We start from the raw sequence: 144,179 nt of genomic DNA on the forward strand, positions 1-144,179 counted from the left end.
TTCAGTCTTTCCTAGCTTTAGGGTCTTTTCCAATGAGCTGGGTCTTCATGTCAGGTGGCCAAAAAACTGGAGCGTCAGCTTCCAGCATCAGTCCTTCCCATGAATATTCAGGGTTGATGTCCTTTAGGATTAATTTCTTAGATCTCCTTGCTGTCCAAAGGACTCTCAAGAGTCTTCTCCAGCACCACAGTTTGAAAGCATCAATTCTTTGGCCCTCAGCCTTCTTTATGGTCCAACTCTCGCATCTATACATGACTACTAGAAAAACCATAGCTTTAACTATATGGAGCTTTGTTGGCAAAGTGATGTCTCTGCTTTTTAATGTGCATATATATTCCCTCTTTATTGGATTTCCTTCCCATTTAGGTCACCACAGAGCATTGAGTACAGTTTCCTGATGGTGTGGTTTTCTTTTTTTCATAGTTTTATTGAGAAGCTATTGGCATACTTCACAGTATAAGTTTAAGGTGTACAGCATAATTGACATATATATTGTGAACTGATTACCACAATTAGTTAACATTCATCATCTCATAGAGATACAATAAAAAGAAAAAAAAGAAAAAATATTCTCCTTGTGATGAGAACTCTTAGAACCAACTCCCTTATCAACTTTTCCATATATCACAGAGCAGTGTTAACTGTAGTCATCATGTTGTACATTACATCTTTAGTATTTATTTGTTTTATAACTGAAATTTTGTATCTTCTGACCACTTTCCTCCAAATCTTCCTCCCTCTGGTGTAGTTTCGTGACTGAGCCTAGTCCAGGGGTGGGTTCCAAGAGGCACTTTGCTTATTTTAACTCTACAATCATGGAAATAAAACTCTTCCCCAGCCACTAGGCTGCCACTGATGTTAGCAGAGCTAGAGCGGGCTAAATAAGATATCACCCGTGCCAACTTTCCCAAGACTTCTCATTTCCTTTGCATTTTCTCGTCCTCTATCTCCTACTCTTCATACTAATAAGAACTCAGATGTTTTTGGATATATAGAGAAAAGGAGTTGGGGCTTTGGAAAGTATAAACTGGATTTCTAGCTACTACCACCTGAGGCCTGGTTGAGGTTTGCTATTTGGACTACAGACTGTAAAGAGGGACATCTCAGTTACATGAAAATGTGTAAGTCACAATTCCTCCAAGAATTATGACCAGAAGGCAAGACATATAATTTAGAACAAAATTCACAATCAAGGCAAGTTTTGGTATAAGCAGGTGTTAAAACGTGAGAGACAGATAACTCTTCAGTATGTTAATCCACTGAGGTTTGGAATGTTTGTTACAGCTAGGCAAATGCAGTGTGTGTGTGTGTATGTGTGTTCTGGGGAGGTAGGCATGAAAGATTCAGAAGGAATTTCTCAGAATGGAAAGTTCTCTGGGATGGGCATCTTGGCTGCTCTTTGACTAGATTCCACAGAAGGACAGTGCTGAAATTTTATGGAGGAAGTGGTTAGTGTGTCTGTGAGTTAAATCCCATCTTCTCCCCTGCACTCTCGCCTGGGAGGGATCTGATGAATGGGTGTGGCGTTACACTATGAAGCTGTAATTTACAGTAAGCGGCCCAGTGGCCCAGCCTGTCGTTGTTGGAGCCAGTGGGTGGCCGGGTTGGAACCCTGGAGAGGTAGCCATGGAGGAGGCCAGTCTCCGAACGCAGCAGCCTTCAGGAAGAGAGGTAGCTATGTGGGGAATTTCCTGCCTTCGCAATCCTTCATGCCAACAACCACAGCTTAGCAAATCCACCTCCTGGCTACTTTGGGGGAATTTAAAAAAAACAAAACAAAAAAAACCTCACAAGCTCTTTTGGGTTTGTCCTTAAAATCCAAACCCAGTTCAGGCTATTCATTTCTGAATCAGATTTTAGTAAAACAAAAACAAAAACCCTGACACCTAGTTTATTTCATCAAGTGTCAAAATGGAAGAAACTCATCTTCTTTTTCTTCTTTTTCAAGAAATTCTGGGGTCGGGGAGAATTTGTTCTTGAAAGATTAAGAAGTGGGTGGAGGGCGGGGAGAGGTTAGGAAAATGCTTCGGATTTTGGATGGCGCCATCAGAGCTGGTGCTGGCCAGGGGCTGGAATGGGACCGACTGGGGTGGGTTGAGGCTGTCGGCAGCTGATTATACTCAGTGTCGTCATTGTAAGAGAAGGGGGGAGACCCGTCCAGGGAAAGGAACAAGGAGTTCAAGTAACAGACAGGCACCACCCCTGGCTGTTGTGAGGTTGAGAGAGATGTGAGCTGGGACCCCATGGGGCACTCATTAGCACCCCAGGGAACAGCCTCCCTACCTTCAACTTATCTGACTCAGTTCATTCAGTCGCTCAGTCGTGTCTGACTTTTTGCGGCCCCATGGACTGCAGCAAGCCAGGCTTCCCTGTCCATCACCAGCTCCCTGAGCTTGATCAAACTCATGTCTATCTAATCGGTGATGCCAGCCAACCATCTCCCTTCTCCAGGGGATCTTCCCAACCCAGGGATCGAACCCAGGTCTCCCGCACTGCAGATGGATTCTTTACCAACTGAGCCACAAGGGAAGCCCAAGAATACTGGAGTGGGTAGCCTCTCCCTTTCCCAGGGGATCTTGTCGACCCAGGAATTGAACTGGGGTCGCCTGCATTGCAGGCAGATTCTTTACCAACTGAGCTATCCAGGAAGACCTCCTCCCTATCTTAGAAAAGCCAAGTGGGTGGGATGTGGGAGGTATGTGTCTCGATTTGAAGGAGCTGGGAAAACAGTGATGGATTAGGTCAGCTGGTGCAGATGAGGTGTTCCTGGGGTACACATGGGGGTACTTGGAGGGACAGACTGCTTAAAGGGGAGATGAGAGGTCTGAAAGGCTCAAGTAAAGGTTGTTTAGCAACGACATCTACACCTGATTGTCCTCTTCCCTTTTCTTAGTAGAGAAAATGGAACTCACCAGGAAAAGGAAGAGGAGGTGTGGTGTGGAAGAAAGGTGAGATCAAGGGCTGAGAGAGAACAAGAGAGAATGAGGTGGAATTTGTGTCCCCAGCCCCCATCCTTCCCTGTGGTCTGTTCTATCCCAGGAGATGTGTGAGGACAGGAGGACTTCACTGGTGCGTGCTCAGGCTGGATGTTAGACAGCACAGTAGTAATCATTCAGGCCATTAGGAGTTCGTGTCTTTGTGGGTTCAAACAGTATCTGTTGAATAAACCTTGAGGCAGAGTGATTATTTTTTATGTGCATCATCCAAATGATTGTTCCCAAGCTTTTATCTTCTTTCTTTCTTTTTTTGTTTTGGCCACTCCGCTTGGCTTGCAGGATCTTAGATCTTGACCAGTGATTAAACCCTGGGCCCACGACAGGGAGAGTGCTGCGTCCTAACCACTACACTGCCAGGGAACTCCCCACCAGTCTTCTCTTTGCATGGCCCAGAAAGACCTTTTCTGTGGTTAAACGGAGGCCTGACTTTGTGCTGGAGTTTCAGGGTGCACTGCACTTAGGCTCAAAAGGTGTGGTGTGGACATGTTTAAAGCCAGTGTTAGACAAACAGCAGAAGGAAGAAGAATGAGTGATGGGAATTCATGGAAGGAACTGGCAGCTCCATTTGCCAGAAATGTTTCAGAGAACTGGTCCACAGTCCCTCTGTGAGCCTGGTTCTTTCCCACACACCTCAAGGGAGAAACTACTGTAGCTTTCCATGGAGGACAGGAGAGCTGGCTGGAGTAGACACATTTATTTACATCTTAACCATGATGGCTGGCCTTGCTCAAGTTGCTTCCAATGGGTAGAAAAGGAGAGCATGTTTCCTTCATGGTTATACATCATTTGATGACAAGAAATGGAATGGGTGTATTTCTTGTACTTGAATAAGACCTGTTGTCTTTGTTGGTGCAGGAGTTACAACTCTGTGCGGAAGCAGCCACTGTCTGCTCTGCAGTTCAGAGAAAACATTGTCATAATATAGGAGCTTGATAGCAGCTCTTAATCAGAGAAGAGGTTGAATTAGAGGACCCCAGGGATGAAAGGACCATCAAGGTCAGCTGGTGCCTCTTTTCTCTCACATGCTGTGACCTGTGGAGGGTGATTTTTGTTAAAGTGCATTTGAGTGGAGAATTGAAATAGGCCCATGACACTAATTTTTAAAAAATCACGTGAACATAAACTGAAAACAATGCAAATATCCATCAACAGGAAGATGGATAAACAAAATGTGGTATGTTCATACAATAGAATGCCATCCCAAAATAAAAAGAAAAAATTACAGATACATCATGGATAAACCTAAAAAATATTATTATATTGAGCAAAAGAATATGAGGTTGATACGAGGTTGAAGAATAGGCAAAACTGTAACTATGGTGATAGAAGTAAAAAAAAAAAAAGTGGTTACCTGTTGTGGTGAGGGTGGCTGTTGACTGGAACAAGGTGTGAAAGAACTTTCTAAAATGATGGAAATGTTTTCTACTTCTATCCAGATGCAGGCTGCATGGGTGTGTGTCTGTCATTGAGCTGTATACTTAAGAGTTGTACATTTTACGGAATGTAAATTATATCAGAAAGACAAAACCCCAATCAAAATCCAAACAATGAACAATACAGAATGGGAAATATGTGGTCAACTGACTAAGGAACATGGATTGTTGATAAGCTCGATGAAGAAAACTGAATAGTAAACAAAACTAGTAGAAGTCCACTTGCTTAGCAGTTTAAGTAACTTGGACCTGTTACTTAATGTCTCTGAATTTTTGTTTTTCTTCCATTAAAAAAAGGGAGGGCTCGTTTGTTCACTCCACACAGTCTGCCACGTCGGATGGCACTGGTTTAGCGGGAGGAGGACACAGACTCCAACTGCAGACCTGAGGCTATGCTGCCAGCCCAGGGAGCGCAGTCACACAGAAACCGGTGCAGCTGCCAAAGCCAGCCTGCCCTGTCTCCCTCTCCTGCTTTTCTGGTTACAGCCAGCACCACAGGAGCTGTGAAAAGACCTGTGTTTAGGGCCAGACGGGAGCCTCTCTCCTTCCTCCCAGAGCCTTGCTTCTCCTGTGATCCAGAGCCGCCCTTGTCCTCCAGCCCAACAGCCTTGAAAGGCTCTTTCTGTTTGGGGAATGCATTTAAAGCCAGGGAGGGAGGGAGAGAGACAGAAAGAGAGAGAATGAATCTGAGGGCACTTGCCTCACACCCAGTCCCAGGGCCTAAAATAAGTGGCCAAGAATCCCAGTCTTTCTTCCCTGAAGGGAGACAGATGACAAAGGTCCTCCTTCAGGTAGTTCCAAAGACCCATACAGAGGGACTGACGTCTCCCCTCCCCAGCCCAGCACCCCAGGCCACTGAGCTGGCTTCGAGTGGGGTTCCTCCTATCCCTTCACTGCCTCGGAGCCCCCCAGAAGGGGGGACAAGGCGGGGGTGTGTGTATAATTTGGACCTGGTCACCAGAGTAGCGTCTGGGTAATTTTCCATCTTGCTTCATTTACTCAAGCCTTTCCTCCTGATGTAGGGAGGCAGACAGGTTGTGTCTCTTGTTTGCTGATGGGAAAACTAAGCTCCTAGATAAAGACCTCCTAGTGGAGGTCCTGGGCAGAGGTCATACTCACCCTCCCCAATTTACACTCAGGATCCACACAGGAAGCCAGCTTATCATCTCGACTTGGAGCAGAATCAACAGATCTTGGTCTAGACATTCTTCTCACAGGAGCAGAGTTCAGTGAAAGCACAAATATTGACCCTGTGAAAACCATAGATTCTTAGGCAGGAAGGAAAATGGAGATCAGAGACTCCAGGGCTATTTTATAGACGAGGAAACATAAGCCAGGAAGTAACTTGCTCAGAGGCAAAGGCCAATCAATGATAGAGCCAGGAAAAGAACACAAGTGGCCATGCGGACTCAAATTCCTGAGCCAACTGGATAGAAGTGATTGTAGCATATTTGCCCTTGTAGACCAGGCTTCTCAACCTTGGCACTACTCACATTTTGGCCTCAGTACTTCCTTGTTTGGGACACTGTTCTGTGCATTGTAGGATGTTAAGAAGTATTCCTGGCTTCTACCAGCTAAATACTAGTAGCACTGCTCAACCCAGCTGTGATAACCAAAACTGCCCCAGACACTGCTGGATGTCTTCTGGAGATGGAATTGTCCATGGTTGAGAAGCTAAAAGACGCTTGCTCCTTGGAAGGAAAGCTATGACAAACCTAGACAGTGTATTAAAAAGAAGAGACATCACTTTGCTGACAAAGGTCCTTAGAATCAGAGCTATGGGCTTTTCTGGTAGTCATGTACAGATGAGACAATTGGATCATAAAGAAAGCTGAGCATCAAAGAATTGATGCTTTTGAACTGTGGTGTTGAAGACTCTTGAGAGTCCCTTGGACTGCAAGGAGATCCAACCAGTCCATCCTAAAGGAAATCAACTCGAATAATCATTGGAAGGACTGATGCTGAACCTGAAGCTCCAATACTTTGGCCACCTGATGCGAAGAACCAATTCGCTGGAAAAGACCCAGATGCTGGGAAAGATTGAAGGCAGGAGGAGAAGGGGACGACCAAGGATGAGATGGTTGGATGGCATCACCGACTCAGTGGACATGAGATTGAGCAAACTCTGGGAGATAGTGAAGGACAGGGAAGCCTGGTGTGCTGCAGTCCGTGGGGTCACAAAGAATTGGACACGACTTAGCAACTGAACAACAACGAGAAGCAGTGCAACGGAAAGCCCGTGCTGTCAGTTCAACATGCAAAGATGCACTGTGGTCCACATCCTTTTTTTGTAAAGCTGTTTGGGTATTAGTCTGTAAGTTCTTTGAGGGCACAGACAGGGTCTGATTCACCTTGATGTTTCCTGTGTCTTGAGACATACCTGGCAGGTGAGAGACAGGCAATCAAGGGTTTTGAATGAGTGAACAAACCAACTCCCTGGGAGACCCTGAAATGTAAACTTCCACTCCCTGGATATCCTGTATTATGTTAAGCATCAGCCAGGCAGAGGCAAGAGGAGGGGCAGGAGAATGACCTGCGTGACCTTCCATCAGCGGGAAGGGGGGCCTCCTGTCATTTGCTTTGTCATCCACGGTCCTGGCCCCACAGAAGTGTCTTCTCCTTGAGCTCCTTTCCTTTTGCTCCAGACTCAATTATGTGGCTTCTTTTCATTCTTGCAAAACAATAGAAATGGATGCTGTATCATAGAGACTTTTCTCACTGGGGGTTAAGCCAGAATTCTGGAATTTTTTTTTTTTTTTTTTTTTTTTTAGAATTCTGGAATGTTAAGCCTGAGATTCTCACATTTGGAAGCCAGAAGTCCCTAAATACTATGGAGTCATGAAATTCTGACATTGGGAAAATTCATATGTAAAGTTTAAGAGGAAACATTCCTACCACAAAATCCTCTCCTACTGTTTCTCTTAATACCAGAAATTTTCAGCAGTGTTGTGTTTGGGCAAGTGACTGGACTCTTGTATGTCTGTTTTCCAAACAATTAAGTGCTTGAGAGGGTAGAGTTCTTTTTGGTAAGATGGAAAAAAAAAAAAAAAAGCTTTCAGAAGACCTTATATTCAAAGTTATAAAGTATAAATTCCAGTCATTTTTAAGAGTCACTGGATTCTTGTGACTGGAACTTTATGTTTTATGGTTTACTTTGGGCAGAATGAAAATGGAAGTAACAGAAAAAAACAAGCTGTGGGTTACATGGATCTTATAGGGGAATTAATTAAAAAGAGACCTTTCCAAAGATTTTACTGGGAAATTAATTCAAATGGACAAATTGATTTGAATATAAATGGTGAAAGAGGACACAAACTGAATAAGTACAAAAAGGGAAATAAAGAAGTGACAGTGAGAGGGAAGAATGATTTTGTTACAATGATTGGGTGCTATTGGCCTAAGATGATTTTAAAGGTGGATTTTACCAAGCTGCTGAAGTGCATCCAGGACCATAGAACCATCATGTCTGGCCACATGCTGTTAGCATTTATATGATAGCTCTTCAGCCTAAATTTTATCAGGGATAATGAATGTTAATTTTTTTAAAAAAATTTATTGACATATAGTTGATTTACAATGCTGTGTTTAATTTCTGCTGTACAGGAAAGTGACTCAGTTTTATATATATATATAGGTTTCCCTGATAGCTCAGTTGGTAAAGAATCTTCCTGAGATGCAGGAGACCTGGGTTCGATCCCTGGGTTGGGAAGATTTCCTGGAGGAGGGTCTGGCAACCCATTCCAGTATTCTTGCCCAGAGGAGCTTGGTGGGCTACAGTCCATGGGGTTGCAGAGTCAGACATGACTGAGCGACTAAGCACAGCCCAGCACATGACCTTAGGCAAACACATCTGAAGCAGTCAGGCATGAAATGTTCCCTGTGAGATTTATCTCTGATGCTTCTCAGTGCTGAACTTAGACCCATATCATTTTATATGCTTCTGGTGTATAAGCACATAGATGCTCCTTTCCAGGTGACCAGTCCAAACCTGTCAATCCTAAAAGAAACCAACTCTGAATATTCACTGAAAGGACTCAACCCGAAGCTCCAATACTTTGGCCACCTGATACAAAGAGCCAACTCATTGGAAAAGACCCTGATGCTGGGGAAGATTGAAGGCAAAAGGAGAAGGGGTCAGCAGAGGATGAGATGCTTAGATAGCATCACCGACTCAATGGACATAGGTTTGAGCTAATTCCGAAAGATAGTGAAGGACAGGGAAGCCTGGTATGCTGCAGTTCATGGGATTGCAAAGAGTTGGACACAGCTTAGTGACTGAACAACAAGCCTAAAACTGTGTGGTAGCCAGAGCCAGCTGCTGGGGAGGGTACAGTAGATGAGGGTGGGGAGGGATGATGTGATCAGGTTGTCAGACTTAACACATAAAAACACAGGACGCCCAGTTAAATTTGAATTTCAGATGAAAAATGATTTTTTTTTTAGTATAAGTACATCCCCTGTGAAAGTGAAAGTTAAGTCACTCAGTTGTGTCCAACTCTGCGACCCCATGGTCTGTAGCCTTACCAGCCTCCTCCGTCCGTGGGATTTTCCAGGCAAGAGTACTGGAGTGGGTTGCCATTTCCTTCTCCAGGGGATCTTCCCAACCCAGGGATTGAGGCTGGATCTCCTGCATTGCAGGCAAACGTTTTACCGTCTGAGCCACCAGGGAAGTCATATCCCCTGTAGGGCGTGGGATATACTTATATACTTAAAACATTATTTACTGTTCATCTGAAATTCAAATCTAACTAGGCTTCCTGTGTTTTATCTGGCATCCTTTCCTGGGACTCTCAGCAGCCAAGGAGCTGGGATCCTTGATGATGGTAGTGATGTTGACAGTGAGATGCTTCTGTATCAGATGGAAGATGGCTGTCCAGGTCCCCTTCTCTCACGCCTTCTCCCATTCACCTGGGGTTTCTAGATAAGCCAGGAAGTCCTCTTGCCTTGTAGACGTCCAGGCAGTAAAGGAAGGACAGAGCAGCATTTGTAGTTCATTGCTACCGTAAAGTTCTTTCTCCAGTTCCCTTTTGTCTTGCTTCAGCAAGAGGAACAACTCAGTCTTTTAAGGATTTGTGGACAGAAGGAAATGTGACTGGATAAAGCTATTGCCCTCTGGAGCGTGTGTCCTGGGGAGATAATGGCTCTCACTCTGCTAAAATAAATGGTCTGCTTTGTTCCTGAATAATAATCAGTTGGCAGTTTTGTTCTCTTTTCCCGGCAGCTGGAGGAGGACGTTCTGATTTCTGAGGAAAACGGGTGACCTGGGGCTGGCCATGTTGGACAGAGGGGGCAGGGAGAGTCACCACACCTGGGAGCCCCCTATGGTGACAAAGATCCTGCTGCAAAACCTGCTGCAAAACCTCTCCCCACTGGCTGCCTTAATGCCCAAAGGTCTGCCACAAGTCTGAAGGTTAATGACCCTCACCATAAAAAATGCATATTTCCCTGTGAATCAAAACATCCTCTTGGAATGAATTGACCCCATTTTTTTTAAAAGCTTATAAACAAGGGAAGCTTATTTCTCATTGAATTAGATCCCTAGAGTCTTACTAACCCCACATTTGGCTGAAAGCAGGGTCTTAGTGTTATTGGACTCTAGGCCAGGCAATTCTTTGGGGGACTGAGAGATAAAAGAGGTTGACCTACAGAGGGAGAATATGACAAAAACCTAGAAATTAAGGGACTGGGCAGTTCAGGAGGACTGGGGAAGGTGGAGAGGGGAGGAACAAGAGAGAGGAGAGACCAAGGAGAGGATGGGGTGAAACTACCCACTTTACTTGCTGCCATATTGGCTGGGGCTCCATGGAGAGAAGCACCCCAGACAAATTGGGCTGGGCATGGCTGAGGTCAGGACACTGAGTTCCTGTCTTGCTCCTCTGTGTGAGTCTGAGTCAGTTCTATTTGATTTTCTTACCCGTTTCTCCCAAATGTCAGGAGACAAATGAAAGCACAGAGGGAAGTTTCTGTCCTGCTCTAGCCTGGAGGAGTGCATTAGGCTGCAGGGAAGGGAAGGCTCATATCCAGTGGATTGAACCTTAATGGGGTTTCTTTTTCTCATGTGACAGCAAGCCCGAGTAGTCAGTATGGGCTGATGTGAAGCTTGAGCATGTCACCGGGGGTATGGACTACATCTGTCAGCCTGCAGTCAAAGAGGGCATGGGGCTCGGTGTTCAGTGAGCTGCAGTGGCCCAGAAGAAAATCCCTGGCAGATATTCAAGTAGCCCTGGCATGCTGGGCCTTTCCCTTTGCCACCTGGAGACAAGTTCACCATCCCGAGATTGTGCTTCCCAGCACCATTCATCTTTATTTTGTAAAATTTTTTTTGGCTGTGCTGGGTCTTTGATGCTGAGTAGGGCTTTCTTTAGTTGCAGCAAGTGGGGACTACTCTCTAGTTTCGGTGCACAGGCTTCTCACTGTGGTGTCTTCTCTTGTTGTGGAGCATGGGCTCTAGGCTTGAGGGCTTCAGTAGTTTTGGCTCACAGGCTTATTTGCCCTGGGGTATGTGGGATCTTCCCGGACCAGGGATCGAACCCATGACCCCTGCATTGGCAGGTAGATTTTTAACCACTGGACCACCCGGGAAGTTCCATCCAGTACCAATCATCTCAATGAGTGGTTGAATGTTTCATTTCCCCCACAGATATTTGACTCCATCTAGGCACCCACTGTGTCTTCCTCTCTATTTGGGAGGGTGCCAAGAACACTAGGCTTCCCTGATAGCTCAGTTGGTAAGAATCCACCTGCAATGCAAGAGACCCTGGTTTGATTCCTGGGTTGGGAAGATCTGCTGGAGAAGGGATAGGCTACCTACTTCAGTATTTTGGGCTTCCCTTGTGGCTCAGCTGGTAAAGAATCCACCTGCAATGCAGGAGACCTGGGATAGATCCCTGGGTTGGGAAAATCTCCTGGAGAAGAGAAAGGCTACCCACTCCAGTACTCTAGCCTGGAGAATTCCATGGACTAGAGAAGTCCATGGGGTCGCAAAGAGTTGGAAACGACTGAGTGACTTTCACTTCACTTCAAGAACACTGCAGGGGCCAGTTTGGTTCAGGGATCTCTGTAGATTGTCTGGACACAGGATGATTTTTTTCCCTGAGCTTTCCATCCAAAACCTACTTTCCAGAAGAGCAATGGTTACAACTTTGCCTCCTCTATCCAAAGAAGTCTTTTGCCACCATTAATTCAGTTCCATTTCATTCCTGAAGACTAGAGCCTGAGAAAAGATACAGTGTATGTCTTGAAGGTCAGAGAGCTTGGGCAATGCATGCAATTTTCCATTGGGAATGAACATTCCCATCTCCTGAGCAGGTCTGTAAATCCCCAAGGTTGCCCTCTCCTCAGTCTTGGCCAGCTGAATGAATAATATTTCTCATTCCAATAACCACAGAATTTGGACTGTGATAAAGCCAGTTGTAAAATTCTCTCTGTGGATGGCTAGAGTATGACATAAATGGGGATGAATGGCTCCAGGGTCATAGCCTACATTTTGACTGGAGCCAGCTGTCCTAGAAATGTGTCCTTTAGGTTCCAAAGGATAAAGAATGTGTAGCATGTCCCTTCTATGTGGCAAAAGCTGCCTGACTTAGTGACAGGAAGTTTTGGAATCAGGAGGCCAGGATGTAAAGCCCTGGTTTCTTCCCCTCTAGGTGGACAGAGCCGGGCAGGTACTTAAGCTCTCAGGCCGTTTCCTCCTCTGTAAGAGATAGGGATATCTCTTCATGGATATGACTGGGAATTTCAAGTGCTGACCTATTCAGTTCAGTTCAGTCGCTCAGTCGTGTCTGACTCTTTGCGACCCCATGAATCGCAGCATGCCAGGCCTCCCTGTCCATCACCAACTCCTGAAGTCTACCCAAACTCATGTCCATCGAGCCACTGATGCCATCCAACCATCTCATCCTCTGTCGCCCCCTTCTCCTCCTGCCCCCAATCCCTCCCAGCATCAGGGTCTTTTCCAATGAGTCAACTCTTCGCATGAGGTGGCCAAAGTACTGGAGTTTCAGCTTCAACATCAGTCCTTCCAATGAACACCCAGGACTGATCTCCTTTAGGATGGACTGGTTGGATCTCCTTGCAGTCCAGGGGACTCTCAAGAGTCTTCTCCAACACCACAGTTCAAAAGCATCAATTCTTCGGCACTCAGCTTTCTTAACAGTCCAACTCTCACATCCATACATGACCATAGCCTTGACCAGACGGACCTTTGTTGGCAAAGTAACGTCTCTGCTTTTTAATATGCTGTCTAGGTTGGTCATAACTTTCCTTCCAAGGAGTAAGTGTCTTTTAATTTCATGGCTGCATTCACCATCCGCAGTGATTTTGGAGCCCAAAAAATTAAAGTCTGACACTGTTTCCACTGTCTCCCCATCTATTTCCCGTGAGGTGATGGAACCAGATGCCATGATCTTAGTTTTCTGAATGTTAAGCTTTAAGCCAAGATTTTCACTCTCCTCTTTCACTTTCATCAAGAGGCTTTTTAGTTCCTCTTCACTTTCTGCCATAAGGGTGGTGTCATCTGCATATCTGAGGTTATTGATATTTCTCCCAGCAATCTTGATTCCAGCTTGTGCTTCTTCCAGCCCAGCTTTTCTCATGATGTACTCTGCATATAAGTTAAATAAGCAGGGTGACAATATACAGCCTTGACGTACTCCTTTTCCTATTTGGAACCAGTCTGTTGTTCTATGTCCAGTTCTAACTGTTGCTTCCTGACCTGCATACAGGTTTCTCAAGAAGCAGGTCAGGTGGTCTGGTATGCCCATCTCTTTCAGAATTTTCCACAGTTTATTGTGATCCACACAGTCGAAGGCTTTGGCATAGTCAATAAAGCAGAAATAGATGTTTTTCTGAAACTTTCTTGCTTTTTTGATGATCCAGCGGATATTGGCACTTTGATCTCTGGTTCCTCTGCCTTTTCTAAAACCAGCTTGAACATCTGGAAGTTCATGGTTCATGTATTGCTGAACCCTGGCTTGGAGAATTTTGAGCATTACTTTACTAGCGTGTGAGATGAGTGCAATTGTGCAGTAGTTTGAGCATTCTTTGTGATTGCCTTTCTTAGAGATTGGAATGAAAACGGACCTTTTCCAGTCCTGTGGCCACTGCTGAGTTTTCCAAATTTCCTGGCATATTGAGTGTAGCACTTTCACAGCATCATCTTTCAGGATTTGAAATAGCTCAACTGGAATTCCATCACCTCCACTAGCTTTGTTCATAGTGATGCTTTCTAAGGCCCACTTGACTTCACATTCCAGGATGTCTGGCTCTAGGTGAGTGGTCACACCATTGTGATTATCTGGCTTGTGAAGATCTTTTTTGTACAGTTCTTCTGTGTATTCTTGCCACCTCTTCTTAATATCTTCTGCTTCTGTTAGGTCCATACCATTTCTGTCCTTTATTGAACCCATTTTTGCATGAAATGTTCCCTTGGTATCTCTAATTTTCTTGAAGAGATCTCTAGTCTTTCTGTTTCTATTGTTTTCCTCTATTTCTTTGCATTGATCGCTGAGGAAGGCTTTCTTATCTCTCCTGGCTATTTTTTGGAACTCTGAATTCAAATGCGAATATCTTTTCTTTTCTCCTCTGCTTTTCACTTCTCTTCTTTTCACAGCTATTTGTAAGGCCTCCTCAGACAACCATTTTGCCTTTTTGCATTTCTTTTCCATGGGGATGATCTTGATCCCTGTCTCCTGTACAATGTCATGAACATCAGGTCCATAGTTCATCAGGTTCTCTGTCTATCAGATCTAGTCCCTTAAATCTATTTCTCACTTCCACTGTATAGTCATAAGGGATTTGATTTAGGTCATACCTGAATGGTCTAGTGGTTATCCCTACTTTCTTCAGTTTAAGTCTGAAATTGGCAATAAGGAGTTCATGATCTGAGCCACAGTCAGCTCCTGGTCTTGTTTTTGCTGACAGTATAGAACTTCTCCATCTTTGGCTGCAAAGAATATAATCAATCTGATTTCAGTGTTGACCATCTGCTGATGTCCATGTATAGAGTCTAAGACATCACACATCACTAAATGTGCCTGTGAGCCAGGGCTGGCCACCAGTAAGTCACCGTCCAATTGAAGGAGTCCTTTCTGCCTCAAAGGACATGAGAACCACTTCCTGGTTGGACACCCTTGTTCTAGGTCTGATCTTCCCCAGGAACTCTTCGTTGTTTTTTGTTGTTCAGTCACTCAGTCATGCACAACTCTTTGCAACCCCATGGACTTCAGCACACCAGGCTTTCCTGTTCTTCCCCATCTCCTGGAGCGTGCTCAAACTCATGTCCATTGAGTCGGTGATGCCATCCAACTTCTTTGCTACTAGAAAGTATTTTTTTATTACAAAAAATATATTAGTGTGAAATTTCATTGGCTGTCTCCAAATTCACCAAAAGAAGGCAATCATCCAGATGATTCTGGTAAAAACCTTAGTGAACTCAGGCATCCTGTGCATGGTCGTGGGGAATGAAAATGGATAGAAGAAGCAATGGTTAGTATTTACTGAGTAGCTACTATGTTCCAGACACTGCATGAAGTGTTTACATGTGTTACTGCATTTAATTCTCACATCAACCCACTTGGGTAACTACTACTGCACCACTTTGCAGATAAGGAAACTGAGGTGCAGAGAGGTGGGAGGGGGGATGTACCCCTATAGCTAGGAAGTAGTAGTTTTTGTTGTTTTAGTTGCCGAGTTGTGTCCAGCTCTTTTGTGTCTCCACGGACTGTAGCCTGCCAGACTCCTCCAACCATGGGATTTCCAAAGTTAGAATAGTGGAGTGGGTTGCCATCCCCTTCTCCAGGGGATCTTCCTGACCCAGGGATTGAATTTGTGTCTCCTGCATTGCAGATGGGACCTTTATTGCTGAGTCACAGGGGAAGCCCAGGAAGCAGCAGGGCTGGGGCTTAAATCCAGAGCTGTCTGATTGCAAAACCCATACTCTTAACCACCATGGGATTATTAACCTCTTTGCCTTTTTTCCCCAACTTGTGACTTCCAGTCAATATCAGAGACCACCTGTCCCTTTGGCCCTCTAACACTCCATGTCTCTTTTCTTCTGTCATGCAGCCCTGGGCTGAATCTCACAGTGAGCCTAAGCTGCACTGTAAGGACACTGGGCTTTGGTGGTGTGCTCTGGCCCAGGCGGGTTTAATGACATTAAAAAAAAAGTTTATTTATTTGGCAGTGCAGCATGTGGGATATAGTTCTCTGACCAGGGATTGAACCCAAGCCCCTTGCACTGAGTGTGGAGTCTTAGCCACTGGACCACCAGGGAAGTCCTCCAGGCAAGCTTTGAGGTATTAAGCTGTCTGGCCCTCTCTTTGGCAATGACCATACCCCTGGCACTAAGGGTGCAGCAGATGCCCCTGGCAGTGCTTGGGGGTGGGGGCAGAACTTAAAGTTTCAGGGACCAGCCATTCTGCCACCAGGGGCACTCCTGAGGCTGGTGGGGGTCCGACCAGCACTGTGCCTCCAACTCCATCCCCACAGGCAATTCAAGGACAGAACTGAAGCCTCTCTTTTCACTTCCTCCTTCTCTGCAATGGGCATAATGATGGGATGCATGCATGCATGCTTGCTAAGTCATTTCAGTAGTGTCTGACTCTTTGCAACCCCACGGACTGTAGCCCACCAGGCTCCTCAGTCCATGGGATTCTCCAGGCAGGAATACTGGAGTGGGTTGCCATGCCCTACTCCAGGGGATCTTCCTGATCCAAAGATCAAACCTGAGTCTCTTACGTCTCTTGCATTGCATTTTTAAACCCACTAAGCCATCTGGGAAGCCCCATAATGATGGGATACCAAGGAATAAAAGGTTGAGAACATGTGTTTTGCCAGTTGTTTCAGAAGGCTCAGAATCGACCCCATGCCTCCCTCCTGCGTGAGTCTTGCAGAAGTGCTCCTGATGGCTACTTCCCTTCTTAAATCAGTGTTGGAGTCACATGTCCAGGAAGTCTTCCCTGAAGAAGCAGGCTAGGTTAGCGCACCCTCCCTCTGTGCGTTCTGCTATCAGAGTACCTCACCAGCACATTTATTACCAGTTGCCTTGTCAGTCTCCTCCTAGGCCCCTTGGGGGCCATTTCCTGGCATGTAGCACATACTTCTGCGTGTTTGTTGATCTGAACTTGAGCTTTGAGTCAAAGAAAAGATCAATAATCATTTCAAAAGTTTTGTTGTTTTACATTTGTTGTTAATACCTGGTGACTCCGCCCTTTAGGCAGAGCTATTCCTCAGAATTTTAGGCATCTTTGGGAGTTTCTATGCCTTATTCAGATCTCTGGGTCATGACTTAGTGTTCCAGGGATTTCAGAGGGGAAGAAAAATCATTTGCTTCTGCAAACCCTCATGTCCACCATTCTGATAAAGGACCCCAGCTGTGACAAGGAGATTATTTACTTGAAACTAATGAGCAAAGCTAATTACTGCAGTTGATTTGGGCAGGGACAGAGTGTTCCGGAGCAGGCTGCTGGCAAATGTCCCCAAGTCTCCAACTCAGCAACTGAGCCAATGAGCCCATTCGACGTGCCAGTGCTTTTCGGTCCTTGAATCTCCTGTCCAATAGCAAACAGACTTTAGGGTTGTGGTTTGGGGCTCAATTGCCTGAGAGGAGCCAAGAGTGAGTTTCTGTGGCTTGTTCTCATTCTCTCTGGTTCCAGTTTTTGTAAAAGATATAATAAAATAATTTAAGTCTGACCTTTGTGAGGGTGTGGGATTGGAGGTCCACCCCTCACTTCCACAACTTCCTTCTCTACAACTCCTCCACAGGATGGCTCCTCTCCTCCAGAACAGGAAACAGACTTCTTTTCGGGGCTCACAGATGCCTGGTTCCCATGGCTCAGGCGTTTTTGTTTCCTTCTCCATTCCTCTTAATGCAACTGCAGCTCACGTGTCAGGAAACCACTGCCACTGACCCATTTGAGGATATTCATGTCTTTATCTGACATCCTGAGCCTCATGAACTTGTCCCAGATGCCAAATCCCATTCTAATGAATTGTGTGGGCATCCAAATTCTTTCCTTCTGGTGGAATTTTGTTAAAATTAGACCTGACAGGAAGTATTAATGAGTGGAATAGATGAGAATTAAATGTGTGAATTAAATAACATGTCTGGCGCAATTTATAAAACATTTTTTAGACATATAATTTCAATATGCATCTTTAGAGCATATATTGTGAAGCCCAATCCTATTCTCTGTACTGAATAATAATAATAATAATGATAATAAAAACTACACACACACACATACACACACAAACCATGGTCTCTGCTCTCAGAGTGTTTGCATTTTGGAGGCAAATGACAAGACACATGTAACGAGTCAGAAACAGCCTTCATGGGATGCACAGACCATAGGGAGAGAGGTGGTGTGGAGCACAGGCAGGAGTGTTGGGGTTTAAAGTGAGGCAAGCACAGTCATGAGGTTAATTGGAAAAGGCTTAATGGGGAAGGATAGTCTGAAAGTGGAGGTACAATTTTGCCAAAGACTGTTGGAGAAGGCATTCTAGGCATGAGGAAAGGGGTGAGGAAGCCCAGAGATGGTTACCAGGGCAACAGAGGATGAGAGGATTCTAGGGCGTGCAGGATCTGATGGGCCATTGATGGGGTCGGTAGGAGCTGAGGGTGGGATGGCCTCTGGGGTGAGATCATTAGCCAGACTGTCAGGGGCCCGAGCAGCAAAGACTTCAGGAGAAGGGCTGGTGTGCACACATGCTCAGTTGCTTTAGTCGTGTCCGACTCTTTGTGACCTTGTGGATTGTAGCCCGCCAGGCTCCTCTGTCCATGGGATTCTGCAGGCAAGAATGCTGGCATGGGTTACCCTGCTCTCCTCCAGGGGATTTTCCTGACCCAGGGAGGGGTGGAACCCACATCTCCCGGATTGCGCGTGGATTTTTTTACCACTTGCCACTGGGAAAGACCAGAGGGGTTGGTAGATGGTGGCTATTTCAAAATCTCAGGAAAATGTTGGCTTTCCTTGGAATTCTGGAGTGAGGCACGTTACCCAGCTGAAGTTAGAAGCAGTCAGAGAAAGAGAGTCTCTGTGTTTGAGAGGAATGGGGCTGAAGAGTGCTCTGGAAAATGGCAGGTTCTACCAGGATAAGGTGGAGAGAAGACAAGCAGATGGCCGACAACAAAGGCGACTTAGCTCTAGGGACTGGTGCCCCACAATATTAACCGTGGAGGCTGTAGCAGGAAGCTCCAGGGCAAAAGTAATGGGTGCCCATTTTTTTTGTTTGCTTGTTTTTGTACTAAATTAGCAAGCACACCCTGGGCTTTGTGCTTTCCATCCTGAAGGGCAAATAAGAAAGTGTCATGGAGCTAAGTTCTTGAATTTCTAGAAACTTACAGTAGAGATTCTTATTCCATACAATTGGTCAAAATAAAAATGTTGACAAATCAATGTAAAAATAGGACATAAGCATTGTATCTTAAGAATTGTAATTTAAAACATAAAATGTACATCCCCTAACATTTTGGGCTTCCCAGCTGGCTCAGTGGTAAAGAATCTGCCTGCCAATGCAGGAGACTCAAGAGATGCGGGTTCAATCCCTGAGTTGGGAAGATCCCTGGGAGGAGGAAATGGCAACCCAATCCAGTATTCTTGCCTGGAAAATCCCATGGACAGAGATGCCTACCAGGCTACAGTCCATGGGGTAGCAAAGAGTCGGACACAATTGAAAACAGCTCAGAACTAACATTTCCTTGTTGAATTTAGACTTGTCTCTCTGACCTGGGGGATACTGATTGGAGTTTCCTGTTTTCTTTGTTATATGATCAGCATCCCAATGGATAAATAATGGCCACAGATCTTTTGCTACTCCTTCATTGTGGGGTGGAGCCCAATTCTCTATCTGGATCTGAGCTTACCTTGGCGATTTTCTTGACCTACAGAACACAATGGAAGTAACATTCTGGGAATTCCATGGCTAGACTTGAAACTCCCTACTGGGCACCCTGGAATGCTCTTCTGGGAGCCCTGAGTTCTGGAAGCTCATGGGAACTGCCATCTAAAAATTCACTACTTTGAGTTCCCCAGGCTTGAAAGGCCACATATGGGTGCTCCAGAGGACAATCCCAGCTGGGATCAGCTTTCTAGCCATCCCCATGAAGACATGTGACTGTAGCCATCTTGGATCCTTCACTGATATGTGTGGAAGAGAAAACTTGTAATGGTTGAGCCCTCTCTGAATTTCAGAGCCCTCTCTGAAATTTCTAGCCCACAGAATTGTGAGATAGTAACAGAGTGGTTGTTTTAAGTCACCCAGCTTTAGGGTAGTTTGTTAGCTCTGCTAGATGTTTGGAACCTTGTTATAAAGAGGGCTGGGCACACAGTCATGGGACTGGGAGAGACTAGAGATCAGGTACTTCAGCGCTCTGAGGTGCATGTGAGAATTCTGAGTACTGGCAGAGGCGTCCAGAAACTGATGTCAAAAATGACGTGATCCTACAGAAAGTGCCTGGGCCTCCTAGTTTCAGTTTTGATTTCCTGCCCCTGAAAGCGAGGGGTATCCTGTGTTTACCTTTCCTGGATCACCTTGCTGGGAAAGTGCCAGCAAGCAGAGTCAGATATATAGATGGTCAGCCACATTGTGTTGGCCATGGGAAGTTGTTTCAAGAATCTATTCTTTAGCAGTTGGTGTCTGCCCTCCCAGGGTCCCGGGAAGTCTCAGAGGTCACAGGGACTGTGCTTCCTGTTTATCTGACATCACTCCCCTTCCCATTCCTTCCACGGGAGAGGCTCCCTCCAGCCCAGTGGGAGCAGCAAGGAAAGCTTGGAGCTGCTTTCCTGCATGCTGAGGCTTCCACAGACAATTTGCGACCAGGTCCAGCCCCATGGACAGGAGACCGTACACAGAGGAACCTCAAGCTTGGTTTAATGCTCTGCTGGCGTCATTTTGAAATTCTTAATACTTTTGAAAAAGAGGATCTGCATTTTCATTTTACACTGGGCCTGAAAATTACATAGGCAGCCATGCCATGACTCATTCATACTCCCGCCTCATCGTTGAGACGAGGGCTCGAGGCTGTCTCCTTAGTACAGCCCTGTGCTGTCTCACTGGGGACTGATAGGAAGTGGTGGGTAGGGGTAGGAAGGAAGTGAGGAAGGGGAGCCATGTGGGAAAATGAATGCTGTATTTCTGTTTCCCATGTTCAAAGATAAACTGAGGCACACTAAGACTCTTTAAGAGTTTATCTGAACAAAAATCGACTGGAATCAAGCAGCACCAAACTGGAAGTGGTTAGGAGCCCTCTGACCTGCAGGAACTGGGGAGAGAGAGAAAGTGAGGAAGAGAAGTAAGGAAACTTTGATTGGCTGTATCGTGAAACCTGGTTGGCCGATTGTCTGTAACGTGAAACCTGGTTGGCCGATTGGCTGTAGCGTGAAGCCTGGTTGGCCGATTGGCTGTAGCGTGAAGCCTGGTTGGCTGATTGGCTGTAGTGTGAGGCCTGGTTGGCCGATTGTCTGTAACGTGAAACCTGGTTGGCCGATTGGCTGTAGCGTGAAGCCTGGTTGGCCGATTGGCTGTAGCGTGAAGCCTGGTTGGCTGATTGGCTGTAGTGTGAGGCCTGGTTGGCCGATTGTCTGTAACGTGAAACCTGGTTGGCCGATTGGCTGTAGCGTGAAGCCTGGTTGGCTGTTCACGAATGGTGGTCCTTTGCGTCTTGACTTTCACGCTTTTTTACAGGTTAGACTTCGGTTTGCTTAAGCAGGCTGCCCTGGCATTAGTGCCTCCTCAGTCTAACAGCCTCCTTGTTTAATTCATTTAACACCCCCTGTAAGACAGGACCCCTTCCTCACCCCTCTGCAATTGACAAAATGACCACCTCGGGCCGGACTGACTGGGTGTGAGGGACGCTTGGCAGGGCATGAGTTTGGAAGCAGAGGGTGCCCTGCGGCTCAGGCCAAAACTGCAAACCCCAGATGCTTTCTCTGCCGTCCATCACTAGGAGCCAAACTGAGGATCCTTTCTCACCAGCTCAGTTTTCCTACGAGGATCAAGAGTGGTAGCAATAACGGGAAAGTGGGGGTGGTGGTGGGGGGGTGGGGGGGTGGGCCTGGGGAGCTTGGGCACCCACGCTGTCTAAGAGAGAAAAGAAATGAAGAGCTAGACCCCATCCACAGCCTAATAGAAGCCTAGGTAGCGGGGACAGGGGTTAAGGAGACCCCGGCCCCCTCCTGCAGCAAACGTGAATCTCGCTCGCTCTGGCTCGTCAGGACGAGCTGTTCCACACTTGGTGATCATTTCAAAACTCTCTTCTGCCTGCTGTCGGCCTGCCCTTTCACATACGGGCTCAGATCCAAACACAGCTGTCTCCTCTTTGTCTACCACCTGTGTCTCAAAAAACCAATCATTTCGGGTCTGCACTGCCATAGCGGACGATTCTTCACTTTTTCTCTTTCTCTTTGCCCTCTTAGAGCAGTGATTCTCAAAGTGGGGTTCCTGAACTGGCAACATCAGCCTTACCTTGGAAACTGTTATAAATGCTAATTTGTGGATGCCACCCCAGACCTACGGAATCAAAAACTCTCAGGGTAATGGGCTCACAGACTTAGAGAATGAACTTAAGATTACTGGGGGTGGAGTGGGGGAGAAAGAGGGAGAAGAGATCGTTAGGAAGTTTGGGATGGACATGTACATGCTGCTGTATTTAAATAGATAACCAACAAGGACCTACTGTTTAGGACAGGGAACTCCGCTCTGTTATGTGGCAGCCTGGATGGGAGGGGCGTTTGAGGGAGAATGGATACGTGTATATGCATGGCTGAGCTTCTCTGCTGTCCACCTGAAACTTTCAGAACATGGTTAATCAGCTATACTCCAAAATAAAATAAGAAGTTAAAAAAACCCAAAAAAACTGAGGGTAAGGCTGCTGACCTGTGGTGGAATAAGCTCTTCAGGTGGTTCTAATGATCACTGAAGTTTGAGAAACCCTCTCCTTGAGACTGGTGACTGAAATAAGTCCTTCCACCAGCACCCAGGATTTCAGTGTTGACACCTCTATGACAGATGGCATATCAATTTTGCAAAGGAATGCAATAGTAATTCTTTCATGTATAAAACCCCTCCCCACCACACACAGACACACAAAAGTACACAGAAAAAGGAAAAATGCCTTGCTTCTCATTCCTCCTCTATCTAACATCTGTTACCCAGGCTTTGAGTTGTTTGAACAAGAGCAGCAGCGTTAGAATAAGCTTGCTTGCAGGGTGTCTGGAAGGCAGGTGCAGCCTGCCACTTTCAATGCAAGCTGAGAACAAACACAGCATACTGAGCCCCCATCAGCCTTCTGCTGCTAGAGACAGAGGTGGAATTTCTGTTTTGCTGGGAAGATACCCCCTAAAGCGCTGCCTTACCTTGAGGCCTTAATTAGAAGCAGCAGTGGCCCTCAGGACTGCTGAGTTTCTATTTGATGTGATTGCACAAAAGAGCTGAGGTGGAGAACTGGACCTTTTGTTATTTCACGTATTCGGAAAAGCTTTTTCATAAAAGCCCCTCTCTAGGTTCTTATTTGCTATCACATGCACCAGGGTAAACTTACAAAGATTTACACAGAGCAAGCAGTTAGCAATGTCTGGTTTTCCCGTGTTTGTCATAGATTAACGGATTTAATTTATGCCATTTCAGCCCCACCTGCCCTCTCTCACAGGGGCCTCTCCCACTACAGCTGCCTTCCCGTGCATTCATCACTGCCTGCGTTCTCTGGTCCCTGTGACTCTCTCTCCTTTCGCTTTGCATCTTTCTAGAGAGGTCTCAGTGTCTAGTATTAGCTTGAATGCTTGAACATATATAAGAAAAATCCAATATAAAAGTGAAAATTCCTACTGGAGATACTGATATTTTAATTTCATAATTGCACCCCCTGAGTTAACCTGATAAACCAAAGAGCTATGGAGATTTTCTTGTGCTTTTCTTCATATGAACGTAGACAAGAGAGGACATGCCACAGACTGAGATTTCAGCTGTAAGCTATCTGGCTGATAAGGCGCTGGGAAATACAGAGATGTGACAGTCCTCCTTGATCTGCCACATACGTCATGTAGATATGTTCACAGGCTTAGCCCAGTGCAGCTCTTGGCTCGTGATAAGTCCTAACTAATTGTCTACTGTGTGGTACTTAGCCGCATAGCAGAGAACACTTACACTGGGCTAACAAGAAACACATAAGAACTGATGTCTTCTGACATAAGAAGGGGGTCTTGCACCAGGATCTGTGCATCTGCATTGCTTGGACAAAGTCTCTTATTGCTCTCTGTCTTGATTCTCTGGGTTTTCAAATTATGGGTTACTCTTTTGTTTTTGCTTGTATTTTTAAGCTCCCTAAACTCACTTTAAGCACAAAAGGGAATTTATTGGATGAATATTGGAATATCTCAAGAATCCAAGGCCAGGACTATAGCTTGAGCTTCAAGAAGGCCTGGAACTAGGAAGTGGGTGCAAAGCCATCAAGAGCCAGCAGGCATTTCATTCTCACTTTTCTCTCTCACACTTGGGGCCAGCTGGACTCTGCTTCTTTCTCAAGGTTGAATCATGCTTCTTTGTGTCTGTGGACCAGCTGATACTTCTTTGGCATGAGAACCACAAATATGGCTGCCACAAAATGGCTATATTTTAACTATAGTGCTATACAGTAGGTCCTTGCTGATTATCCATTTTAAATATAGTGGTGTGTGCATGCACATCCCAGACTGTCTAAGGTGGGGATTTATTCTGTTAAGAATAATTATCTCAAATTTGGAAATAAAGCAAAAGAAAGACAACTTGTCCTTTTAATGTCATATTGGAGTCCTGCTTAACCACCTTAGGGTTCTTTAATTCTCTTGAGGAATGTATCTTTATATAACTCACTTTCTACTACTGATGAAAGACCCAGATTCTGCAGTTACATGGTAATTTTAAATAAATGTTTGTCTAGTAGATATTCAGTTAATTTTATCTCATAGAGATTATAACCAAAGATTATGACTTTATTGCTCATAATCATGTTAAGTAGTTTTGTACCTAACCTAGTAATCTTACTCCAATATTTTCTTTCTTTAATGACTGTGTATTCCCTTAGTCTATATTTTTCCTTTGAACCAGCTTCACTATCCTGTTGATTTCCTGAGAAACAAATTGGGCACATCTTGACATATGTTTATTTTTTGTATTTGTATGAGAGGCATGTTGTTAACTTTTTGAACTTTAGATTCTTTTCAGTTTTCGGAATAAAGGGGAGGAGGATTGAGTTGATACTTCAAAGTTATCTACAATAGCTTCTATTTTGGTTCCTTTGAATTTCCTGTTTTTTAATGACTTCCGCAACAATTTACCAGTGATCTGGTCTTTTGCTTTAGTGAGAGTCTGCTGTTGGTATACTTTTTCAGTCTTTTTTGGTCTGAAAAACACTTATTTCATTTTTGTTCCTGAAAGGAACTACCACTGGATATACATTTTAAGTTGACATTCTAAGACTCTCTCTTAGGTCTTTGAAGATATTCTACTGTCTTCTGGCTTCACTTGTTGCTATTAAGAAGTTATTAATCTAATAGTTATTTTGTCATAGGTAATTTTTACTTTCTGGTTGCTTTTGAGAGCTTCTTTTTTTTCTTTAGTATTCTTTGACTAAAAAAAAAATCTCAAAGTGGATTTTTAAAATTTACATCTCTTGAAATTCATAGGGCTTCCTAATTCTCAGGATTTGTGGTTTTCATCAATTCTTTGAAAAATTCAATTAATATCTTTCAAATATTACCTCTTCACATTATTTATATTATTATAGACCAGTTGTTACACCACTGGTGGGAGTGTAATTGGGTATGACACTTTTAGGAAACAACTGTCATTACTTACTCTTGTTGAAGCTCTTCACCCCCTTTGAGTTTGTAATTCTACTGATGAGTGTATAATTAACAGAAATACAGACATGTATTCATTCAGGGACTTTCAAAGCTATTCATAGCAGCATTATTCATAGTGGCCCCAAACCGGCAATAACTCAGATGTTCATTAAGAGTAGAATGATAATTAGTCATGATGTATTTATACAATGAAGATATATAGCAATTATAACAAACACCAGCTATAAGCAATAGGTGGATGCATCTCACAAGCCTAATGTTGACTGAAAGAAACCAAATTCAAAAGAACATGGTCTGTATGAAACCATTTTATTTTATTTTATGAAACCATTTTAAACAAACCAAAACAAACAGAAAACCAAACAGTTTGACAAAACAAAACTGTTGTGTTTAGGGGCAAACAACTTGGAGTTAAAACTAGAAAAATAGATAACCATAAAAGTCACGATAACGGTTAGCCTAGGTGGGGTGGGATAGTACTGTGACTGGGAACCAACACTCGGGTTTTCTGGAGGTACAAGTAATACTCTATGTTTTGACCTAATTGATGGTTACTTGAGTGTTTGATAGAAAAATCATTGAACTATATGCTGCTTTGTGAAAAATGAAATACACACTTTGACTGGTAACTAATGAGAGTATTACATATCTTAATTTGTTAATGCAGGTAAGGAGGTATTTGGAGGGAAATTTATAGCTTTAAATGCTTATGTTACAAAATAAGAATGGCTAAAAATCAAGAAATTGAGCATTCAATTTAAGAAATTAGTAAAAGAAAAATTAAATAGTTCAAAGAAAGTTGAGTAAAGAAAGCAACAAAGATATGAGAAGAAATTAATGAAGTAGTAAACAAATATAGAGTAAAATAGAGAATAAAATGATGATCAATACAAAGAGTTTGTTCTTTGATATAACTAAATTAACAAACTTCCAGAAAGGTTGATGAGACAAAGCAAAAAGATAGAAACAGATGTGAGGAATAGAAAAGGGAATGTGCAGTGTGTAGCAGATACAGCAGAGATTAAAGATAGTAAGAGACTGTTATGAACAAATTTATACCAAATGTAATGGGAATATATAACATATTGAAACTGACTTTAAAGTAATACAAAAATTAAATAGCTCTATACTCATTGAATCAAATAAATTGAATTGGTAATAGGGAATCTTCCCATTAGGAAATGTCAGCCCTACTTTTATAGGTAGGTTTCTCTAGGCTTAAAGAAATAGATTTTTAAAATATTACACAAACTCTTAGAATAGAAAAAGAAAGGACACTCCCCAGCTCAATTTATGTAGTTAATAAAAAAATCTTCAAACCAAAAGCAGATGAGGACAATACAAGAAAGGAAAACTATAGGCTGATTTTACTCAGTGAACACAGATAAAAATATCCTAAACAAAATATTAGCAAACTGAATGAATAATATATAAGGCAGCAACAATTCATAACTAAATTGGAATAAAGGCTAAACTCAGAAATCCAAGACTGGTTCAACATTTGAAATAGACTGATATAACTTACCTTGTTCATATATTCAGTGAAAATATTCACATGAATTTTCACAAAAATTCTCTCAGTAGAAGCAGAAAACTGTTTGATATAATCCAACATCAACTTATGATAAAGAATCAACATATCAGGAGTAGAATGGAATTTTTTGAACTGGATAAAGAACATCAATGTACAAAGGAAAAAAAAACCAACCTTATCGCAAATACCATACTTAATGATGAAATTGAAAAAGCAGATCCTTTAGCAAACAGGAATGAGACAAGAATCTCTGCTTTTACCACTTCCTAGCCAGTACAGTAGGAGGAAAAAAAAGATTTATAAGGTAAAGGATTAGAAAGGAAGAAACCACACTGTCATTATTCACAGATGATGTGATTGTTTGCATAGATTCATAGACTGTGTGTTAGAATAATAAAAGTTTGGAAAGGTTGCCAATTATAAACACAATGTAAACAAGGCAATTTCATTTTTATACACCAGTTAACATTTGGAAATTTTAATTTGATAAAGCTATCATTTATAATAGTAATAAAAATATAAGGAAAGTATGTCTATTTTTCCAAATTTGAACTTGAGATTTAAAGCATTTCCAATAAAAATACCAACTTAGCTTTTCATGGAAGTTGGCAAGCTGGCTCTGATTTTTATGTGGCAGGGCAAAAGTCCGAGACTAGCCAACACTGTCTAGAAGGGAAAAGAACAAGAGTGGAGGGATTTGTCTTCTTAGGTGTCAAGCTTCATTATAAAATAATAAGGAAGACAGTGAGGTGTTAGTTCAGGGAGAGACAGAAAGACTACTGGAACAAAACAGCCCAGACACAGACCTAAGCAGTTTTAGAAATTTGATAACTGGCAAAAGGGGCATTACAGAAAAGTGGGGAAGTGTTAACACCATTGAATGATTTTGTTCCTGTTGTTTAGTTGCTAAGTCATGTCTGACTCTTGCGGCCCCAGTGGGCCGCCAGGCTCCTCTGTTCATGGGATTTCCTAGGCAAGAATACTGGAGTGGGTTGCCATTTCCTTCAGTAATTATCCATATGGAAAGTAAAGGATATTGGAACTCTATATCATTCCATGTACAAAAATCATTTTAGAGTGATTAAGGGCTCAAAGGTATAAGGCAAAATTTTAAGCTCTTTTAGAAAAAACATAGAACATCTTTAATCTTTAAAACATAGAACATCAGGGTGGGGGGGGAGGAGTTTTTAGATGTTACACAAAAGTGCAAAGCAGCAAGGAAAAGATTGGAAATTCTGCCACCTTAAGAACTGCTATGCTGCTGCTGCTGACAAGTGCTCAGTCATGTCTCGTGTCTGACTTTGCGACCCCATGGACTGTAGCCAGCCAGGCTCCTCTGTCCATGGGATTTTTCCAGGCAAGAATACTGCAATGGGTTGCTGTGACCTCCTCCAGGGGATCTTCCTGACCCCCGGACTGAACCCCGGTCTCTTGTGTCTGCTGCATTGGCAGGCAGGTTCTTTACCACTGGTGCCACCTGGGAGCCCAAGAACTGCTATAAGTTCTTTATAAGACTATAAAAAGAGTGAAAATAAAAGCTCCAAACAGGGAGAAAGTATTTGTCACACATATAAACAAAAGAGATTATTATCCAGAACATATAAAAAACTTAACAAAAATCACTAAGAAACAGGTAAATCACACTATACAAATACAGAAAATATGAGAGCAGGAACATTATCGCAAAGGAAACACAAGCAACAACATATTTTTTAAAAATGCTTAATTTCATGATTAAACATGGACTGCAAATTAAAACAAGGAGGAGATAATGATTTTATGCCTCCAGACCGGCAGAAATGAATAATTCAGACACTACTATGGATGAGAGCAAAGTCCTACTGGTGGATGTGTAAATCAGTACTTTGGGGAAAAAGTACTGTGTCTAGGAAAGCTAAAGATGCTGCATGGCGCAGAAATTCCACCATGTACCCCTTAGAGAAATTCTTCCATATAAACTCTAGGAGAGGAGCACAAGAATCTTTGTAGCAGAACTATTGCTAAAAACAAAAGAAAAAAACTAGAAACAACATCAATATCTACCCAGGAGAAAATGAATGCATAAACTGTGCTATATATACCAAAAAATGAACACAGGACAGCTCATGCATTAACTTGGGGGAAAAAACCCCCAGCAAGAATATTGAGTCAAAGGAACCATTCACAGATGAACATGTGACTCCAAAATGTTTGCAGACTTGCAAAAACCAAACCAGGTCTCATTCAGGCATGCATATATGTGCTGAGATATTTTGCAGACGAGCCTTCTGTAGGCTAGGCTAGGCTCCCGGTTGCCTACCATTTTTGACAAGAGGACCCTTATCTGCTTTTCTGAGCAATGAGGGGGCCCTGAGTCAGGAAAGCAGGCGTCCTCAGGACTGCCCGCATCACAAAGAACTCCTGACCATCCAAGCTCTGCCCTCCCGATGGGGAGGCCAGTTGATGGCCTCCATCTCCATTCTCAGCTCACTGCTGGGTTCTGGGGTTGGGCGAGGCCCTATTTGAGGCAAGGAAAGGTGGACTCGGGAAACTCAAACTCAATAGCTTTACATGAATTTAGTCTTGTTCAAATCAATTCCTGTGGTTCCAGGTGGCTTTTTTGTTTTTTTAAAAAAACCTTGTATCTACATCATACCAACATACCTTTTATTTCAAACACTAGGACATGATCTGAGAGGTGCACCAGGACACGCTGGGTTCAAACAGGGTGAAAAGCAGTAAACCCAGTCCTTCCTGTCCTGAAAGACCCAGTTTCTGGCCACATGTCTGGGCAGGGATCCCGAAAACTGTGGGCCCAGCTGTTCCCGCCTCCTGGTGAGGGGCTAATGCATTCTTCCCCACCCCCACCCCTTCCCGCCTTGCCAAGGCAGCTGTCTGGTGGGATGAGGAAGGAAGGAGGACAGGTGACTCGAGAAGGCAAGGGAGGACCGGGAAGGTGGGAGGACGGGGGAGTGTGAGGGGAGGAGACCCAGGCTGGCCTGGAAATGAAGCTCTTCAGCCCCTGAGCCAGGACTGCTTTTGAAACACACGAACACCTTCCAGCAAGTCCTCAGACAGACCCACTATTCATCTGGACAGTACGTTTTTCCTTGCAGAAAAGAGCCTTCGTCAGCCAGCAGCTCCTGGGATGTGGGCTGCAGGACGCAGTCCAATGGGCCGGCCCTCCTTCGCCCACTGACGCTAATGCCCGTCAGGAGGCGACATCAGGGCCTAAAAATAGCCTCCGCCTCACCCACTCCCACCCTGGGCCCTGCTTTCCAGGGACTCCCTCTGCGAGTCGACTTCATTCCGGGAGGGGAGCGTATTTCTGGACGAAGACGATTTGTGGTGTGTTTCTATTCTGAGCGGCCTTTTCCTTCCAAGGAAGGCAACTCGAAAACACGTATCTTCAGTGAGACATTCAGTAAGGAAAGATTCATGAGTTCTACCAAGTCTGAGCACCTGATTCAAAGCCAATTCAGTCAAAGGCCGGGGTCCTGTCAGTGGTGTGAACTGAGACAGGCAAACACGTTATTATGGGAGAGCTACCAGGGAAAACGGACCCCTCGCAGACTGGCGAGCAGAGTCACCCGAAAACAGCTCATTCAGGTCTTGTAAGCCTGAAGTTCATTGAACTCGATGACCCTGATTTCAAGAAGAGTAACCTCTCAAATGAGAGCCTTTATGCCTTTCCCGAGCTTACAGACAATGGACTTATCATAGAATATAGAAGTTGTCATTGAGTTGAAATATGAGAACATGTACTGATGTGGGGAAGTCCAGCACCATGGACCATGAGGACAGGACGGGCACCCCCCTCCAGCTGAAGATCCGCATGAGGGTATTTAGTAGGATGATTCTGCCATCCCCTCAATGCGCTCCTCCCAGCAATCTAACTCATTGCGTTAGTTAACCTCACTGATCCTCTTCCCACCCTGAATCCTAGCTTCTTTTCTCAGTTACCCAATTCCTACCAGGGGAACTCATTGTCTGTTTTTCAGATGTCTCAGAGTCTTCTATGATAATTTCCCTGCACTTCACACCTGATCCTCCAGGCAGCAACTGTCTTCTTCCTTAGAAATGAAAGATTTGCCTTGACTCTCACTCCAGCTCTCAGCATTCTACCAGCGATTCATGGATCCTTCTTGATCAGTCTGGCAGTCCCCCAGTAAATCTCGCATGTCTGGCCAAACTGATTTTATCAAGCCATCACTTTTGTCATCTCCTTACTCGAGAACTCATAATAGCTCCCTATTGCCACCTCCACCTGATTTTCCTTGGATGGCTCTTGCTCTACCTGTTCATCTTAATTTTTTTGTGGTTTCCTGTTGTGTGGACTTTATTTCTCAACATTAGGATCCCCCTCTAGCTCAAAACCCAGCTTTTCAAGGGAGGAGCAGGGGAAAGAGAAGGAAGATGGTAGGGAAATAGAGGCGCATGTCCACCGCTGTGACTGTCCTAACCACTCTGCCATTCCCACTCCGCCATTGCCTCTGTCCTTTCTTCCCCGCCATTCTCCGATAATCCAGGCCTTGAACTTCCTTTCTTTGAGACTCAGCTTCCCATTGGGATCTTTGCTATTAGTAGCACCTTCCTTCCCAGTCTTCTGAGCTCTTTCACCCATGCTGGGTACATCTTCTCTGACTCTATGGGGAAACATGCTGGTGCCATTGTTCACCTACTGGTCATGTCCACTGTCCATGGAAAGTTAGTGATCCACCTAAAGATGTGCCAACAGAGACTGAATTGCACTGATTGCCCATGTCCCTGGAAAATTCTCAGGCTTCCTAAATAACCCTCCTGTATTTGCTAACTGATAGTAGAAGAAAGGCGTGGACTCTGCTGTCTCCTAACCATTGGTAGCTCAATTTCCTTTCTCTGACCTCATCATCATTTACCAAATCTTTGCTGAGCACCAGTTGATACCAGTTGTGCCAGTTGATACGTCTTAGTCTTTGAGCATTCAGATAAATAAGGCATAGCTTCCAGTCTGGCTGAGAATATAGGCAGTGTTCAGGAGCTTAGCCACCCAGAAAAAGAGCAAAGTCTCCTTTCCAAACACGTTCTTGCTTTGCACACAAGTCAAAGGAGTAGATACATCAATAGTGGGCAGGCAGGAAGGGCCCCCACTTCTTCCTTTTAACTCAGAGAGTGATAGTGTTGCTTAAATAGCCACAGTTCTAATGGAAAGAAAGTAGTTTAAAAATCTGTCTATGCCCGTGGTATCTCTGAGATAAGCACCGAGCTTAACACATCATACAGTAAGTGGGCGGGTGGTAGAGCCTGACGTGTTGCTTCTGAGAGAATTGTCGACCACCGCATGTATGGCTTTCCAGGTGGTACGTGTAGAAAAGAACCTGCCTGCCAGTGCAAGAGACATAAGAGACATGGGTTCGATCCCTGGGTCGGTAAGATCCCCTGAAGGAGGAAATGGCAACCTACTCTCATATCTTTGCCTGGAGAATCCCATGGACAGAGCAGCCTGGCAGGCTACAGTCCACAGGGTCACAAAGAGTCGGACGTGACTGAAGTGACTTAGCACACACCACCATGTGTAAAAGAACAATTGTGGGGAACCAGTGGGCCGCGTCAGATGCATTTAGGCTGTATATTCTTTTGAATTCTGCCTCTAAAAGCAATTTTTATCTTAAAATATAATTGCAGATTATTTAGTTGTATCTCCATAATGAATATTGAGTTTGCATAAACTCGTTAAACATTTACTGGGTCAGGAAGGTCCCCTGGAGAAGGAGATGGCAACCCACTGCAGTATTCTGGCCTGGAGAATCCCCATGGATAGAGAGGCTGAGCGGGCTACAGTCCACGGGGTCGCGAGAGTCAGACACAATTGAGAGACTAAGCAGCAGCATTGAACATTCACTGTATGGTTTGGGAAATAGTGAACAAAGGAAGACTTTCTTAGGCCAAGTTATCTATTTTTGCATTCTTTTTTTTCCCGCCAGTTCAGGGGCGTTTGGGGTTTGGCTGACTGTTCAATGTCCCCACCTTGGGGACTGCAACCCATGGGTTGGGAGTGGAATTGCACAGTGGCCCCCTATGCAATATGCAGAGAGTAGTCTAATTATTGTTTGTGGCAGGAAGCTTCATGAGAGTGGCTTTAAGGACCTGTGTTAATCAAGGGAAATACCATTTAATCCCCCTTGTTCAGCATGTTCTTTAAAAAATTACTGTTTTTCCAAAACAGGTGATACACTTGCATAGTTCAAAAATGAAAACCATAAATAGATAGGGTAAAATGGCTCCTTCCCCATTCTCTCCCTTGTCCTGCCAGTTTCTCTTCCTCCAGCAGCTGTCCCATAGTATTTTTAAGAGATATTATTAGAGTAGGTACGAACCTTCTTTAAGATGTATTATTAAAGCAGGTGCAAACAAATATGAATATACAGGCTTTCCTCTTCCAACTTTTTAAAAACAACTAATGGTGTTCCCTACACTCTGTACCTTAATTTTTCCTGTTAATGTCTTCTCTAGGAGACTTTTCCAAAGCAGTTCCTTAAGAGTTTTCCCATTCCATTTTGGAGTTGTATGATATTCCATTTAGTGGCTGTCTTACTGACTTGGGTCCTTGGACTCTTTCATCAGTAGAAATTGATAACAGGCAAGATGAGAAATTCAGGCAAGGCATTACTGGGACTCGTGTAGCAGCACAAGGGAGTGAAAACAAGTAATAGGCGCCCTTGCTTGCCTCCAAGGAGGGCAGGTTACTGTGGTGAAGGTCGAGGCAGATTGGCGGGTCGGCGAGACGGTGGCTTAGGTGGGCTGCTCGCCTTCATGGCAGTGCCGTGTGCAGAGATCATGTGCACTTCCCTGCTTTTGCTCCCAGCACCTCTGAAGTGGCAGGTGGTTTGTGGCCTTCTTGTATCTTATTGTTCATAATTACTTTAACTGTGAATGTGTGTATTTTTACACACATTTTAATCAACTTAGATGTTGATTAAAGTTGATTCTAATCTAAGTTGATTTTAATCTTTTGCTGTTGCATACAACATTTCAGTCAATAACTTTGTACACAGGTTCATTTTGCATGTGTTAAAGAATGATGGGAAAGTAGAATTGTTGGGTCAAAGGGAACATACCTTTGTGCTTTAAGAAATATTGCCAAATTACTTCCAAACAGATTGTATCAATTTACACCTCTACCATAAGTGAGAGGACCTGCTTCCTCTACAGTCTTCTGCCTTTTTAAACTTTAGGATTCTTGTCCATTTGTTAATTAAGAAAATGGTATTTCAGTGTCTTTAATTTACATCTTTTATTATGAGTGAGGTAGAGCATTTGTATTTCCTTTTTATGGGCTATCCTTCACCCATGTAACTTTGGGCCATTGATCTTTTTACCTGTCATTTAGTGAGAGCCTTTTTTATTTACGGAATGTGAACTGAAAATATTTTTCTATTTGTCACTGGTCTTTGTTTTTATAAGGTTCATTTGGCTGTTTGTTTTTATCCATGCAGAAGTTTCAATTTTTTGAAGTAAACAATTTTAACCTTTTCTTTCTCATCTGGATTTTGAATCATTTTAGAAATGCTTTAACCATTCTAAGGTTATAAAAGATTTCTCTCATGTTTTATGATGGTTTTTTTTTTTTTGTCATCATATTTAAATCTTGACCTACTTGAAAATTTTCTTGGCTTTTGACAGAAGGTGTGGTTTACAAATTGTTTCCAGATGGCCTATCTGGTTGTAATAACACCTTTTATCAAAAAGTCCATGTTTTCCCCACACATTTTCCAGTGTTCTTATATACCAAATTACTTCATTGGAAGGAAGGCTATTTCTGGATATTCTCCAGACTATTTCTAGATTTTCTACTGTTCCATTAGTCTGTCTGCTTATTTATTCACTAGTACTACTAAATTAAAATTTTGAAGTTTAATAATACTACTGTGATAATTAATAATACTAATATAAATGCTACTCATTACCTTTTCCAGAATTTTCTCTGAGAACATTAGAATCATATTGTCTTGCTCCAGAAAAAAAGTTTGTTGGTATTTATGGTGATATATAAGTTTATGTATTCCTTTACAGAATATTGACATATCACAACATAGTATTCCTTTCTCTTTGTTCAGATCCTCTTTTGTTCCTTTCAGAACTGTTTTCAAGGTTTTTTTCCTATAGGTCTTGAGATTTTTGGTTAACTTTATCTTTTTTCTTCCAAGTTCCTATTGTAAATGGTGCCTATTTCCCCATTTTATCTTCAGAGGTTTATTGTTTATTAGTTCTGGTGCATTCTACGCTACTAAATATTCTTATTTTTTTGAGATAGTTTTTCTGTCAATTTTTTGGGGTTTGTCTGGTGTATCATTATAGATTTTGTAAATGGTGATGTTTACTTCTTCCTTTCCAATTGTTTTTATATCTCTAATTGCTTTCTTTTGTCTTGTGCTAGGAAAGTTAATGGAATGGTTCTTCAGTAATACCTGTGCAGAATAAGGTCATTGTAATGGAGAGAGTTTCGGTATATATATATATATTTAAATTTTATTTATTTATTTTGTTTTTGGCTGCTTTGGGTCTTTCTTGCTACACAGGCTTTTTCTCTGGTTATGGTGAGCAGGGGATGCTCTCCAGTTGCGGTGTGAGGGCTTCCTGTTGTAGTAGATCTGAGCTCTAGAAAACAGGCTCAATAATTGTGGTGCACTGGCCTAGTTGCTCCATGACATGTGGGCTCTTCCTGGACTGGAGACGGAACCTGCGTCCCCTGCGTTGGCAGGCAGATTCTTTACCACTGAGCCGCCAGGGAACCCCTGGGCATATTTACATATGGAGCACAGATGTCTACTAGGGAGGGACTGGTTTGAGACCCTAATCCCCTCTTTAGGAAATTTAGTGTTGTTTTAAGTTATAAACTGAGTTGCCCAGCAGGTTAGATGGCAAGAAAGAATAACAGACATCTCTGAGAGGAAGCTCACATTAGGGAGTCTAGCCTAGGGCTCAGAGAGGCTACAGTATTTGACCTTTTCAGGAACTCCTCTAGGTTTAACTCTATGGAGCCGTGAATGTGACTTTGGGGAAAGAAACAACTGTCCGTGCATGTCTGTGTATTTTCCTACATGCATAGATGGGAAGAGTGGGTTATTGGACCTGTAACATTTGAAATCCAAGTTCCTATGCTCCTTCCATGGGATGCTGGGTGTGGTGCTGGGGGCTGGGGGACCCCTCCATAGTACTCAGCTGCAGGGAGTGCTGTGCCTAGGGCTGCCTTTCTTCCTGTGGATTGGTCTTCACAGCATCACCCTGGTGACTCCTGGGGTGAATGGGCCAGTTCTGGGCACTGGGCCCATTGTGTTGGAGGTGATATCATGTAGAGGCATCAAGGATGGAGAATGAGATTATTGGGGCACTGAGAAGAGCATAGATGCTTCTCCACCTCCAAACCAACCTCCAACCTGCAGAGCCCCGCTTCAGAGCTGAAGTGCACCAGCTCTGCCTGCCCCCAACAGGTAGCAGGAGAGGTGATCAGACGAGGTCCTTGCATAGCAGCCACACTGTTTTTCTGTTTAGTGGGTTTTGTGTATGTATAGTGAATTATTTCTAGACAGTAGGGATGGTTAGAAGGACAAAGCGTAGATCAAGCAACACAGGAGGTATCTGTCAAGTCAAAGGAGAGCAAGAAGAGTGACTGATGGAATCAAAGACACTTACTGCTGTGATGAAAGGAGGAGGACCATTGTCGGAAGTCTTGGCTTAACGTTGGTTCAGACGAGAGCTAGGAGTTTGTTCAGGACCTTAAAGCCAATAGGTGGTAAAAACGCTGCTGCTGAACCAGCGCAAGCCACACGTGGCCCGTATGTTTAAGGCCTGCTCAAATCTGCTCCACATCACAGAGTGAATTTGAGGGTCTGACTGCAGACACACTGGCCTGAAGAAGACAGATGCTGAGGATTTTCTTAGGGTACTTGCAGAGATCATGGTGGGGGTGGGGGGGAGTAGGTTACCTGTCTCAACAGGTGTTTGGTGTAGGTAATATTGGCCTATGTATTTATTTTCTAGCTTTATTAAGATGTAATTGACATATAACATTGTGTAAGTTTAATGTGCACAATGACTCCTTCTCTCTACCTGCAACCTTGCTGTGTGGCCCCCAGATGTCCTGTGTAATTTCCAGGACCTGGAAATTATTATTATTATTATGTATTTTATTATTATTACATAAATAATAACTCTTGTTCCTTTCAAGGTTAAAAAAAAAAGTAAAGTGCACAATGTATTCTTTTGATACACTTAAATATTGCAAAATCATTACCATGTTAGTATTACCCAATACTTCCACCCCACATAATTAGTATTTCTTTTTAGTGTTGAGAACATTTAAATCTACTCTCTCAGCAATATCTGATGTATGCTATAGTATCATTAAGTATAATCACTATGTTGGGTATTAGATTCCCAGAATTTGTTACTTTTATAACTGGAAGTTTGTGCTTTTTGACCAATACCTCCCTATTTTCCTCACCCCCAGCCCCTGGTAACCACCATTTCACTCTCTGTTTCTCTGAGTTCAGCATTTTTAGATCCCACATGTAAAGGAGATCATATAGCATTTGTCTTTCTCTGCCGGACTTATTTCATTTAGCATATGGCCTTCAGGTTGCATCCAAGTTGTAGCAAGCAGCAGGATTTCTTTGTTTCCATGGCAGAATACGATTCCATTGTGTATGTATACACCACATCTTCTTTATCTGTTCACCTGTTGATGGACCTTTGGGTTGTGTCCATGTATTGATTATTGTACATAATGCTGCAGTGAACAGGGGAGTACAGATACCTCTCTGAGATCCTGTTTTCACTTCCTTTGGATGTGTACCCAGAAACGAGATTGCTGGATTGTATGGTAGTTCTGTGTTTAATTTTTCTGAGGAAACTCCATGCTGTTTTCCAGGGTGGCTGCACCATTTACTTTCCCACCAGAGGGGCACAAGCGTTCTCTTTTCTTCACAGGCTCCTCAACACTCCTTATCTCTTATCTTTTTGATGACTTCTTCTGTAGAAGACTGCCCCAGATGACACATATCATCCACAAGTGGTGTTAAAACTCCGCGTGGTTGAGTCACAGTCCTGCTGGTGGCGGTGAATCCAGAGGTGGCTTCTTCACTTCAGACTCACGGCCCTTTGGAACTGGACCTGCTTGAAGCAGGAAGGCTGTATGTCTTCTCACTGTGCTGAGTGTAGGCGGGGCTACCCTTTGGTTTGCATAAGCAAGCCTGGGGTTTTTTGGAGTGGTTTTTGGAAGGAAGTTCTGGAAGTGGGTCTTGATTTCTTACTAACTTAGGTAGTTGGGGGCTTGGAAACTAAATAAGAAACGTGACTTTCTTTTGTATCCCTGACTAGTAAAGTGGAGCATCATGGTTACACTTTGCCCTTTCTTCAACGTGTTTTTTCCAGGGGCCTGTGTTCTCCGTTGCACTGAGAAGAGAGTCAGTGTACTAGACCCCGAAACGTGTAAAACATGCAACAGAGAGAAACTTCCGTTGCTAAACCACCAAATTTGGCTGGAAGTTCTGCCGGTAGCAGCCTTCTCAAACGGCAGACACGTGGTCCCCACTTTCCAGCCAACGTCTGGTGTCCAGCCTGTGAGAGTGAAAAAGAACCAGAAGACCGGGTCAGGCATCTTCAATTCTGGCCACACGTCAAAATTTTAAGAGCTCATGGAGTGTTTACAAATTCTGGTTGCTCAGGATGCTTCCCCCAGAAATCCCCGTTCAGCGGGTCTGGGTTGGGGCCCGGTGAGTGACTCAGATGTCCAGCCAGGGTTAGGAAGCGCCAGTCTAGGCTTGCCCTAAAGCATCACCAGGGAGCCCAGTGACCTTTGGCAAATCACTTTACTTCCTTGGACTTCAGTTTCCTCATCTCCAAAGTAAGAACTTGGATTGGAGGTATCCAAACTGGCCACAAGTCAGCAAGTCCCAGGAAGCCTTAGAAACACAGATTCCAGAGTCCTTCTCCAGATGGCCGAGTCTGAATCTTTGGGCCCAGGGCCCAGGAACCTGTGTTTTTAAAGATTGGTGTAAAATGCATGACACACATTTTACCATCTGGACTATTTTTACTAATTCAGTGCAGTCATGGTAAGTATATTCATATTGTCGTGCAACCAATCACCAGAACTTTTTCATCTTGGAAAACTGAAACTCCCTGTCTATTAAACAACAGCTCCTCATTTGGTCCTCCCCTAGCGCCTGGCAACCACCTGTGTCTGTGACTCTGACTCCTCTCATAATAGCTGGAATCATACAGCATTTGTCTGTCTATGCTGGGCCTATTTCACTTAGCATAAGATCTTCAAGGTTTATCATGAAGCAGGTGTCAGAATTTCCTTCCTCTTTCAGGATGAATGACATTCTGCTCTACGTATAGACCACATTTTGTTTATTCCTTCATCTGTTGGTGGGGATTGGGGTTGCTTCTACCTTTTATTCAGTTTTGGCTGCGCTGGGTTTTCATTGTGCTGGGTTTGCATGCGCTTTCTTGAGTTGGGGCGAGCAGGAGCCAGTCTCTAGTTGCGGTGTTCAGACTTCTTATTGTGGCGTCTCTTGTTGCGGAGCTTGGGCTCTCAGCACGCAGACTCCAGTAGCTGCGGCACATGGCTCAATAGCTTCAGCTTGAGGGCCCTGGAGCTTGGGCTCTAGGTGTCCAAGGTAAGCCGATGCACTGGCTGAGTTGCCCCTCATCACATGGAATCTTCCCAGACCAGGGATCAAACCCGTGTCCTCTGTTTTGGCAGGCAGATTCCCATCCACTGTGCTACCAGGAAGTCCTTTACCTTTTGGCTATTGTAAATAGTGATGCTGTGAACTTGGGTGTACATACATCTCTCTGAGACCCTACTTTCAGTTTTTTTGGACATACACAGAAGTGAAATTGCTGGATCACATGGTAATTTTAATTTTTTGAGGAACCCTCAAACTGGTTTCCCCTGCAGCTGCACTGTTTTACTTTCCCACTGATAGTGCCTTAGAGTCCCAGCTTCTCCACATCCTTGCAGTCCTGATGGGCAGGAGGAATCTGTGCATTTAATAAGCTGTTCAGGAGATCCTGGAGTTGTCAGTCCCTGGGTAGGGCCCCATGCCATTGGACTCAGTGGTGACTTGGGCTCTTTCTAGCTCGAAAGTACCTGGATGCATATATAAGGATAAACTTGAATGGCTAAACTTAGAGTGAGTGTCAGCAGTTGTCATGATTTGCCTCCATGCTATGTTTGTTTGGGGGCTTCCCTAGTGGCTCAGGCCGTAAAGAATCTGCCTGCAATGCAGGAGACCTGCATTCAATCCCTGGGTTGGGAAGATCCCCTGGAGAAGGGAATGGCTACCCACTCCAGTATCCTTGCCTGGAGAATTTCATGGACAGAGGAGTCTGGCAGGCTACTGTCCATGGGGTTGAAAAGAGTTGGACACAACTGAGCGACTAACATTCTCACTTTCTATGTCTGTCTGGGATTTTTCTCTAGCTGTATTAGGTGTGAGCAGTTTTCTTCTCCATTGACTTTGAAGATGGAATCAGTGTCTGGCGCTTGATAGACGGCTCAAAAATGGAGTGAATCAATGAGTGAACAAATTAAAGTCCCTAAGGCAGAGAACTGGCATTCCATTTATTATGAACCTCTCGCTGCACTAAGCAGAAGTGTGCTAACACAGTTCATACTGATAAATGTTCGATTGTGAAGTAGACACATATGGATCATTTTTGCCAGTGTAAGAGTTGGCATATTGAGAAGACTGAATGCAGAGTGAGCCCCAGGTGACCGTGCCTGGGTTTCTGCCTTATAGGAGAGTTCTTTGGTTAAGGCAAAGCCTGTGTAGGCAGCATCAGAAGGTATGGGGTCTAGGGCAGGGGTCCCCAACCTCTGGGATCTAATGCCTGTTGATCTGATGTGGAGCTGATGTAATAATAAAAAAGTGCACAATAAATGTAATATAGCTGAACCATATGGAAATCACCCCTCCACCCCCTTCCCCACACACCCTGGTCCATGGAAAAATTGTCTTCCATGAAACCCGTTCCTGGTGCTAAAAGGTTGGGGACCACTGGTCCAGAGGAACACACCTAGATGAATGAGTCTGTGCATTTCTCTTCCCTGTGCACGGAGCTCCCAGGGCGAGCCAGCTGTTGGCAGCCAGGAGCGGGTAACACCCTGGAGCAGGTTTGTCTTTCCAGGGGAGCCTCCCATCCAACTGTGGCCTGCCCTGCCCTGCGGGCTTGCTGGGGCCAGCGCTGCTCAGGGGAGGTGGGGCCCTCCCTTAATGGGTGGCCCAGAAGAGGGGAGACTGCTGCTTTGTTCTCTGGAAGGTGGAGCAGGGTGTCACACCACAGCCCTGGACGTCCTGCTGATCACAGCCCCGTGGATGTGTCCGCAGTTGTGTCCTGCGGGGCCTCCAGTGCCGGCAGCCCTTCCCATCTGGACCGCGGTCACGGAGAAGACAGCTCCGCAGCCTCCTTGGCAGCATGGGTTTCACCATGGGTGCACCCAGCAGGGGCGGGGCACCGGCTTCATCACGGCCAGTGTGCTCAGCCAGGATGCTCCCCTGGCTTTAAATCAGATCTTCCCTTGGAGTAGACAGCCTCAGGATTACATACAGTGTCATAGTGAATCCACACAGTGGGTAGTTTTAACTTTGCAGGGTGGTGAAGTTAAAGTGTATATTTCTTTAACAGCTTTGGTCAGAAGCATTGATGTTATCTGTTCCCTGTACTCACTAATTGCAGGCCCTGCTCTGCCTTTCACATCCCCCTGTTCAACACAGAATTTTTTTTTTTTTTTTTTAAATCAGCACAGCAGGTTCTTCTGGCTTCTCTGAGTTTTCTCTTGGAAGTTGGTGAAAGTTGAATGAGTGAACTGATTTAAAAACCAGGATGGGATTTTCCCCGTGGTCCAGTGGTTAAGAATCCACCTGCCAATGCAGGGGACAGGTGTTCGATCCCTGGTCCGGGACGATCCCACCTGCTGTGGGGCAACGAAACTCATGAGCCACAACTACTGAAGCCCTAGAGAGTGGTGGGGTGGGGGTGGGGCTGCAACTAGAGAAAGTCTGCAAGCAGCGGTGACGACCCAGCACAGCCAGAAACAAGCAAAATTAATTTAAAAATGATTAGAAGGGTATATTTGAAAAAACAACAACAGAATGCATCTAGGAGAAGGTCCTTAGAGACGAATGTGTATATCCATGAAATTAACAAGTGTATTTGCAACCATAACTGACATCGACACCGTGTGTCCTCAGAGCAGGCTGTTCCGAGCCTCCTCTTCCCGCGGAGGAGAGGAGGGAGGCGCTGAGCGGGGGTGACTCGCCCGAGTCACGCAGCTCATAACAGAGCGGCTGTCCTCTGTATCTTGGTCTCTGGCTTGTCTCCCCATGGCGCTGTTGTCTCGCATGCCTTCCGTCCATTCATTCATTCTCTGTTCCCTACTCTATGCTCCCAGCACTTAGAAGAAAAAGTGAGGCAAGACATACACAGCCCAGAAGTAACCTCTCTAACATGTACAGTTTAGTGCCTTTTAGTATATTCACAGTGGTGGGCAATCATGCCCTGTCTTTAGTCCTAGAACATTTCCCCCAACCCCAAAGGATACCCTGTGCTCATTAAGCAGTCACTCCCCATTCTCCGGCACCCCCAGTCCCTGGCAACCACTGACTGGCTTTCTGTCTCTATAGATTTGCCTGTTTTGGATATTTCATACAAATAGAATCCTAGAACATATGGCCTTCTGTGTTTGGCTTCTGTCACTTAGCATGTGTTCAAACCTCATCTGTGTTGTAGCATGTATCAGCATGCCATTCCTTTTTAAGGCCCAGTCATTATCCATTGTGTGGAGACACCGAATTTTGTTTATCCATTTCTTTGCTGGAGAGCATTGGGCTGTGAACAGTTCTGCTATGAACATTTGTGTACACGGGTTTGTTTGAATTCCAGTGTTCGGTTCTTTGGGGTATATACCTAGCTGTGGAATTGCTGGTTTTAATGGTAATCCTATGTTTACCAAAGTTTTTGAGGAACTTTCTAGCACTTTTGAGTGGAGCAGGTCTTTTCTTACACGTCCAGTCTTAAGAAGACCAGAATATGCGTAAACGTCTTTGTGTGTGCATGCTAAGTTGCTTCAGTCATGTCTGACTCTTTGTGACCCTGTGGGTTATAGCCCACCAGGCTCCTCTGTGCATGGCAAGAATACTGGAGCGGGTTGCCATTTCCTCCTCCAGGGGATCTTCCTGACCCAGAGATCAAACCCGTGTTTCTCACATCTCCTAGTTCTTTATCACTAGCACCATCTGGGAAACACTGTCTTCACACAGTGTCAAATATCTGAGTGAAAAATCAACTGTGTGCATGTCCTCAATGGTTTATGATCCAAATGTTTGACTCTAAGGGAACCCTAAGACCCGTGTTCTTTAAACACACAGAGACCCAAACATTTAGATGAAGGTGACCAGCTCAGTAAATGCAGAGACCACAGGCGTTTGGAGAGAGAAGGTTGAATGGCTGACTGTTGTTCAAGCTACAGAGAGTCTGCATTTCTCTATCAACACAAATGCTGACTAAAGACCAATTTAAGTCAAATGAAATGAGAACAGGGTTGGGGTGGGGAGGTAGGGGGTGGGAGGGTATGGGTGGGGGGATGGGCAGAATCTAATACCTGCCTCTCGGGCACCTGTCTGCTTCAAGCTTCTGGACTCAGAGGCATGTATCAACTTGCTTGGCCCCCATAACCGGCTTTCTTGGGCAAAACATCTCACTTATCCTGACATACCACAGCTACTTAGTTGTGGAAATTTAACCTTCTTAAAAACAAAATCCCGTGACTCACCCTGTCCTTCACTAAACTGGAAAAGTATAACCTGGTAGACCAGTAGAAGTAGCTAGCTGAAAATATCTCATCTATACCGCGTCTTCTGAAGATCTGAGACCTCTGTTAAGCTGGTGATTTTCAGGAGTAAGCATCTTTGGCCTCTGGTCAATAGACAGGGGACTTCCAGTGCTCTTCGCAATTTTCAGAGTGCTTGTTGCTTTGGGAGTCAGTGGAAAGAGAAGGGACTCTGGCATTAGACTGAACTAGACCCCCCAAGTCTTGAACCTAATGCTTTCCAGTGGTGTGACTTTTCTTTGTGAGCCTGTTTTGGTATGTTTTGCTTTTATTTGCTTATATACCATTACCTTTTGGCTGGTGTGAGGATTAAATGAGATAGGGTGTGTATTAGTTCTTTTCTGTGTCAAGCACATCAGGCCCCCTTGTTTCACCCCTCATCCAGATTCCAGTAACATTTATTCTTCACACCAGTTATGTTTGGCTGTCCATGGTTTAGGGGGATGAAAGATGGGGGACACAGCCCAGCAGCAGGACCTGTCCATGTGCAGAGAGCAGTATATAACAGACTCACATGTTTTCACTCTATTGAGATATTCCGTTAGCCTTACTTCTTTCTGCTCCTCCATTTCCTTTTCATTCTACTGTGGGATGAATTAGATCACCCAGAAGGCACATTCTTTATCCAGAACATCAACACACCCTATTTCCTTTGAAGGGCAAAATCAAAGGAAAGCAAACAAGAGACCCAAAGAAGACCATTGTGCTGGCTGGGAAGATTTGGGCGCCTTGTGGATGCTTGGATCTGAGCCCCTTATTCCAGCCTCAGCAGTTTCAGCCACAGAGGAGTTCTCTGTTCAAGTGCCATCTTCTGTCTCCTGTGGGACAGTGCCCTCTGCCTTCAAAACCCTTGACTTTTCTTTCACAGTTCCAAGTTCATGATTGCTGTCTATCTCAGCTCATGGGGACTCCCTCCCTCCACAAATGTGTGGAGTGTGCCAACCATGGGCCATCCTTGCCATCAGCCAACTGGTTGGAGTTGCATTTCCGAGTTAATGGATCCAGTGCAAGTTATACCACAGTGAATGTATTAGTCTCATGCAGACGAGTGTCTTAAAGTGCTTACATGCAGACATTGCCAAAATAGTCAAATTATTCCAATGGCATGGGAGTGAATTCTCAATCCCCGAGTCTTTAAAATTTAAATATTTCCCCAATCATTTGTAAGTGGTAAGATAAACAGCCCTCTAGCTCGTCATTTGATTAAAGGCAGACATACCCAACCAGGCTTGCTGTTAGTGTGAGAATAATCTCTCTACTGTTCACCCCTGTTTCTCTCTGAGTGCTTCCATACTTTCTGAAGAACCAGGGAGAAACCTGCCTTCCTCTCCCTTTCTCTGCCGATCTCCACAGGAAAGAGGTGGGGGGACACCCAGTTGGTGAGGTGGGGAGAAGGGCCTCTGAGCGTGTATCCCGACGTGTGTGCATGTGTGTGAGTCACGCAGTCGTGTCTGACTCTTTGTGACCCCATGGACTGTGGCCCGCCAGGCTCCTCTGTCCATGGGATTCTCGCAGGAATACTGGAGTTGGTAGCCATTTCCTACTTGGCTAAGGAAGCTCACATGCTAAGTCAGCGCTTGCTCCAGGATGTGCTCTCAGAACCTCCCACGTGGAAGTTACATTTCTCCCTTTGTCACTGAACCCTCTGTGGACCGGGTACCCGCTGGAGCCTCCCGGTGTCACACCACAGCCCTCGGCTGGAATCTCCCAGTTCTTCAAATTCCAGGAGGGAGAGGGGCTGATGTAGTTGGTCTGGGTCACTGCAGCCTCCAGGCCCCCAAGTCTTTGGATGTGTCCCTGCCCTCCGCTCAGCTGCCCACATGTGACCACAGCTGCGGCTCCGGTGACCAGAAAGCCCCACTGAGCCCAGTTGAATGTTTCCTAGAGTTGGGCGCTTGCAGAGAGGGGGTGTCTCACCTCTCCGCACAGCCTCCCACCATCTTCTGACTTCTCACCATCTCCCCTCCTCCCCTCCATCACCCCACACCCCACCCACCTCCCCCCTCCAGCAGATGGCCCTGGCTCCCCTCCTTGGAAGCTCTTGTACCCCCACATCCCCCACCCTCACGGGCTCACCATGCAGCCCGAGTCCTCATCAGCTTCCTCTCCCAGACGAGGAGTTTCTTCTTCGAGGCGTGGTGGCAGCTGTTTAAGATGATAGTTTTATCCACAGCATCGATTACACTGTCCATACGGTGAGTCTCCTGCCCACATGGTGGGGACTGCAGTTCTTTGTAAGGTCGTTGGGGGCTCCATGCTGCCCCTGCTCACGGGGACACCCCGCCTCTGATTCTGCTCAGGCACCCCTTGGTCAGGGACCCAGTTGTCCCTTTCTGCCCCACAGAAGGGCTCCCTCAGCCCCGCTCTCCACCTGCAGATCAGAGGGACTTACCTATGTCAGGATGTCATTCCAGGTGAACTTGGAGAAGCCTTTCCACTTGGGGCAGCTCGTCCTCCCCTCTGGACCTCTCTCATAGAAGGGTCTTTCTTCTGCTTGGAGTGCTCCTCATCCCAGGGTCCTGGCTGCCCTCCACTCCTGTTTTCAGTGGCCATCATCTATTCTCTCCCCTTCCTCAGGCCTCTGGGGAGGAAATCTTTATCTTTCATTTAAGTGGAAGTCAGTGATTTCTTTGGACTTTCATTTCCACTTTGGTGTAACCCGGGGAAGAGAAGATGGCCCCATGGTAAAAGTGAAAAAGAAGAGGGAAGAGAAGTACATTCACGGCCATGGCAGGGTGCACAGGCTGTGCACTGCACAAATCCAGGCTCCCGTTCACATGGACTGTGGTGTGATGTGAAAAATGGGGTTTGCCGGGTGAAAATGCTTTCTTTGAGCTCTGCCTTCTCTTATTTGAGGGCAATTAGGAGGCATGGAGAGGGTGATGTGTTTTGAGCCCAGAAGATCCCAATTTGAATCCCCTTGTTTCTGTCACCATCCCATCAAACGGCCCTGGACAACTCTCACAACATCTCAGACTCCAGTTTCCTCATTTGTGAAAGGAAAATGATAGCACCCCCTTTACAGAATTGCTGTGAGAAAGAAATGAGACCTGATATTGATCAGATGGCATATTTTAGGTGCTCCATAGATGCTATTTCCCCAGGAGAGTTGTCTGGTTGAAGGAATGTTTGCCAATCTCATTTTTGGCCCTTTTCAAGTGAAAATAAATAGGACCTTCGAGAAATGCTAAGGGTATATCTGTTGGAGGAAGAAAAAGATACAATTATTTCCCTTGAAGCTCAGTTGAGGAAAATAAGAAATTAAGATATGTGGCCTATTGGGACATTCCAGAAAGTTGCCATCTTTAAAAAATATATATTTATGCTTATTCAGTTGTGCCATTTCTTAGTTGCAGCATGTGGGATCCATTATATATATGTGTATATGTGTGTGTGTGTGTATATATATATATATATACTTTAGTTGCTGCCCGTGGAATTCAGTTCCCTGACCAGGGATTGAACCCAGGCCCCCTGCATTGGGAACACAGTATTAACCAATGGACCACCAGGGAATTTCCAAAAGTTGCAATCTGGACATCAGAAAGGACAATTTATTGAGCCCTTCCTGAAAGTTAGGCACTGTTTGAAGTATCTCCATGGGTTATTGCTCTGGTGAAAATCAACTCTTCTGGGACACAGCATCCCAGACCCTGTCCCCAGAATTCTGTGTCTTTGTCAAAGGATGAAAAAAAAAATATCCTTTGCTTTCCAACTCGCTTCTGGCATTGCCTGGCACTTCTGCAGATCTTTGGGTCCCCGAATATGGTCTTTTTGCATCAGCCCTTCTGTCCCTTTTGATAATTACCAAAGATGTGCTTAAGACGCGAGTCCAGGAGCTGGTGGTGTGCTGGAGCCGGCTTGCGCCCCCTGCTGGAGCTCCCGGTTTGCATCTCCTCTGTCGGTCTGGCCCTTGAGATCAGCCATCACAGAAGTATTTGCAACATGGAAGACAGCAGATTCTACAAATTAGGACCAGCCCCTCTCTCCTTTCGAACTGGTTGGCTGCCTCCCACTGACCTGCTCACAGCAACTCAGGGGCTGGAGAAAACTCAACAGGCTTTTCCAGACTTGAGCGGAGGTGCTCGTAGGAAACCTTTAATTCACAGACATGTACTAAATGGAGACTTTCAGGTAGGCAGATTTTCCACTTCTGTTGTTGTTCAGCCACAAAGTCGCGCCCCACTCTTTGCGGCCCCATGGAATGCAGCACGCCAGGCTTCCCTGTCCTTCACCATCTCCCAGAGGTTGCTCAAACTCCTGTCCGTTGAATAGGTGATACCATCCAACCCTCTCATCCCCTGCTGCCCCCTTCTCCTTTCGCCTTCAATCCACTTCTGTTTGTGCTAAGTTGCTCCAGTCGTGTCCGACTCTGTGCGACCCTATGGATTGACACCCACCAGGCTCCTCTGTCTGTGGGATTCTCAGTTCCAAACGGAGGAAGACAAGTGACAGGTCTTAAAAACTACACTTGAAAGGCACCCTCCGGGGACCAGGTACATCTTTCGTGTTACCTTTTGAACCTGGAAATAGCTTAATATACTGTTTCTTATAACCCGACATCTCTGCACTCTGGAAATGAAAGGGGAGGGTACAGACCTAGCAGAAAGTAGGTGAAGTCCAGTGTTCATAGAAGAAAAGAACGGGCCGGCACATCCTGAACGTCAGTGTTTCCCCACAAGGTGGCGCTCGCGTCTCAGGAGACGGGAACTATCAGACATGCTCGCCGCCGCCGAGCTGCGGAGAATTGGGCTCACATGCACCTTGTAATCTATCGCCTTAGCGCAATTGGTTTGAGCTGAGCGATGCTAAGGTCAAAGTCACTGGCCCGCTGCCTAGCAAATCCATCTCTGTGATCCTGTGAGTCCTCATTCATTATTTCTGCTCCTGGAGGAAGAGGAGCAGAAAACTCCCAGCCGTGGTGGGGGGGTCCTTAGCTGGTGAGTCTCATGTTCACCAATGAAGGAGAGGAAATTCTTTTTTTAAAAAATTAATTAATTTATTTTAATTGGAGGCTAATTACTTTACAATATTGTAGTGGTTTTTGCCATACACTGACATGAATCAGCCGTGGGTGTACCTTACATGTGTCCCCCACCCTGAACCCCCCTCCCACCCCCCTCCCTATCCCCTCCCTCAGGGTTGTCCCAGAGCACCGGCTTTGAGTGCCCCGTTTCATGCATCCAACTTGGACTGGTGATCTTTTTCACATATGGTCATATACGTATTTCACTGCTATTCTCTCAAATCATCCCACCAGGAGAGGAAATTCTAACTGAGCCTTTAGTTCTCATAAGGAACCAGAGGGTTCCTCTGTCTCCAAATGGAAGGTATAGAAGATGTCAGAGATCTCTGGAGAGCGTGCTTCTGAATCCAGGGTCCCCTCCTGCTCCCCTCATCTCCAGGGTCCCTCCTTCTGCCCTCTGCACATCACCAGTTCACAGCCTTGATGAAATCCTGCTGTGAGCTGCAGGGCTTAAAAGGAAGTAGTGCTGCTCAGATGAGGTACAGCACAGAGCAGATGTGATGTGAGCCCTGACCATCCGCTTGAGCTCTCTGATCAGTCGTCTCCTCACTGACCCTCCCTAGCAGGCCCTGGAGTTCCCCCTCTCCCTGGCAGCCCACTGGACCTGAACCCCCCAGCCTGAGATCAAGTGTTGCCCTTTGGCCTGTTGTGGTCACAGATGCCAGCTCTTGCTCCTGACCAGCTCTGCTGGAGGTCACTTTGTCCTGCTGGCCTGGCTAGTGTTCCCTCCGGGCGTCACCTCCAGCGTTGTCTGCTGACCATGGCCCCTTGATCTCCTCCTCGCTTCTCTGAGCTGAGCCTGCTCCCGCCGTCCTCCCTGGAGGCCCTGTCCACCTCTCGGCTCCCACTTTCCTCACCTGCCCACTGGGCACTTCTGGTCCTGTTCCCCAAGCCCTTCGTTTAGCCCCAACTCCTCTCAAGTTGTTCCTCTGCCTCACCAGCAAACAAAGCACCTTTCAAATGGTCTCAGCACCGCCCTTTCAGCAGGAATCACCTTGGGGAAGCAGAGTCTTGGGAATCTCATGAAATGAATCTCTCATCTCTCTGTTAAACGCTGACATCCTGTGCATGTCAGATTATGCCAGACATCAGAGTCAAGTGTACAAAGTACACAATTCTAACCTTTGCAGCCTTTGCCAATGGCATACATAGACCAAGGCCCCACCTTGCCTCTCTCTGCCTGGTCCTGACCAAGTCCTTCTGCTTTCAAGTTTTCTTATTAGGCTGATCTGAAGGGAACTGCCATGTAAGGTCGCCAGTATTCCTTGCTTCCCATCTAGTTCTTCTATTCAAGATAGCCAGTAGCTGGAGAGGCACATGAAATCAAGGGAGAGTTTATTCACAGTGAACAGATCAGATCTGAATGCTGAAGGGAAGGATCCAGTTGGTAGGGAAAGCAAAAGTATTTGTGATTGCCTGTAGTGAAGACAAAATAGCTGTCCTTCACCCAAGATCTTACAGCTCACAGGTGTAGAAAAAGCAAGAATGGGCCACGGGGTCAGTTTGAGACTTATCAGCCTTCCTGACACGTAAGGCTCATGCATCCTGAGGACCAGTCCTGTCACTTCCTTCCTAACATCGCTGTGGCGGTGCCCTTCCTGAATCCAGATCTCCTCCTGCCCTTGATTCCAATCTCTTCCAGCCTTTTTTCTTTCAGGCACCGTGATGATGGCATGACTGGCCCCCATGAGCGTACTGTCTGTATCTCTGCCCTTTGCTGGGGAGCTGCGCGGTCTCCACGCACTCTGATTCTGGGACCCACAGCTTGCTGTTGCCAACGGGACAGGAACAAACCAGATGGAAGTGCAGATTTGCGAAACACTTGCCCACTTTCTCCTCCATCACCAAATCCCGCTTCTTTATGTGAACACACCTGGGCCAGACTCCTGGAGGATGAGAGGCTATGGAGCTGAGGCATCAGCCAAGACCCTCTTAACCAACCAGTCCTCAGCTGACCTGTAGGATGGCCCAGCAAGGCATCTGCTCAGGAGCAGAAAGAAAGGTCTGTTTATGCACTCCACTGACGTTTTGTGGTTGTTTTTATGCAACAACATTGTGGCCATAGAGAGCTCTCCTGGCATAGAATGTGAGCGCCATCAGAGGTGTTCTCACCTGGAGATTCTAGGAGTGATGGAGCCTCTTCCCTCATCTTTCTGTCATTCTAGGCTCCTGGGAGTAGATTGGGAAAGTGTTGAGAGATTCTGGTGACATATTTTCATAAGAAAGTACACAGAGGATCATGGTTCTCTGAGTCAGAGGTATGTAGGAGTGCTATCTAGCTGAATATAGGAAGGGACCTTTATTATCCTTCCCTGGGCTCCATTATTGACACCTCCTGGTAACCAGACATTATTCAGCCTGTTTAGTTGAAGAAGCGAACAGCTCCTGCATGGGTAGCCTTTGGGTTTATCACATGTGATACAGCACTTTCCAAATGGAACTAAAGTCTAGCAATCTCACTTCATCACCTGGATTATTGCAATGACTCCTAAATTTGTGTCCAGATCCTGCCCACCACTGCCAGATTTATCTGTCCCCAACACACTTCTCTTCTCAGTTTCCTTCTCTCTACTCAAGGAAATCCAGCAGTTCTCCAAGGGCTTTTGGACTAAGCCCAGCTCAGTCTGGTCCTTTAGTAGCCCTATAGCTTGCACCAGCCTAGCGACAGAGGATGAGATGGTTGGATGTTATCACCGACTTGATGGACAAAAGTTTGAGCATGGGAGATCTCTCTGGGAGATAGTGAAGGACAGGGAACCCTGGCGTGCTGCAGTCCCTGGGGTTGCAAAGAGTCAGACATGACAGTGGCTGGACAATAACAACACCATTTCCCACACACTCTGGCATGGACCAGGCTCTGGGCCTTTCCCAATCCGTGCCCCTCACTGCCACTTCCCTGCCCACCTGCCCTTCTCCTCATCTCCACTCCACCTGTGCTGAGCTGGGTGCAAGGTCCCACCCAGCCCTCACCTCACCCATGAAGCCTCCTTGGTATCTCTAGAAAATGCTGATGTTTCTGTGTTGTGAGAAGACGTAACACTTGGAACCAGAAGTGAGTCTCACAACCTTCCCGTCCCTCAGTGACCAGTCTCCAGAGAACAAGGCAATGGCAGAGAATTTAGATGAGTCCTCATTAGAACTGTTAATTAAAAGCTACTGGTAACCCAAGGGGAAAGCTGTGAGAAACACATACTCGGCTTCCCCTTCTGTAAGCCTGCAGAGGATACGTGGTGGAGAAAAAAAAAATAGGATTTTCTAACCTTGTGGGTGGAGATGGCACCTTGGAGATTATGAAACAGGAAATATTTCCTTCCTAGTAGAAGCTGGGGCTTCCCTGGTAGCTCAGCAGTAAAGTATCCACCTTTCAATGCAGGAGAAATGGGTTCAATCCCTAGGTCAGAAAGATCTCCTGGAGAAGGAAATGGCAACCCACTCCAATATTCTTGCTGGGGAAATCCTGTGGATAGAGGAGCCTGGCAGGCTCTGGTCCATGGGGTCTCAAAGAGTCGGACATGATTTAGCAACTAAACAGCAACAACGGGTAGAAACTACTGTCTCTGAGAATTAATGTTTGTTCTGTGTGTGAGTGAGTGGACCTGTTTCAACAGGTGTAACAGTTAAAGAAACAGTCATGCCTGTAACCATTCAGAGAGATCACAAAGGCAATCTGACCTGTAAGGTCCTTCTGGACCCAAAGGAAAGCAGGCATCCCAAAACCATGCCCATTGGATGCTTGTGGGATCTGGGGGTCAGTGGATGTCAGGGCTAATCTAGGAGAAGTTTGGACCCTCTCCAGGCTAGGTGATTTAGACCTGAGAAATGTACTGGGGGGAGAAAGGAGATGGTGGTGGCATTGTGGTCCCTTTTGATGCATAGAGATTTGGTTTTCTCAAGGGTCACTGGAGATTCCAGCTGGGGAGGTTTGATGAAAGGAGATGCTTTGAGGGGAGATATGGGAATTCTAGTCCTGGGAGCCAGGTTAGGGGCTAAATTTGCACCCTGAGGGCCACCTATGTGGAAGCATTAACATTTCAGATGCCGTCCTTTTGGAGCCCAGTAAAGTCCCCTCTATTGGTTTGGCCAAAAAAAATTGTTTGGGTTTTTCCATAAGATGTAACAGAAAAACCTGAACAAAATTTTTGGCCAGCCCAATATTTAGTACTCGGCTTTATCCCTTCCCCTCCAACATTTAGTGCATTCTTTTAATTGACCTAATTCTCCTGAGCACATGTTGTGCAGCTGGCCTGAGGCCACAGGGGACAGAGGTCAAAATGGAGGGTTACTAGTGCATCTCTGCCTTCTCAAGGGCCTATGACTTCTTCACAAGCAGTTTTTAACTTTGTTGTTGTTCAGTGGTTCAATCATGTGCATCTCTTTGTGACCCCATGGACTGCAGCACACTAGCCTTCCCTGTCCTTCACTGTATCTCCTGGAGTTAGCTCAAACTTATGTCCACTGTGGCAATGATGCTAAACAGCCATCTCATCCTCTGTCGCCCCCTTCTCCTCCTGCCCTCAATATTTCCCAGCATCAGGGTCTTTTCTAATGAGTCAGTTCTTCACATCAGGTGGCCAAAGTATTGGAGCTTCAGTTTCAGCATCAGTCCTTCCAATGACTATTCAAGGTTGATTTCCTTTAGGATGGGCTGGTTGGATCTCCTTGCTGTCCAAGGGACTCTCAAGAATCTCCTCCAGCACCACAGTTCGAAAGCATCAATTTTTCGGCGCTCACCCTTCTTTATGGTCCAACTCTCACATTCGTACATGACTACTGGAAAAACCATAGCTTTGGACTATAGATGCTTCAAATAAGGAAGCAGGGTGGGAGGCTTGAGTCATCTCCTGGCTCAGGTGGTGCAGGCAGAGAACTGCGCCTGCTCATGGCAGCTCCGTGTACGCATCAACCAGACTTCTCCTGAGAAGCAGAATCACGTTTGGGCAGATACACTGAAAGAGATTTATTATCGGGGAGGGGCCCGTGGATGATGGTGACTGAGGAGTCCCATGACCTGCCAACTGCAGGGTGGAGGCCCAAGGAAACTGGTGCTGTGGTTTCAGCCCACACACCTGAGAACCAGGGGAGCTCATGGTGTAAGTCCCAATCTGAGTCCCAGTGCCTGAGAGTCAGCAGCATGATGTGAGGGGGCAGGAGGAGGGTGGACGTCCCAGCTCAAGCAGAGAGCAAATTCGCCCTTCATCTATCTGCCTTTTTGGTCTATTCAGGCTCTTAATGGATGGCACAAGGCCTGTCTGCATTGGTGAGAGCGATCATTTTTACTCAGTCTATTGATTCAAATGCTAATCTTTTCTGGGAACATCCTCATAGACACGCCCAGAAATAATGTCTTGCTAGCTCTCTGGATATCCTTTAGCTCAGTCAAGTTGACACATGAAATTAACCATCACAGTGTATAAGCAGATGCATTGTATGACTCAGCTGATTTGAGTACTGTAGTTTATTAAAAGTAATTATCATAGTAAATTTACAACGTGTGTGCTCAGTCATGTCTGACTCTTTGAGACCCCAAGGACTGTAGCCCACCAGGCTCTTCTGTCCATGGATTTTCCCAGGCAAGAATACTGGAGTGGGTTGCCATTTCCTACTCCAGGTAATCCAGGGGATCTTCCCAATACAGGGATCAAACCCGCATGTCTTGCGTCTCCTGCATTGGCAGGCAGATTCTTTACAACTGTGCCACCTGGGAAGCCCACAATACAGAATTATTCTAATATGGTCAATAATCAGATTAAATTTAATGCAGACTCAACAGTGTCACAATGTTACTCTTCAGCTGAATTAGACAGCTCCACAGTGTTATCAGATGATGCATCATTCATGCCATCATAAGGCATTTGAGAACTTTATGCAGCAAGTTTTGGTTAAGTGTCAGTCAGTTCAGTCACTAAGTCATGTCTGACTCCATGAACCACAGCATGCCAGGCCTCCCTGTCCATCACCAACTCCCGGAGTTTACCCAAACTCATGTCCATTGAGTCAGTGATGCCATCCAACCATCTCATCCTCTGTCATACCCTTTTCGTCCTGCCCTCAATCTTTCCCAGCATCAGGGTCTTTTCCAATGAGTTAGCCCTTCGCATTAGGTGGCCAAAGTACTGGAGTTTCAGCTTCTGAAGTGAAGTGAAGTTGCTCAGTCATGTCTGACTTTGTGACCCCATGGACTGTAGGCTACAGTCCATGGGATTTTCCAGGCAAGAGTACTGGAGTGGGTTGCCATTTTCTTCTCCAGGGGATCTTCCCAACCCAGGGATCGAACCAGGGTCTCCTGCATTGTAGGCAGACGCTTTACCCTCTGAGCCACCAGGGAAGCCCTTCAGCTTCAGCATCAGTCCTTCCAATGAACACCCAGGACTGATCTCCCTTAGGATGGACTGGTTGGATCTCCTTGCAGTCCAAGGGACTCTCAAGAGTCTTCTCCAACACCACAGTTCAAAAGCATCAATTCTTTGGCACTCAGCTTTCTTTATAGTCCAACTCACATCCATGCATGACCACTGGAAAAACCATAGCCTTGACTAGATGGACCTTTGTTGGCAAAGTAATGTCTCTGCTTTTTAATATGCAGTCTAGGTTGGTCATAACTTTCCTTCCAAGGAGTAAGCGTCTTTTAATTTCATGGCTGCATTCACCATCTGCAGTGATTTTGGAGTCCCCAAAAATAAATTCAGCCACTGTTTCCACTGTTTCCCCATCTATTTGCCATGAAATGATGGGACTGGATGCTATGATCTTAGTTTTCTGAATGTTGGTTAAGTGTGAGGTCTGATTATTCTGAATGAGCAGAGAGAGCCTTGAATCATGAATATAATTGTGACTAGCACTCTTACATAAGCAGTCCCTCTCTGAATTAATATTATAGTAGTCAAACCACAAAGCCAAGCCAATTCAATAAAGAACCAGACCCGAGTCTCTCTCACTCAACACTGCTAATTTGGTTATAGCAGAACAGTATCATTAAATTGATGTTAATTTAATTATTATTGATTTTTCAGGAACTCTTTTGAGGGGTGGCAAGTTATAAATTTGCTTTGGTTTTTATAAATTTAAAAAATTTATTCCAAGTTTTATGTTTATACATATTCAAGTAACATTATAAAAAATTTTAAGTCAAATTGGAAAGTCCCTGAAAAGGTTTCCCTTTTAGGGGATTATTACTCTAGTTTGAAAAAAACTATGATTTGGGAGAAAGATCTTTGGCTTATGTTTGTGTTATTGGCATCATAGACGTGTCTCCTATGCTTCTCCAGTTAGTTTTATGCATGATAAACGTGAGCTTCCCTGGTGGTTCAGTAGTAAAGAACTCACCTGCAACACAGAAGACACAGCAGGAGCTGCGGGTTCAATTCCTGGTTCAGAACGATCCCCTGGAGAAGGAAATGGCAACCCACTCCAGTATTCTCGCCTGGAAAATCCCATGGACAGCCCATGCAGCTGAAAAAGAGTCAGACACGACTTGGCAACTAAACAACAATGATAAACTTGGCTCTCCAATTATTATCATGCATCTTTGGTTTACCCCGTAGCACCAGGCACAATACTGGGCATGTAATAGGGGGTGGGTAAATACAGGGCTGTGTGGGAGTGATCTGGGCTCCATGAGTGGAGTGAAATTGATTGGAAATGGATTAGAAAGAAATGGAGTGAAATGTGTCCTTATCTTGCAGAATATTTTTTTCATTAAACATTAAAGGGAATTTTGCCTTATAAAGGCAAGCAAACTGAGGTTGCTTTGAAAGAGATTAAAAATTATGCAAAAGACATCACTGAAAAATTAGTATCTTCTGAAGTTCATATATGCAGAGCAAATATATTTAAATTCTTTTCAATGTCCCTTTCATCAGCAAACATTTAATAGCATTACTGACATCTGAGTTGTTTGTGGGGACCAAGATAATAGAAATCATTGACTCTCAAAGAGCTCAAAATCCCATAGATCGTATGGCAGCACCAGAGGTGTAAACTTCAAAGAACATTATTTCTTCTCTATTTCTCATTAAATACTTTATGTTCTGGGAAAATTCCATAGCCAGGCTATAAGTTCTGATATGTACAAGGGCCTCTGTGTCTCTCATGGTGCTTAATACAGATGAGCTGCTCAGTCAACACTTATGAAGTAAAAAGGTCTTTAAACTTGACAAAAGGGGAGATAAAAACCCCAATAATCTCCAAGAGTCCTGCCCATGTACATCCAGGGAATCCATACACTGCCGTATGTCCTAGTACACACCTCCACTCCTGAGTATACACGCCCAGACACATACACTCTTTCTTTGTTTGCAGGGCAGTGAGATGGTCTGAAGCAGAACACTAGGATGGGGAGGCAATGTGAAGCTGTGTCCCCAGAAGACCTTCCCTGCATCTGGAAATCTGACCTGACCAGCTCAGGGTGGGTAATCCAATCCTGGTCACATTTTCAGTGAGCTCTCAGATATCGACAGCCTTCCTGATATGTACCCAGGCCTGAATTTCCCCCTGGGCTAGCCCAGTCTGCCTGATCATTTCAGGTCTTTTTTTTTTTTTCCTTTTTAGGTCCTACCCTGTGGCATTCGGGATCCTAGTTCCCCGACCAGGGATCGAACCTGTGCCCTCTGCATTGGGAGCACAGAATCTTAGCCACTGGACCCCCAGGGAAGTCCCTGGCTGGCCATTTCAGTGCAAGAATGGAGCTTCTGTGGGTGGGGCTTGGCTGCAACCCACAGGCCCTGTGGAGGGGTCTGCTACCTAGAATTAGGGACCAAGCTGGCCCTGGTGGGCATGCCTGTTAGGGACCCCAGGAGTGGTCTCAGTGCCCTTTTCTAGGTTGTAAACAGAGCAAAGGGGAGAGTCCAGCTTCTACCCGCAGGAACTCCAGGGCTTTGGGTCACGACAGATGGCAGGGCAAAACCATCTTAGGGCCCAGGAATCTGAGTTTTAAACAAGATCCGCAGGTGATTCTGAAGTGCTCTCAAGGTGGAGGACTGCTGAGTGTGCTAAGAGCACCCATGCTGTTGGCCCTCCCACCCTGCTGAGGTTCAGGGTTGCTCCCCTCCCCTGGTGAAGGCCATCCTGAGACGCCACCCTGGACGGCTGGGAATTGGTCTGTGGCCCACGAACCTCCTTCTACCACCAACCCAGTCCCTGTCGGCTGCTGCTGTGGCCTTTCAGGCCATCCAGGTGGGAGCTGCTCTGACGTTTCTGTTTCACCCTCCTGATTGAGAATGTCTTAGTCACCACCAGAGCCTCGCCCTGCCCTCCTGGCCTCCTCCCTGCCTCTGCAGCTGGCGACTGCACCTTCATTTTCTTTTGCAGCCATCACATGTCTGCCATGGAAAGAGACAAGGCTGAAAGTAGCCTCGACATCGTATCTCTTGCCTGTGTCGTGAGCTGTGAGCCTCGTCCAGATCAAGGGCTCTGTTATCGATACTGGCAGGCTGAGGGCCAGTGCCAAGGACTCTCTTCTCCAGTATAGGCTCAGAAAGAGGGTGATTAGAAAAAAGAAACTGGGGCTTCCCTGGCTGTCCAGTGGTTAAGACATCATCTTCCAGTGAAGGGGGGTTGGGTTCTATCCCTGGTCAAGAGCTAAGATTCCCAGGTGCCTCATGGCTGACAACCAAAACATAAAACAGAAATAATAATGTAAGAAATTCAAGAAAGACTTTAAAAATGGTCTGCATCCAAAAAAAAAAAAAAGAAAAGAAAACTTAAAAAAAAAGGAAGAAGAAGGAACCTAAGAATTTTCTCTGTTCTGTCCTCTCCCCTTCCTTCTGATGTTCCCCTCTGCATCCCATCACTGCATCCTGGACCTGGCATGAATCTAGCATGCGAGTATGACAACAGTTCTGTTGGCCAAGGGTGCAAGTAGCTCTATCTTCTGTCCCTAGGCTGGACTTACACCCTTAAAAACCAAGCCCCCTTCCCTGTACCTTAAAGCTGGTGGAGAGATTTGGCACCATCGGGTTCTTAGTTCAATGTGCTTGACACTCCACAAATAACGATTATTATTCCGAAGGGCAAATCCAGCCATCGCAGATAAACCTAACCTGATAAGGGGGGAGACAGAAATCAGTCAAATGAGGCTTTCCTCCTGTGGGCTGGATAAGTTTCTTACTTTTAGCACAATATTTTTCTTTTTCCGATTGGGTCTCCTGGCTGGTTGATTTCATTGTGGTTTCACCCAATTGAGCACCTACTGCAAGCTCAGCTCGCCCAGTCATTTCTAACACTGGCTTCATTCGGTGATTAGGATCACCCAGGGAGCTTTAATAAAGTACAGTTTCTTCCTTGTCGAGACTCCAGTTCAGTCACTCTGGGATGGAGTCCTGGCATCTGCGTCTTTCTTTGTGATGAGTTAGGGAACCACAACCCTACACCACGCTATGTGCCATGGGGATACAAAAGGATTCTGACCCTGCTATTGCCTTTGAGGAGCTTATGGTCTAGTTGGGGATAGGTATTTTAGACACTCAGCAGCATTTTATTCTATTAAGTTCATAAGAATAATGTAGAGCCCGTGTTGGAATAGAAGATGGAGAGGACAGGATTGAGGTGGGTGTTTCCACAGTGTCTGTGTGTGCGTGTTTAGCTGTGAATTTCACCTGTTGATATCTTCCTGCCCCTTAATTGGTCCATTGTTTCATTGAGGATTGCAGACTTGTAAGTTCCTTGAGCTAGGAGAGTTATCTAATCCAAATGCCTGTGTTCACCTTCGAAGACACTAAATTCCAGAGAGATGACATGACTTGCCAGAGGTCCCGCAGAGGTCCTGGCAGAGCTGGAGGTGAATCTTGGGCTCAAGCTAGAGCATCTGGCATCCAGAGGGAGACAAGGACTACCTCCCACAAACTTCCTCTTGAGAAGGGGCACGGTAGAGAGATTTGTTACAGAACCCATTATGAAAATATCACCAACCTTGCTCAGTGGTCCCACGGCACTCCCACACTTGGGGCTTCATTTCTGCCCACCTCCACCTCTTGTAGCTGTCAGGCTGAGGAGATTCACAGGAAGGGCTTTTAGACTTGGGCAGTTAGAGCCGATTTGCTGCTTGTAATGATTGCTAAGTACATCTTACATTGGGGTTCTAGAGCCATCCCAAGGCCTCTTGGGTCTAGGACCTAAAAGGCTGGAAGGGTATCCCCCTCTGAACTGTAGTCCTCCTGTTTGGGGATAATCTAGTTAAATAGTCACAGAAACATTGAAACAGAGAGAGTGGTCATATTTGGATCAGCTGTCAGTAAACTTCTAGGGGACGAGAGAGAAGCTAGAAGGAAAAGTAGTCTCAGGGATAAGGGATGGCGTAGGAGTGGAGAGTATGGAAAAGAGCAAGCCCCAATGTTTCTGGAAGCTGAGCCAACTGTTTCCCTTCTGTCTTTGGTGACGGGGGAGACAGTGTTAGGACATGGGCTTTCTCTTTTGTAGCTTTTTCTATGTAGGCTGGGGTTCTCTTCATCACCTACTCCACCAACCTGCTGTGGTCTTGAGTGATGTGACCCAAAACACCAAAGCAATATACACTAGGGAGGGTGCTGTTGCCCCTTATATTTCTGTTGGATTATAGACTTGACATTTTTCAGCTTTGTAACATATATGGTGGTGTGTGTATGTATGTGTTCAGTCGTGTCCAACTCTTTATGAACCTATGGACTGTAGCCTACAAGGCTCCTCTGTCCTTGGAATTTTCCAGGCAAGAATATTGGAGCATTTTATTATCTCCAATAATGGCAACCTTATTGGAGAATAAGGTTGCCATTTCCTACTCTAGCGGATCTTCCCAACCCAGGGATTGAACCCACATCTCCTGCACTGGCAGGCGGATTCTTTACCCCTGCAACACCTGGGAAGCCCTTTGTAACATATAATAGTGTAATTAACATCTCACCAGGTCCAGAGGATAAAAGGAATTGGTCTAGCTGTAAAAATCAAGGAGATGTAGGAATCAAAGACAAGGAAGGCAAATGGGCATCTCTATGAACTAACTAGAGGATTTTTCCTCCTCTTGGTACTTGAATGTATGCAGAAGGGCAATATTGCTAAGATAAGGCTATCTGTGAATTATTCCCCCCTCTTCCTGCCATATTTCCTGCTTTGAGCTTGCAGAAAGAGATCCGTGAGGACTCACCTTGCTCTCTCCCTTCAAGTAAATTTTTTTTTTTCCAGCTGAAGACACTGGAACGCACCCAAATCTCAGAAGATGCTAAAGGACCCCCAATTCAGGAGCCCAGAAAACACAACACCTAGACAGCCTTGCTCCAGGCTGCTTTGACCTTGTGGGTAGTTAACTGGGTTTCTGCCTCGTACTATGTGTCCCTGCAGTGCCCCTTCCAGGAGCTGGTTTCTCTTATTGTCTCGTTCAGAATTTCTGCCTGGTTCTCTTATCTGCTGATCCTGTGTTGGGGACTCTGAGGAGTTCTGTCAGTGCCTCTCAGTGCCTGGGGCCCTGCCCCTGAAGCCAGCTCCCCTGGCCAGTTCTCTTGGTTCTTGCACCCTGCTGACCATCTAGGTGGTTCTATTATGATTCAGGGAAGCCATTTAGCATCTGTGGTGGGCTGAATAATGGCCCCAAAGATGTCCATGGCTTAATCCCTGTACCTTTGAATGAATAGTTTGGTTTACATGGCAAAGGCAACTTCACAGAAGTAATAAAGGATTGCAGATTTTAAAATACAGAGTATTTCCTTTGTACTTAAAAAAAAAACTTTTCATTTTGTATTGGGGTGTAGTCAATTGACAATGTGGTGATAGTTTCAGGTGGACACTGAAGGGACTCAGCCAAACATATACAAGTATCCGTTCTCCCCCAGACCCCCCTCCCATCCTGGCTGCCATATAACATTGGGCAGAGCTCCCTAGGCTATACAGTAAGTCTTTGTTGGGTGTCCATTTAAGTATAGCAGTGTGTACATGTCTGATCCCAAGTTGAACTCAGGTGAGCCCAATATTACTAATCAAACCCCCGGTTTTCTGGGTTCATCACCCCTCTCCCAAGCGTATCATTATTTCTCCTAGTGCCTCATGTTCTTCTAACCCAGTAACTTTCTGTTGTTGCTAAAGATGGGCAAGGATTACTGTGAGATGAACTGCTTGTGATGACAGCTATTATTTCGTGAATGCTTATTGTGGTCCATTAGCTTTACAACCATCACTTCATTTTCTAAACACAATAACCACGTGAGGGAGTGGTTATTGCCATCATTTTGCAGACGAGGACACTGACATTAAAGCTCAGAGAGGTTGAGGTTCTTGCCCTGGGCTGTACGTTTGTTAAGTAACTGGGAAAAGAAAGTGAAAGTGTTAGTCATTCAGTCGTGTCCGACTCTTCGCGACCTCATGGACTGTAGCCCGCCAGGCTCCTCTGCCCGTGGAATTCTCTAGGTGAGAATGTGGGAGTGGGTTGCCATTTCCCTCTCCACGAATCCACGGTCTCCTTTATTGTAGGTGAATTTTTTATTGTCTGAGCCACTAAGGTATTTTGATTTTAAGGCCTGTTTCCAAACAATGGATCTACTTCCTTCCACAGTTAGGAAGTTTCTGTAAACCCCAAAGGATTTACCTTTGCTCATCATCTGCTTTTTGGAAAAGCAGCTGTTCTGATTTTACACAGACGACCACACTTTCTTTGATTTCCTTCCTTGGAGAGGTGGAGCTTAATTTTCCTCCTTCTGCCTGGGGCTGAGCCTGGTGTCTTGCTTGTGACGAACAGCATACGGTGAAGTGATTATGTGTGACAGCAGCTAGGTCACAGGAGGCACTGGGGCTTCTCACTCGCTCTCTTTTCTCGGATTGCCTGCTCCCTCTGAGGGAAGCAGGCTGCCGGTTTGTGAGCCGCTGTCTGGAAAGCTCCACGTGGCGAGGAACTGAGGCCTCCAGCCAACAGCCAGGGAGAAACGAAGGCGGGACATCAACTGTGTGACTGAGCCTGGAGGGGACCCTTCACTCCAGATCACTGTGGCCTCCGCCTGCAGCGGCAGAAACCTCCCCAGAGACAAACCCAGTCAGAACCCCCAGCTAAGCCCCTCCCTGATTCCTGACCCACAGAAAGGACGAGATAATTAACGCTGGTTGCTTTAAGCTGCAGAGTTTGGGGAGTAACTTGCTATGCAGCAAGAGAAAGCCAATAGAGGAACATGCTTGTCCTCTCTCTGCTGACGAGCCTCTGAATTAAACTCTTTCGTGGGTTTAATTTATTATATTTATTATATTAATTTATTATATTAATTTAAGATATTAGAAGGGAAAGCACCTTTGGGAGATGAAATAGTTCAGCCTGCTCTAGGCCTGCACTAAGACAGACAGTCATGTTTAACTTCACTGGGTGTTTGTGAGAATTAAGTGCAGAGGCAGGAGGAGTATGTCTAAGTGTTTGAATTGAGTGAGCGAGTGGTCAGTGAAAGCCATGCTCCCTACTCTGGGTGAGGATGCTGGGGCCCAAGAGATGAGGGGACCAGTCAGGGCCCCAGAGCTCAGCAGCTGAATCCTACAAGCAATTCCCAGGGCAACCCCTCAGTGTCCCCCCATCCTCCTACCCCTTTCCCCACTGCTTCTCCGCCTCTTCCTCATCCACCAAGTGGAGTGAAGGCATCAATGAGCCACGTAGATGATGTTTGAGGGGTGTGAGCAAGGCGTGTGGGAAGGCGTGGAGGGAGAAGTCTGTCCAGGGGCTGTGCTGTGTGATGACGTTGCACTTGGTCCCCAAAAGTCAAAGCTGGAAATTCTCAAGGCAGTTGTGATGGGCTGAAGCCTGAAGTTAAGGAAGGCGAGGCTGGCAGGCAGGATGGAACAGCGAGAGGAGGCTGGCAGTTAGGATGCTGATGGCGTGGGCAGCCCAGCTCCCGCCTGGCCGGCCCTGTGCCGGCACCCCAGCCCCTGGTACAGTCACCTTGCACACAGCAGGTGCCTAATAAATGTGTGCTGTCCTGGCTGTGAGTCACTCTGCTTCCCCGTCTCCAATGTGCCTCCTCTCTCAGGTCCCAGGTGCTAGTGCTCCCCCGTCTTCAAAACGCAGCTCAGATACACCCCCTCCACGTGTGGTATTGGCACGGCTTTCTCGGATCCACAGAAGAGTTCACCGTGGACTCGCTCTCCTTTCTCATCCATCTCCCCCTCCCAGGAGCACAGGAGCTCCGAGTTGTGAACAGACCCAGCTTGCCCATTTGGGTCTTATCTCCACTTCATGCTCTGATTTTTCCCTGTCCCCTGTAGGTCTTTGACCTTCACACTGGTGAGCACTTGGGTGAGGACTGCTTGGGGGGTGGTGACTGGCAGAGGGGTGGGGCTTTGCTTCTTTGAAATGCTATCGTGTGTGTGTGTGTGTGTGTGTGTGTGTGTGTGTGTGCGCGTGCACACGTGTGTGTGGACTGAGTCATGTCTAACTCTCTGCAACCTCATGGACTGTAGCTTGCCAGGCTCCTCTGTCCATGGGATATCCTAGGCAAGACTACTGGAGTGGGCTGACATTTCTCCTCCAGGAGATCTTCCTGACTCAGAGATCAAACCCGTGTCTCTTGCATCTCCTGCATTGGCAGGTAGATTCTAGTGCCCCCTGGGGAGCCCAAATGCTATCATGTTAACATTGTAAAAAGCCTTTCCTGTCAAATGTCTGTGCGTGAAGTCAGGTGTTTGCAACTGTTTTAAAGGTAGGAGCCGTTGAGAATGCAGAGGGGTCAGGGGTGGGCAGCTGGTGCATTATCCTGGCTGGGAAGAGCAGTGTCTGAGGTGAGCCTGGGCCACGGATGGCTCTGGCCATGCACAGCCCAGCTGATGTCCCACACAATGGCATTCTTCTCTGCCTGAAGATTTCATTCTGGACTCTTGGTGGCCCAGTCCCTCCTCAGTAGGCTTGCATCTTACATGTACTAAGTCATCAGATAACGTAAAAGTCTCAGATTCAAAACTGTCTTTGAAAAATCTGTGGTGTTGCTGTGAAACTATTATGTGTGTAAAATCCTGGGCCAAATTATGTGGCCTGTAATGACCAACGTATAAAATAGAGAGATGAGTGCAAATCCAGTATCACAGTGTTTAACAGAGAACCTCTGCCAAGGGAATGATTTTTCAACACAGCAGTCACGCTCTTAGGGGGACCAACTATCCAGCTTGCCAAGAACTGTCCTGGTTCTCGTGCCATCAGTTCTGTGTCTCAGGAAACCCCCAGATCCCTGGCAAGCAGTTGGTCACCCCCACGTCAGCACTGAGAGCCACTCACATTGGAAGAGGCCTCATGGGCACCAGGGCCAATGGTGGGCTTTGCGTGTCCCGGTGGCCTGTAACTCCTCCTCTTTCTCTCTGCATCCTCCCACCCACAGTGCATGTAACTGGATTTGTACCACCCATAGAAAATGCCCTCAGCCTCTTGGTGTACTACAGAAGCAGCAAAAAGACAGATGTTGGCATTGCTGAGTCCTTGGCATCACTCATATAGCAGAAAGTCAATGTGTGTGTGTGAGTGTGTGTGAGTGTGTAGGGGCAGAGTGTGGTAAAGCAAGAAGCAGCTACTGACAGGTGTCACAGATTCTCTGGCCTACATGGTTCATTCTCAACTGCAGATGGGTGAAGCTGACACTTCCTGGCTGGGCTTGCTCCTGCAGTCGGGATGTCTACGGGCAGCAATCGGCCAGTCCTGGGGACATGTGTCCCTGTCAGATCTGGGATGGGACAGGGAACAGGTGACTGAGAGCCGCTCCCTGTGTTTGGTTGGCACTTACGCCCTTAACTTGGCTTTGGTATCAGTGACTTCTCATCAAACCCACACCTCTTCCTCTGTGTTGGAGTTGCTTGGACAGAAGATCACTTGGAAAGGTTTATTCTCCCTTCTTCTCTATCTGGAATTGCTTAGAACCAACTGGTTGACAGCAAGAAGATTTTGACAGGGGAGCAACATCTAGTTTTGCTAAACAGCTTTTGTGGGGTGGGACCAAGCCACTACCATATCTGCAGAGGGGGGCGGAAGTGAATAAATCCATGCGTGTTCCTTCTCTGATCTCCCAACAGTTGAGGAAGGGCATTTAAGCAATGCGGAATCAGGAGTTTGCCAGGGGTCTAACAGTGGGTGAGATAGGACCAGTGCAGCAGCCAGAGGCAGGGACAGGGACAAGTGAGACCTGCAGCCCTGAGAGTGCCCACCACACTGCTAATGTTTTTCCCGGGAGAAAATAGGGGAGCCCAGAGTGTGCATGCTAGCCCCTCTTGTCCTCTTTCCACTGAGAAACAGCTCTGGGAAAGTCCCTGGGGTCTTCATGCTCACACCAGTGGTATTATAGGCCTGGCCATCTAATTAGTGTGTATTTTGTTTTGGTCCGGTTTATATGTAATTAGGCGTTTTTATCATTGTCTTGAGAAATACAGGAGAAGCATCTAAAAGCCTTCTTCTGTATATGGATCTACAGAATCCAGGTGTGAAGGTGGTGGCGGGGCCTTCACGGAGGAAGGGAGACAGGCTGCAGGCACTGGCAGAGGAGCAGGGCTTCGTGATCGTGTTTGTTTCAGGGCAGAGGAGACGGTGAGGATTATTCTAGCTACATGCTGTGTGTTATCTTCGGGGCCAACTCGAGCTTCAGCTGTGGTTGGATGGCACTGCTCATACATATCCAAGTTTCCATATGCTGCTTCAACTCTTGAGATTCCCTTGGACAGCAAGGAGATCAAACCAGTCAATTCTAAAGGAAATCAACCCTGAATATTCACTGGAAGGACTGATGCTAAAGCTGAAGCTCCAATACTTTGGCCACCTGATGTGAAGAGCTGACTCATGGGAGAAGACCCTGATGCTGGGAAAGATCGAAAGCAGGAGGAGAAGGGGATGACACAGGATGAGATGGTTGGATGGCATCATCGAATCAATGGACATGAATTTGAACAAACTCTGGGAGATAGTGAAGGATAGGAAAGCCTGGCGTGTTGCAGTCCATGGGGTTTCAGAGTTGGACACGACTTAGCAACTGACCAGCAACAACTCCATCGCACCATGTCCCAGAAAAACTGCCCACAGGGCTCCACAGACCTGGAAACTCCCTGGGAGCGTCTCATCTTGGCACCTAACATGGATTCTAATTAGATGTGTGTTTGTCAGTTTACTTGCTGAATGCTCTCTGCTTTCTACGCTGAAGTCCAGTGAGAGAAGGACTATAGCAGTTTGACTCAGCATTGTAACTCCAGGACCTAACACAATGCCTAGCTTAACGTATGTGTATTGTAAATATTTACTGAATAAATAATTGTTCTTTCCCATGAGGTTCTTTCAGGAAGCTGGCGGAGCTTGCCAAATGCTTATGCCCACGTGTGAGTGAATATTAAACAGAAGACACAAGAATACCTATTTCACTTTTGGAGAGTGTGGATTATATTCGGTGATTTTTTTTCAGTCCCTCTTGATCTCCGTTAATGAGCTTAGTCTATGAGGTAGAAGAGTCTGGAAGTTTGCCTTTCTGCACTGTGCATAGTTGTGTCCGACTCTCTGTGACCCCTTAGACCATAGCCTGCCAGGCTCCTCTGTCCATGGGCATTCTCCAGGCCAGAATACTGGAGTGGGTTGCCATTCCCTTCTCCAGGGGATCTTCCCAACCCAGGGATCGAACCCAGGTCTCCGGCATTGCAGGTGGATTCTTTCCTGTCTGAGTCATCAGAGAAGCCCGTTTGCCTTTCAGTCCTTTTAAATGAGCTGCAGCTGGAGGTGGTTCTGGGGACAGGGGAGGGGAACTCACTGTGGGGGGAGGGGGTGGTTTGGCCAGCTGAGAACAGGTTGGCTCTGACAAGATCCTTTCGGGTTCATTAAAGATCGGTTGCTTCCAGGCCCTGTGGCATCCCCTCTGAAGGAGAAGAGTGGCAGACCGACTAATACCTGGGAATTCAGAAAGTGAAGTGAAACTGATTCAGTCGTGTCTGACTCTTTGCGACCCCATGGACTTTTTCAGTTGATGGAATTCTCCAGGCCAGAATACTGGAGTGGGTAGCTGTTCCCTTCATCCAGGGGATCTTCCCAACCCAGGGATCAAGCCCAGGTCTCCTGCATTGCAGGCAGATTCTTTACCAGCTGAGCTACCAAGCCTCTGAATTAGGCAGCTGAGCAGAGGCTCTGCATTGAAGGGGAAGGAGCGAGGCTGGAGAAGTCACACCTGTGCCTTCCCCGTGCCAGTTAACTTCTGCCAGGTGGGAGACAGGAGCCATCTCACTGACCGCCTCAGCTCCCAGCCACAAATAGACCTCGGTCATCAGCCACTCTCACAGGCCCTGCTGTGGGCACCTTGCCCTCTGAAGGGCTCTCTCTCAGCCTCACTGGCCGCCTGGCATCACAGCTCACTGTTTCTAGGCAGGCTGTGTGAGGAACGGGATCTCACACCCTCTGCGGTGGCTGCTGAAGGCCTGTCTAGCAGTGGAATAAGTTGAAATTGGAGGCCCTTAAGCCCACACTCCCTTAAATAGAAAACAGGCAAATCACCCATGGAAAATAGCCCTTCTCCTGCTCTAATGTAAGGCTTCCTGGGGATCGCGATGTCTGTGCTGACAAGCGATTCACCAAATTGATGCTTTTCCAGCATGGCTTTGTCTTTGTGCTGAAACAGTGTCAAACTGTACATTTTAGTAACAAGGCCCTGACATGGCTTCTGAGCCCTCTGTAGGGATGGATGATTAGACAAAAGCATGATTTGGAACTTTTCTCAGTGGGGGAGGTTGTGGTACTTATGGCAGGATTAGGTACTTATGGAGGGTCTGTGGTTTATATTGATATCAGAAGAACTGGATCAGGATGAACCAAGCTCAGGGGAGATATGAAAAGCAAGGAGGAAAAGGAACCGGCGGTTTTGAGGCCTTGAGGGTGCAGACATTGTCCGAGCATGACAAAATGAATGACTTCATTTTGTCTGTGATTGTCCTTGATCCTTTTGGGAGCCTGGCCTCCATCTACCTGGCGTGGGAGCAGGAGGCAGAATCTGGCCAGAAAAGGAGCTTTAGGATGTTTAGAGTGTCAGTTCAGTTGGGGAAGCAACAGGCTCAGCTCTGAGATGACTCCAGAAGTCAGAACTCAGAGTGCCAACTTGGCCACAAGGCTCACCAGTTACACAGGCTCCTCCGGGCTTGTGGTCATGGGCTCTGCAACTGGGCTGCAGCTTGGTGGGGAGGAGAAACACGCAGGATTTCTCTTCCTCCTTCAGAACAGAGGTCCTCAAACTAGCTGGCACCAGCACCCCGAGTTTCTGATCTGGGGGTGGGGCTGAGAATTTGCTTTTCTAACCAGCTCCCAGGTGATGCTGCTGCTGGTAGTCCAGGGACCACACTCTGAAACTCTGCTCTGGAGAACCTGCGTGACGGAGGCCCAGCTCAACCCTTGCAATGGGCCAGGTTTTCTGGGGGAGGGGCTGCTCCCCACCAGAGTTCGGTGGTGAAGTCCTTCAGGCGTCCCTGCCCGCCATGCCCCCCTCCACTGTCCCTCCTACTGAACAGGCTGCCGAGTGCAGGGACAATAGCGGATACTCTTCTCCTTCTGGTGTTTTATAATTCAGTCCTCTCAGCACTTTGCAAAGCCTTTTTTTTTCTCTTTTATTAAAATAAAAAGGATTCTGGTATCCTTGAAGACAGATGCCCTTTTAGTTTTGCTTTGGGGTTGGGGGGTGGCTTTGAGCTGCCTATGAAGCAAACATCTTAGGAGCCTGGTCTCTTACGTGTCTGGCAGGGGAGCCAGTGAACAGTCACTCTGCTCCCAAAGGCCAGGACCCCAGTGTCAGGAGCCCTGGGCCACCTGACCGCTCCTGTCCTGAAACCTAATGTTCTGCATCAGCACGCCGGGAGAGGCTAATGAAGGTCGGCATCAGGCTCAGGGAGGCTCTCGGCAGATGTTTACTTCATAGATAGATGGAGTGAGGGAGGCAGTGGGAGGCTGGGGGTGTGTGTGTGTGAGTGTGTTGGGGAGTGATCTTTTCTCATGTCTGGAAGGAAACTCTTTTCTATAATAAGAGACTTATTTCCAAGTCCTAGTTTCACAAACTGACGCTACTGGCCAGAGGGGTGAAGGTCATTCTTAAGAGTAGGGGTTCCCCACTTACAAGTCTCCTTTATAAACAGGGCTTAATGAAAGCCCCAGCCTGGAAGGGACGGGACCCCTTGAATGTTTAGCCCCAGGTCTGGAGCGAGGCCAGTTCATCATACTTTGTGGCTGCTCTTCCTGCGAATTTAAGGCTCTACACAGGCTTCTTCCGTTGGAGAGTCAGATGTGCTCGGAAACGGGGTCTTCTCATTTCTGAGCAGGGTCGAGGCCAACATGGTGGGAGCAGCTTTGGATTATTCACTGGAACGAGAGCAGCCGCAACAGGCTGCTAAGACTCCCAAGTGAGGCCTGACTCTGAAGTCTCCATGCAAGTCACTGCAGGTCCCTCTAGAAAAGCCAGGCCCCGCCCTCACAGAGCCTGGGGATGCCTGGGAACCTGAAGCCACGCCCACTCATCCCCTCCCCCTCCGGCCTCATCTCCGGCTTCGCGATGCTCTCAGGGCCAGTGCCCAGTGCGCTGTTGTTTTGCTGGTGGCAGGTGGCAGAAAGGACCACGTGGGCTTGTGATGGACCATCTCTAGCCACTACCCGCATCCTCCTCTCCGCACGCAAGGAAGAACTGAGGGGCCCTGGCGACCCCAGGGGCGGGGGCGTGCTGCGGTCCTGATATGACGTTTGACAACTTTCCGCTCTAGGTATTCCGTGTCTCAGGTGGCCGCTTCTCAGGCCACAGCTCTGCACTCTGGATCCTTCTCTCGGATTCCATGTCAGTGAGCTTCATTTCAAAATGGGCCCTCTTTTATCTCAGTCCTTCAGGTCCTGTTTTGCGTCTATTCATTCATTCATCCATTCAGCAGTAACTACGGAGTGCTTCCTCTGCTGATCAAACCTATGTCGTGAATGAAGCTGGACCTGAGTCGTGGGCCCACCAGGCACATAGTTGGCGATGACAGAGTGGGTTTCTGGCTCTCACTGTGCCACGTGCCTCATACCCAGAGGGCAGTGGCCTGGGGGTTTGGCCTGGCTGCCTCCAGTGTGGAGAGGTATATGGCAAGGCAGTAGCTGGCCCCCCACCAAAGGGAGGGAACTGACCATGACCATTTCTGTTGAGATGGAAATGCTGTTCCACACTTAAGCCCATGGTGAGCACTCACGATCCCTGGCTTCTCTCTGGGTATCACATGTTTGGGAGAGATTTTGCTCCTCTGAAAAGAAAAATGACCTTAATCATCTTCTGTGCAGGGACATGGTAACACCAGCCCTGGGAGTGAGTCTCCCAGCTGACACGTGGATGGGTGTGAAGGAGGATTGGAGCCTTGGAGAACCAATGCTCCCATCTTTACTGCCCCTGGCTTTGTCCAAGGTTGACCAGATGTCCAGCCATAGGAAGTCAGCAAGCACTTTCTTTAGTCTTCTTTCCAAAGGGTCAGTAGGGACGTTTGAGGACCTCCTGGGGGTGTGGGAGGCACCATCAAACCTAAGGCCTCAGATATTTTGATCCAGGGCTGAGACTCCCCACTCCCTACAATCCCACACTGCTGAGAATCACTTTGAATAGTGCTGTTCCTCACAGGGACGTGATGTGCTTGTGAATGACTCAGGGGCAGAAGAAAGGGCGAGAAAAACATTGTCTGCTGGCTTTCATTCATTCACACATTCATTTGTCTCCTATTGAGCCCCTGCTGGGTGTCTGGCTCTCTTGGGCACTGGAATATTGACAGGAACACTAGGCTAAAAGGATGCACCTGCCGGCATCCTTGGGAAGCTTGCCATCAACGGGAGCTTGTGAGAATCTGATCAAAGGGCAAAGGGGGCAACGACCCCTCTGTTAACTTTGGAAGTTGTCACTGTCTCTCTGGGGACCCAACTCCACATAAGGTGCCTGAAGTCAGGACTGTTCATGGTGCCTCCATCAGAGGTGCTTCACTCAGCTGACCAGAGATAGGTGCTCAGAAACCTGGGTTGTGAGTTTAATTTTCAGAGATTAACAGGTGACTGATTAGAAAATCATTCAGAGGCAGGTATCTTGCAGATTATGTCCTTGGTTCTGGGCTCAGGTAACCCTGGTGGCTCAGCTGATAAAGAATTTCCTGCAATGCAGCAGACCCAGCTTCCATCCCTGGGTGGGGAAGATTCCCTGGAGAAGGGAATGGCAATCCACTCCAGTATTCTTGCCTGGAAAATTGTACAGACAGAGGTGCCTGGTGGGCTACAGTCCATGGGGTTGCAAAGAGTCGGACATGACTGAATGACTATCACTTTTGCTTTTGAACCCTACACACTCTGAGAAAATAAACAACTCAGGTGCAAGTTATAGAGGTGAACTGAAGGTTAGAGTGAGGTATATCTAGGAAAGTTAGCAAATGCAAAGAGGCTTCCACAAATGGTGTTGGTATTGATAACCTCTCAGAGTCTAGGGTCTACCTCCAGCCTTATGTGCTCAAAGCATGGATCAAGAGCAGATCTGTTGCTTAGGAAAGATTTACTCTAGCCAAATCTACAGGCTTGTGAATCAACTCAGAATGCCATTTTCTTGATTTATATGAAAAACACAACTGTCATCCAAGTAAAACACATGGCTAATGGCCTGTATCTGTCTCTTTCTATAGAACAATCTTTAAGGCAGTTGTCAACAGTAGATCGTTTGGTGAGTTTGAAGTCAGAACAAAGGGACCTGGTTAGATGGCTTTGCTACTTAATAACATTAAATTGTGAGAACTTGGTCAATCTCAATTATATGTAAAATATATGGTCACTGGCTCTGATGGACTTGAAATGGGCAGTGCATCACTCCTGAACACACCTTGGGTAGGGGTTGCCAACTCCATTTATGATGGCCTATTCTTGCTTCATCTATGTTATGGCTTTCAGTCCTGTCTTATAGGTTTGGAAGTCATTTTATTTCTTTCAAGAGACTTTGTCTCTCTCCACTATGGTTCTTAGAACTTATGGTTTAACTTATAATGACAACCTTATATCCTTTTGAACATTTTATCCACAGTTCAGTTCAGTTAGGTCGCTCAGATGTGTCCAACTCTTTGCGGCCCTATGGACTGTAGCACACCAGGCTTTCCTGTCCATCACCAATTCCTGGAGCTTGCTCAAACTCATGCCCATTGAGCTGGTGATGCCATCCAACCATCTTCTCCTCTGTTGTCCCCTTCTCCTCCTGCCTTCAATCTTTCTCAGCATCAGGTCTTTTCCAATGAGTCACTTCTTCGCATCAGGTGGCCAAAGTACTGGAGTTTCAGCTTCAGCTTCAGTCCTTCCAATGAATATTCTGGACTGATTTCCTTTAGGATGGACTGGTTGGATCTCCTTGCAGTCTAAGGGACTCTCAAGAGTCTTCTCCAACACCACAGTTCAAAAGTATCAATTCTTTGGTGCTTAGCTTTTCTTTTGTCCACAAGTACTCCCAAACAAGGAAAAATTATGGGCCATCCTCAGGCACAAAGACCAGCCCATTGATCACTGATGTTAGATTGGCCCAGACGTGGGTCAGAAATTCTTCTTTCTCTTGTACATGGTAGAATTTTTTCAGTAAAGTAAAGAAGTCTGACTTATCCTAATGCATTTTAAAATAATGTTTTATATTACTATGTCACCAGAGATATTTCTCTTGGGATGCTGAATGAAATGAAGTTACTGTTCTTTGTTGTTTGTAAACTAGGAAAATTCTTGGATAGTGCTCTTGGAAGGGAAGGGCTTTCCTGGTGAGTCAGATGGTAAAGAATCTACCTGTAATGCAGGAGACCTGGCTTTGATCCCTGGGTTGGGAAGATCCCCCGGAGGAGGGCATGGCAACCCACTCTAGTGTTCTTGCCTGGAGAATCCCATGGACAGAGGAGCCTGGCAGGCTATAGTCCATGGAGTCAGAAAGAGTTGGACACAACTGAGTGACTAAGCTGCAGAGCTTGAAAGGGGAAAGGTGGTGTGAAACTGAAAGTGAAAGGCATTCAGTCGTATCCGACTCTTTGCAACCCCATGGACTATACAGTCCATGGAATTCTCCAGGCAAGAATACTGGAGTGAGTAGCTTATCCCTTCTCCAGGGGATCTTCCCAACCCAGGAATTGAACCAGGGTCTCCTGCATAGCAGGTGGATTCTTTACCAACTGAGCTATCAGGGAAGATAGCTGATTTCTCTGAGTAACTGGAATAGAAATGCACAGACATCTATTAGCATGGGGGAATATTAAGAATTTGCAGGAATTAGCTGATGAAGCTACTTGCAAGCCCTGTGATAGAATCTAAACTTTACCTTGAGTGCAATGGGAGGCCATTTGTAGGTTTACAGGGAAGGGTGTAGCATTATCTGATTGGTTTCCTTCAATTAGCACACGGAGAACAGGTTGGAGAGAATGGAAGCAAGACCAGAGGGAAGGAGCCTTGCTAAGAGATCTGCTATCACCTGGGCTGGGTGATTCTCCATCTCGAGAAACTAAAGAGGCACCTGGCTTTGCCCTGACCGCAGCTGGAACCAGTGACCTCAGACTCTCTGGGAGTGGAGCTCCCAGGGTGCAGCCAAGATTGGGAACCACTGATCTGGGAGCTACAAAATGGCAGCCTGGATCAGAAAGGTAGCAGTGAGGCTGAAGAAGAGGGAGGTTAGGAGGCAGGATGAACTGCATTTCTGGGCGGGGAGAAGAGAAGAAGCCTTCCTCCTTGGTTACTGCTTTGGCCCTCCGAGTAGGTGGTGTAATTCATTCATTCACAGAGAGGACTTTAACAGGAGGATTAGCTCCAACCTGCGGGAGAGAGGTAAGCACTTTCTCCCAAGAGTTGCCTCTTGTTCAAGGCAGCTTTGCTCTTGCGTCTTGTGTCTGCTTTCCGGGTTTCTGCCCCCACCGCCCCATCCTCTGGCACCACTACCTCTTCTGCCTCTTGACTACATCCTCTGGCTTCTGACTCCTGCTTCCGTCATCTCCCCAAATCTCCCCAAACCTTGGTTGACTCTCCCATCCTGCCTGCCATGTTAAACCCACAGTTCACTGGTGGCCATGGACGTGAAAAACAAAAGGAGAGAACCTCAGCTGCTGTGATCTCTTGAGGTAGAGGCATGGGGTCTCCCTTTCCCACAAGGACCATTCAGTGACTCAGTCTGCCCAGAATGGAAGCTCCACCCTTGTTATTTGTAGGCTTAAATGGAACAAGGCTGGAAAGAAAGTGAAAGTGAAAGTTGCTCAGTCATGTCTGACTCTTTGTGACTCCACGGTCCATGAAATTCTCCAGGCCAGAATACTGGAGTGGGTAGCTGTTCCCTTCTCCAGGTGATCTTCCCGACCAAGGGATCAAACCCAGGTGTCCCACATTGCAGGTGGGTTCTTTACTAGCTGAGCAGACCAGGGAAGCCCAAGGCTGGATAGGCTATTAAATACACTTCATGAAAGAAGGAACGTGCTGACTTTCTAACTAAGGTGTGGAGGGATGCTCAAGACCCCAGCCCCAGTGATGGAAGGCAGACTGGGGGCTCCTTCCTGGCCTCAGACCTACTCTGACTGGAGCCCTAATGCTGTGACCTGGGCCCTCCCTAGGCTGCCCGGATGTAATTTTTCTCAAGCCTGCTTTAATCTCCAATGAGCGGGAAGCCTGACTGGTGCACTGTGTTTGTTCTTACCTTTTAGGCAGGACCTGAGTTCCTGCCTAGGGATTCTCTTTGGTCCAGTAAGTTATTTCAGTTAAGTCCAAGTGTTCTGGAGAGGAAATTAGCTTGTACTTATGGAGCTTCTAGCACATACTTAGCACTGATACCTGGGCTTTTTCTACCTGGGGCGATGACGGGTGTGTCTTGGCTAGGGTAGCTCACTTGGTCTAAACGGAATCGAGCGGCAGAGGCTGCAATTCCTGTGGATGACCACACGAGGGCGTCCCTGGAGGAGTGCTGACTGGCTGCCAGGCAGCCACCAACTCGGGGTCAGAAGGGCACTGAGTCTATGGAGCCCGCTCCTGCTTTGGCCACCGGGACCTGCAGGAATGAGGCAGGAGTGCAGAAACCATGCTGGGATAGCTGGTGGGCTGGTGGGTGCCAGGTGGCCCTGACAGCACACAACCAGGGTTCCAGGGACCCAGGGCAGGTGGTGGTGTGGGAGGGTCTAGAAAGCTTCACGCAGGGGTTCTTTACCAAAGGGTGACATCCAAACTTTCCTTCCCTTTCTGCAGCCCAGCTGTTTCCCAACAGATTTCTCCAAACCGCACCAGGCATGTAGTAGGGAACTTCCCTCATTCCTGTACCCATATCCTTGGAGTTTCCCTACTTATGGAAAATACAAGGACGAGGTACCGACCAGTGTCTCCGATTGACATGGCTGGGGAAGAAAATGTTTTTAACCAACTAACTTTAATCTAATTAGATCCCAAATCATCACAACCATCCATGATATTGATCTTAAGGGGACGAGGCCACGTGGAACGCATACATGATCCGAGTCCCCAAAGCCTGACATTTGTTTCCCTTTCTGGTTTCCGACCCTGCCACAGCAGCTCTTCTCCCATCTGCCCTCAACCAGCTTGCTGGGGGGCTCCGCGGACCAGTGATACCTGTGTTGGGAAGAGCTGCAGGAATTGTTCCAGCCAGATGCTCCTCGAGCTTGGAGCTCCACCCACTTCCAATCTAGGCTGATGTAATCGAGCCCTAATTCATCGTCTTTTCAGCTGTGGAATGGTAGTGATGCTGTCAGGCAATGGGCTGGCACAAAGATGAGCAATAGGGCTGCGATCATCACGTGTCTGCTCATTCCTGTCTTCACCAACATCAATGAGAGCCAGTGCTGTTGTCCCAGCACCAAACCGATAATATTAAGGACACGGGGGTTTTATTATGGCCAGTGCTAATTAGTTTCAGTGGGAGAAAACCCTCCATCTTGTGGACACAGATGCACTTCTGATGTCATAGATGTTTCCTGGTCGGTCCCAAAGGAGATCAGGCCCCGCCTCAGTAGAGAGGGGGGCTGGTTGGCGGGACCTATCCTGATACCAGAAAAACGTCTTGGGGATTGTGTTCTTTAATGGTGATCATTTCTGCTAGTCTGGATGATATTGGGTTGGCCAAAAAAAGTGGTTTGGGTTTTTCTATGCCATCGTATGGAAAAACCCAAATGAAATTTTTGGTCAACCCATTTTTTTCTCAGCTGAGAGAGAATGTGGGCTCCTAGTTAGTAGAACAAAATACTTTGCCCTTGTTTATTCTGATCTCTTGCTTTTACTTTTTTTTTTCCCCCCTGATAGTTCAGGATTTGCAAACTGGAGACCAGAATGTTGCTCCTGATCTTCAGGAGAATTTTGTTTGGCTAGCACGTTTTTAAACTTGAATTTGAAGACCTGCAGGTGGCATGTGTCTCTGATTAGGTTTTTTGTTTGTTTGTTTGTTTGTTTTTTTTTTTTTTGGCTTTTTAAATTATTTTTTATTGGAGTATAGTTGAATTACAATGTTGTATTAGTTTCCACTGTACAGCAAAGTCAATCAGTTATACATATACATATATCTACTCTTCACATCCTTGTTTTGACTCTTCCTCTTTGCCTATTTCTTTTCCCTATTCTTTCGTCATTTCCATTCCAAGCTCTAGAGCTATTAATACATTCCCTAACAATTATACCTAAGCCTTAGTCTCAGGCTTTGCTTTTTTAACCCCAAGGTGGCTTCTGATTTTATTTTCAGTCTGAAAATCTCAGTTTTTACATTGGAGTATTTAATTCATTTACACTCAATGGAATTACTATTATATTTGGATTTGTATCGATTTAATATTTGTACCACCTGATTTGGTGGGTATTTATTGAAAGATTTTATTTTTTATTTTTTTTATTTTTATTTTTTTTTTAATTTTTTATTAGTTGGAGGCTAATTACTTCACAGCATTTCAGTGGGTTTTGTCATACATTGATATGAATCAGCCATAGATTTACACGTATTCCCCATCCCGATTCCCCCTCCCACCTCCCTCTCCACCCGATTCCTCTGTGTCTTCCCAGTGCACCAGGCCCGAGCACTTGTCTCATGCATCCCACCTGGGCTGGGGATCTGTTTCACCATAGATAGTATACATGCTGTTCTTTTGAAATATCCCACCCTCACATTCTCCCACAGAGTTCAATAGTCTGTTCTGTATTTCTGTGTCTCTTTTTCTGTTTTGCATATAGGGTTATCATTACCATCTTTCTAAATTCCATATATATGCGTTAGTATGCTGTAATGTTCTTTATCTTTCTGGCTTACTTCACTCTGTATAATGGGCTCCAGTTTCATCCATCTCATTAGGACTGGTTCAAATGAATTCTTTTTAACGGCTGAGTAATATTCCATGGTGTATATGTACCACAGCTTCCTTATCCATTCATCTGCTGATGGGCATCTAGGTTGCTTCCATGTCCTGGCTATTATAAACAGTGCTGCAATGAACATTGGGGTGCACGTGTCTCTTTCAGATCTGGTTTCCTCAGTGTGTATGCCCAGAAGTGGGACTATAAAACTCCTAGAGGAGAACATAGGCAAAACACTCTCCGACATAAATCACAGCAAGATCCTCTATGACCCACCTCCCAGAATATTGGAAATAAAAGCAAAAATAAACAAATGGGACCTAATGAAACTTAAAAGCTTTTGCACTACAAAGGAAACTATAAGTAAGGTGAAAAGACAGCCCTCAGATTGGGAGAAAATAATAGCAAATGAAGAAACAGACAAAGGATTAATCTCAAAAATATACAAGCAACTCCTGAAGCTCAATTCCAGAAAAATAAATGACCCAATTCAAAAATGGGCCAAAGAACTAAACAGACATTTCTCCAAAGAAGACATACAGATGGCTAACAAACACATGAAAAGATGCTCAACATCACTCATTATTAGAGAAATGCAAATCAAAACCACAATGAGGTACCATTACACACCAGTCAGGATGGCTGCTATCCAAAAGTCTACAAGCAATAAATGCTGGAGAGGGTGTGGAGAAAAGGGAACCCTCTTACACTGTTGGTGGGAATGCAAGCTAGTACAGCCGCTATGGAAAACAGTGTGGAGATTTCTTAAAAAATCTGATTAGGTTTTGACTCACATGATGTTACCTTCCTGGCCTTTATCACATCACTTTGCCCTGTAAACTTTGACCTTTGTCCTATAAACTTTGTGCGGGGTGGAAACATCTGCCTCACTAAGTCTATTCTTTTTTGACTGATCCTCATGAACCCTTTCAGGACACGTTTTAAGATCATGGAAAGCATCTCCTTATTTGGAAGGACTGCTGATTATCAGAGAGCACCAGCTAAGAAGGCCAGGAAGTTCTCTTCTCTGACATTTAGGCTTTCGTGGTGTGACCCAGCTCCAGGGCGCGGCTCACACAGAGGGCGGTGCACCTGGAGCCCCTGGTGTGGGCGGGGGACCCTGGTGATCTGTAAGGAGCTTTCAGCTCTAGCCTGTTAAGTCATTATTACTCTGCCCTGGTTATGCCAAAAGCTTCTGCCCCTTAGGGGCTGGGCACCCACACTCAAAACTATAATCTGAACAGATGAGCATGAAGCTGCTCACCAGGGACTCATTTTGGACTTGGGCTGTGGGCCCTGCAGGTAGAACAGAGGCCTGTGCTGAGGAGGAGAGACCAGGGTGGCCGCGGCCCAGGAAGGGGTTTAGAGCGCCAGGAGAGCCTCAGGCCTACGTCCAGAGCCCGCTGCCTGCCTCGCCCAGACATGGGCCCGTACCAAGCTCCGTCTTTTCCTCGTTTTGTCTCTCACATCTTTCCATGAGCAAGAAGGGAGGTGCACCTTAACTTCTCCCAGTCCTCTTGTCCTCAATTTTCCTCAGGAAAGACAGGGTCGGGGGGGGGCCTGGCCAGGGATGGCAGTTCATTTCAAAACCTCAAGCTAACCTGTGCTCCCTTTCCCGACCTCCAGCCTATTTTAATCTTGTAAACGGTAATGATGTGTGTGGGGAACAATTTTGTTGTTTACTGAAGCAGTTGAGTGATAATTGCAGAGAAAGGAGAAAGCGGAAGGCTTTCCCCACACCCTGTGTTCCTCTCTGCCATTCTCTACACTAATATAGGCCCCCGATGCTGTTTCTTGTGAATCAAGATGACAGACTAGGAAAGGGAGGTTAGGGGGGTAGGTTGAGGGGGAGAAAAGGAGGGAGGTGAGCCCAAGGCCTGGACCCCTCCCAGCGAGGAGAGTAAGTGGGATTGGACAGTTGCCAGTTCCTCAGGGTGGTTGTGCTGTAAAGAGGGTGTTTGGGCAAATAGCTCTTGGTCCTCAAGGTCTTCTGAAATAAAGCTGTGGCGGAAAGTTCTTTCTGGTGTCAGATCAAAATGTATTCTGTTTCAACATAAAAAGGAGGCAGACAGACCAAATGGAACAAATATAAAATTATTTTATTTAGCCTTCTTAGGTTAATCTGTTTCTGTGTGGCTACTGTTCATTAAAAATTCATCATGCTTGAAATTATCAGCACCACATTTCTCTTTAACAGTGTACATCCATTCCTCAGATAAGCATCTTGTCACTGCCAGATATAGAATGTACTGAGTGGCCAATGTATGTAGAATCCTGTGTATACCCTGGGCTGGGAAGCCAGAGTGCAATTTAGTTGAAGAGATGGCTCGTGTCCCATAACCACAGACTGCTTTACACGCAACAGAACAAATGTGAAAGTGTTACAGATGTCATGGCTTGAGTGATGTGGCTGCAAAGCAGGCTGGGAATCAAAGAGGCGCGGTCAGGAGGAGCACAGGGCAGGCATCCAGAGCTGAGCAGGACTGGGTCTGTGGGTGGTTCATCCATAGCAGGGTTGCACAAGATGGGGTTCAGGAGCTCTTCCCCTTGAGTCACCCAGGACTGGGATGAATGGATGGACCAGAATCTCCAGGGGTGGGCACAGGACTTCACTCTTAACAAGCTCCCAGGAATTCTGATGCACACTGAAGTTTTGTGTTTTTAAAAGAATGCCTTAAAAAAATTTTTTTTTAAATTTATTTGGCTGTGCTGAGTCTCAGTTGTGGCATGTGGAATCTTTAGTTGCTGGTGTGTGAGACTTTTAGCTGTGGTGTGTGAACTCTCAGTTGCCATATGTGGGTTCTAGTTCCCTGACCAGGGATCAAACCCAGGCCGCCTACATAGGGAATGTAGCATCTTAGCCGTTGGACCACCAGGGAGGTCCCCAGTCGGAAGTTTGAGAACCTTTAAGCCATAGGGTGCTTAGGTGAATTGGGGATGGCTGTCCACAGGCATGACCGAGGCAACCCTGGCCACAGGCCGTGGCTTTGAATGCAGGTGATTGTTCAGTGAAAAAGCAAGCCCCAGCCCCTGACTGTGGATACAGGGTCCGGCCCATCCCCAAGAGAGAGAAACTGACGACAACAGACCAGGTGTCAGGGCCTCAGTGCATTTGGGGGAAACCCAGCTGTGTGGCAGGACTTGGCAGGAGACCTGGCGGGCATGAGAAGGTTCAGGCCTCCCAGAGCAGCACGGGCTTCCGCATCGCGTCTGCCAGTGACCTGAGGCTCTGAATTTCTTTCCAGCCTTGGTCAGGACTGGCCTGGGGCTGGGTAAGGCTGGGCCTGCAGTTGGGGGGCCCTGTAGGTAGGACCAAGCAGTAGGGGCAGAAGCACGGAGCCAGGGGTCAGCAGGACAAAGGTGACCTTGGAAGTGAAGACTAGAGATGTTAAGGAAAAACTCTGTGGTGGAATGCTTCTCAAGTTCCCAAAGAAATCCACAGAAAATGCAGGAAAGTTCTCAAAGTACTGTTATGGGATGTAATGATCTTCCTTGGGTCTGCTTGGGTGGGAGAGGAGTCCATAACAAAGGATTTCCTAGCAGGCCTGACCATGTCCAGGCAAATGCAAACTTGATTTGCTAGAGTTGCCAGCAGGAGCAGGGTCACGTCAGACAGAGGGAGGCCCAGTGGGCTGCTTGCCTGATCTTGGTGGAGAAGGCATCATTTTTAATCTGAAATCAGGGCTGGCTTTGAGAAAAGATGTTCAGTTCCAGACCTCTACCATTTTACATCAAAAAACCTCAGGCTTTTTCTTGTTTAAACTTCTTTTGGTTAAACCTTCCCTTTCAACAAATCCTGCAGTGAAGTTCCTAGAGCAAGCCTATCCAATTATAGGGTATCTGACTCTCAGGATTCTTGTCTAAGAGAGACCAAATCCTCTCTCACCTGAAAGCCAGGACCCTGTTACCCGCAGCCTCTTGTTTGTTCTGTCTTTTCAAACAATCCCTGAGTCAGAATAAAGGGAGATTTTCTGAGACAAAACAAACACTGCCTGAGAAAGACTCCCTTCTCTTTTGTGTTCCGTATGCAGCGTCCACAGACACTTCCCTGAAGGTCAAGTTCAATTCAGTTCAGTCGCTCAGTTGTGTCCAACTCTTTGCGACCCCATGAACCGCAGCACACCAGGCCTCCCTATCCATCACCAGCTCCCAGAGTCTACCCAAACCCATGTCCATCGAGTCGGTGATGCCATCCAACCATCTCATCATCTGTCGTCCCCTTCTCCTCCTGCCCCCAATCTTTCCCAGCATCAGGGTCTTTTCAAATGAGTCAGCTCTTCACATCAGGCGGCCAAAGGATTGGAGTTTCAGCATCAGTCCTTCCAATGAACACCCAGGACTGATCTCCTTTAGGATGGACTGGTTGGATCTCCTTGCAGTCCAAGGGCCTCTCAAGGTCAAACATCTCCTTTAATTGTACCCAGCACACTTAACCAAGCCAGACTCAACCCAGATGGCCCCGGCCTTCTAGGTCAGCACACAGCTGTTATCCTCTGGAATGAAAGTGCAAGGAATGGGCAGGACTTTGTATTATTATTATTATGGCTCTTTTTTGGACTTGAAAGTTGAGTTTGTGAAACACAATTTCTTTTGGCAACTGCGTCTATGAACTTGCTCATTTACTGATTCTCACCCCCGCCCCCAGTAACTTTCCCTGTCTTGTACTCTCTATAATCTGGAGAGCTTTACCTACAGTTGCTTTTGCTTCTGGGGCATTTGCTGTGGCAAGAGGTGGGGGAGGCCTTTAGGCCCGGCTAAACTTCAAGTCAAGCTTTCCACCTCTCCTCTTCCAATTCTTTGTCTCCTCCGAGGAAGGGCTCAAGTTTCTCTCTCTCTCTTTAAAATTTTAGTACTTATTTTTGGCAGTGCTGGATCTTTGTTGCTGTGTGTGGGCTTTCTCTAGTTGTGGCTGCGGGGCCAGTCTGCGGGTGAGGTGTGTGGGCTTCTCACTGGGGTGGCTTCTCTCGGGGAGCACAGGCTCCAGGCGCCCAGGCTGAGTGGTTGTGATGTATAGGCTGTGGCCCCGCAGCAAGTGCAGCATTCCCGGACCAGCCATCGAATCCGTGTCCCCTCCATTGGCAGGTGGGTTCTTAACCACTGGACCACCAGGGAAGTCCTCAAGTTTCTCTTGAATGCTAAGAAAAGAAGGATGTGGTAGGTAGCCCTCTTTTGGACTTTGAGTCCCCAGTTCAATCTGAAATGACCAAAGTAACACACATACACACTTCCGCCCCCTTTTCACAAGCAGGGAAGTAAGAAAGAGGAGGCAAGGGGGACTGGTTCTGAGGTTTTGGAGAGGGTGATAATTCCCTGATAGCTCGGTTAGTAAAGAATCTGCCTGCAATGCAGGAGACCCTGGTTCAATTCCTGGGTCAGGAAGATCTGCTGGAGAGGGGATAGGTTACCCACTCCAGTATTCTTGGGCTTCCCTTGTGGCTCAGCTGGTAAAGAATCCGCCTGCCATGTGGGAGACCTGGGTTCGATTCCCTGGGTTGGGAAGATCCCCTGGAGAAGGGAAAGGCTACCCACTCCAGTATTCTGGCCTGGAGAATTCCATGGACTGTATAGCCCATGGGGTCGCAAAGAGTCAGACATGACTGAACGACTTGAATTGCACTTCACTATAATTCCTGGAAGGTCTGACCCCGCGGACCTGACGGTGAGGGGCAGTGGGACCCAATTAAAAATGATGAAAACATCACATTGCTAGACAGAGGAGCTTTTGGTTCCCAAGCTCCTCTGGGAGTACCTGGAAAGTGCTGAAGCAGGCACCTCCTCTGCCTCACCCGTCTCCAGCAAAACACCTTGAATCACCAGGACATTCATATTGTTCTTCATAATAAACCGATCACTCTTCCCCTCTTAATCTTATTTTATCCTTCTACAAGTATTAGCTGAATACATTATCATCATACAAAGTTCAGGGAACACAGAAATAGGTTGCCTGAGTTCAGATTCTCTAGGAAAAAAATGAGTCGGAGATGAAACTTTCTGTGCTAATACTGAGACTGAGAGAAACAGGGATATGACTCCAGGAAGGCAGAAGGTAACTATAAGGTGGGAGTTACCAGCGAGGCCACAGGTTCACAGGAAAATAAGAGAACTCAGATGGTCTTGGTCATGAGGGACACAGCCATGAAACCAGTTACACCCAAGTTATACCCAAGGAAGCTTCCTGTTACCTCCTGTCTTTCATCGGTCAAAGGTGGTTGTTGCTATTGTTCTTGTTCAGTTGCTAAGTCATGTCTGACTCTTTGTGACCCTGTGGACTGCAGCATGCCAGGCTCCTCTGCTTCCACTATCTCCCGGCATTTGCTCAAATTCATGTCCATTGAGTCAGTGATGCCATCCAACCATCTCATCCTCTTCCGCCCCTTTCTCCTCCTGCCTTCAACCTATCCCAGCATCAGGATCTTTTCCAGTGAGTCAGCTCTTTAACTCAGGTGGCCAAAGTCCTGGAACTTCAGCAACTGTCCTCCCAATGAATATTCAGGGTTGATTTCCTTTAGGATTGGTTGATTTGATCTCCTTGCTGTCCAAGGGACTCTCAAGAGTTTTCTCCAGCACCGTAATTCAAAAGTATCAATTCTTTGGTGCTCAGCCTTCTTTATGGACCAACTCTCACATCCATACATGACTACTGGAAAAACCAGTAGTTTTTAACTATATGGACCTTTGTCAGCAAAGTGATGTCTCTGCTTTTTAATATGCTGTCTAGGTTTGTCATAGCTTTCCTTCCAAGGAGCAAGTGTCTTAATTTCATGGGTGCGATCAACCATCTGCAGTGATTTTGGAGCCCAAGAGAATAAAATCTGTCACTGCTTCCACTTTTCTCCTTCTATTTGCCATGAAGTGATGGGACTAGATGCCAAGATTCTACCTTGGTTGTACTGGGGACCCCAGAACTGCTTTGGGCTTGGCAGAGCCCAGCGCTTTCCACTATGGCAAAAGCCAAAGACAGAATCTTCTTTGTATGAGAAACTGAGATAGTTCTTCTACCATTTGCCCTCTTCTCCTCAAAATAACTGTTCTTAAGAGCTTAGTGTGTATCATTCCAGGCTATTTTTACGCTTTTGTACACATATCTTTGTGGGTTTTAAAAATCGTGAACTAGATAATTTATATGTATTGTTTTGTAGTTTCTTTTTTTCCTCTAATTATACCTTGTAGATTTCTCATGTTTGTACATTCTTTTAAATTCCTGTGTTGCATTATTTAGTATGGATATTCCATAATTTATTCTCCTTTAGCTAGCCCTTTAGATTTTTCCAGCTTTGGCTATTCTAGTCGGTAATTGTAACGAGCAATTGCAAAACAAGGTGATTGCACAGAGCAACGACTGTATACATGTGAGGATATCTCTCACATCCTTGAGGTTGTACTTTTGGGTTAAATGATCACCCATGGAAATCAAATAGGTTTCTTCTTGTCAGGCTCCTTTAGATCCTGGGAGGAGATTTAAAAGTGGAGACCACTTGATTCTGTTGGTTAGAGCATGAAGCCAGTGAACCCGGGAGATACTGAATTCATTGTTATTCAGTTGCTAGGTTGTGTCTAACCCTTTGTGATCCCATGGACTGTAGCACACCAGGCCCCCTGTTTTCTACTATCTCTCGGAGTTTGCTCAGATTCATGTCCATTGAGTTGGTGATGCTATCTAATCATCTGAACTTGAGCCTCAATAAATAGTGACAAGGACAATTACACCCCATGGTCACAGACTGCACCTTGGCTGGTTGCTCCTCAGACATTTGTCCTTGGTCATGAGGGGGAGACAGTGAGAGAGCCTGACTCTGCAGAGCACTTCTCAAGGGGTGGCCCACTGTCCAGCATCACCTGGAAACTTGTTTGGAAGGCAAATGCTTGACTCCTGCCTCATAGCTACCGAATCAGACATCCTAGGGGTGAATCCAGAAAATCTGTTTTACTAAGTCCCTCCAGTGGTTCCAATGCATATAAATAACATCTGAGATTGGCTGCCCTTCCAAGCCCATCTCTATTACTAGAAGAAAACAAAGCTGATGGAGCTCTGTGCCCCCACTGTTCAGTTGCAGAAGAACCACGTTGGGCACTCCTGAAGTTGTGGAGGGTCATACCCTCGTCTAGCTGGCGATTTGGCCCTTAGGCTGTTCAGACCCGGATTACTGCCTCTCCCACTGCACACACTGCCTCTGCCATCAGATCAGAGTCACCAGAGGTGTGTCTTGCCAAGAACCTCATCTTCATGACTTCACCATTTGGCTTCCTTCACCTCTGTGGCCTTTGCTCTTGACCCTGGAAAGCTCCTGCCTCCTTGAACATGGGCTTGAGCCCATGGCCCACAGTCCACCGGCTGCATTGTTAGAGCCCAGCACCTACCTAGGGACTCTTCTATTTCCTTTTCTGTCCAACCATCCAGGGCCTGCTGATACGTCTGCTAGGCTGTGTCCATTATTTCTATATACAGAAGATCATTTGCTTTTTCAGATTACACCTGGAACTGTAAATACCAGCTCTGTAAGTGGATACGTTTAAACCAACTGTCATGGCTGTGATGCAAGAAAAACTGAATTATAAAAGATTTTTTGCTGGCTTTCCTGCCAAAGAAAGTCCCCTTTAGTTTCATTTTTATTGCATCTGCCTCCAGATAAATGAGATCCTCACCAACCTCAGAAGCTGTGGATGGAGATTCCATCCAGCTGACTTCAGTTATTTGTATTGTGAGGTGGAAAAACTGATCTCTTACAGATTTGTTTCCCTTTGATGTGTCTTACTGGTTGAATGTGTGGCCCACATTCATCTGTTGGAGTCCTAAAGCAAGTACCTCGGAATGTGACTGTATTTGGGCATAGGGGCTTTACAGAAGTAATGAAGTTAAACTGAGGTGTTTTGTGTCTGACTCTTTCTGATCCCATGGACTGTAGCCTGCCAGAGTCCTCTTTCCATGGAATTCTTCAAGCAAGAATACTAGAGTGGGTAGCCATGTCCTTCTTCAGGGGATCTTCCCAACCCAGGAATTGAACCCAGCTTTCCTGCATTGCAGGTGGATTCTTTACCATCTGAGCCACCAGGGAAGGCTGATATCGTCATGAAAAGGGGAGATCTGGTCACAGCCATGTGAAAGGAGACCACCATGGAACAAGAAGGCAGAGATAGGGGTGATGATTCTGTAAGCCAAGGAACCCTAAAGATTGCCAGCAAACCACCAGAAGCCAGGGGAGAGGCGTGGACCAGATTCTTCCCTACAGCCCTCAGAGGGAATCAGACCCACTGACACCTTGAACGTGGACTTCTGGCCTTCAGGACTGTGTGACGATAAATGTCTGTTGTCTATGTTGCCCCGTTTGTGATGCTTTTGCAGCAGCCCTGGCAAATGAACCCAATGTGCCTGTCCTCATTTACATTTCTTCTGAGACTCATTCTGCCTTCCCGAGCTCATCAACTCTTATGTGGGCTCCTATGAACAGCTGGTCTCTCTGACCCAGGCTCCCCACTCTCCATCCTGTCCAGCGAACCTTTGTCAGAGCGAGCTTTGCTAAGAGTGGTTTTTATCTCCTGCAACACTGTATTCTTACCACTTCAAGTCTGAATCTTGTGACCATAGCCTTTTCCCCAAGCCCTTATCCCTGCCAGCCTCTACAGGTCCTCTGCTCTCTCTTCAGATAGGCCTTCTCACTAACCCCATGAACATACATGTCATACCCACCTCCACACATCTGCCATGCCCTCCTTTCCAAGTTTTTTAGAAGCCTCACCATCTCACATCACTTGGTCAAGGGGTTCTAGAATTTCCTGCATGTTAGAATCACTCTGGGGGCTTAAAAAAAATCCTAAATGCACAGGTTACTCCCTATACCAGTCATATAAGAGTCTCTGGCATTGGATCCATGCATTAGTATTTTTTAAAGCTCTTGGTGATTCAATGTAGAGCCAGATTTGACAATCTTAGTGATTCCCTTCTTCCGTATCACCCTGACACCTCTCAAACCTCAAGGCGCACACAAGTCAAGAAGGCATCTGCAGGGCCTGAGTTCTGCCTTTCTAGCAAGCTCCAAATGCTGCTGGTCCAGGGACCACACTTTCAATAACGAAGTACTATACAACTTACAGGGCTTCCCAGATGGCTCAGGGGTAAAGAATCTGCCTGCCAATGCAGGAGATGTGGGTTTGATTCCCTGGGTTGGGAAGACCCCTGGAGAAGGAAATGGCAACCCACTCCAGTATTCTTGCCTGGGAAATCCCATGGACAGAGAAGCCTGGTGGGCTACAGTCCATGGGGTCGCAAAAGAGTTGGACATGTGATTGAGTGACTAAAAAGTGACAACACAACTTATCACTTAGTGTTTATACTCAGCTTGGCCCATAGAAGATATTAGATGATTTATGGGAAATACACAGACAAAAATTAGCAATTAAGTTTATGACTTCATCCAGACATGCTTACAAAGGTCTTTGGAGAGCATCTAAGGAAAACTGGCAAAGACGTGCTCAACAATAATGCTAGAGAGGGGAGAAAGCCTGGGGAAAGCAGGAAATCCAGCTGCACTGCCCTCCCCCAGAGAGCTGTACACACAGGCTCCCCCAGCAGCAGTCACAGGGGAGCAGCCATGAGGAGCCCTTGTCCTGTGATCTGAGGTGTGTGGTCTTTTAAGGAAAACTTGGACTTTTAGGTTTAGGGAATTTGGGGCCCTCTTCTTGTGTACCCCCTCTTTTCTGGTGGGGCATATACTCTTGCTTGGGAAAAATCTGAAATTACAGAGGCAGAGGAGTGAAGATGCAAAACATAAGGTGAGCATTGTCAGCTCACCAGCCAGCATTGTCATATCATGTGATTCTGGGGGATCAGTATCAGGGAATATACCGTGGCTGGTGCCCCCTGCAGTTGCCAATGTAGGGCTCTGAGGCCAGGGCGCATTAGGTAAATTCTTTGAGCTGTGGTTTCTCCATCTCTAAAATGCAGGTAATAACATCTACCTTCCAAGGCCTAGAGGTGATTAAGTGAGATCAAGCATGTAAAGTACTGAATCTGATGCACCCTGGAAGTACTCATTAAATGGTTGCAATGATTATCACCATAATCACTCTTATCAGCACTTCATTTTCAGATCCAGGGCAGTGCTCACATTCCCGTGAGCAAAGCAGCTACTCAGGACTGGCTCCAGGACTCTTGGGGTTTGCATGTTTCTTGTGTAGCTGGCACCTGCCCATGCAAGGGCGGAATAGGAATTGGGCATTTCATGCAGTTGCTGATTTGGTTTCCCTTTGGTTTGGTCAGGGCTGCGTTATAATTTCTGGAGTTCTCAGAAAGTTTCGCCTTTCTTGGGCCTCCTCTTGCATTAAAAAAAAAAAAACAAACAACACTTTGTGCTTGCGTTGGTAGACAGGTGAATGCAAGTCAGATTGGATTATGTTCACTTTTTTCCTCCTGATTTTTGTTGCTGTTGTTCAGTCGCTCAGTTGTGTCTGACTCTTTGTGACCCCATGGACCGCAGCACTCCAGGCTTCCCTGTCCTTCACCATCTCCTGGAGCTTGCTCAAACTCATGTCCATTGAGTCGGTGATGCCATCCAACCATCTTGTCCTCTGTCGTCCCCTTCTCCTCCCACCTTCAATCTTTCCCAGCATCAGGGTCTTCTCTAATGAGTTGGCTCTTCACATCAGATGGCCAAAGTATTGGAGTTTCAGCATCAGTCTCTCTGGTTTTAAACGGAGTTAAAATGTTTTCAGGGCCCCTAACCTATCGCAGGCCCTGGGCACCATGCCCATTGTGGCCCCCAGATGCAGCCTGCCTGTGCTGACCCTCCCAGCAGCTGAGCATGGCTTGGGCAGCATGGGGCAGCAGGCTGAGACCTCGAGCACAAGGTATCATTTTCTATGCAGAGGTCTTTCTTCCTAAACTAGCTCACAGCTGCCTCCAGTGCAGGGGTTTTCCTTTTTAAATTCCCACCTAGCACCCAGTGCCCAGCTGGGCACCAGGGCCAGTCTGTTTATTTTAACACCTTGCAACGTAAGTACATTTTGTGGCTGTTAATTGTTAGGGGACTCCATCCCAAGCCTTGGAAACCTGTTGCTCTGTGGCTTCCGTGGTCATTAGCAGACTCAGATGGCCTCTCAAGGTCTTTCTGTGGCACAACCTTGGGAAACTGGCCACAACAGGCTCTCACCACTGATAGAATCCTGTGTCCCTGAGTCCAGAAGAGTGAGGTGATGTGGGGATGCCTGGCTCTGCGTTCTCAAAACTGTGATTCATGGTCACGTGGAAGCTGCCTGTTGGGGCTGAGCTTTGCCCCGTGTGAGCACCATTCATCTACGTGATGGGTTTCCTGCCCTCTCCCTTGGCTGTACCACTCCCAGAGGGAGCCTGGCAAGGATGCTGTGTGAGATGGCTGCAGGGTCGTCCTTCGTGCTGCTGTTCCCTAGGTCTGTTCAGTTGGGGAAACCAGCACAGAGCATCGGTCACAACCACCAGTGCTTGTCGGCTCCCAGGGTCACCGTCAGCCCGAATAGTAACACGTGGGGGACGGCAGCAGGGGCGTGACCCTCTGAGGGGCGTGTCATTTGAGAGTGCCTCCGGGGCTCCCTGACTGGGAAGCTGGCTGGATCGACAGCCAGGAGGGGGTCCTCTCAGTTCCACTCCTGAGTTGGTTTAGCAGGGAGTGTGTTCACGTAATCTGTCCAGCAGGCCGAGGAGCTGGCCAGGCAGTGACGGCGGGCCTGGGGACAGACCACAGAGGCTGAACGGTCACAGTCCTGGAGCAGACAGCGCTTTTATTGTAACTCTTGAATGCTTGTTTTAATATGTGCGTGCTAAGTCGCTTCAGTCACGTCCGCCTCTTGGTGACCCCATAGACTGTAGCCCACCAGCCTCCTCTGTCCATGGGATTCTCTAGGCAAGAATACTGGAGTGGGTTGCTCTGCCTTCCTCCAGGGGATCTTTCTGACCCAGGGATTGAACTTGTGTCTCATGTCTCCTGCATTGGCAGGCAGGTTCTTTACCACTAGCACCACCTGGGAAGCCCTTGTTTTAATATGAAACTCACTAATTCACGTCTTATTTACAATAAATTGCTTGTTCATCAGTTATTCTTGACCTATTATGTTACATATGACTCTCTTTTATACAGTTTGAGAGCTGCCAAAATGCTTAGTCAGTGTTACTGAATGTACCCAGTGATGGCACAATGTAAATATTGAGCTAAATTCTTAGTTTGGAGATGCAAATTCTAATTACCCATCAACCCAGATACTCCAAAACTTGTTAGAATATTGGTTTGTGATGCAGCACTTAAGAAAGGAATATAAAAATTAGGATTAGGGCCTGAGAAGAAAGTTGGGGATATTAAAAACCCCACTGATCATTTCAAAGAGGGATCTCCAGTTGCATTGGAAGCAAAGATGATTTGAGTACTGGTAATGGAAGAAAGAGAATATGCATTGTTAGTTGCTCAGTAGTGTCCAACTCTTTGAAACCCCATGAACTGTAGCCTGCCGGGCTCCTCTGTCCATGGAGTTCTCCAGGCAAGAATACTGGAGTGGGTAGCCAGTCCCTTCTCCAGGAGATCTTCCTGACCCAGGGATCGACTCCAGGTCTCCTGCATTGCGGGCAGATTCTTTACTGTCTGAGCCACCGGGGAAGCCCCTGAAGGAGACTAGAAACCTATTTTAAAAGAAGGTTCAAAGCCTTATGAGGCCAAGACCAAAGAAACAGTGACTCAAGAACAAGGGTACTGGAAACACCAAGAAAGTTTCTCCATTCACCTGTTGCTGTTACAAATACTGTCTGAATCCTGGTAAAGAGAGGCGGGAGGCAAGGGTAGTTACAACACAAAAGACGCACATCTGTGGTTCTTGGGGTGGAGGAGAACACGGTTGGGATGGTTGGTATGTGAAAGGGACTGATCATGAAGGGCCTTGAAGGCATGGGGTGGGGGAGGAATTTGGGTCTTGAGTTTAGGACAATGGGAAGCCACTGAGAGCTTCAAGCTGAAGAGTGAGTCACTTGTGTTATTTGGGAGCCAGGGTTTCATGGAGGCCATTAGAGGGTATAGTGATCCAATGCTACAATAATCCAGAAGAATACTTCCACCATAGAAACTAGAAGCTTCAGCAGCAGGAGTCTCAGGTGCAACTCCTGAGAGCGGTTGTTGAGGGTGTGGCTTGGGGTTGTTGGAAGTGATGAGTTCCGGTTGGAAATATTCAACTGGAGGGACCTGTGGGACTTCCCAGTGGCTGCTTGCATCTGGGGTAGAGGTACAGATTTTGGAGTCATGAGAAAATAGATGGTCATTGATGAAGCATAGGAGTGGCGGAGGTCACCTCACTAGATGGCATGGGCTGGGAGAAGAGGGACTAGGGTGGGACTCCCCGAAGAGCAGTGTGCTGGGGATGGGCCGAGGAGGAGGAGCTCGGAGGGAGACTGGCAGGCAGAGTCCCTGAGACCAGGGTCTCAACACAGGGTCGCAGAAGCTGAGGGAAGTGATGATGTGAAGAAAGAGCAAGTGATCATGAATGTCAGAGTTGGAGAGAGTTCATATAAGAACTTTATCTATTAGATTTGGAGCAAACAGATCTTTGGTCTCCACTTAGGGGGGTTCATTTTTTTCAATTAGCAAATATTTCCTGGCTCACTCATGCCAGACACTGCTCTTGGTTTGAAATTTACATTTTGGTAGAAGAGACAAGCAACCAAGAAGTAAGCCAGTAACAGGGGAAGGCTATTTCACTCAATGATAAGAGCTATTATAGAAAGGATAAATAACAAAGCCTTATAGCAAACTAAAAGGAACTATAACCAATACCCCATGATAAACCATAAAGACTATAAGAAGAGTGTATGTGCATGTGTGCTAAGTTGCTTCCGTTGTGTCTAACTCTTTGTGACCCTATGGACTGTAGCCCACCAGCCTCCTCTGTCCATGGGATTCTCTAGGCAAGAATACTGGAGTGGGTTGCTCTGCCTTCCTCCAGGGGATCTTTCTGACCCAGGGATTGAACTTGTGTCTCATGTCTCCTGCATTGGCAGGCAGGTTCTTTACCACTAGCACCACCTGGGAAGCCCTTGTTTTAATATGAAACTCACTAATTCACGTCTTATTTACAATAAATTGCTTGTTCATCAGTTATTCTTGACCTATTATGTTACATATGACTCTCTTTTATACAGTTTGAGAGCTGCCAAAATGCTTAGTCAGTGTTACTGAATGTACCCAGTGATGGCACAATGTAAATATTGAGCTAAATTCTTAGTTTGGAGATGCAAATTCTAATTACCCATCAACCCAGATACTCCAAAACTTGTTAGAATATTGGTTTGTGATGCAGCACTTAAGAAAGGAATATAAAAATTAGGATTAGGGCCTGAGAAGAAAGTTGGGGATATTAAAAACCCCACTGATCATTTCAAAGAGGGATCTCCAGTTGCATTGGAAGCAAAGATGATTTGAGTACTGGTAATGGAAGAAAGAGAATATGCATTGTTAGTTGCTCAGTAGTGTCCAACTCTTTGAAACCCCATGAACTGTAGCCTGCCGGGCTCCTCTGTCCATGGAGTTCTCCAGGCAAGAATACTGGAGTGGGTAGCCAGTCCCTTCTCCAGGAGATCTTCCTGACCCAGGGATCGACTCCAGGTCTCCTGCATTGCGGGCAGATTCTTTACTGTCTGAGCCACCGGGGAAGCCCCTGAAGGAGACTAGAAACCTATTTTAAAAGAAGGTTCAAAGCCTTATGAGGCCAAGACCAAAGAAACAGTGACTCAAGAACAAGGGTACTGGAAACACCAAGAAAGTTTCTCCATTCACCTGTTGCTGTTACAAATACTGTCTGAATCCTGGTAAAGAGAGGCGGGAGGCAAGGGTAGTTACAACACAAAAGACGCACATCTGTGGTTCTTGGGGTGGAGGAGAACACGGTTGGGATGGTTGGTATGTGAAAGGGACTGATCATGAAGGGCCTTGAAGGCATGGGGTGGGGGAGGAATTTGGGTCTTGAGTTTAGGACAATGGGAAGCCACTGAGAGCTTCAAGCTGAAGAGTGAGTCACTTGTGTTATTTGGGAGCCAGGGTTTCATGGAGGCCATTAGAGGGTATAGTGATCCAATGCTACAATAATCCAGAAGAATACTTCCACCATAGAAACTAGAAGCTTCAGCAGCAGGAGTCTCAGGTGCAACTCCTGAGAGCGGTTGTTGAGGGTGTGGCTTGGGGTTGTTGGAAGTGATGAGTTCCGGTTGGAAATATTCAACTGGAGGGACCTGTGGGACTTCCCAGTGGCTGCTTGCATCTGGGGTAGAGGTACAGATTTTGGAGTCATGAGAAAATAGATGGTCATTGATGAAGCATAGGAGTGGCGGAGGTCACCTCACTAGATGGCATGGGCTGGGAGAAGAGGGACTAGGGTGGGACTCCCCGAAGAGCAGTGTGCTGGGGATGGGCCGAGGAGGAGGAGCTCGGAGGGAGACTGGCAGGCGGAGTCCCTGAGACCAGGGTCTCAACACAGGGTCGCAGAAGCTGAGGGAAGTGATGATGTGAAGAAAGAGCAAGTGATCATGAATGTCAGAGTTGGAGAGAGTTCATATAAGAACTTTATCTATTAGATTTGGAGCAAACAGATCTTTGGTCTCCACTTAGGGGGGTTCATTTTTTTCAATTAGCAAATATTTCCTGGCTCACTCATGCCAGACACTGCTCTTGGTTTGAAATTTACATTTTGGTAGAAGAGACAAGCAACCAAGAAGTAAGCCAGTAACAGGGGAAGGCTATTTCACTCAATGATAAGAGCTATTATAGAAAGGATAAATAACAAAGCCTTATAGCAAACTAAAAGGAACTATAACCAATACCCCATGATAAACCATAAAGACTATAAGAAGAGTGTATGTGCATGTGTGCTAAGTTGCTTCCGTTGTGTCTAACTCTTTGTGACCCTATGGACTGTAGCCCACCAGGCTCCTCTGTCCATGGGATTCTCCAGGTAAGTTTACTGGAGTGGGTTGCCATGCCCCCCTCCAGGGGATCTTCCTGACCCAGGGATGGATTCTGTGTCTCTTACATCTCCTGCATTGGCGGGTTGGTTCTTTAACACTAGCACCACCTGGGAAATAAATATATATATATATATATGTGTGTGTGTGTGTGTGTATATATTAATATATATATATTCATATATTATATATATATATTCATTCATATATATATATATGAAATGGAGTCAATTTGTTGTACAGCAGAAATTAACATTGTATATCAACTACTTGTTGTTCAGTTGCTAGTTGTGTCCGATTCTTTGCAACCCTATGGACTGCAGCACACCTGGCTTCCCTGTCCTTCACCATCTCCTGGAGTTTGCTCAAATTCATGCCCATTGAGTTGGTGATGCTATCTAACCATCTCATCGTCTCCCACCCTCTCCTCTTTCACTTTCAATCTTTCCTAGAATCAGGATCTTTTCCAATGAGTTGGCTCTTTGCATTAGGTGGCCAAAGCATTGGAGCTTCAGCATCAGTTCTTCCCATGAATACTCAGGATTGATTTCCGTTAAAATTGACTAATTGATCTCCTTGTAGTCCAGGGAACTCATGACAATCTTCTCCAGCACCACAATGAAAAAGCATCAATTCTTCAGTGCTCAGTCTTTTTTATGGTCCAATTCTCATATCCATGCATGACTACTGGAAAAAATCATAGCTTTGACTATATGGACCTTTGTCGGCAGAGTGATAGCTCTGCTTTTTATATGCTGTCTAGGTTTGTCATAGCTTTTCTTCCAAGGAGCAAGCGTCTTTTAATTTCATGACTATAGTCACCATCCACAATGATTTTGGAGCCCAGGGAATTAAAATCTGTCCCTGCTTCTACTTTTTTCCCTTCTATTTGCCATAAAGTGATCAGATCAGATGCCATGATCTTAGTTTTTTTAATGTTAAGTTTTATGCCAGATTTTTCACTCTCTTCTTTCACTCTCATCAAGAGGCTGTTTAGTTCTTCACTTTCTGCCATTAGAGTGGTATCATCTGCATATCTGAGGTTGTTGATGTTCTCCTGGCAATCTTGATTCCAACTTGTGATTCATCCAGCCTGGCATTTTCCATGGTGTACTCTGCATATAATTGAAATAAATGGTGACAACATACAGCCTTGTCATACTCCTTTCCTGATTTTGAACCAGCTGTTTGTTCCATGTCCAGTTCAAACTGTTGCTTCTTGTCCTGCATACAGGCTTCTCAGAAGGCAGGTGAGGTGGTCTGGTATTCCCATCTCTTTAAGAATTTTCCATAATTTGTTGTGATTCACACAGGAAAAGGCTTTAGCATAGTGAAGCAGAAGTAGATGTTTTTCTGGAATTGCCTTGCTTTTTCTATAATCCAGTGGATGTTGGCAATTTGATCTCTGATTCCTCTGCCTTTTTGAAATCCAGGTTGTACACTTGGAAGTTCTCAGTTCACGTACTGTTGAAGCCTAGCTTGAAGGATTTTGAGCATTACCTTGTTAGCATGTGAAATGAGTGCAATTGTGCAGTAGTTTGAACATTCTTTGGCATTGCCTTTCTTTGGGATTGGAATGAAAACTGACTTTTCCAGTCCTGTGGCCACTGCTGAGTTTTCCGAATTTGCTGATGTACTGAGTGCAGCACTTTAACAGAACCATCTTCTAGGATTTGAAATGGCTCAGCTGAAATTCCATCAACTCCACTAGCTTTACTTGTAGTAATGCTTCCTAAGGCCCACTTAACTTCACACTCCAGGATGACTGGCTCTAGGTGAGTGATTACATCATTGTGGTTATCCCAGTCGTTAAGACCTTTTTTTGTCTAGCTCTTCTGTGTATTCTTGCCACCTCTTCTTAATCTCTTCTGCCTCTATTAGGTCCTTGCCATTTCTGGCCTTTATCATGCCCATCCTTGCATGAAATGTTCCCTTGATATTTCCAACTTTCTTGAAGAGATCTCTAGTCTTTCATATTCTATTGTTTTCCTCTACTTCTTTGTTCATTGAAGAAAACCTTATCTCTCCTTGCTGTTCTCTGGAACTCTTTATTCAGTTTGTATATCTTTCCCTTTCTCTTTTGTTTTTCACATCTCTTCTTTCCTTGGCTATTTGTAAAGCCTCCTCAGGCAATCACTTTACCTCCTTGCATTTCTTTTTCTTTTGTATTGTTTTGGTCATTGCCTCCTATATGATGTTATGAACCTCTGTCCATAGCTCTTCAGGCACTCTGTCTACCAGATCTAATCCCTTGAATCTATTTGTCACCTCCACTGTATAATCACAAGGGATTTGGTTTAGGTCATACCTGAATGGCCTAGTGATTTCCCCTACTTTCTTCAATTTAAGTCTGAATTTTGCAATAAGGAGCTGATAATCTGAGTGACAGTCAGCTCCAGGTCTTGGTTTTGCTGATTGTATAGAGCTTTTCCATCTTAGGCTGCAAATAATATAATCTATCTGATTTTGGTATTGACCATCTGGTGATGTCTAGGGTAGAGTTGTCTCTTGTGTTGTTGGAAAAGGATGTTTGCTATGATCAGTGTGCTTTCTTGACAAAACTCTGTTAGCCTTTGCCCTGCTTCATTTTGTACTCCAAGGCCAAACTTGCTTATTACTCCAGGTATCTCTTAACTTCCTACTTTTGTATTCTAATCCCCTAGGATGAAGAGGACATCTTTTCTGGTGGTAGTTCTAGAAGGTCTTGTAGGTCTTCATAGAACCATTCAACTTCATCTTCTTCAGCATTAGTGGTTGGGGCATACACTTGGATTATTGTGATGTTGAATGGTTTGCCTTTGAAATGAACTGAGATGATTCTGTTGTTTTTGAGATTACACCCAAGTATTGCATTTTGGACTCTCTTTTTGGGTATGAGGTCTACTCCATTCTTCTAGGGGCTTCCCTTGTGGCTGGCTCAGCTGGTAAAGAATCTGCCTGCAATGCAGGAGACCTGGGTTCAATCCCTGGGTTGGGAAGATCCCCTGCAGAAGGGAAAGGCTACTCACTCCATTATTCTGGCCTAGAGAATTCCATGGACTGTTTAGTCCATGGGGTCACAAAGAGTTGGACACGACTGAGAGACTTTCACATCATTCTTCTAAGGGATTCTTGTCTGTAGTAGTAGATATAATGGTCATCTGAACTAAATTTGCCTATTCTTGTCCATTTTAATTCACTGATTCCTAAAATGTCAATGTTCACTCTTGGCATCTCTGCTTGACCATGTCTCAGTCAGTCAGTTCAGTCGCTCACCCATGTCCGACTCTTTGCGACCGCATGAACCGCAGCACGCCAGTCCTCCATGTCCATCACCAACTCCCAGAGCCCACCCAAACTCATGTCTATCAAGTCAGCGATGCCATCCAACCATCTCATCCTCTGTCGTCCCCTTCTCCTCCTGCCTTCAATCTTTCCCAACATTAGGGTCTTTTCAAATGAGTCAGCTCTTGGCATCAGGTGGCCAAAATATTGGAGTTTCAACTTCAACAGTCTACTTTACCTTGATTCATGGACCTAACATTCCAGGTTCCTATGAAGTATTATTTTTTACAGCATCGAACTTTACTATCACCACCATTCACATCCACAAATGAATGTCATTTCTGCTTTGGCCAGCCACTTCATTCTTTCTGGAGCTATTAGTAATTTCCCTCCACTCTTCCCCACTAGCATATTGGACACCTACCAAGCTGGGGATCTCATCTTCCGGTATTATATCTTTTTGCCTTTTCATACTGTTCATGGGGTTCTCATGACAAGAATACTGGGATGGTTTGCCATTCCCTCCTCTTGTGGGCCATGTTTGTCAGAACTCTCCGCTATGACCCATCCATCTTGGGTGGCCCTGCACAGCAAGGCTCACAGCTTCACAGAGTTATACAAGCCCCTTCATCATGAGAAGGCTGTGATCGATGAAGGGGTATTTAACTATACTTCAATTAAAAAAAAAACACAAACAAAGCAGGGTGATGTGGCATTTGGTGATGGGCAGGGGGCTTATTTAGACTGGGTGGACAGGGAAGGCCTGTTTGAGGAGGTAACATTTGATCTAAGACCTGATTAAGAAACATTTGCATTAAGATCCAAGAGGCAGAACAATCCAGGTAGGGGGAATAGCTTGTGCAATGACTCTAAATTGGTGGGTTAATTTTGTCCCTAGAGGACACTTGCTATGTCTGGAGACAAACACCACTGGAAGGGGAAGGCGTGTTGCTGACATCTAGGGGGTAGAGGCCAGGGATGCTGGTAAACATCCTACAATGCAGAGGACAGGCCCCACAACAGAGAATTATCCAGCCTCAAATGTCGTAGTGCCAAGGATGAGAAATCCAGCCTTAGATTAGGAACAAATTTGGTTCATTTGAGGAGAGTAGAAAAGAGTTCAACATTTGGGAAACAGGGGTCTTGAGTTAGAGATGTGGATAGGACCAAGTCATAGAGGCCTTGGAAGGAGGGCTAGGTAAGGGATGTTTATTTTACTTCTGAAAGTGCAATGGGAAACCATTAGAGGATTGTCCGCAGTGAAGTGATCTGATCTGATTTATACTTTGAAATGGTAGTCTGACTGCTGCAGTGACAGGATTGCAGCGGGCAAGAGTGGAAACAGGTGAGGCCATCCAGGTGAGGAGAATGGAAGATAAGTGGATGACTAGGTAGAGCTGATGGAATTTTTCTGATGGATTAGGTTTGACGGTTGAGGGAAAGTGAGGAATCAAAAATTACTTCTAAGACTTTGGATTGGACAATAGAATGGAAATGAGATGTCATGAGAAGACAGGGCAATGTTTAAAATAGGATACAAATAGTCTGAAGTGTGTGCTGAGGAGATTGTCAAGGTAGTGAATGAGGGTTTAGTGCTCATGGTGTTTATCAAATAACCGTTTGAAATAGTTGCAAACAACCTAACTGTCCAGTTATAGAAGATTAATTAAATAGATTATGGAAGCAATATAATATAGAATATATCTACTCATGTGAAAATATGGTCACAGTGCAGTAAGTGAAAGAAATTATTGTAAAATAGTATGTAGAGTATGATAGTATTGGATTCTTATTTCACTTTATTTTTTGGCAGCACTGCTGTGGCATGCATGCAGAACTTCTATGACCAGATATCGAACCCATGCCCCCTGCAGTGGAAATGCGGAGTCTTAACCATTGGACCATCAGGCAAGTCCTTATTTCACTTTTTATACCAAAATATATACTGCATGAAGTCACAATTTAAGTGTAGAAGTAAAATTATAAAAATAATAGAAGCAAATAAGGGTGAATATTTTTATAACCATACAGTGGTTGCATAATATATTGCATATATTGCAATAATATAATATTGCAATAGTATATATTGCATAATATAATATTAAATATAATATTAAAATAAGAAATCATGAGGAAAAGATGGATATACTTGACTATATAAAAAGTTAAAACTCTTGGGGGAAATCCATAGACAAAGTAAAGAAAAAAGAAAAACTAGGAAAAATTATTTGCAATTTGCATGACAGAGTTAGTATCTCTATTAGCTAAAGAAGTTTTATAAACTGATGTTATAGAAAAGACAGATAGCCCAACAAAAAAATGGATAAAGATGGGTAGGCAGTTCCTAGAACAATAAATGAAATGGCCAATCAGCCTGTGAGGAATTCAGTCTCTCTATGAACAAAATGCTAATTGAAACAACTTCATTTTTTAATTTATCAGGTTGGCAAAAATTGAAAGATTGATAATATCCATTTTGGGAGAGGGTGAATGAGAGTACCCAGTACAGTCTTTTTAGAGTGTGATCTGGTACCATCAAAATGTAAATGTGCGTATTTTTTGACCAAGCAAATCTACTTTTGGCTCTTCAGCCTACATGAATTGGACAATTATTAAAGGATATAGATATAAGATGTGTAGACCTCATTGGTGATAATAAAAACTTTGAAATACCTCAAATGTTTCTTAACAAGGAGATGATCAAACAAATTATGGGCCATCTAAGTGATAAAGCAATATTCATCTATTTAAATGAGTCAAGCTGTAAGTCTTGATTTGGAAAACTGTTCGTGATACTGTTATGTGAAAAAAGCAAGTTCCAGAGCAGTTTAAGTGACATGGTCTCATCTTATGAAAATAAGTAAATAAATTACATTGGTAGATATGGTTATAAATGATTAGGAAAAGTTCTGAAAGGCTTACACAGATTTATTCAGTGTTGTCTTTTCCAGGGAGTCAAATATTTAGCTGCTATTTTTTTACTTTTCTCTATTGTGTGTTTATTTTTAATATAGTAGCATATGTCTACATATGGTTGGTAGTAAAAATTGTATATTGCCATATTGGTAAAGATGGACTTAACATAATTATGAGTGCAAAATATGTTCCTTACGTCAAAATCATCTGCCCAGGACTTCCAGCATCATCCCTTCCTATCTTAACATCACACTATGTGTAATTAGAAAATAAATGAAATAACGTCTTACTGTTTGATAAACTGTTAAGCAAATATCACATCCTTTGGCTCCCACTGTTTTCTGACATGTAAATAGATGTGTCAAGTTGTCACAGAGTCCCCTTCTTTAATAACAGAAGCCAATATTTTATAAATCTTTGGATAATGTAGAAGCAGCAGGATACATAAACTAGTTTTGATTTATGTGAGATATGCAAAGATAAAATAGCAGAAAGATTGAGCAAAGAAAACAAAGCAGGGACTGTGGATGATGATGTTTTATAAGTTCGCTATGCAAGAGAAGGCAGCTCTGAGTAAGGAACAGACCTGTATGTATTCCTTACCCTAAGGAATATACCTGTAACTATTGCTGCCTCCTGTTATCTTGTTCTTATTTGTTTGATGTTTTTGGTGAGCATTCTACTTAAACCTGCAAAGTACTTGTGAAAATTCATATACAATTTGTACATATACACACATATTAAGTAGTATATATATAATATGAATTCAAAGTTATTTAAATTAGCTTTTTGTAATCATGAAAAACTTTAAATAACTCATATTTATATGTGTGTATATTACCTGTGCATATAGCTCTGCATCTATACATGAATATATGCACAGAAGGTAATCGAGGATCTACGTCAATCTACTGACAGTGGTTGGCTTGGTGTGGGTGGGTTTATGGATTTTATTTTTTAATGTTCATTTTAGTTGCTTGAAGTTTCTAATTGTTCTGTAATGAGCATTGTTGCTGTTCAGTCGATAAGTTGTGTCTGACTCTTTGCAACCCCATGGACTGCAGCATGCCAGGCTTCCTTGACCTTTACTATCTCCTGGAGTTTGCTCAAATTCATGTCCATTGAGTTAGTGATGCTATCTAACCATCTCATGCTCTGCCATCCTCTTCTTCTGACTTCAGTCTTTCCCAGCATCATCAGGGTCTTTTCCAGTGAGTCAGTTCTTCTCATCAGGTGGTCAAAGTATTGGAGCTTCAGCATCAGTCCTTCCCATGAATATTCAGGATTGATTTCCTTTCCAGTCCTTCAGGATTGATTGACTGGTTTGATCTCCTTGCTGTCTAAGGGACTCTCAGGCGTTTTCTCCAGCACCACAGTTCGAAAGCGTCAATTCTTTGCCACTCAGTCTTCTTTATGGTCCAAATGAACATATTTGCTTTATAAATAAGAAATTATTTTGAGAAAAAAGGAAGAAAAAATATGTCAATGGTGACCTTGTCCTGAGATATTTCTGGGCAGTAGTGACAGGACAGAAGCTAGGTGGCTGTGGGAGAAGATGGAATAGAGGCAGGGAGTGTGAAATAATCTTTAATAATCTGGAGTGAGGGGAAGAAGATAAAGTCAAGAGAGAGAAGCTGAAGGCACAAGAGAGAAGCTGGAAATTGAAGAGTCAAGGGGAGGTTTCTGCTGCTTGCCTAAGCATGTCTGTCTGTCTGTCCATGGGACATCAGCGCTCATGGCAGGTTTTCTTAAAAGCAGTCTTACTCTTGTTTTTCATTGTCCCTTTAAATCTGCTGCAGGGACTGATCATTTCTTCAGTTCCTCTTACTTAAAATTCTGAGTCATGGTAGGTCACAGTCTTAGTCTCAATTCATGTAGAATATCTGCTCCAAGATACCTTACAACACTCTGAAGCTGCTTTATTGTTCGGTCTTCTCCCCGCTGCCCTCACAGCAAGCTGGCCCCTTGCTTTGATGGTGGGGGCAGGCGTAACCCTCCTCTTTCCTGCTCCCTGCCACATCCACACTTTCCCCTCATTCCCTGCTTGCCAGTTGAGCTTCTCTCGGGTGGGGTCTTCCCCCTGCACCTCTTCAGCTGGCCTTGTCCCATCTCCCAAACCCACCTCCACCTTCCAGTACTGCTCAGAGTCTCTTACTTCTGGGGTCCTCTTTTTGGGGAGCCTCTCCCTGAGCAGAAATCTTGGTCTGGTCCTAAGTTTGGTCCCAGGAGAGAGTTACTTCCCAGACCCAGTCTTCTACCCTGCTGCCCTGATCTTCTCAGGCATGAGTAGGTCCAGGTCTTCCCAGTGCCCAACTGCAGGGGACATTCATTCATATCTTCATGCTGTTCCCTTCAAGCATACGCACTAGGCTTGAAGAGAAGGCAGAGATCCTCTTCATCCTTGGGGTCTGAGACCCACAGCATTCTAATGCTCTACTCAAGACTCGACTCAAAACCCCATTCCATTGAGTCTTCATCTGTCTGCTGAATGAGAGGATTTAAAAGACATATACTGGTTTTTGGTTACCCTACTTTGAGATTTTGCATATATCCTAGCACATCCTTTGGAATGTAGATTTGGTATTATGTTGGTGCTTCACAGTCCCAACTTCTTTTTTTTAATTAATTAATTATTTTTTTTTGGGCTGTGTCCCATGTGATTGCAGCCATGAAATTAAAAGATGCTTACTCCTTGGAAGGAAAGTTATGACCAACCTAGACAGCATATTAAAAAGTAGAGACATTACTTTGCCAACAAAGGTCCATCTAGTCAAGGCTATGGTTTTCCCAGTAGTCATGTATGGATGTGAGAGTTGGACTATAAAGAAAGCTGAGTGCCGAAGAATTGATGCTTTTGAACTGTGGTGTTGGAGAAGACTCTTGAAAGTCCCTTGGACAGCAAGGAGATCCAAACAGTCCATCTTAAAGGAAATCAGTCCTGAATATTCCTGAATATTCACTGGAATATTCACTGAAACTCCAATACTTTGGCCACCTGATGCAAAGAGCTGACTCATTGGAAAAGACCCTGATGCTGGGAAAGATTGAAGGCAGGAGGAGAAGGGGACGACAGAGGATGAGATGGTTGGATGGCATCACCGACTCAATGGACATGAGTTTGGGTGGACTCTGGGAGTTGGTGATGGACAGGGAGGCCTGGCGTGCTGCAGCTCATGGGGTCGCAAAGAGTTGGACATGACTGAGCGACTGAATTGAACTGAACTGAACATGTGGGATCTCAGTTCTCTGACCAGGGATTGAACCTTTGCCCCATGCACTGGAATCACCAAATCTCAACCCCTGGACCACCAGGTAAGTCCCACAGTCCCAACTTCTAAAATAACATTTTGTTATATACAAATGATGATGAGCCACAGCTAATACAGATGGAGAAGCTGAAGATGCAGAAGAGGGGCCAGTGGAATTGGGGTCCACAACTTTGGTGGGGTATTGGTCTAGGGGGAAGAGGGTCTCTTTCCCTTGTGAGAGAAGGGCAGGAAGAAGGCAAGTCTTAGATTAATGGAGGCAGGCAAGGAGTTGATAGAACCCTCCTGTGATGACTTCTATTTCCTCCATGAAGCAGGAGAGCAGAGATTTATTAGAAGCATCAGTTCAGTTCAGTTCAGTAGCTCAGTCATGTCTGACTCTGTGTGACCCCACGGACTGCAGCACACCAGGTCTCCCTGTCCATCACCAACTCCCAGAGTTTACTCAAACTCATGCCCATTGAGTCGGTGATGCCATCCAACCATCTCATCCTCTGTCGTCCCCTTCTTCTCCTGCCCTCAATCTTTCCCAGCATCAGGGCCTTTTCCAATGAGTCAACTCTTCACATGAGGTGGCCAAAGTATTGGAGTTTCAGCTTCAACATCAGTCCTTCCAATGAATATTCAGGACCAATTTCCTTTAGGATGGACTGGTTGGATCTTTTTGCAGTCCAAGGGACTCTCAAGAGTCTTCTCCAACACCACAGTTCAAAAGCATCAATTTTTTCGGCACTCAGCTTTCTTTATAAACCAACTCTCACATCCATACATGACTATTGGAAAAAGCATATCCTTGACTAGATGGACCTTTGTTGGCAAAGTAATGTCTCTACTTTTCAATATGCTGTCTAGGTTGGTCATAACTTTTCTTCTAAGGAGTAAACATCTTTTGATTTCATGGCTGCAGTCACCATCCACAGTGATTTTGGAGCCCCCCAAAATAAAGTCTGTCACTGTTTTCACTGTTTCCCCATCTATTTCTCATGAAGTGATGGGACCAGATGCCATGATCTTAGTTTTCTGAATGTTGAACTTTAAGCCAACTTTTTCACTCTCCTCTTTCATTTTTATCAAGAGGCTCTTTAGTTCTTCTTTGCTTTCTGCCACAACGGTGGTGTCGTCTGCATATCTGAGATTATAGATATTTCTCTGGGCAATCTTGATTCCAACTTGTGCTTCATCCAGCCCAGCATTTCTCATGATGTATTCTGCATATAAGTTAAATAAGCAGGGTGACAATATACAACTTTGACATACTCCTTTCCCGATTTGGAACCAGTCTGTTGTTCCATGTCCAGTTCTAACTGTTGCTTCCTGACCTGCATACGGATTTCTCAGGAGGCAGGTCAGGTGATCTGGTATTCCCATCTCTTTCAGGATTTTCCACAGTTTGTTGTGATCCACACAGTCAAAGGCTTTGGCATAGTCAATAAAGCATAAATAGATGTTTTTCTGGAACTCTCTTGCTTTTTCAATGATCCAACAGGTGTTGACAATCTGATCTCCGGTTCCTCTGCCTTTTCTAAATCCAGCTTGAACATCTGGAAGTTCACGGTTCATGTACTGTTGAAGCATGGCTTGGAGAATTTTGAACATTACTTTACTAGCGTGTGAGATGAGTGCAATTGTGTGGTAGTTTGAGCATTCCTTGGCATTGCCTTTCTTAGGGATTGGAATGAAAACTGACCTTTTCCAGTCCTGTGGCCACTGCTGAGTTTTCCAAATTTGCTGGCATACTGTGTGCAGCACTTTAACAGCATCATCTTTTAGGATTTGAAATAGCTCAACTGGAATTCCATCACCTTCACTAGCTTTGTTCATAGTGATGCTTCCTAAGGCCCACTTGACTTCACATTCCAGGATGTCTGGCTCTAGGTGAGTGATCACACCATCATGATTATCTGGGTCGTGAAGATCTTTTTTGTATAGTTCTGTGTTTTGCCCCCTCTTCTTAATATCTTCTGCTTCTGTTAGGTCCATACCATTTCTGTCCTTTATTGAGCCCATCTTAGCATGAAATGTTCCCTTGGTATCTCTGATTTTCTTGAAGAGATCTCTCGTCTTTCCCATTCTATTGTTTTTCTTTATTTCTTTCAATTGATAACTGAGTAAGGCTTTCTTACCTCTTCTTGTATTCTTTGGAACTCTGCATTCAAATTGGTATCTCTCTCCTTTTCTCCTTTGCTTTTCACTTCTCTTCTTTTCACAGCTATATGTAAGGCCTCCTCAGACAGCCATTTTGCTTTTTTGCATTTCTTTTTCTTGGGGATGGTCTTGATCCCTGTCTCCTGTACAATGTCATGAGCCTCCATCCATAGTTCATCAGGCACTCTGTCTATCAGATCTAATCCCTTGAATCTATTTGTCACTTCCACTGTCCAATCATAAGGGATTTGATTTAGATCATACCTGAATGGTCTAGTGGTTTTCCCTACTTTCGTCAATTTAAGTCTGAATTTGGCAATAAGGAGTTCATGACCTGAGCCAGAAGCATAGTGAAGGGAAGAAAATGACAGAATCAGTCTGAATAACTTGTATGATGGAATTCCTCGGGGATTTCCAGTCCAACGTGAAGTTGTGAAACCCCCTACTACAGCGTGGGCTGCTGAAAGGGCTGCTGAGTTCCTCCTGCGTAAGGAGAAGTCATGGAGGAGGAAATGGCTCCCACTCCAGTATTCTTGCCTGGAGAATCCCACAGACGGAGGAGCCTGGCAGGCTACAGTCCATAGGGTCTCAGAGAGCCGGACATGACTGAGTGACTAACGCATACACACAGACAAGAAGTCGAGGTTAACGCTTCCTGGCTGGGCTGTCTCTATGGCTTTCCTACAAGAGAGGACAGATTAGAGAGTACAGATACCAAAGGAAGTAGAGTATAACATGATGAAGGAAGACCAGAAAAGCCCAAAGATAGCAAGCCTCCCTGGATTAGAGAGGAACTTTTATCTTTGCAAATAGACTCAGTTTAGGTTTGAATGCCCTGAGTCACAAAAGCCCCAACAATTCACTAACCCACACCCCTGGAATCCTCTAGCTCAAAATAGGAAGGTGGTATGAAAGAGCAGTCATGGTGTGGTCCACAATGACTGACTACAGCAGGGAATAGAGGAAGCCCTTCAGGCTTTTTCAGGCTCAGTACACTTGATTGTTCAAACTTGGTAGACTCTCTTGATTTTGTTTCAGAGGAGTATGTTGATATCCATGATTGGCAGTGAAACTTTCTCATGTCTCAAACACCTTTATCTCTATTGGATGGTAAAGGTCCTTGGGGCATTATTATTAAGTTGGTATCACAAATGACCAAATGCTTTAACAGCACCTTTAACTGTAGGAGATACAATTATAAGGACTGAAACTAATGTTTCCCCAAGGCCAGAGGAAGAGGAGACGAGAAATAGAAAGTGAAGCATAAAGTATTTTCTCAAAGCTAAATGGCTACTTACAATTAAGGGGAATTAATCGAGATTAACAAGCTAAAATTTTAAGTAGGGAGCCTTTGGCAGCATATCCTTAAATAAATCACGTGGGCAAGTGCTATGAAGCCTAAGGGATGGGCTAGTCTTTTTAATAATGTGTCTTCAAAGTTGGGGGGGTTCTACTGAGAATAGAACTCAGCCATGTCCAACTCTTTGCCACCCCATGGACTACAAAGTCCATGGGAATTCTCCAGGCCAGAATACTGGAGTGGGTAGCTGTTGCCTCCACCAGGGGATCTTCCCAACCCAGGGATCGAACCCAGGTCTCCTGCATTGCAGGTGGTTTCTTTACAGTCTGAGCCACCAGGGAAGCCCTGAGAGTATCCACTCTAAGTTGTCCCCAGAACTTTCAGGGATTTTCATGGGGCAATTAGGCCACCAAGAAGCCATTTGAAAAGGGTATGAAACCAAAAATTAATATCTAAGGTGGAACTTTGCTTTTTCTTTGGAACTCCTTATTCCAGACTTGTCATCCTGGGGAGACAGAGGGGTGGGTCCCTGACACTATTGCACTGAGTGTGTGAACATGATCAGCGTGTGATTTTCTCTAAAGAAATCAGAATTTTCAAACTGAACACAGTGAAGTGTATTCTAGGGATTCTTCAAAGTGTTGCCACTCATAAGGGCAACTCTTTAAAGACAGTGGAAATAAAGGAAAGGACACAGATTTCCTCAATAAGGATCAAAGCTTTTTGATTGCAATCCCGTTAAACTCTCCGGTGCTAATTACTGCCTGGATGTATTCAGCCTCGAAGCCCCTGAAGTTTGCCAGCTTGAGCTTGTGAGGTACTCCATTTTAATGTTTCAAAATCTCTTAAATAACCACAAAGGCAACTGTTTATCTCAATCTTCCCTTCAAACACCTGCTTACTGATACTTGATTATGTGTTTTGAGACTTGTGATTGAGTCTAACACCTGGCTGATGAGGCTGACGTTGGGTCATGTTTTGAAATGCAATCTTACTATTTCGTGCGTCATTCCAGACTACAGTGCATACCTCCAAACTCTTGTTGTTTTTAAAAGATAACCGTTAGAGAGTAATGGCTTGTTTTCACTGAAGAGGTAATGAACTTTAAAATGCTTACAGTCTGATGCGGCCTTGTTCTTTAAAACAGTGGGTTTCAAAGTGTGGTGCTGGTGATGGGGGTGGGTGAGGGGGGCAGGGGACCTACCATGAATTCCTACAAGACTTACCGAATCAGAATCTCTGTCGTGGGGCCCTGGATTGACATTTTGAACTCATTCCCTATGTTGAGAAATGCTGCTTTAAGAGAAGGAAGCTTTCAGCTGGGTCCTCAGTAGGAGCTTTCTGGGTAGAAACTTCTGGTTCCTTACCTGTGAAATGTCTCTGAACTAGAGCCAAGAAGTTTCTGGCTGTTCCCTCGGAGAGTGCCAAGCGTGCGTGGGAGACCTCACCTTTCTCCTTGATGGGCAGTGGCCCTGTGCTCAAGGGTCTGAGAGGGGAGGAGATGTGCCCTTGGGCCCGTGATGGGCGCCCACATTCCCCTTTTGTTTACAGTTGAGACAACTAAGGCCAGGGAAAGTAAAAGGACTGACTGAAGGTCACTGAGTGCAGAGCTGAGGCTAGAGCCTGGGATCACAGCCCCTGCCTCTTGCTCCCAGGCCATGGAGTGAGGCCTCTGTAAGAGGCTAGGTCCCTCCAGAACCCCTCCCCATCCTTTCCCCCAGTGCCCAGGAGGCTGACCTGCTTAACCTACAGCTGGAGCATCCTTCTTTCCGTCTTCTGGCTGGGTTTGGGAAACAGGGAGAAGGAGCCTGTGGATGGATGTGTGGTGGGCTGGCCTGAGGGCACCCGTCAGTCTGGAGAAGGGAAGAGCCTGTCCAGCCCTCCCAGTCTGCCCGGTTTCCCAGGATTTGGGACTTTCAGTGCTAAAATCTGGACAGTCCCAGGCAAACTGGAGTGGAGAAACACCTTTAAAATTTTACTGAAGAACCGCTTGAGCAGGCTCAGGACTGTGGTTATCATGGAGGTGTAATTTTTGTTGCCATTTAAAAAATAGCCACATAATTAATTTTTTTTTTTTATTAAAAAATGAGACTCTGACCTCTGCTTGTTCATCAGGGATGAGGGCACAGTTCTTGAGGTGCTAGCCAACTATGTTCTGCCTTTGCCTGGCAAAGTAGTAAAGCCATTCTTTCCTTCTTCTCCATAAAAAAAAAGAGAGAGAGAGAGACTGTAATAGAAAATTAAAACATTTTAAAGGGATATGTTACTAAGTCTTTCTGACTTGATTTCTGTCAGTTTTCTTTTCAGAGGCAGTTGTGGCCAGTTTCTTTGTGTATGCTTCCAAAGGTATTTTATGCACATTTAAGTGCAAAAATGTATCATGTAAAACATCCAAATGGTAGCATACTGTGTTCTTTACCTTGCTTTTCTTACTTAACAGATTTGAGATTGTTCTTCGATAGGTAACAGCTGCCTTCTTAGGGGTTGCATAGTGTTCCTTCATCTGGATTTATTGTCTTTTATAAACGTATCAAGTCACCTATTATTAGGCTTTCAGTTTGCTTCTAATTAAGTGCCATTATTAATACAAATAATGCTGCAATGAATATCCTCAAATGTCTGGGTCAAAGGGAATGTGCATTTAAAACAATGAAGTCACTTAGTCATGTCTGACTCTTTGTGACCCCATGGACTGTAGTCCTCCAAGCACCTCTGTTCACAGAACTCTCCAAGCAAGAACACTGGAGTGGGTAGCCATTTGCTTCTCCCAGGGGATCTTCCTGACCCAGGGATCAAACTCGCATCTTCTGTGTCCCCTGCATTATAGGCAGATTCTTTACCCACTGAGCAATTGGGGAAGCTGAGGCTGAACCAATTTACACTGCTCCCATCAGTACAGATGATGGACATGAGTCAATAGACATGTGTTTGAGCAAACTCCGGGAGATGGTGAAGGACAGGGAAGCCTGGCATGCTGCAGCCTGGCATGGGGTCGCAAATAGACATGACTGAGCGACTGAAAACAACATCAGTACAGAAAAGTGCCAGAAGTGCCTCCTCCAATTCAGCTGTGGCCAAGGCTTGGTTAAACAAATATTAATTTTTGCTCCTAAGTCAGATCTTCTCCATTTTACCTCCTTACTGGTCTCTTCTCCGGCTACCCAGGCAAGCTATCCTCTTGCCAGAGCCATTTCCTGCCTCTTTAGCTGCTTTTGCTGAGTCAGCTCATTAGCTTTAATTGTCTTCAAAATGATCTCCAGCTGTGTCATTCTTTCCAGACCTGCAGAGTTTTGGGAAATGCTGTCAAAGCCTAGGGGTGTGTCTGGAGGGGAAGAGCGAGGTCTGTGCAAGTGGGAGCCAGAGTTGGGCAACTGGAGGGTAAATCAGCATTTTCTTTTTTTTTGCTCTGAAAATAGGTCAGATCCACAAAGGCAGGGAGGAACCACAGAGTTTCATGCCAGGGCAGTCATACCAGGGTTCAGGCTTGTTTTTTAACATCCAGAACTACATGTGGGTGCATGGGACATGTATGTGGGACAGTTGAATTTCCTGATCCTAACATATACCATCCCCACCTCCCATCTCCACACATTCTATATATGTGGAGAACTAGAGGTGACCCTCTCAGATCTTCTCCCACCAGTAGTGTGTGTATGAGAGGGGGACAGGGGCATCAGATCATATCAGAATTTGAGAGCTAGCTGTTAAGTTTTTAGGAATTTTGTGGGCTGCTTATTAAATACAGCCATTATTAAAAATTACATGTGTATAAGTAAGTGTATTAAAAACAAAGGTGATCCTCAAAACACATCACTGCCTAATTATTACACACATTTTATTTGTGCTTTTGAGTTTTTTAAGATGATTGTATCTGTCAACAAAACATTAATCAATAGTTGATCTATCTAACAAAGAAATGGAAAATTTTGTTCGAGCCAAACAGGGTTATAACCTGGGAACAGCCTCTCAGAGAACTCAGAACAGTTTCACTTGCTAAAAGGCTAAAACACAGTTCTATAACTTTTTGAGACAGAGTGCCCTAGGTATATTAAATGACAGATTATTGACAGTTTGCACAGTCCAGATTTACGAGACAAAGCAAGTAGTGAGTCAAGGGTCATCATGACTCTTCACAAGATTTAGAAGGAAGGTTATCTTCTGAGGAGTTGTGAGGCTTTATGAGATTAAGAAAGAATGTTGTCTCCTAGGGAGGTCTGGTTAATGCAGATGTACAACACACAGTAAAGAGGAAGGAGGAGGCCCAAGCAGGCAAAGAAAACTTTTATGTTTAACTTCTTCTTGTCTTGCTATCAAATATGAATTTCATTTCATTATATCGCTACAGTGGAAATACTATGGAATAGTGCACTGTGTTTCTCCTCTACTTGGGTTGGTGGTGTCATGTTGGTAGCTTGAAATTGTTCACATCAGGCATATGTACACCAGGGAAACTGGCAAGCGCTGTAAATCAGCGAATTGGTTTATTGTTTTGTTGCTTGTCTAGATTTAAGAAAGTCAAGGAGAAAATATTAATAATGCAGATTAAACTTTAAAGTCTGAAATGACTACAGGTGAAGGTGAAGAAGATTTAGTTCAAAGAACACATTTGTATGAGAGTGAATTTATCAGTGGATGTTATAAGTAATGACAATACATTTATTGGGAAAAGAGCAGACTGAAATGGAACTCCATTTGTCAGATCATGGTTCAAATGCAACCGTGGTTTGACTACAGATTCAAGAGCGTCCTGGTAGGAAAAATCAACTGTACAGGATCTGTAGTAGACAATTGTGTATTTCATTACTATCTGTAAATCATGTATTATAAATATACATGATGTATATCAGTAAAATTTACAATAGCCTTATGTGTGTGTGTATACACATACACATAGATTCACTTTTTTTGGAGAGCTGTTTTTTTTTTTTTTTTTTTTTTTTTGGAGAGCTGTTTTTTAAGTATTTACCTACACACCACCATCTCCAGCTTCAGAATTCTGTGACTATACCTTAAGTTTGTGCGGTTATCTCAAAAGAAATCCTGCTGTTTTCATTAGTCCCCTTTCCATGCAGTGGGGATAAGATGCTGTTTGGTTCCTTTCCCAAGGAGTAAACCTGAGGCTGAAGAGTGCCTTCACCTGGACCTCTGTGTTGACTAAGATGGGGGAATAGGCCTGGTGCTGGGGAGCAGGCTGGCTTGGAGCCAGGCCCTTTCTGCTGAACCTTCTTTCTGTTCAACGGCCAGAAGTTTTTGGCATTTTCCTAACTCAGGGGTTGGCAACCCTTCTGAAGTAGCAAGCCAAGTTCTCATTTATTCACTCTAAGGTGGCGTGTGCCAGGAATACATTCTAACTTTTAAAAGTTCTCTCTGTTAATCCAGATTCTGGACAAAGTCACTGTACAGAAGTGTTCTTTTATTAAGAGAAAGCCCATGGAAACAGAAGATCCAAAATATGTAACATCTTTAAACTTTTGACGTGAACTGGAGTGTTGTCATTTTGTTCCCCACCTGAGGGAGATTTTTATCTTGCCCCATGTGACTTGAGCAGAAGAGCATGTTCCTTGCATTAATGCCCCAAGTCAATGCTTCAGGGCCTCTGAGAAGCTGGGCTGGCAACTCAAGGGCTGGAGTGAATGGCAGCCCAGGGCTGCCCCTGGGCATGTATCTGGGATTGAGGCAGAGGGACTTGTGATATGGCTTTTACTTGGTATGTCACCCAGAATTCATCAGGGCAATCAAGAGCTACTACTCCTGCTTATGTGAAGGTTAGAGAGACTTACTATACAGAGGTTAGACAGATCAAGACCCTTCAGAACCAAGTTTGAAAAGCAGGCTTGAACAAGAGACTGGGTTTTAGCTAGGACCACAGCCCCACTCACATTCCAAACTACAGCCTGGTGAAGCCCCTTCAACTGTTTTTTGCCATCAGTGAACACTGGGCATCTCTGCTTGGACCAGCTCTGCTGCTGGCCCAGGGCACTGGATGTCTTCACCCCTGGAAACTCTTGTTGTGTTGTACTTAGGCATGATTCAGAGCGTGTGGGAGTCTAGGCCCCTTGCCTTTACTGAGTTGCAAGGGAGCCTGGGGGAGAAAGTTATTTGGCTTTTTCAGGATCTGTAGTGAGAAGGCGGCTCTGTTTTCTACTGGAGAGCACAATGGGGATGTGCTACAGACAGAGGGCAGGGGTTGGCTGCTGGGTGGCCAAACAAGGAAAATCAGGTGTCCATGACTCTCGGCCACATGCTCTGCACATTTATATGCTCTCATGTGTCCCCTGGAATGTGCTCAACTTTTGCTTCATGGGACCACTATGCAGTGGACCACTATGCAGTCTTCCTCTTCTCTAAGCAGGGTGGTTTGGAATCCCCTTGTCCCCTTCTGTATACTCAAGGGTGAGTCTGGAAGAGATGCTGGTGCGATCCCGTTTCTGCTGCATGCTCTCTTGTCCATCTCGGGACAGCACCCCACCACTCCTCCATGCTGTTCTGGGTCACCGTGCTTCCCCTGCCCCGTCACTCAGCCTATAGTGGGTCTATTTTCTTGGGCTCCAAAATCACTGCAGATGGTGACTGCAGCCATGAAGTTAAAAGACACTTACTCCTTGGTTGTAAAAACTATGTCAAACCTAGACAGAGTATTAAAAAGAAGAGACATTACTTTGCCGACAAAAATCCATATAGTTCCCTGGTGGCTCAGACAATTCAGAATCCACCTGTGATGCCGGAGACCTAGGTTCTATCCCTGGGTCAGGAAGATCCCTGGAGAAGCGAATTGGCTACTCACTCCAATATTCTTGCCTGGAGAATTCGATGGACAGAGGAGCCTGGTGGGCTACAGTCCATGGGATCGCAAAGAGTCGGACATGACTGAATGACTAACAGAACACACTTTTGGGGCTTCCATGGTGGCTCAGACAGTAAAGAATCTGCCTGCAACTCAGGAGACCCAGGTTCAATCCCTGGGTCAGGAAGATCCCCTGGAGAAGGCAATGGCTACCCACTCCAGTATTCTTGCCTGGAGAAATCCATTTTCAAGACGATGAACTCGTTTTATTGGCTGAGCTGCCCCCTGAGATAGCTATGATTATCCCCATCATGGAGTCAAGCCACTGAGAGGCCCAAAGGGTGCAAGGTTGTGTAGCTACTGAGGGAGCAGGGTTGGACTTGGCCCCAGTTTTCCTTACACCTCACTTGCTGCTCTGTGGACAGCACCGTGGTAGTGTCGTCATACCTGAGGACAGTGGCATGTGCTGCTATGATGAAGCCAATTACCCAAGAGCCAGGATCTTTGCTGGCCAGTCCTGCCCGCTGTGGGTTAGCAGACCGCTGCAGAGCTCTGTCCTGCCTTTTGAGCCAGATGGGGTGAGTCTGGATCCTCTGAAGGTGGCAAGGAGCTCTCAGCAAGAACTGTCCCGGATTGATTTCCAGCCCTACCTGGCCTGTAGCTTTCTCACTCACTCTCTACCCAGGATATCTCTCCTTCCCCGCTGGTCATGAAACCTCTCAGAGGCAAGGCAAAAGCAGTTGATGAAGTGGTCACAACCCTCCAAGAGGAGGCCAGGGGGAGGAATTCACAACCACCCTGACCCTGAGGTTTGGGAGACAAATGACTTCTGTGTCAGACAAATGGGAGTGTCAAGTTATTCCAGCCTGATGAGGTTACAGCTCGGAGGATCACGAGGAATCAATTCCTCTAGGAGAAGAAAAAAAAGCAGCTGGCGCAGGAGCCCTGCAGGGCCCTTGGCTAAAGGTAACGCGGGGTCACAGGCTGGAAGATTCCAGGTGATGACGGGGTGGGCGAGAGGGAACTGGCATGTGAAACAAGCCCAAGATACAGTAGTGACGGACCCAGGGCAAGTCAGGAAGGTTCACAGACGCAAGCAAGACTGATGACTGACAGGCACCAGCTTCGGGGTCCCATCTGTCTGTCCAGACACAGCAGAGGAGAGACTGGAGGAGTTTGGACTCTCAAAAGGGAGCAGTAGAAAGACAGAGGGGGCCAGGAAGAGGCAAGAGAAGGCAGTGAGGCACTTCCCCTGGTCCCAAAATTTAAGGAGCCCTGAATCTCAGAACTCAAGATGAACGGTATTTCAAGGTAATATTTTGATTTACAAAAATCAAAATTAATGCAGATACAATCTGTGGTGAACAAAATACCAAAATTTTAAAGAAAGGCTAGACAGTAACAGTGCTGTATGTAGCATGCTGGAACCTTAGAAAGAGGGACAAATCAATAATATTGGTCCTGTCTTTAAAATTTTGCCATTTTGTCCATCACGTATTCTTTTTTTGCATTTTTCCTTTTTTTTTTTGTTTTCATGAGGCATATATAACACAAAATGTACCATTTTAACCATTTTCTTGTGTACAGTTTAGTGGTATTGAATGCATTCACTCTTAATGCAACCACCATGATCTCTAGAACAGTCTTCATTTTCCCAAACTGAAATTCTGTATCATAAACACTAATTCCCCATCCTCTTCTGCCTGCAGCCACAGTTCTGCTTTCTGTCTCTATGCATTTGATGGCTCCTGGACTCCTTCTGTGAGTGGAATGCCACAGTATATGTCTTTTATGACTAGCTTATTTTATTTAGCATAATGTTCTCAAGGTTCATCCATGTTGTAGCAGGTGTCAGAATTCAGTTCAGTTCAGTCGCTCAGTCATGTCTGACGCTTTGCGACCCCATGGACTGCAGCACGCCAGGCCTCCCTGTCCATCACCAACTCCCAGAGTTTACTCAAACTCATATCCGTTGAGTTGGTGATGCCATCCAGCCATCTCATCCTCTGTCATCCCCTTCTCCTCCTGCCCTTAATCTTTCCCAGCATCTGGGTCTTTTCAAATGAGTCAGTTCTTTGCATCAGGTGGCCAGAGGCTTGGAGTTTCAGCTTCAGCATCAGTCCTTCCAATGAATATTCAGGACTGGTTTCCTATAGGATGGACTGGTTGGATCTCCTTGCAGTCCAAGGAACTCTCAAGAGTCTTCTCCAACACCACAGTTCAAAAGCTTCAGTTCTTCTGTGCCCAGCTTTCCTTATAGTCCAACTCTCATATCCATATAGGACCACTGGAAAAACCATAGCTTTGACTAGATGGACCCTTGTTGGCAAAGTAATGTCTCTGTTTTTAATATGCTGTCTAGGTTGGTCATAACTTTCCTTCCAAGGAGTAAGCGTCTTTTAATTTCATTGCCACAGTCACCACCTTCAGTGATTTTGGAACCCCCAAAAATAGAGTCTGTCACTGTTTCCACTGTTCCCCATCTATTTGCTATGAAGGAATGGGACCAGATGCCATGATCTTCGTTTTCTGAATGTTGAGCTTTAAGCCAACTTTTTCACTCTTTCACTTTCATCAAGAGGCTCTTTAGTTCTTCTTTACTTTCTGCCATAAGGGTGGTGTCGTCTGCATATCTAAGGTTATTGATATTCCTCTGGGCAATCTTGATTCCAGCTTGTGCTTCATCCAGCCTAGCATTTCTCATGATGTATTCTGCATATAAGTTAAATAAGCAGGGTGACAATATGCAGCTTTGACGTACTCCTTTCCTGATTTGGAACCAGCCTGTTATTCCATGTCCAGTTCTAACTGTTGCTTCCTGACCTGCATACAGATTTCTCAGGAGGCAGTTCAGGTGATCTGGTATTCCCATCTCTTGAAGAATTTTCCACAGTTTGTTGTGATCCACACAGTTAAAGGTTTTGGCATAGTCAATAAAGCAGAAGTAGATATTATTTTGGAACTCTCTTGCTTTTTTGATGATCCAACAGATAGATGTTGGCGATTTGATCTCTGGTTCCTCTGCCTTTTCTAAATCCAGCTTGAACATCTGGAAGTTCATGGTTCACATATTGCTGAAGCCTGGCTTGGAGAATTTTGAGCATTACTTTACTAGCATGTGAGATGAGCACAATTGTGTGGTAGTTTGAGCATTCTTTGGCATTGCCTTTCTTTGGGATTGGAATGAAAACTGACCTTTTCCAATCCTGTGGCCACTGCTGAGTTTCCAAAATTTGCTGGCATATTGAGTGCAGCACTTCCATGGCATCATCTTTTAGGATTTGAAATAGCTCAACTGGAAATCCATCACCTCCACTAGCTTTGTTCATAGTGATGCTTCCTAAGGCCCACTTGAGTTCGCACTCCAGCAAGTCTGGCTCTAGGTTGATGATCACACCATTGTGATTATCTGGGTCATGAAGATCTTTTTTGTATAGTTCTTCTGTGTATTCTGTGTCAGAATTTCCTTCCTTAAAAAAATAAAAAAAAAATTATGTTTGGTTGCACTGTGTCTTCACTGGTATGCATAGGTTTTCTCTAGTTGTGGCTAGTGGGGCCTACTCTCTAGTTGCTCTGTTGGGCTTCAAACTGTGGTAGCATCTCATTGTGGAGCACAGGCTCTAGGCACATGGGCTCAGTAGTTGTGTGGTGTGGGCTTAGTTGCCCTGTGGCATGTGGTATCTTCCTGGACCAGGGATCAAACCCACTGTCCCCTGCATTGGCAGGCAGATTTTTAACCATTGGACCACCAGGGAAGTCCCAGAATTCCCTTCATTTTAAAGGCTCAATAATATTCCATTTTGTGTATATACCACATTTTTCTTATTCATTCATCCATGCAGGTTGTTTCTATCTCAGCTATTGTGAAGAGTGCTGTGATGAATATGAGAATATGAGTATTCCAGTCTCTGTTTGAATTCCTTTTGTGTATATACCCAGAAGTGGAATTAACTGAATGATATAGTAATTCTATGTTTAATTTTTTCAAGAACCACTAAATTATTTCCTACAGTAGCTTTTGCATTAATTTCAATTTTAAAAAAATATTGCATTAGAATTTTATTTACCTGAAGTCCAGAATTTTTCAGGACTTGTTTCTGTCTAGTCCTGGCCCTAGAAATGCAATCCTGATGCCGAGTTATTCATCCATGGCAGTGAGCGGAGCCACAAAACTCTGTTCCGGAACTGTGGAAGGACCCCTTGGCCGGCCTGTCATTCGTGTTTTGCCCTTATTTGGGAAGATGGTGCTTTGGGTGGTTTTTCCAGCTGTGAGACCAGGTGACATAGACCCAGCTGTTACCTTGTGACACTGGCATAGATCTGTGAAGGTGGGCCAGCGTTGGGGTGTGGTCTGTGACAAAGAGATATCATTCCGATAGATGGGATCCTAATTGTTGTGAGCAGGAACTGTACTTGTTGGCACTCCTGATCCTGAATTTCAAGAGCAGCGCTTAATTCTACATGGTCCCCGTGGTTTTCTTACATTTTCAAGTGAGTTTCTGTTTCATTAAATACACCAACAGTGTTTTGATCAGTTTCTCCAATCTTTATTTTTTTTTTGTTAAAAAATTTCTGTTTTATATAGATGTATAGTTAATTGCCAGTGTTGTGTTAGTTTCAGGCACACAGCAACGTGGTTCAGTTAAACATTCAGTTATATCTGTATCTATTCTTTTTCAAATTCTTTTCCCAGTTAGGTTATCACAGAGTATTGAGCAGAGTTCCCTGTGCTGTATAGTAGGATGTGGTTGGTTATCTATTTTAAATATAGCAGTGCGTACATGCCGGTCCCAATCTCCCAATCTATCCCTCCTCCACAATCAGCCCTTCCTTCCCTGGTAACCATATATTTGTTTTCTAAGTCTCTGAGTCTGTTTTATAAATAAGTTCATTTGTATCATTTTTTCTAGATTCCTCCAGTTGTTTTGTTTTGCTTCCATTATTGGTAAAAAGAAGAGCAGCCTCTCCCTGGCATAAAACATGACCCGAGTTCTGGCACAACACTATTGGACAGCCCGAGCACATTCTAGAATTACAGAAAGAAAAGTTCATCTGAGAAAGAGAATGGCTCTTTTCATCATTCCCGAGAGGAACGTGGATGTGCTCACTCATGTCCGTGATCCCTGAGTCCCCTGGTGCTTTAGGAAGCTCCAGACAGGTGCTCACCATTTGCTTCTTGGGAGTTCTTCCCAGCAGGGCAACTCCCTCTTTGGCTCTTCGGCTGATTAGAGTGAATGCGGGGTTTCCAGGTAGCGGTCTCCATCCTGTTTGAAAGGTCCCTTATCCTCTCAGTGTGCTTCCTGAAGGCTGGTGGACGGTCGCCTTTGTCCTTGCGCTCATGCAGGGCTTGCTTACTCCTCATCTCCCACCCAGTGGCGCGCTCTCTTTCATTTGATTGAAACCTGGGTGGTGGTGGTTGTTCAGTTGCTAAGTTGTGTCTGACTCTTTGCAGCCCCCATGGACTGCCACAGGCCAGCCTTCCCTGTCCTTCACCATCTCCTGGACTCTGTCACTGTTTCCATTTTTTTCCCCCCGTCTATTGGCCAGGAAGTGATGGGATTGGATGCCATGATCTTAGTTTTTTGAATGTTGAGCTCTAAGCCTGCTTTTTTACTCGTCTCTTTCATTTTCATCAAGAGGCTCTTTAGTTCCTCTTCACTTTTTGCCATTAGAGTAATGCCATCTACATATGTGAGGTTATTGATATTTCCCCTAGCAATCTTGATTCCAGCTTATGATTCATCTAGCTTGGCATTTTGCATGATGTACTGTGCATACAAGTTAAATAAGCAGGGTGACAACATACAGCCTTGACATACTCCTTTCCCAATTTTGAAGCAGTCTGTTGTTTCATGTGTGGTTATAAACTGTTGTTTCTTGACCTGCATACAGGTTTCTCAGGAGGCAGGCCAGGTGGTCTGGTAGTCCCATCTCTTTAAGAATTTTCCACAGATTTTTTGTGATCCACAATATTGCTCCTCACAATAACCCTTTCATAGATTGCGAAACAAAAGCTCTTAGTTCACGTACTGTTGAAGCCTGAAAGTAAAAGTCACTCAGTTGTATCTGACTCTTTGCGACCCCATGGACTAATTCTCCAGGCCAGAATACTGGAGTGGGTAGCCATTTCTTTCTCCAGGGGATCTTCCCAACCCAGGGATCAAACCCATGTCTCCGGCATTGCAGGCAGATTCTTTACCAGCTGAGCCACAAGGGAAGCCCAAGAATACTGGAGTGGGTAGCCTATCCCTTCTCTAGCAGATCTTCCCAACCCGGGAAGGTCGCTTGTATTGCAGGCAAATTTTTTACCAACTTCCCTGAGCTATCAGGGAAGGATTTTGAGCACTACTTTGCTAGCATGTGAAATAAGTACAACTGTGCAGTAGTTAAACTGGATAGGGAATGGGTATGAGTGCACTGAATGACATTTTCTCATCAACTTGAGGGTGGCTAAACATGAGCCAATCAAGAGCTTTGTGCCTCAGTTTCTGCAATGGTTCAGCATTAACATCCAACTTCTTACCACCTTCTGTTCCTATTGGGAACAGTACCTCTGATAACAACAGTAGGGGATGCTGATTAAATATGAGTGTGTGTAGGCTTTCCTGGTGGCTCAGACGGTAAAGGATTTGCTGCAGTGCAGGAGATCCAGATTCAGTCCCTGGGTCAGGAAGATCCCCTGGAGAAGGGAATTGGCTACCCACTCCAGTATTCTTGCCTGGAGAATTCCAAGGACAGAGGAGCCTGGGGGGCTACAGTCCACGGGGTCACAAAAAGTTGGACATGACTCAGCGACTAACACTTTCACTTTCATGCCTGACTGACTGCATGTATTAACTACAAATAATGATGAAACTCTTACTATGTACCTAGCATCCTTCTAGACACAAAGATAGAGAATTGCTTAAAAGTGGCTAGGGTACAGTTGGGAATGTAGACTAGTAAAAAGATGTGATGAGCGTATATGTTTTGAATAGTGACTGCTACAACTCAACAAATGGTGGTTCTTATTTCTATACTCCTTCTCCTATTCCCATCATCATCTCCATGCACTGTGCTAGGTTTGGGGATACAAAGATGAAGAAGCTGTAATTCCTTCCCTTAATTTGCTGATGATCTAGAGGGTAAGGTAGACATGTGAACAACAATTTGTGTGTGTATGAGTTTAAGGCTGTTCCACCCATCTGCCCTCTCAGTTGCTTCTCACAATAACCCTTTCATAGATTGCGAAACAAAAGCTCTTAGCAGTCACGTGATTTCTTTCAGCCATGCCAATAGTAAAAGCAAAACCAGAATTCAACCCCAGGACATTTTGATGCCAAAGTCTGAGCTGGTCTGTCTTAACAGAGATGATGGTCAATGTTTGTCAAATGAATATTCATTCATGGGATGTATGTGAATATTTCCAGAACAGGCAGAGCAGGGTACACAAGAGGTGCTTAAAAGATTTAAGAAGAATATCTGGATTTTTCCCTCCTGCAACGTGTGTGTGTATGAAGGAAAGGGAGAGAAAACAGCAGCTAAAAACTATATTCTGTGAATCAGTAGCAGGGAAAGACGTGGACTCAAAGGCTCCAGGTTTTGCAAAGAATTAAATTGCCAGATGATGATTTCAGAACTGACAGTTGAAAACTGTTTCCTTCTATTTAGATGGTTTGAGTCTATTGTCCTTACTTTTACCTTATACCCTACAAGATAATCTCCTCCTCTTTGTTTTGTATTAAGGACTTGTATTTGGGTGAGTGACAGGGAAGCTGAGGTGGGCAGACAGCAGAGAGGAGAGGAGAGGAAAGAGCTGGTGGTTCCTTCCCTTTCTTAAGAGTATTTGATGAAAGCTTTGCACCCTCTGGCTGTCATGTCTGTCCAGGGCCTCATAAAATAGGTTAGCAAATTCTGAAGCGACAATTTTTCCAACCAAAGGAAAATTGCTTTTTTTATATTGTAAAAAATAACCTATGTTCCTTGAAAAAAAAAAGACAAAGAGAGGTATAATGAAAACAAATATCATTTCTTATTCTGTTGCCATGAGACGTACACATACCGTACCCACACATATTATAAAAATGGGATCACACTGGTAATAGATACCACTTGGGTGTGTGCTTGCATATATGTACAACAATTTTCTTATGCTGGGAATATCCCTATAATCAGTGTTGGGTGAGTCTCATATAAACATAAAATAGCATGTTTATGTTATTTGATGAACCAAAGCTGATTGGTTTTGATATAGACGACTGAGCCAATCTAGACCAACTTTAAAAATTTGGAAATTTTTTTCTGCTGAGGTCTCCGAAACTATGCGAGTTTCCATCCTTTCTTTGTTTTCATTTATCCTATTCTTTCTTCATCCATGAAATAGCCCAGCATATTTCCAGTAAATTCCCTTCTCCCTCATCACCCCTCCTCCCATCACTTCCCCTTCCCTTCCTCCTTCTGTCTCTCAGCTTATGCTGCTGGAATCAGCTCCTCTTGCTTACAACCTGAAGAAATTTAATAAATACAACATTATATTTGCTGCTCTGTAATGTTTTGCACTTAATAGCATATTATAGGCATTTTCTCATGTCAATAAATGTAAAGTCAAAGATTCATGTGTAATGGCAGCATGCTGTTCCACTATATAGATGTACCACAACTTATGGAACTAAAAAGAAACAGTTTTCAGCTATCAATTCTGAATTTATTATCTAGGGACTAAAAGTTACTATTTTGGCTTTTATTGGTATCCTGCAACAAACATCATTATATATGTATCTGTTTGTACTTATTTCATTATTTATTTCCTTATGACAAATTCCAGAAATGAATAGGTCAAAGGGTCTTTACATTTTTAAATATTATACATATTACCAGATTGCTCTCCAGAAAAGTTGTGCCAATTTACATTACCAATAATAGAATTTGAGCAACCAGAGTAGGTATCAAACGTCTTCCCATTTATTGATAAGCTGTTGAGAGATTACTCAAAAGATGGCAATATGATTTATACTTTGTGTACAATTTTACTCCTGAAGAAGTTTCAAGGAGAACAAACAGCTATAAAGAAGGGTCAAAACTCACCCCAAATCCACTATCCATTTGGGTCAACTTCCTTTCCAATATCTCTTTATGCACAAATAAATAGAATATATATGTAATTTTAGATAAATAGGAAATTAACTTTAATAAATAAAATATAGACACATCAGAAATAGTCAGTGTAAATAACCCTTCCTAACCCCTCTTTCTCATTAGTGGTAGCCACTATCTTCACTGTGGCATTTATACTTTTAATGCTTGTTTCTAAACCATATTTACAGGTGTATAACCATAAATAATATATGCTCTTATTTTACCTACTTAAAAACTTTATATAAATTATATGCTGTGAGTATCACATGGCAATTTGCTTTGTTCATCCAACATTGTTTTTGAGATTTATCTATGTTGACAGACGGAGCTCTAATTGATTCATTTTAACTATTATAGATTATTCTGTTGTTTTAGCTTACTCCAAGTTCTAAAAAAGCCTGTTTTCTATTACTTATTGATACTTAGAAACTCTTTGTATATTGTGTATACTTGTTATTTATATTGCAGATGTTTTCCCAATGTACAGTCTGTCTTTTCACTGTATTTTATCTTTGTTTGAACAAGTTCATTTCATTCTAATGTAAAATCTATGAATATTTTTCTTTATGATTTATTTTGTCTTGTTTCCCTCTAAGTCCTCAAGCCATGATGTTATATTTTCTTAAAAATTTTTAACGGTTTTAACGGTTTGTTTTTCACATGTAGATCTTCAAATCCATCTGAAGTTGACTTTTGTGAATAGTCACAAAAGTGACTTTACGTGACTAGTTGTCCCAACTCCTACTGGTTAGTCCATCTTATCCCCATTGTTTGGAAGAGCCAGGCCTATCGCGTGTCAGGTCTGTGTCTGTACTTCTATTTGTTCTGTTGGTCTAGTTCATATCTCACTGTTTTAATTACTATAATTTTGTAAGTCTGATATCTGATAGAGTAAATCTTTCCTGCTATTTTTATCAAAACAGTCCTAACTATACTGGCCCATTGTATTTTCTTGTGAATTTTAGAAAGAATTTACCTAATTCTGTGAAAAAGCCTATTTGACTTTGATTGAACTGTGTTGCATAGAATTGACATCTTTAAGATACTGAGTCCATTAGTAAGCTTGGTTGTTCAGTTCAGTCGCTCAGTCATGTCCGACTCTTTGTGACCCCATGAATCACAGCACGCCAGGCCTCCCTGTCCATCACCAACTCCCAGAGTCCACCCAAACTCATGTCCATCAAGTCAGTGATGCCATCCAGCCATCTCATCCTCTGTCGTCCCCTTCTCCTCGTGCCCCCAATCCCTCCCAGCATCAGGGTCTTTTCCAATGAGTCAACTCTTTGCATGAGGTGGCCAAAGTATTGGAGTTTCAGCTTTAGCATCAGTCCTTCCAATGAATACCCAGGACTGATCTCCTTTAGGATGGACTGGTTGGATCTCCTTGCAGTCCAAGGGACTCTCAAGAGTCTTCTCCAACACCGCAGTTCAAAAGCATCAATTCTTCGGCACTCAGCTTTCTTTACAGTCCAACTCTCACATCTATACATGACTACTGGAAAAGTTAATATATCTCTGTAATTAGGGATTTTATGTTTGCTGACTATACATCATGATTTTTTCCCTAGAACATTTCATATATATTTTGCTTTATGTCTTCCCTGTAAGAATCTTACCATTTTTATGACTGCTTGCATGAAATCCTATTTCAGCTGAATGTTTTCTAATTTGTTACTGGTGTATCTCTATTGGAAAGCCATTGATCTTGCATCCAATATTAAATTGAATTCTCACTAGATATCATAGAGTATACATAGATTCTATTTTATTTTCTTAACAATCTTAACATCTACAAACAAAGATAGTTTTTTCTTCCTTTCCAGTTCTTATTCTTTTTGTTTATATCAAGAATATCTTTTAAGGATGCCTTCTTGCATTAGCTAGAACCTACAGTCAGTATTGAATGACAGATGTGATAATGGAATCATTGTGCTATTCCTGACCTAAATGGACTTTTTGACTTTAATGGTTTTTATTTTCAATTTCTAATTTTTATTTTTTTAACTTTTCAATCTTGTTAATTTTAAATTTTGACTAATTAATTTATTTAAAGCTCCAAGTTGCCCTCTAAGGACAACCTAAACTGTACTCAGAGCTTTTAATATGCATGATTTTCATTGCAGTTCAGGTCAAGATATTTTACAGGTTCACTGATAATTCTCTGTGTAATCTATGCATGATTTAAGAGTACATTTTAAGTTTTTAAACATAAGAGCTGTAATTTTTAAAAAACTATATCTTGGGCCTTGAAAGAAGTCTCGGAACATTTAAGAGTCTTGCAATTACATAGAGCATGCTTTCCTGACCAGTGTAATTAAGCTAAAAATCAACCATGAAAATAATAACAAAAAAGGACTTAAAATCCTTTATATTTGGAAATCAAGAACACTCTCCTGAATAATTCATGCATACAAAAAAATCAGGATAAAAATTTAAAAATATTTTGCACTGGGTCTTAATGAAAGTATGGCAGATCAAAACTTGTGGATGCAGCTGAAGCCTGGCTTTAAGGAAAGTTTCTAGCAGTAAAACTCCCATTTTAAAAAATAAGCCTAAGAAGTAATAAGCTGTATCAGCCACCTCAAGAAGTTGAAAGCAGCAGTGATGGCAACAAATACCGATATTCACTAAAGATATCTGTAGGGTCATCTTCAATGAAGATTTATGTTTGTTTATTTTCGTGCTGTCTTCTCATGTAGTTTTATGATTATTGCTGATGCTTCCATCTGATCTATCAGGTTCCTATCCAGAATCAAGTCTTCTGATGGTATTTTGGGATTCTTGCTCCATAGAAATGTTGGGGATGATACAGATGAAATAGCTTAATTCCCAATCATGAGGTTCTGCTTTGTCCCAGACAGCAGGTCAATGACATTGTTTCTCAGCTTCTTTTCACAGGCAGTAAACCCTCATCTCGGAGAAGGCAGTGGCATCCCACTCCAGTACTCTTTCCTGGAAAATCCCATGGATGGAGGAGCCTGGTAGGCTACAGTCCATGGGGTCGCTAAGAGTCGGACACGACTGAGTGACTTCACTTTCACTTTTCGCTTTCATGCATTGGAGAAGGAAATGACAACCCACTCCAGTGTTCTTGCCTGGAGAATCCCAGGGACGGCGGAGTCTGGTGGGCTGCCGTCCATGGGATCACAAAGAGTCGAACGCGACTGAAGCGACTTAGCAGCAGCAAACCCTCATCTCCTCTGTCCCCAGGTCCCTTCCCCAGTCCTGGTTCCAACAGTGAATGTGAGGCCAGCCCCTTCTGCTGTGGCCTGAACGTTTGTGCCCCCCTCCAAAGTCCTGTGTTGAAGTGTAGCCCCAGTGTGGCTTTCTTGGAGATGGGCCCTCCAAGTAGCACAGGTTAAGTGAGGTCCTAGGGGTGGAGCCCTTATAAGAGGAGACGCCAGGGAACTCTCTCCCATCTCTTTCCCTCTTTCTGCGGACACATGAGAAGGTGGCTGCATTCAAGTCAGGAGGAGAATTCACCGGAAACTGAACCCCTATTGGATTTTGATGTGGGACTTCCAGCCTCTAGAACAAAGTGGCTTCTGTTGTTCCAGCTGCCCAGTCTCTGGTACTTTGTTATGGAGCCTGGGCAGGCTGGCACACCTTCCTTCAGGGTGACCAAACCATTTGCTGCCCCTGCCTGCCTTGTGGCTTAGTAGCCTCTATCCTTTCTTTAGTCCTCATCACTTTGCCTGAACTGCTCCACAGGGATGTTATTTTTGAGCCCAACTATGACTTTCAGGTTTTTTTGTTTGTTTCACATATTTTATCTACTGTGAGCTGAGCTCACAGTGTATGGACATACTGTTTAAGATCATTCATGTGGGGACTTCCCTGATGGTCCAATGGTTAAGAATCCACCTTCCAATGCAGGGGATGTGAGTTTGATCCCTGGTTGGGGAACTAAAATCCCACATGTTATGGAGCAACTGAGATTCCAGCTAAGATCTGTGCACCACAACCAAAGATCCCACGTGACAAAACTAAGACCTGATGCAGCCAAATAAATATTTTAAAATATATATGTATGTTAGTTTTTAAAAAAGATCTTTCATATGTTCTAGTAAGAAAGAATCACAAGGAAACAGATGTGCCATTTAATTTTGCCCTAGAAATTAGTAGCGCTCAGTGGCCTAACTACATTGCTCTTTTTCTCTCTCATGGACACAACTATTTGGAATCAACTAGTTACTCCTTGATAGTGACTGAACAGTCAAGGTTCACTATGAACCTGTATTTTCCAGATCATCAGGGGGATGGCTCTCAGCCATTCCTTCCCCTTTCTTCACCTCTCAGTCTGTTAATCAAGGCATCTCTCCAACCACAGCTCACTCCAGCTCTTTGCGTGTCTCTTCCCACATTACCACCCACTCCAAGCTCCACCCTCCCAAGCAGGAGTGCCAAAGTGGCATCTTTATGTACCGAAATGAGATGCAAGATGAAAAACAAAGCAATAGTGAAGTATTGTTTGTGGATGTGAATGTCTGTGTGTACGTGTGTTTATTTAACATCACTGCCTTTGAGGTGCGAGATGATGTTATTGATGTAGCCCATGCAGGGCAGATGAGCCTGGACATGATATGTAACTGTTGGTCCCCTCCCTCTGCTCATCCATTGGTGCTGCTTAGCTTGTAGGTGCAGACTGTTACTTGCAGGCCCTGTAGTCATTTATGATTCTGCCGTTCAGGCTTAAAGCAGAACTGGAGCTTTTCCTTCACATTACCTTCTTTCTTTCTCAGCACTATTGGATTACATAGTCATGTCTGTGATTTCTAGCATGTGGTGTTAAAGTTTGGCAACCAAGAATCAAATGGAACAAGTGGCTTCAGATGTGATTTTTTTGAGTCCCAGGGGGCTGTGTAAGAAGGTGGAACTGTGATGGAATTTGGTGTTGCTCAAATCTTATTTGTCCATCCATTAGCTGTGTGGCCTTGGACAAGGTCTGTGAGCTTAACCTCTGTGACATGCAACATGTAACCTGTAACATGGGCCTTATGCTACATACTTTGCAAGATTAGTGTGAGTGTTAAATGCATGTCAAGCACCCAGCTTGAGCCTGGGATGCTCAAAGTATGTTATTAATACTTTTCTTCCTCTCCTCCCCTGGTCCTTCAATGGCTAGACTCCAGACCTCAGCACAGTCATTCCATTGCCCTTACGCCATCTTTCCAGGTGTCAGTGAATGACACATGAACCCAGCAGCTTGACTGGAATGATGTCCTCTGTTTCCATAACGCCTTGGCTGCCATCTGACAGCTGTTATCCAGGTTGCATGGGTGGTTTGTCTGGTTTGTCCCCACCCTCCCTTCATTCATTCCTTGGCTCTGGAGCCATGCAGTTGTTTATGACAATATTAATCAGGAGAAAGGAAGAGATAAGTTAAAAAAGGCTCAAAGGGAAAAGGGGGTTGGGTCAGAACCTGTCAGGAGAGGGTGTGAAACTTGAAATTGCTGAACACAGCAATGGGAACAACCCTTCTCCATGTGAGCAGGCTGACTGAGCAAGTGAATTTCTGCTCTTACAGAATTAACTGGGAGGTTGGGGAGTGCGTGGCTTGCTGTTCCGGCAAGTCTAAACCCTGGGGAAACTACAGAAAAGTTGGACTCTGTCCTTGACACGATCCCCTCTCTTCTGTCTGTGACCTTCCCCACTCCCCCTTGTGCTGTACTCTGCGGTACCCCAATAGGCCTGGCTTCCTCACTTCTCACAAAATTTACCTCTTCTTCCCTCAAACTGAGTAACTTCTCTCGGTACCCAATTGTCCTACTTGCCACAGAGGACGTAGATCTGAGAAATCAATTCACAACTAGGTTTCTTTCTATAGTGTTTGTAAGCTCTTCCAGAGGCATTTGCATTTTTAAAGAACTGCCTCTTAATGGAATGATACATTTCACTGGGCTATTCCGTACTAATCGTAAAAAGAATTAGGAGTATTGATATGATTGCTTAAAGAAGCCTGCATTAATAGGAACACAGTGTGAAGCTTGGAAGAGGTGTAAATCCCAGTCTGACTCCCTTGGGATCATCAGACTTCCCTTAGAGCTGCTACTATGGTCTTAGATTCCTTGCTGTGAGAAACACCTAGACATAATGGCATACATTTGGATCAATGACGAGTAAAGAGAGATTTGGCAAGGCCTGGAGAACTGCCGCCTGCCCCTGTGAAAGACTAGTTCAATAACATTTTGCCAAGAGACAAAGCTAGGACCCTTGGGTGAAATGTATAGGAAGATTGTTTTTTCCCCAGTGAGAAGATAGTTGTTCTTTGAATCAGAAGAGCCCACAGGTGCAATGGACTGTGAGAAGGGGGAGATTTCAAGGAAGTTCCACCCCACATGAGTGATCTGACCCATTCTCCTTCCTGGCTCTTCCAGCCCAAACTGTCAAAGCTCTCCATGAGTGCAATCCTGGAGATTAGCCTGTGGGTGGTATAAATTTTCGGAGTAGGGAAGATTCCCAGGCATTTGTATCATTTTCTCCAGGCAAGGGCAAGGCTGAGCCTTGAACAGGGCTGGTCTTATCTAGAAGAGGAAAAAGAAGTGACTGCCAGGGGCAAGGTTTATTTATTCCCCACATTCGCAGAACAACCCAGCTGTGGGAAATGGACATTTCATTTATTTGTTGTGGTGGCAACTCTGTAGATTCCCAAATGTTTATGAGTATGAATCATTTTTATTTCATCTCTGTGGACTTAGTCTCTAGCAAGATAAGGAGGCATCTTGCCAAATCTAGATGTGCTGTTTAAGTGATGGAATAAATTTAAATTTTTTGAGGGTCAAGTTATTTTTGACCCCAGACAAGCTCTCTCTTCCAAAGAAACCTAATCTGAAAGGTTTATATAAGGTATTCAAGGTTCTCTGGATCTTATGCAAACCTGAGTCAGTCTTACTCAGGTGAGTCTGTAGGTATAGTAGAGCTTTGAGAATTAAATTTTCTATGAACTAACAAGAAATGAGAGAAAACAGTACTTGATATACACTTGGGACTCACAATCCAGAAACTTAGAAGTCAGTGTTGTTTTATGGGCAATATTTCAAGCTCCGTATAAACAATTGTATTCTTTTCCTACTTCTTTCTTGTTAGAGTTATTTCTTTCAAGAATTTAAGTAGAAATTTATCCATTATTTACTAGAATTAAGCTTTCTGAAGTGCTCATGGGGGCTTTCCTGATGGCTCAGTGGTAAAGAATCTGCCTGCCAATGCAGGAGACATGGGTTCGATCCCTGGGTCAGGAAGATCCCCTGGATAAGGAAATGGCAATCCACTCCAGTATTCTTGTCTGGGAAATCCTATGGACAGAAGAACCTGGTGGGCTACAGTCCATGGGGACGCAAAGAGCCAGACATGACTTGGCGACTGAGCATGCACGCACGAAGTGCCTATGACTCAAATAAACCAGACAATACGTCACATAAAATCACATAAAATCAAACATATGGATGTCATTACAGTTAAAATTCCCACTTGACTTTTCTGCTATCCCCAAGTCCTGTAAAATAGTACCGACAATACTGAAAATTAAATATATTTTGCAAGTAGCAGAAGGTCTTCCTAATAAATTTTTATGGTGATTTACTGATGGAAATTGAGAATACATAAGGATAAAACAACAGATGCATGAAATCAATATTCCTCATAATGAAAGCTCTTAGCAAGCCAGGAATAGAAAGGAACTTCTACTACCTAATAAAAACCTGTAAATTCCTCTACTAAAAAATCTATGCTTAATGATGAAAGACCAAATGCTTTCTCCTTAAGATAAGGAACTAGGTTGATGTCTGTCTGCTCTCAACATTCCTGTTTAATAACCTACAAGAGGTTCTAGTTGGTGCAGTAAGGAAAGTAAAAGAAATAAAAGGCAGACTGATTAGATAAAGAAGTAAAATAGTATTTACTCCCAGGCAATGTGATCTTTTATGTAGGAAAACCTAAGAATCTTAAAAAAAAAAAAAAAAAAAGCTACTAGAACTAATGTCTTGTATTTGCAGGTCAGAAGACTGATAAAAAGGGCAATTGTATTTCTATATACTAGCAATTGGATATTGAATTTTTTTAATGTCATTAATAATAGCATCAAAAGTAAAAAATACTTAAGAGCAAATTTGACAAAAGATGTGAAAGGCCTGTACACTGAAAGCTCTAAAACAGATGTCATACAAAAGAGATGTCATGTTTATGAATTAGAAGGATCAATATAGTTAAGATGTTGATTCTCCCAAAACTGATTTAGAGATCCAAAGCAAACCCAATTAAAATCCCAGCAGGCTTTTTTTTTGGGTAGAAAGCGACAAGGCAATTCTAACAATCATAAGGAAAGTCAAAGAATATATAGAGTAGTCAAAACAACTTTCATAAAGAAGAACAAAGTTGGAGAACTTACCTGATTTCAGACTTTCAAGTATAGTAATACTGTATGGAATTGGCATAAAATAGACAAGTAGACCAATGCAGCAGAATCAAGAATCCAGAAATAGACCCACACATATGTCAATACCATATGGTCAATTGATTTTCAGCAAAGGTGCCAAGACAATTCAATTGGGAAAGAGTAATCTTTCCAACAAATAGTGCTAGAAAAATTGGATAGCCATATGCAGAAAATCAAACCAAACTATCAAAAAGCACCTTAACCCCTACCTGACACAGCCTGTAAAAAGTAACTTGACAGTCGTCATAAACCCTAATATAAGAAATGAAATGATCACATCTCCAGAAGAAAACACATGTGAAAATCTTAGTGACTCTGAGTTTGGCAAAGATTTCTTAATAGGACACACGTAAAGAAATTGATGAATTGGACATATTTAAGTGAAAAGTCAAAGTGTTAGTTGCTCAGTAGTGTCTGACTCTTTGCGACCCCATGGACTGTGGACCGCCAGGCTTCTCTGTCCATGGATTCTCCAGGCAAGAATACTGGATTCTTGAATTCCCTTCTCCAGGGGATCTTCCCGACCCAAGGATCGAACCTGGGTCTCCTGCATTGCAGGCAGGATCTTCACCATCTGAGCCACCAGGGAAACCCATGATAGGTTTATTTTTCAAAAGATCTTTGAGAAAATAAAAAGGCTCATCATATATAAGGAGGTATTTTTACATGAAGAGTATATATATACTTTACAAATCAATAATGAAGAGGCTAATGACCCAATTTAAAAATAGACAAAAAGTTTAAATAGACTCTTCATGAAAGAAGATGTACAGATGCAAACAAGCACAAGAAAAGACACTCAACATCTTTAGTTGTTGTATGGGAATGCAAATTAAAATCACAAGGAGATTCCCTTATATACCCACTAGCATGGTTAAAATTAAAAAGATTGAATATGCCTAATGTTGGTGAGATATGGAACAGTTTAAACTCATACATTGCTGTAGGCAATGGAAAATAGTATAGCCAGTTTGGAAAACAGTCTAGCAGTTTCTTAAAAAGTTAAACACATCTACCAAAATACGTAGCCATGTAGTTCTTTTTACTCCTGGATATTTATTCAAGTGTGATGAAAGCATATGTCCACCCAAAGACTTGTACACAAATGTCCATAATAGCTTTGTTTTTTAATTGAACTATGGTTGATTTATAATGTTGTTTTAATTACTGCTATATGATAAAGTGATGTTCAGTTATACATATATATATATATTTTTATATTATTTTCCCATTACGATTTATCACAGGATATTAAATATAGTTCTCTGTGCTATGTAGTAGGACCTTGGCAACCCCCTTCCCTTTGGAAACCACCAGTCTGTTCCCTATGTCTTTTTCTGTTTCATAGATAGGTTCATTTTTGTATTGCCTTAGATTCCACATATAAGTGATATCATATGGTATTTATTTTTCTCTAACTTACTTTACTTAGTATGATAATTTCTAGGTCCGTTATTTCATTCTTCTTTATGGCTGAGTAGTATTCCACTGTATATACTGCATATTCTTTATCCATTCATCTGTCATTGGACATTCTTTTTTTATTTTAATTTTTACTTTTTTAAATTATGAAAGTATGATAACACAATTATAGGAGACTTGGAAAATACAGAACAAGGTTACATATAGTTCCACTATATATTACAATTATTTTTTAGTAGATAAATTAAGATTTTTAGTTGGAATTTCAGTATCAGATTCTTAAAAATTAATAGAATGAATATACAGAGAAGTAGAAGGATTTAGTAGACCTGAAAAACACTATGAACCAATTCAACATAATTAAGATTTATAGAATTTTCACACAGCAGTAGGATACAAATTCTATTCAAGTTCCTGTAGACTAAACTAGGAGACAGTTTAACATGTCCAGGGACATATAAGAAGGTGCAAAAATTCCATGATTTGAAGGTATTGAAATCCTAGAAGTCTGTTCTCTTTTTCACTATCATTTTCAAATATCAAAAAATATTTGAAAGTAACCCACATGTTTTCAAGTGCAATGTGACATTTACCGAGAGATCTTTGACTTAGCCACTGAAGCCTCAGAGAAGAAAGCATTTAAATGAGAAATGAGTATCAAATGAGAAATTAATATTAAAGATACTTTAAACAAAATCCCATGTACTTGGAAATTAAATGTCCATTTTTAAATGATGGGTGTATCTAAGAAGTCAATGGACCTTCTTTTTTCATTCTTCTGTAAATGGTCACTTCAGTTATTTGCGTGTCTTAGTTATTGTGAATATTGCTGCTATGCACGTGGCGGTGCATGTGACTTTCTGAATGATAGTTTCATCTGGGTAATAGCCCAGGAGTGGTATTGCTGGATCATGTGGTAATTCTATTTTTAGTTTTCTGAGTAAAACTTTTTTCCACATACTTTTTTCCACATGACTGCACCAACTTTCATTCCCACCAACAGTATAGGAGGGTTCCCTTTTCTCCACACCCTCTCCAGCATTTGTGATTTGTACACTTTTTAATGATGGCCTTTCTGACTGGCACGGGGGTAGTGCCTTATAGTTTTGCTTTGCATTTCTCTAATAATTAGTGATATTGAGCAATTTTTCATCTATTCTTCTTTGAAGAAATGTCTATTTAGGTCTTCTGCCCATTTATCAGTTGGGTTGGTTTTTTTTTGTGTGTGTGTGTTGTATGAGCTGTTTGTGTATTTTGGAAATAAGGTCCTTGTCAGTTACATTGTTTACAAATGTTGTATAAGATATCTTATTCCACGTAAGGTGCACAAGTGAATTTTGAATAACTCCTTGGACCTAGGTCAAGACCAGACCTTGCAGCCACTGCCGCCTTTGTCTGCCCCGTTCCATCAGTGGAGCAGCACCCAGCTACCACGCACCTACTCAGCGTGAGTGCACTGAGAATTACGCACCAGAGATATAGAGGTGAATAGGCGTGGGTGCTACCCTTGAAGAGTTCGCAACCTGCATAGGGAGCCCCTGGAAGGCAGGGGTTGGGTCTGGTTTATCTCCGCCTTGACAGAGTCTCAGCTCAGAGCCTCATACACGGTTGCTGCTCTGTTAGCATTTACTGAATGAATACCCCTGAAATATGGCTGTTTCTACTGTTTGACCAAGACTTCTTTCTCAGACAAAGCAAAAATCTTCTCCCAATGTTTTGTGACTTTCTCTCTTGTTTAAGGTTATATTTCGTGAGACAGAAAACCTAGGAATAAGGCTCAAAATCCAGGCTGAGGCAAACACAGAAATGGGAAATTTTCCCTAACTTCCATCCTCTTCAGTGTCTTATCCTGCAGAACTTTATTCATCTAAGGCAGGAGTCAGCAAGGATTTTTTGTAAACGATTTGGTAGTAAATAAATTAGACTTTCTGGGCAATTGAGTCTCTTTTGAAAGTACTTTACCCTGCAGCTGTCATGTCAAAGCAGCCCTTGACACTATGGAAACAAAGGGGCACCTCTGTGTTCCAATAAAACTTTATTTATAAGAATCAGCATTGGGTTGAATTTGGCCTACAAACTCGCTGACTCTAGGGTTTGAATCCATCGTGGAAGTTACACTTTAGCTTTTAGGTAATGGAACTGATATTCAGTAAAGGCCATCTGGTTTTCTGAATAAACTTCTTGAAATGGATTTTGAATCATACGTGAATGTACATGATGCAGATGGCTGGAAAACCATGCTGGGACTGACCATACTGGTACTTTGGACATGTCTATGGTACCCAGCTCCCACAATTCATGTATGTGCTTTGTTAGAGATGTGCTTTTTCAGTGGGATGGGATGAATGGCAGCTGGGTTGCATTTGGTAGCAGAGTAAATGGGAGGTAACACCAAAATGGGAGCAGCTACAGACCATATGTCAGGAGTCCCCAAGTCCCCCATGTTCAGATATATGTTAGAAGCATTCATGACACTTGGCATATGAATGTACTCATTGCTAAGATTTATTACAGTGATATAACAAGGCTACACACCTAATCATGACGGGAAAAGATGAAGAGTCTGGAGGAATCCATATACAGGCTTCCTTATGCTCTCTCCCACACAGGAGGGGCCACAAAATGCTCACTTTTCCCCCATCAGTGAAATGCAGCAAAATATGTGTGATTCCTGCCTAGGGAATTCCACCAGACTCAATGCCCAAGGTTTTTCTCTGGTGCTGGGCACATAGGTATGGACTACATAGCACATATATAATTCCAGGCTAACCCAACACTGTTAATAAGCAATGCTTCAATTTAAGAAACTTCCAGGCTCCCAGAAGGAAAGCAGGTGTTCAGCATAAACCACATTGTTCGCACAAATAGTCCAGGCACTGTAAACCAGCCTTATCATTTAGGGAACCATCTGAGTGTCTAGTTCCCAGAGGCCAACCTTGTAAGCAGAAATTTCTAAGGTTAGTAGTCTCAGGTTTGATGTGTTCATTCTTTTCTACACATATTCTTACTCCAAGATATTTGAATAAGTAAGGGAAGAAGAGTGACAACTCAAGACATAAAGGCAACAATCATTTTGTGTCTTGTATAAATTTCAGGTCTTCATAATATCAGGGGGTGTATGCCCCGATGGGATGGTGTGTTGTGGAGCTCCGCTCTGCCACTCGCTCAACATTGTCAGTCTTCTTGGTTCTTATTTGCTGCTGTGTATGCTGGTTTAAAATGACCTCCTCCTAGGTCTCCCCGGCTCCAGTAAATTACGCACAGTTTGCCGAGGCATGACTTCTAGGTTTCTATTGTTCTTACGATGCTGCTTGTGTTAAACCATCTAATGTCTCTTTCCTATTTTACTGTGAAAGTTGAGGCCATGATATTTTCTTAATCTCATTTATTTATCTGGCCCCCTCTTTCCTTTCTTGAATCCTCTCCACCTTTCCCCTTCTCTTGAGTCAGAGAACAAAATGTCCCTCTTTCTATTGGAGGTCAATGCTGCCACCTGTGTCCTAGATCCTACCCTCTAACCCTCACCTCCCTTCACTAGGCTCTTGCTCCATCACTTAGCTTACCTCTCTTATATTCAAGATCCCTGTCTTTCCTGAATTTTTACCCTTAGCACATAAACACATTGTGTTCAAGTCTTTCCCATCATTAAAACATGTTCAAGCAAAACCTTCCTGTGACCTCTTTCTCCTTCTGGTCTCTTTCAAACTTCTTGAAAGACTTGTTTCTTTAATGATCTCCTTTCCAATTCGATCTTCATTACACTGCAATTTGACTTCTACCCACACAGTTCTATTGAATGTTAGGAGCCTTCGAGTACCTAATTGGCAAATCCAGTGGGTACTTTCCATTCATCATCTTCCTTGACCTCTCTGCTAAATCTAACACTGTTAATCAATCACTCCTGCTTCCTGGAAACTCTTATGTTCTCAGAAAAAAATGTCCTGGTTCTCATCATCTCTATTTGACTATTCCATTGTGGGCTCCACTTTCTTCACTCGCCATTTAATTGTTGGAAACATTTTCATAGCCACGGGCTTCCACAGCCGGTAACCTAAAGTTTTATCTGTTGTGCATTCATCTTCTTCTTATATATATTCTCTCTGAGCAGTCTAACCACTGTCTGGATACTGATAAGTCCCCAATTTATATCTGCAGCACAGACATCTCTCCCAAGTTCCAGACCCATATTTTCATCTCCATCTAGATGTTCCAGAAGAACCTCAAATTCATCTTATCCATAACTGAACTCATCATTTTCTAGCTCTGGGATTCTCTCCCTCATTTAATGGCACTGCCACTCACTAGATTCATAAGATAGAAGTCTTCACACACACACACAATAAGATGTCTTCAAGTCATCTTTGTTTTCCTTTATTCGTATGTTCCATCTCCCTTCAATCAACAAGTTCCATTCATCCTGCTTCCTAAATATTTTTCAGGTTATTATCTCTTTATACCTATTACCAATACCTTAGTTTAGGCTTCCTTTACTCTTGCCTGAATGATTCCAAAAGCTTTTTAATAGGTCCCTTTGACACCCATCTTACTTCCAACAAATCCGTGTATTCAAAGCATTTATAGAACACCTAGCGTATGCACTGTTGTGGCTGGGTAGTTACTGGTAAACAGAATACAGTGTGTGTTGGTATGATATGTAAGTTACTCTATAATTAAACCCATATTAAATATATCTACATTAAATATAATAATTCAAATAGTAAGTGCTCCAAAGACAAGAAAAGAGAATATAAGCTAACTGATGGTGAATTAAATGTGGATATTCAGAGTAGTCTTGTCTGAGTGGGTAACATCTGAGCAGAGAACCAAATAATGAGAAAGAGCCTGTTTATGGAATATCTAAAGAATGAGGGTTCTGGGCTGGAAGAGCAGAGTATAAGGGCTCTGAGGCAGATCCATGTTTGGTGTGGCTAGAGGATGTCAGGTGAAGGCAAGAACAGTCTGGGATGAGGTAGGATCGTAGTCCTATAGGTAGGGCCTGTAAGGATTGTGTTTATAGGTCATGGAATGGGTTTGGGGACTTAGTGGGGGCCATTAGAGGATTTTCATCAGTAGAGATACCTGATCTGATTTACTTTCAAAGCAGATTACTCTAGTTGCTGCTTAGAAATAGGTTATAGGTACATAATTAGAAGTAGTTAGTAGTGATTGCATTATTCCAGGTAAGAAAGGATGGCTGGCCTAAGGGAATGGAAAGGAGATGGAAAGAAGTGGATGGAATTGAAATATAATTTGGATGCAGAATCAACAGGACTTGAAAGAATCAAGGATGTCTCCTCCAACCTGCATCAGCAGCTCCAGAGTGATTTTCTAAACACAGCTGAAGCCATATGTCTTCTACAGTGCAATAACCCTCAGGGTCTCCTTGCTATTTATCAAACAAATTCTAAACACTGTAGCCAGAGATACAAAGCCATCCCTGGTTTGTTCCTTCTTTTCCTCTCCAGAAGTCTTCCTTGGAATCCCTCCCTCCCTAGCTGTTAGGTACCTCTTCTCGATGACCCAGTGTCTGGGCATTTGGTGTGTCTATTGTAGCACCAACATTGTATTGAAAATTCAGTGTGCTTGCCTATAATCCTAAGGTGCAAAGACTTCGTTGATCATTTTATTTCTGTTGTCAGCTCTTTGCTGCTTAAAGTTTGGTCCTTGGACCAGTAGCATCAGGATCACCTGGAAGCCTATCTGAATCTGCATTTTCGCAGGGAGATCCCCAGGGGACTCATATGTACCTTACAGTTTGAGAAGCTGGCTGTTTCTTGGAAACAGGAGGCACTCACTGAACGTTGAACTTAATGGAACCAGTGATCCAATCAGAGTGCTCAAAGAACAACTATGCTTTCCTTTCCCTGAAATAGATCCAAATCACACAGTTAGTGTCAATGAGGTAGATTAAACCCTACTAGGTGCTGGGGATATATTGAAAATGTCTTTCACCTTATGGCTGGTGATGTATGTTTATAGTAACATAGGACCTGTGGTTACATTTACTTCAAGCAGAGGAACTAGAGTATCAATTCCATTTCAGACTGGATAGACTCAAATGTACTTTTCTTATAAAATATTCTGTAATTTTTTGTGAAGTCACCCATATAATTTAACACCTAACTTTTCCCTTTGAATAGTTAGTACTCTATTTAATTAAGTGTTGAGAACAAACTTCTAAGTACCAAAGGCAGGTACTTTGGTCCCATATGAACCATAACCAAACAATGCACAAGTGCTAATTAGCTCGTTAACACTTCACTGTTATTCTTTGAGCTGCTTTCAATTATTTTCCAGGCTAAGTAAATCCAGAAGGTCAGAAGTTCCCAATTTTGCCTTGTCTTTCTTATAGACTTGGAATAGTTGCTATACTTCCTCTTCCACAAGCCACAAAATGGGAGTCACAGTTCATTCCCTACCCAGCTCCCCAAGTCCTCAGGGTGACGGAAATTTAGGGCCCTCACAGGCAGGAATTCTGACATTCTTCCGAGGCCCCGAGCATAGGTGGCCTGAGGATAGTTGTGCTAGGTCAACTTGTAGAATAGACAGGGACCTTATCTCCTCAGTATTATAGGATCTGAGGGAATTCAATATTGCTTGAACTCAGATGTATTTCTTTGATATTAACTCTTAAGACTCCTGCAACCCTAGCTAGCCCTGCACTGGACTGAATGTTTGCGCCTCCCCAAAGTTCTTACATTGAAATCCTAACCCCCAATGTGATGTATTTAGAGGTGGGGCCTTGGGGTGGTGATAAGGTCATGAGGGTGGAGTCCTCTTGAATGGTATTAGTGCCCTCTAAGAAAGGACCCCAGGGAGATCTCCTGCCCCATTTCCACCATGTGAGGACACAATGGGAAATCAGCAGTCTGCCATATAAAAGAGGGTCCTCTGCAGAGTCTGACCATGCTGGCACCCTGATGCCAGATTTCCAACTTCCAGAACCATAGCCAAAAAACCCCCACAACACCCGGTCTGTGGTATTGTGTCACAACAGCCCAAATGACCAAGACCATTGTCTAGAGGCAGATGCTGCGCAGGGGCTTCCTGCTCAGAACTCACTCCCTTCCTGGAAATCTCAGGTGAAGCAGGAAGTGGCTTTTTTCCATAAAATGCCTGGGAAATTCTTTTCTATTTTTTGTAACTTTTCATTTTCAATGTTTATTTATTTATTTGCCTGTGCTGGGTCATACCTGTGGCATGTGGGATCTTTAGTTGTGACATGTGGAATCTAGTTCCCGGGACAAGGTATCAAACCTGGGCCCTCTGCATTGGGAATGTGCAGTCTTAGCCACTGGACCATCAGGAAAGTCCCACTTGGGAAATTCCTAACCCACCTGCTTCTTGGCTTAAGGAACGTCATGGTGACTATTAAATGCATCACTTTTTAAGATGGGAAAATTTACTTCCTTAACAGTGGGGTAAAAGCCACGACCGTCTTTTGCTCGTCTTTTTGGAATCCGTGTGGAATGTTGCCGAGAATGGTGGCCTGGAGGTGGGAGGTCTGAGTCTCGTCCTGTTTGTCTGTAACTGGCAGTAAGACATTCCTGTCACCTCTCTTGGCCACAGTATTTGCACTTGGTGACCTCTAGCATCCCTTCTAATCTGGACATTTTAGGACTCTCTGTTTCTATCTTTGCTGGTCTTTTCTGGAGAGAATTAAAACCTGAAATAGCTCAAGCTCAAACCCTTTCTGAATGTTTGTCAAATCCCGAGGATTCAATAGTAAGTTGTGATGTGCTGGTGAGTGTTTAAAAACTGGTACTGATTTGTCATACCTGCCAGTTTCTGGGGTGTAACTCATCTTCTCATGGCTGATTTCCAGCTATCAAGGTGATAGCAACCTGCTTGCAGAATTCTTGAAAATTTAATAGTCAGCTCTTAGGAGTTGCACACCATTGTGAAGAAGACTCCTTGTCCATTATTCTGAGAAAAGCAGGACTTCCACAGACAGGGCAGAGGCTCACTCATTGTGTTGGCTCTATGCCAGGCTATGGGGGAAAGTCGGTGTGGACATCAGAAAATTGTGGAAGATTGACATCGAAATGTGTGGTCAAACAGTGAAAATAGGGTTTGTTCCTATTTATCAGGATGTCTGACAACTCTCCTGGGGCCTCCTGCCAGACGTCATTGTGTCTTGATGCTTGTAGAAGGGCACACAGTGACACTTAGAAATTGGATTGCCAATAAGAACTGTACCAAGTTGAGAGACGCAGTCTTTTCCCAAGTGTCAGGTGGAAGAAAGTTTGGGAGTCAGGTGGGGCTTGATATTATGCTCTTTGGTGTTTCTCATCTTTAGTCTTATGCTCGTAACCGAAGTCAACTTTTTATTCTGGAATGACATTTGTTTTCCTATAGATATGCATTCCTTTCTTGTTGCTATTTCTAAGGGCTGGTGCTCAAATATTATTGTCTTTGTTAAAAAAATTATTTCCCAGGATATGCTCAGGGAGGGCCTCATATTTCCCTCTTATTTAACTGTAACTGAAAGCATAATGAAGGTCTTTTTTCCAATTCAGCAGCCAGTGAGTTATACTGAGAACAATCTTGTTCAATGGCCATGGACTGTGTGATGTTTAACTGTAATAACTTGAAGTAGAAAGAGTGTCTATTCATACTCTGATAACTAATGGGGACACCAGTGTCAGGTAGAACTCTCTCCCCAGCAAACCAGAGCTTAGCAGACCTGTAATGTCAAGATAGAGCTCAGTTTGCAGATACCAAAACCTGATGTGAGTGTCTTTGTGATGACTGGGCAGGACATCTGGTTTAATGCTTAGCCCTGTAGTTCCTTGTTCCCTTCCCAGGACAGCATGAAGCAACCATTAAGGTTCATGGTCAAGGTATCCTGAAAACTAAGCAGGTGAATTTTGTGTCCATATCTAGGTTGATTAGGAGGCGAGGGACAGGAACCCTAATCTGAAAATGAGAAAACTTTGATGTAACCTCAACCATCCATGTTATACATGAATGTTCTTGGGAGCAAGGAAGATACAGCAAGATAGGACAAACTGGCTCAATGAGTCCCATCTGCTTACTGGAGAGACACACCGCTCAAACCAATAACTCTTTATGTCTTTTCCAGACTATGGATGAGGACTCTCGGAATAAACTGTGCAGGAAGGACAGTACGTTACTGAGGATTTACCTGAAAGAGATGAAAATAAGCTTGTGTATGAAGAAGTATTTCAGTGAGACAGGGAATCTACAAAGCGGTGCCTGTGTTGAAAAGTGAAAGTGTAGTCGCTCAGTTGTGTCCAATTCTTTGTGGCCCTGTGGACTGTAGCCTGCCAGGCTCCTCTGGCCATGAAATTCTCCAGGCAAGAATACTGGAATGGGTTGCCATTTCTTTCTCCAGGGCATCTTCCTAACCCAGGAATCAAACCCACACCTTCTGCATTGCAGGCAGATTTTTTTACTGTCTGAGCCACCAGGTGCCTGTGTTAGCATTATAATAATTTCAAATATTTATACATATGGATAAACATTAGAAGAGGATGCAGAAAAATGACAAGGAAGGTGGGCTGGGAAGATTGAATATTTTACAAACTTGTCTTTCCTGATTTTGTAATGTTATTTGAATATATTTAAATCTCTTGTGAGAAGGATTTTCTGTCTTCACAGAGAAAAAAAATGAGCTGAAATTTCCCTGGAGAATTTGAAATCAGATATAAGGGAGAATTTCTCTGTGGAATGGTTAGACCTTGGCAAGTGCTTATAGGAGAGCTGAGAAATACCTTAAAAGAGTGGAATTCCTTTTTTACTTTGTGGGAAGAATTTCTGCGGTCCCTGGAGCAGGGGCTAAACCAGATTGCTGCTGGAGGATTCTCCCATCTGGAGAGTCTTACATTATCCCCATTGCACAGATGGAGGTCCTGATAAGTAGTGTTAGCTGAGATGCAGATGTGACTCAGTGAATTGATGGCAGAGCTATCAACAGACAAATTTATAAATTAGGGAAAGATCAACTTTGATGATTGCTTTAGAGCTGCTCACACTGCATGCCCCATTCCTATAACTGATCTAAGTCTTCCCGGCATCACAGCCTTGAGGAACTCAGATTGGTCAATCCCTCCACCCAGGTAAGTTTAACATGAGAAATTTGCAGAGACGTTTGCAGTCATAAACATTTTAAACAACATAAAGGAATACCTCTCGGAGTCAGGGAAGACATTAGGAGCAGCTTTCTAGGGTGGTAAAGGTTTTTTGTTTTTTTCCCACCACAGTGGGGGTGCCACCTCTGTAAGCCAATTCCCCACCCCACCCCCCCACTGCCACAACTCAGGCCATTCATCTGCTCTGAGTTCAACACTCCCCAGTATAAACAAAGTCCATCCAGATAGGAAGTTGTTTTGTTGTTGTTTTGGTAACTTGGCTAGTACTATGGACATAGCTGGTTAGAAACACGCCATGTTCCTGAGATAGAACGTTTCCTTAGTTAAAGGGTGCTTGTCTTCCCGTAAGGCACGTTTGTGTGACAAAGTTCATGTATGAGCTTAGGGTATAGGCAGACTCGATTTGAAGCTAGGCCTCACCACTTGCAAGTTCTCAAAGTCTCAGCTTTACCATTTTTAAGCAAGGATATCACCACTTCGTCACAGGGCTGTAGAGATGAAATGCATGGATAAACTGCCTGTCGTTAGTAGGCTCTCATTAAACCCCGGGT

At 44.6% G+C, this 144,179-nt stretch overlaps 1 long non-coding RNA gene across 2 annotated transcripts; it reads left to right on the forward strand.

Annotated features, from left to right (window-relative positions):
• The first annotated feature begins 1,567 nt into the window (after window positions 1-1,567).
• On the forward strand, window positions 1,568-100,048 carry LOC122673991. Of its 2 annotated transcripts, none has more exons than XR_006334862.1 (3): window positions 1,568-1,671; window positions 56,986-57,091; window positions 99,949-100,048. It is a non-coding gene; the product is annotated as an uncharacterized LOC122673991 (long non-coding RNA). The 2 variants fall into 2 exon arrangements; XR_006334861.1 differs by lacking the exon at window positions 99,949-100,048 and adding an exon at window positions 60,838-61,311.
• The last annotated feature ends 44,131 nt before the right edge of the window (window positions 100,049-144,179 follow it).

Source organism: Cervus elaphus, chromosome 18, assembly GCF_910594005.1.
Source record: "Cervus elaphus chromosome 18, mCerEla1.1, whole genome shotgun sequence".
Classification (NCBI taxonomy): Eukaryota; Metazoa; Chordata; class Mammalia; order Artiodactyla; family Cervidae; genus Cervus; species Cervus elaphus.